General features: G+C 41.9%; 1 protein-coding gene and 1 long non-coding RNA gene across 3 annotated transcripts; one reads left to right on the forward strand and one right to left on the reverse strand.

Moving 5' to 3' along the window:
• Positions 1-1052: 1052 nt before the first annotated feature.
• On the reverse strand, positions 1053-62302 carry KLHL14 (kelch like family member 14). Of its 2 annotated transcripts, none has more exons than XM_065668191.1 (10): positions 61946-62302; positions 60319-61304; positions 46002-46123; positions 17667-17756; positions 13119-13197; positions 7385-7575; positions 7052-7210; positions 4255-4412; positions 3097-3793; positions 1053-1262 (listed from the first exon to the last, which is right to left on the reverse strand). In XM_065668191.1, the coding sequence occupies exons 2-9, from the start codon at positions 61257-61259 to the stop codon at positions 3653-3655; spliced, it is 1881 nt and encodes a 626-aa protein (XP_065524263.1). In that variant the 5' UTR covers positions 61260-61304; positions 61946-62302; the 3' UTR covers positions 1053-1262; positions 3097-3652. The 2 variants fall into 2 exon arrangements, with proteins under 2 accessions (XP_065524263.1, XP_065524264.1); XM_065668192.1 differs by having other exon boundaries at positions 62228-62242.
• LOC136008646 (uncharacterized) lies at positions 38014-53897 on the forward strand. Its single transcript, XR_010610174.1, has 3 exons — positions 38014-38076; positions 46917-47131; positions 53762-53897. It is a non-coding gene; the product is annotated as an uncharacterized LOC136008646 (long non-coding RNA).
• Positions 62303-125853: the final 63551 nt, after the last annotated feature.

Here is a 125853-nt window from a genome sequence, read left to right on the forward strand (position 1 = left end):
AAGGCTGCTATGAGGTCTCTTTGCCTTCATTATTCCAGCCCTTACTTTCTCTGTGCCCTTATTCCACAAGAACTTCACACTTTCTGCTCTTGCAGGCTCTCCTTTTCTGTTTTTCCTTTCATTCTTACCTCTTCTTTCTCACTTCATACCCTTCCTTTCTAAATGATATCTGTCCACTGCTCCTACCTTCTCCTACATTACTTTTAAAAAGATATGCATCAGTCTCTCCCTTCGTTTCTCTTCTGCACTAAACTCATTAATGAAACAGTTCTTCATTGTGCTATGTTACCATAGTTGCTGCTGGCTCGCCTTTCCCTTTTTCATAAAAGATTTGAACAGACTGATCCCCTCTTGTTAGACCAGACTTTCATTGCGCCCTCATCCCACCCCCAGCACAGCTCACACTTGCTGTAAGGACTGCCTTTTTGTTTGCTCAGGGCACTCACTGGGTTTGCGTAAGAAGACTTGTCCCTGAGAAAGGTTCATAGGCATGAATGAATAACGAATACATGTAGCACAGTAACTGGTATCGATAATGATTCTGCTTCCTGGTAAAACCCCTGCCTTTACCTGCCAATACCTCTTGTCCCAACTCCACTACTTTTCATTCGTGCTAGCACTTCCCCTCCAAGAACAGAAGTACCTATAGGTAGAAGGCTATCTCCATAGGAGGGACATTTTGAAGAGGGAAGAAATGACCCCAACGAGCATTAAATTCCCCAAAATAAGACTATATTTAGTGGAGCGATGTCCTTTTCACTTACCTTACCATGGGACAGAGGAAGGCACAAAGCAGTGTGAGGCAGGCACAAAGCAGTGTGAGGCAGAGGCATTCCTAAGTTGTTTCATCGCATCCGTAGGCTTCTGAGGTCAGACCCTGCCTGCAGGCACCCAGGTGGGGCTTTCCCTGCTGGAAGCACAGGCCAGGCATGGGCGCTCAGAGGTAGACTCTTAACTCCCTACATTTTACTGCGTCACTGCATTTACAAGTGCTGGAGAACAATGAGGCTGTTATGGATGGCCACGAAACAAAAGAAGATTACACATCTACATGATAAAAAAAGTTCCAAAGAATTTAATGTAGATATTATTTATACATACACTTTATAAGTAGGAATATGGCAGACAGTTGAATTAGTACATAAAGTTTTATTTAAAGTTTCCCCCCTACAAGCAAGCTTCATTTACACAGTCTAGTACTGTACAAAATTTACATTCTTTGTGTGACTTATTCAGTTAGCACTTTCCTCGGTCATGCCTTCCTGAAAGATAAAAAGATTTACATATAGTCCTCATAAATCTTTAAATTATCTTGGTAAAAAAAAAAAGAACCACTTGAAAGGACAACAAATATCCTTTAGAAATGGTACAGTTTAGTAGAGACAGGTGACAGTCAGTGTTTAATGGCAGACCTTATCCTGATCTTAAATGTCATTCAAGGTTTCTTCATTTAGTATCTTAACAGTTTCCTTTTTATATATATTTATATTTATATACCTTCAACAGGAAAGAAAGAAAAAAAAAGTCATGATTGCACCAAATATATTTTACAAGGGATCCCTTGGATCTGAACAATATAAATAAATACAAAACCAACTAAGATTGCACTATATAGTAGAAATGGATTGAGAGTTCAGGATATACACTCCACCTTTATGAGTTCCTTAGTGATGCTCACAGGAAAACTCCCCAATGGCACATTCAAATATTAGCATCTTCAGATAATTACTTTGTTTAAACAATTCTTTTCCAGGCGTGCAGCTGCCTCATCTATTGGGTTATTGCATTTGTATGGTATCAGTCTTCACTGCATTACTCTGACTTTACAACTGTGTAATTCTGCTGCAAGCAAGGGAGTTGCATTGCAATAAAACTGGACTGATGCCAGAGAGAGAGTCCCATGGTATTTGCCCTTCATGATTCATATTGCTCTCAAGCATCAATATATAGTATAATTTCTGTGTACATTCACCCTCTTTCTATTTTGCAAAGCAAATAATGATTCTTTTCTCCCATCTACTGCCTCTGCAGTAGAAACCAATCTCTCAGTAGTTGCCTGCTCCTTGCTCAATGCACTAGCATTAAGTCCTATAGTGGAAGATATATGCAGGCTTGAAAATGCAGGATCTGGGTCTCCTTTGCCCTTTACCTTGTGCAGATAATTATAACCAGGCAAATTAAATATTAGACTCTTAGCTGACATAAACCAAAGTATATCTACTGGCTTCAATGGAGCAGTGTCAGTTTATACTAGTGAAGAGGAGGGTCCTGAGGATAACGGATGCAGCACCAGTAAACCACAATGGAAGAGTTATGCATATACTTTACTGAGGTTTACATAATTATGGTAACTGCAAGGTGGTGAAGAACTGGGTTCAGATTTTGGCACTGCTTTTGCAAAGCCAGGACAGAAAGACATAAGCTTAAAACATAACAGAGCCTGACTTGTGCAAGCAACTATGAGTTCATGAAGCAAGTCCTAAATGCTACTGGTCCCAGGTGGTAACATTCTGAACTCACTTTGCAGTGTGTAAGTAATTACACAGGCTATAAGGCAGTGGAAAGTCTAGCCTCATATTACTTTGGATCAATAGTAAAAATCTTTCAGAGTACATTTTAAGATCAACCACACAGGAGTATTTTAACTACTTACCAGTGCCTCTCCAAAATTATGCATAATCATTTAAGAGTCCAAAGTAATACATTTACAGTTAAATGCAGTCGTCTTGTCTTTGGAAGCAACCAGCACGGATGATCATAACAGGTCAGTGAAAAGTAAGTAAAGGTTCCAATGCTTTGTTAAGTGATCATAGGAACAACTTACTTTACAAACTCTGAATTTAAGCTGTAGGATGAAACCTCTGTTATACTAATGGAAAAACAGCCATTCCATGTGATTTCAGTGAAATTACTCTGACTGTACACAAGTGTGATTAGAAGAATTTGATCCTAATCCCTAAACTGCTATTGCAAGAAGTGCTCTGTAAAGCATGGCTTTCACTGTAGTCTGCTTTCCGCTGCACTTACACATGGGGACTTTGAAGGCAGAGTGTATTAGTTGCAAAGCTGTGCAAAAACTGAATGATATTTCTTTACCTTTTATAATCTTCTGATGCTGTGTTGCTTGCAGAGCATGTGAAGTAGCTGTAGGTTAGGATTACAGAGGAGACAATTCTGCAATGCAGTGTGAGCTTTTCACTATCTGAATTCTGAAGCATTCATGAAAACAACATCCTCATGACTTCAACACAGACCACATGCAGGTAGATACAATGCACAATACTGATCTTGTCTCTTCAGGCTGCATTTGAACAGTTAGCCTTCATTTTTTTTTTTAAAGTTAAATTTGATGTGAGGAATATCTCTGCAGCAGGAAAAAGTTAAAATCAGTCTGAAATGGCAGTCTGTCAGCGTGTAATGTTCGGTGTGTTTTAGCTACTTGCTTCGTAAGACACCGGTGTCTATCTGAGATGGGACAACACTTGGTTTTTGTTTTCCTTTAGTTTGCTCCTAAAGCATTAAATATTGAATAAGGGGTCAATTATGGTAGCTTTTTTTTTTTTAACAGGAATCCTGTTCTAGTAAAATATTTACGTCACCCGTCATTATTTTCCCAAATGCAATCAGTGTTCGTGTCAGTGCTCATTGACTATCATTTGTTGTACGGTACGCAGGCTGGCAATACGACGGTTGAGCAAGCAGGTCCTGCAAGGGGCTCAGCAACATCTCCTTCTAGTTCTGTCCAAGTTCCTTTCTCAGGACTATAGCAAATGGTAGAAGATTTGTAGGCACCCTGTAATAGAACAAAAAGTCATACTAAATTAAATGTGGTTTTGGTAAAATCCAAGTCATGCATCGGCTTTCAAGATATTCAGAAGTGACTCCTGGTTTTGAGCTCTGATTTAGGAGCCCTTAAAGAGGTTTCATTTTCATATGGGCTAAGCACCCAGACTTTGCAAATCAGGCTCCTCTACAAGTGCCTTAGGGCTATAAGCATCAATCACTTTTGCCAAATGTAATCTGCTTCCTGTATTACTCCATATCAGTGAATACAGTCTGATAATAACCCGTCTAAATAGAAAAGCACAAAGGTGAAAAATACTCTATGTTCTCCAGAAGTTGAAAACCAAACAAAAACCTGCCCCTGCAGCTACCTCATCCCTCGTGTCCTCTCTGTCCCATCTGAGTAATATACAGACTGGCAGCAAGAACTCAGTAGGAATGGAAGGGTCACTTCAGAAAGCAGATACATACCATACTCCAGCTGTAGCCTCCTACGAGGTAAATACTGTCATCAAGGACTGCACAGCCAGGGCCACTGCGACCCTCCAGAATAGGAGTCTGCAGAATATTCCACTGGTCGCCTTTTGGATCGTAGCATTCCACAAGCATTACATCGAGATGGGAAAAACCTGGATGAGGCCATTGAGAAAAGAGTATGTGCATTATGGCATACTGATTTAATATTTGCTTTACTGTTAAATTTATTAAATTACAGTTACCATTATTAAATTTATAATATCATCGATAAGCTTTCTTCTAGAAAATACTGCCATATACATTTAAGCTATTTTCCATAACATTAATGTCTCATCATTTCAGTTCAAATAAATCTGTTGAAGGCTTTTACCATTAGTTCTACAGTCTTCTGCAAATCACAAGTACATGTAAGACATGAACAAATCAGGAAGTAACACCCAGTAATAACCTATCAATGATGCAAGCAGATTCAAGCAACATTCCTCTTCATCTATCAGCACTAATGCAAGTTTGAACATGTAGGAAAAGACTGTCCTGGTAGTCTTTCCAAAAGTCAGCAGATCTAATCTAATCAAAAGTCAACAGATTAAATCTTGCTCAGAAATCAACGTCTAAGGAATCAAGGCAGAGCTTAGACAACTGATGCTACTTGGTTACAGAGGGACAAGCTGCTTAGCATGACAGATACAATGTTCAGGACCAGTTTCAATTTTCAAGCTGATTTAAGGTGTATCCTAAGCACACAGCTGTGATGTGACAGTCTTTAAGACAACAGAAAGTGTACAAAAGATGGTCCCACCCTTCCCTGACAGACAAAAAATGGCTCCATGCAACTGCTGCTTTGTAGTCACCTAAGGGAAGATGGGTGTCTCAAGCTGCATCAATTAAGTGATCTGAACACAGACACAGAACACAGGAGTCCTGATTCCTGCTCCAGTATTTCAGCATTTCCCTATCGCACATTACCTTCATTATTAGAGCTCTGCAGTAAAATTATGGTTTTCTTAATATGCTGGGATGCTTTACTTGATGCTGCCATCTTCTCCATCAAGGTATGAGAGAAAAGAGAAGTTAGATTTTCTGGAGAAGGGCATTTGGTGATACTGATACTTCACAATTGTAAGAGTATTATTTATGTCAGGAATGAATAGTTATGATGAAATGATTTTTCATTGCTGTGAAGTTTTCAAGGGGCTACAGAAAAGCCACCACAGTGCGCCCAGAATCTGTCAAAAGCTCTGGAACAAACTGCAGCATGCACATGACTAGCTGCGGTGTGGTAAATGCACCGCTAACACTAGTATACAGATCCAGCTGCACAAAGGAGGACTTTGCCATGGAGCACTGCTGTTGCCCCGTCGTGAAGAATCCGTGGCATTTCATCTGCACTTTAGTCCACTCCCTCCTCCCTTTCCCTGCAGTTCCTCCTTTTGTTCTGCTGTACAGAAGAAACCAGTTTTCCAAAAAGCCGTTCTACTGGACAGCCAGAAGCCTGGATGTTAAATGCCTCTCACAACAGTGAGTAATTCATACATAACACAGGCGCCAAGGCCAACAGTTGCAGAGGCAAAAATGCAATGTTTATTAGGAGTTCCTTCTTTCCCAGAGGACGGTAGGTGAAACCGGGTGGAAGAAGAGAAGGCAGGACGGAAACAATTCAAGCCTATGCAAACCAAAGCACGTGCTTCAGCTGCAGGAGAGCTGTGACATGTTAACTTCTATTTTCCTAGCAGAAAAAGCCAGCACTGCAACCTCTACAGACTTTTAGGTGCACATTTGCAGGCAGCTTTTACCCCCTTCAGCCTGTAAGGTCCAGTCTAGGAACACCCATCACAACTGGTGGTAGGGAGCCCTGTACCTGGGAAAATTTCCATCTGAGACGTTCCCTACATGCTCCACAGGCACTGGGATCTTCCAAGCGGCAAGTAGCTGCAGAGGCTCCTGGGGACTCAGGTGCCAGTCATCCAGGCACATGGCCTGGTGCTACTGGCATTTAACATCACTTTTTCTTTCGCATTACAATTTCCTCTTTTGTTGTTGTGAGGCTTTTTTTTTACTTTTTTTCCAAGAAAGGAGAACAAAATAAAACGTTGAATATAAACTGTCAAATACTGTCACGGGACATAGGAGCAGGAGCTGTGCTTTTTGTCTAAGTGGCTGGATTAAGCAGAATCTCTTTAGCAGTAATAGCAACGGCATGTAGGTATTAAGACAGAAATAGCAGATGCCTAAGCAGTAGTTATTTTATTATGAGCCCTTTTCAAAAGGTGAGAAAAAGCGGCCTCTGAAAAGAATTATAATTCACAAGCTACATTTAATACTAAAAAGGGATCTAAAGAGCCTAGTCCTAATATTTAATGGCTAGAGGGTTTTTTTCTCTCTCTCTCCTCATTAAATCAGGAGCTTGTTTTTGTGTGGTGCTCTGAATAAAGCTCTCTCTAACTGCGCATTTTGGAAAATGATTTACAGAGGAAAATATTGCTGGTACTTTCGGGTCAAAGAATAATCTGTTTGTTTCATTGAATTCTTGGTAATGACAAATTGTCCATGCCTTTGAGTAATGGAAGCTCCCATTTTTATTATCTAAAGCATTCATTACTCATATATTTAATGTAGTGTTATAATTTTAAAATAATTTGCATAAAATATTTCTACAAAATTGCTGGCTCAAGTGTCCTGTTCAATTGTGTTGCCTGTTTTATAATGTACCTAACAATGACTGTCTAACACAAATATTCTTTATCAGGAGATGGTGGACATCGAAATGCTTTTTCTCTATTAAAAATGTGACCTTTCAAATGGTTTCCTCCGATTGCATACAGTCGGTCATTCATTACAGCCAAAGTGTGGATTGCTCGCTTTGTGTTCATGTCCTGTTTTCGGGCCCAGACGTCCATCACGGGGTCATAGCAGTACAGCCAGGGGACATACTCTCCATTGTGAACACCTCCTGCAAAACAAATATACATCTGTTAATTAATAATTACGTAGAGACATTGTGCTGCAGCAGGAATTTAGCTCTATGTTTTGGGGTTCTGGGGCTTTTTTGGTGGTGGTGGTGGTGGCGGTGGTTTTGGTTTGTATTATTTTTTGTTGTATAGCAGGAATTATAAAAGACACTGGCCTGAAATATATATTTTGCCATTGTGCACAGCTCCTGCGTGGGCTGCCAAAGGCTGAGGTAAGGAGGACACGTAACGCCACTCATTCGTCTCCAGGTTGTAGCACTCCACGCTGGACAAATAGCCAGTTTCGTTTCTCCCACCGATTACGTACAAGTTCTTGTCAAGGCGACAGGCATAGAAACTGGCTCTCCTGGAGGATAGGGCAAAACAAAACAAAACAAGCCAACAACAAACCAATTAGCCACATCAACCACTTTATTTCTCCTCTCCAGCTGACTCCCTGAACTAAGGTAGTAGAAGTGTCATGCTTACTGCTATCCTAGAGACTGTGGCTGCTTTGCTAATCAAATAGCATGCTCCACATCAAATAAATACTTAATTGGTGGTGGCTAAACAATTAACCATGCATAGACCTGGCAGAAAATAGCCCTTTTCAAAGCTGCTTGTTGCTTTTTCACACCCATGAAAGATAAAAAGTTGCTCATTAATGTTTGGGGCATTACCTTGTAAGGGATGTAACAACTCAGTAAGACAAAGTGAAAAATGAGGTGGATAATGTAACAATAATAAATTATCTTGACATTCACTTTCTTTATGGTCCTTCAAGGGTCATTGTTCCCAATTTACTAAGAGAACCACATCATCAACATTTTTCTTCAATTATCATTTTTTTCTCCTTTCTGCGGTACTGTAAATAGAACAACTTTCCTTATGCTAGGCACAACATTACATTTCCACCCTTTAACCTGAAAGAAGTCTGTCTCCATCCAACTAACTCTGAGAAAAGTTTTAGCCACCTGCAATAAACAGCTCTAGTATGTCCCAACTCCTCCCCAGGCTTCCCTACAACCATTCTATGGCCAGATGAGCTAGCAAAGCCTGGTGTGCTGTGTCTCTAACCTGCCATCTACCCAGGCACATGTTCTGGAGGGTTTCTTTCAGTGAAGGCAGGAATAAGTTCTTTCTCCTTTACCCAGCTGCCTATTGTCACAAAGTCTATGATATGCTTTAATACTTGGGAGAAACTTCTCTCTTTACTAAATGTAGCTGAGACTGGCTGGAGTTGGAGGAGAGGTCAGGCAGACATGAAGACACAGCCATGGGAACAGTAGGGCTTGACGGGCATTCAGATCTGATGCAATGCTTCCTGCTTCTGGCCTTAGTTTTTGGATTGGTGCACACCAGAAAGGGCTCCTCACCAGCTGGGGTCACTGAGCACATCCTGTCTCTTTGCTTTCACCTTGCCTGCACATGGGCAGCTTGGACAGTGTGGAACAGCACCCCTTGTTGAGTGGGACTGGGAACACCACCACAGGGATAAAGCTACTTGAAACAAAGACTGAAGTAAGAGGACAGGAATACTGCTAAGTGCCTCCAGCTCAACTTACGAATTAAATAAGACCATTTAATTTATCTGTCAATGGGCAGATAGAAGCTGATGGCATATATTGCTCTGCATGGTCGGGCAGCAAATTGTGCATCTATGTTTTTATCCTGATTTTCTATGGAAACAAAGCTTATTTGATTACACTGTAAGTGTAGCCACGTCTGCCTGAGTGTTGTCTCCTCAACAAAAAACTGTTGGCTGATTTCACTCTAATTTGACAGAGGGTATAGGTGCTAGAGGCAATCAAGTGCCTATACGCTTCCTGAGAGTATGTGACAGGCCAGAGGCAAGACAGCCCACAGAGGCCCAAAAACAGGAAAAGATGTGGACGCCACAACCTATTAGACATCAGAGAGCCTGCATGGGAAGGGACATGTTCTCCAACCCTCCCATGTCCTGAAGCCACAAACCCACAGGGTGCCCGTTATCAATCCTTTGGGTGCTCATGCATCCACTTGTCTGTCCTTGCGCACCTCTTCTGGTGAACCCATTAACAAGCTGCTCTCAGTGTGTCCTTAGCTCAGGTTTAATAAGCAGAGGTAGGTACAACTGCAGGCATTATCCTCTCAACTAGGATTTCACTGACATTATTCTGAATGTGTACTCCTGATTTCATCCACACAGTGTCACTATAAGGAGCAAAAATGAAAGCGTCAGCGCTTCACTCTTCTGCCTGGATGTGAATATTCCCTCTACAGCTCCTGTCACAAATATTTTAAGCTTCTGCTTCTTCACTTTTCAATGATACAGTGTGTAAGGGGCATGCTGGTAGATGATGACTTTTTAAACTGCTGTAAAATATGATTCAGATTAATACAGCAATCTTTACACGACAGCTTTCCCCACTAAACTGGGAAGACACTATCCATTCGAATCAGGTAACTGAAATGTACCTCAGGATCTGAATGTGGACAATAAGACAATTATTTTGTGGTTTTCTTCAGGATTTGCACGTACTCAACATTCACAGAGCTCTGAAATGCTTCTCCTTCACACCCCTTCACTCAATACTTTGCCTAAGTATACACATATAAAACAGAAGAATTTCTTTCTGATTTCCTGAGATGGTGAATTTATGCCGTGAAACAAGAAATACAACTGCCAGTCTGGGGTTTAAAACGAACCAGTGCTATTACTGATCCCACGATATCTGGACTGGTTTCAGTCACTTCTAGAAGTGACTTTGCTTTTTAAAAATGAAAGTAACCTTGATAAGGGTTAACATTACCATTGTTAAAGTCAAAGCCTAAAGTGAAATGTGAAATTGTTTTATCTCTCTTTCTGCAACTATTTTTCTCAGTTCACTTGGCCTCAGTGAAGATGCTGACCTGCTCACTTCCACTTGTGCTTTTTCAGGTCCTGCCATGACACCGTGCTTTTTGCTGGTCTTTAAACAAAAAGCTTTTAACTTGGAATGTAAGAAAAGAGATGTTTTAAATGTTATTACGTTCCATACACCTTTTCCAGGTCTGGGCTGAGCTGGAAAGATGCAACAGTATTGACTAAGGTGTCCAGCCGAGGCTCATGCCACAAGTTCAGACACATCTGCTACAAAGACCAGTGGGCATGCTGGTCTAACTAAACTGCTCTCCAAAAAGCATCCTATTGTTACTGCAATGTCAGGCATATGTGCATTTTGAAAGCTTATGAGTCACTTGCTGCTTCTCTAAACAATGCACACCTGAAAACAGTACATACTTTTCAAAAGCATATATTTTTGTCATGTTCTTCAGATGAAAAGAAACCAAATTTGGCTCTAAAGAAAATACACCGATGGCTCTGAATCCATAACAGGATTAGACTTTTCTTTATAGCTCGCACAGTAAAATCAATCAGATATGGATTTTTGCATATGAGATAAAAGTTTACTCATCAAATATTTCATACAGATTTTCAACTTGAGAAGATACTGCCTGCTACCTGGCAGTCATTTCAAAGGAGCTATTACAGTCTGTCCCGTCAATTATTCTCAGACTAAAACTCCTAAGTAGGTTTTGACTTGATGGACCATAATGACTCAGAAAACCCCATTAAACAGTCTGTCTTGTCAATGGTGCCTGCATTATGCCAGCAGAGACAGGGCACGACCCCGTACTCCTGGGAGGGGCGGGGAATAGCCTGTTGACTTTAATGGGAATTCCATCTGTCTAAAGGAGCTGGGAAACTGCATAGAGCTCTCTCATTTGTATGATCTTCCAAAAACTGGGCCAGACCCTACCTCTAAAAGCTGCAACAACTCTGAGGAAGTCATTAGAGATGAGCAAATAAACCATTAAAAACATTTTAGAAAGTGTTTAGAAAGATTTGAAAATCCCTGTTTTCCAACAATACCCCAATGCTCAGGAATGTTTAATGAAAAATAACGGGTAAGCCTATGAGTTATGTATCCTGAACAAAAGAGGTGACAATTAATGTTGTCATAGTAAAGCCACTTGCAGAGGGAACTATGTGTGAGTGGACCATTACATTTAAATAACACTGTGAGGAGCTGAGATGCTAATACATCACAGTTTATTACCGGGCAGCTGCTAAGCAATCACAATGCACAGCAGAGTTTCTGACTCTTGGCTGAAGGCAGCAGCTTCCACCAGAGCACAAGGCAAGTCATATTCCATACCGGTGATTATAAACTCATTTTCTAGTGAAGCTGGCCACAGTGGCTGTGGTAAAACTCCTACTTGTCTGCTTTCTCCAGCTCTCAACTGTCTACTTCTGCCTTCTGAGCTTTGTCAGCCAAATAAACCCAACCATTCAGCCAGCTGCATGTGCTCCTCAGGAGTTTTGCTTACAGATACCCAGAAGGCCTAATTAGGACACAGATTAGGCTCCAGCAAATTGCTTCAGGCTCTGTACAAATACCAGTCAGCCTCCACGTTCACTGAGGATGACTTGCGCAGTGATGCACAATCTCACACATCCCTCCTGTCCCCCCTGTGCCAGCACCTGAGTCAGCTGTGACTCAGTCTGAGGACCTGAACCAGAGGGGAAGACATCCCCCTGTTTTAAGGTAAATAACCCACTCGTAGGGTTATCCCATAGTGCTGTCAGCAATTAGGGAGAAGGTTGGGTGCTGCTAAATCAGGAGCACCTCTTTAGCTAAAGCACTAGCTCTATTAACAACTAAAAAAGAAAAAGGAATTTCAGGAAATAATTTTAAAAGGATGATGTTATTAACAAAGCCAGAGACTATAATGAACTGCGATGCAATTTTTTATCTCTATATGGCTAATTTTATCAGCTCACTCAGCTCCAACAGGGAACTTATTCAGATCTGTTCCATTTGCTCCTTTTCATGCACTGGTACAGTATTTTTCTGTGACAAGCATCGCCCGTGGTTCTGTATGCGGACTTAGGTCAATCAAACTGAATCCTGAACAAAGGTCCTTCAAAAACTCGACAGACTGATATTTTACCTCTGGAAACTGAAAAGACATCCACATATCTCATAATACAAACCTTGAATCACAAGGTTGCGCTGAGTTCAATACATTTATGACTGCCAAACATCTTGACACTGGACAGCCAATAGAAAAAGAACTGTAATACTGACAGGACATGGAACAAGGAACGTGTCTTAGGAAGACACAGCGAGATCTCTTGTACATTGGATCCCTAAGAACATGGGTGTTGAACTGAAGGATAGACACTGAATGCTTTTCATGTCACATTGTAACTTTGGATCTTCTGCCTTTGAGGGTCTTCTTACAGAACATGCATCATTCAGTTCAGGTTCAGGGGACTTTTTTCCTGCCAGGGTAGGGTTTGGGAACCAGAGTTAAGTTTATGCCATCTTTACAGGCCACTGCTCAAGTCCACATGCACCTCTGCAGACTGATTTATATGCATTAACTGACAGTAACTTCACTCAAAGACCACCTAGGATCAAGAGTCTTCTGACAAGGGAAGACATGTTCAGGAGAGCTTTTCATGGCTGGCGTGAGGAAACAGGATGGAGTCAACATATAAAGGTTTCAGTTCCCTGTAAGACATCTGGCTATAATTACTGCTTGTTTACTGCAAACTCAGCATGACACTTCAGTCAGGGAACATGACAGGACACTATGGAGACTTCAGAAAAATCCTTCAGACCATACTCAGGCAACCAGTAATTGCACACAGTCCATGGTTATTTTGCATGAGTTAGCACTGCAGGGTTTGGCATCTGGAGTTCTGAACTTGGAAAGTTTAAAAAAATTAGGAGACAAATGGGATGCAACTGCATGCTGCAGTTTTATCTCAGTATTTTCAATGCTTCTGTAGGCCTCCTTATGCCCAGAACTAAGCCAAACTTCAGCTGCTCTTAGGATGATAAAACATACATTGAAAAACACATAGCAGGTTTTTACCTCTCTTGCATGGGTGGAAGTTGTATCCAGCTGTTAAACCTGGGATCGTATCGGCTAACAAAGTTTGTACTGTGTTTCCCTGTAAAGATAGATTATTTTGACACTCAACTGTTTGTTTCATGTATTTAACATCATGATTGTAATATATATTACATATACTTCACAAGTTGAAAGCTTTTATGAAGGGGTCCCCCTTTTACAACAATGTATGATTACACTATGTGTACAGTAATAATTCAACAAATGGGGCACTGCAAGGTTTGAATTAGCAATTCCTAGCAGTAAAAGCAGACAGAGATTATTCTTGCTCTCTGTAATAAGATCTTGAAAATGTGTATTTAAATTTACTTATAGATGCTGTGGTACTTTCACAGCCACAGTAAAGCACAGCACTAAACAAAATCACTGCCCCAAAGAAGGCATCCCCATGGTATTTCTATGACTAGAGTGTTTTGTGTCAGATAAAAAGATCAAAGGGAGAACATCTGCTTTTCTTTCTCCTCACATCATCTTTATGTGGAAAATTGTAAAAAAGCATTGTGCAAATAACCAGGAGCTGCATAAGCCATCAGCATGGGGTATGCAGTGTTTGCACTAGATGGTTTATTCTACCATGTACTTTCAGTGTAAGTTAGAAGGAATTACACATGTGCATCCAAGAGGGAATACATTCTTAAGAGTTTTATTCCAAGTGTGTTAGCTAAAATATGAAACATGAGCAACACACACCAGCTAACTAGCTTATCCCTGCTGTCAAGCCTAAGAACTGTGTTCACGTCTTCACGATATTAAGATTTCACCTTATTTTACATGCAGATTGACATCAAAGCAAGAAAACTGAAGCAAGAGAGTGTACGGCAATTTCCTGTAACACCTGAGACTTCAACAGATGAGGATCTCGGAAACAGAAACCTTTGTTTATGTACGTGTGACTAAAAAATTGAATTAGAGGCTTCACAGACCAGCAGAATAACGCGACTGCGTATGTCACAGTTCTATAAATGGTCACTGGGTATTCTACAAGGTGAATATTTTTGCATTGGACAAGCCTCTGTAGGACTGGCTCGCTTTGCTTGTTTCATTCCACACTTACTTCAGCATGTGTAAACAGACCATCAAGATCGTCGAGAAGAATAATGATACAGCTAGAATTTATATTCATAATAATTTAAGATCATGTTCTACATGAAAACAGAGGAAGAAACCATGTTGACCACTCCGTCTGGAAGCAAACTCATTCCCTCGCTATGTTACAAGCAAGTTCTACATGAGAAGGGTAAAGCAGAAGACTGATAAATAATGCAGCATTTCCCTTCAAATGCAGCGAGGTGCCTAATGAGGACCAAAGCCCTTTATGCTGAGCACCACTCAAACACATCTCAAGACACAGGAGGAGATCCCTATACACTAAGGGTAACTGGTCATTTTGCCACTGTGCTTAGTGAAGCGAGGCTCTGGGCTTGGTCTCTATCTGAATTCCTTTAGTCTAAACAGACAATTTACAGAGGCACCGAGAGCTATAGATTGAATAAATAGTAAAGCAGTAACAGTAGGTTATCTAACTGGCTCTAGGTCTTACTATTTAGAACATTTATTAACCTATTTCTGTTTCAAAAAGCAGGATTTCAAAGCAATGTAAGTACTGATCAAATGTCTGGACTTCTAGCAGAGGTTTTATTGCTGCCATAGTCACTACATCTTTCAGAGTTACTGAGGACTTCAGTGGTCACTGGCTGTATAGCAGCTTTTTAATTTCTGTGATACAAACCTATGATTTGGGGACCTTGGCCTCCTAACATAATGCGTCATGCACATATTCACTACCAACAATGTATGTAGAAGATTGTATAATGCAGGGTAGAAAGAGAAGGGTTCAGTGAGCCTAGAGTGGGAAGTAACACAGGATATGGTTATGGTCACTTTATAAGAAAGGACATGAAATCAAACTAGGACAGGCACAAAAAAGAGCTACTATGGCAACAGGAAGATCAGAAAGTTTACCTTATGGCAGGAGACAAAGAACTTGGCTTGTTGCGCCTAGGAAAACAAAAGCTGAAAGGGCATAGGAGTGTCACCTGTAATGCATTAGAGGAACAAATCTCCAGCAGGCGAAACGCTGTTAAGCTAAAGGCCAACTTTGGCATGAGAACAAGGTGATTTAGACGCTCAAAGAATATGTTTCACTGGAAATTAGAATAAGCTTCCCAGTCATTTAGAGCAACTGGATTCTGTAACAGTTTTCCAATAGGAGTAGTGGGAGCTAAAAATTCATCTGCTTTTTTAATGTATCTTAGAATATTTACAAAATGGGGCCTTATGATGCCTGTGATGGCAGGATAAGGACTCGATGACCTACTTAAGCTGCCTGGTGTAACTAGTCTGACTCCAGTTTAGCTTTGAAATTCAGTTTGAAAAAGAACTGTATCTATTATTTTGCCTTGCTCATCAGTCAGGAGGTTACAGACGTTAGGAAGCACCTGTCAGAACACAGAAACTGTGACAAGTGATCAGCAATCAGCAGTAGCAAAGCGGGATGATGGGACAAAAGGAGGTAGATGCTGCTCTCTGCTTTCTACAGGAAGGTCTTTGCAGCCATGCCAGAAGCTGATAGGCTCTGAAGGCTATGAAAGCTGGTCTTAAATCCATGCCTGTGTTCTGCAAGCTGCTCTCATCAGTGTTTACTCATGCGGCGATCCCTTGTGACTGGAAAGGCGTAGCCACAGGAGGATGTGAAAAAGTGAGAAAAAATATCTCCCACGCTCTCTAGGTTGTCACAAAGTCACAGGAGCAGCATGGAGGGGGCATGGACATTTCTCAGGGCTCATCCAGCTTCCCAAGAGTCTGCCAGTCTGATGGCTAAGGAAATGTATGGCGCTGCTTCCCCCATCTCAAGGATATTTCTTTCCACTGGAAAAACACCTGGCACATTCTCATTCAAATTGAAACCCTTGGAATGCTCTGGCAAGGCAGTTCCAGTGAGGTTCATCTGAAGCCCCTTCTGTGCTATGAGGATAACAGGCAAGAGCCTTTACACAAATTCAAGCAGGTATGTGTGAGCAGTTCCCATGTAGCTGCATAATTAGAGCAAATCAGTTTCAAGAAAGAACTAGCCCAACAACAGGACAGGATTTATGATTTCAGGTTGACTTTTTGTGACACGTAAGATCCATTTCTCAGAGTAAATTCATAAAGAGATCAGTATCAGCAATGATCCTACCTCTATCATTCCTATCTTTTCTACAGAAAAATCACATACTGGTATTCACAGAACACGGAAGCTGTCTCTGCAACATCTTCAGCTCAGGAGTGGATCTGGGCGACCATCTCACAAACAGCCGTGCTTGACTCCTATTTCAAATGCAGGATATGTACTCGGTCTAACACCTCTCTATCACCTTGTGACTCAGTTTCCACATCTTTAAATTGTGCACAGTTATACTTCTTTTATCCTTCGTGTGACATGGCTGTTTAATTATAAACTGCCTGGAACAACCTCTTATTATCTATATGCCTACCACCAAGCACAACAGGGGCCCTCAGTTGTTGGATGTAGCTGATGGTCCTAATAATAATTGTCATTAATGATACCATGCTATCTCCTGTTTAATATAAAGGAGATTCTACAATAGAACTAAAGGGCTCTTCTCCTAAGAAATTCAGGGATAATTTTAACTATACTGGAAATGTGCTTATAGGGTGGACTAGATTGTTTGTCTCAGGTTTTAGGAAGTGAACAGATGTAACAATTTTCTATAATTTGGTTTAGTGCAGATGCTGAAGTGGGGCATTCACAATAAAATATATGCAGTATATGTAATTTCAGCTGGATCCTCTGGTGTTTTAAAGTAAAAATGTGTACCTGCAAGCTGTTTTATGGTTTCTCAGTCATAATTATCTCTGTTACACAGACTGCTACAACTACAACTCTTTCTTCGTGTGCAAGCTTTTTAACAATGTCTTGACAATTTTGTGAATTTTGCAAGGCATGGTATTCTCCTTTTGCTTTGCTCAGAAGCCTGTTAAATTGTTTAATTTCTCTTTGCGGTAAATTTATGAAGTAATCAAATCAAAGAAGGTAGCAGCAGATAATCTATATGAGAAGCTCTTGCACAAGACTAAAAAAAGGACCAGTTTAAGAATCTCAGAGTCTAGATAATTAACACATTAACAACTTGAGCTGCGAGTATCTTGTTTGACAATAGGAAAGAAGCATTCATCTACTGCAATTGCATTATTATATTATGACTAGAAGGAGACTGGAAATGAAGGTTAAAATTCTTAACAGCTGCTGCCTGGTGCATGCACTTGAAAGAGTCTGTTCTGCTGCCCGTGGCATTTCTCAAGGGATGTGGGAGCTGATGAATGACGGAGATACTAATGCTAAAGTACCAGATATTTTTTACATTAATATCTAAAAGTAGCCTTTATTAGGTTCAACAATTAGGCTGAAGGTCCTCAAAATCCCTTGCTAGTGACTACATTTGCTGACCTGACAGACAGACACAGGAGGGCAGACGCTGCCTCAGCCTTTTAATATTCTATACATACCGTTAGGGTTCCATTGGTCTTCTCCTCCCAGCACGAATAAGAAGTTTTCCACTTCCACAACACAGTGATGGGCACTGTTATATGGCATAACTGCAAGAAAAGCAAGAATTCTTTGTCAGCTCAGGGCACCAATTCCATCAAATATTTCCAAAGGTACAAAATACAACCCTGAGATTACTTCTGTATGAAATAATAGAGGAATGCATCACCCCAAGCATGTATGTCCACTGACTTAGCAGCAGACGAAGCCACTTGTTAGTAATCTTACATTATTCAATCTTGCAAATGATTAAGGAAAAAAGCTGGAATTCTGGTCCCTCAGTGCCCTCCTTCCCCCACCCAAGTGCCGTAAATGCTGTTCCAAAAACAACTTGCAAAAAAGGGTGAAGTTGCCTGAAATTTCCCTGAAAATAAGCAGATGCTAGGAATCCTAGTAGGCTAGGAAACATTAAAAACACCCTCAGCCCAGCTTTGTTCTGCTGCGAATGTTTCCAGAAGAAGAGTCAGTATGTTCAGTAGCTTTCTATTGCACAGCAATGAACAAGCTGCATTTCCATACAGTTTTAAGTTTTTAAATTAAGGTCCTGCTGATTTAATGCCTTTTCCAAATGTATACGCTTAATTTCCTGTACAATGTCATTAGCAGCACAATCACACATTTTCTATTCATCTAATCAGGAAGCCCTTTGTTAACAAAGATCAAAACTGTGGCATTAGGTTTACAGTATCTGTTTTTTGGGGAGGTGTCGCAATTACTATGGACCAACTACAGTCACAACAATCCATTTTTTTTAAATTTACATTTTCCACTGCAAATGGACATAAAATAAGGGCAAAAATAAGGACATAATATACGCATATTATTGTGGTGTGCTATACGGCACTATTGTGATATTATGCGGTAAATGTAAACTTACACAGCATTACTTATCATACCACATAGAGTAGCTTTGGCCCAGTGACACCAGTAGGAAAAATGATGTCCTTGTTCAGCTCATCATATGGGCACCTTAAATCTAGGTGAGGACAAATGGGGAGGTGATGTGCATGTACAGGCAGGGAACTTATTGCTTGACACGGATCAACAGAGCACTTAGGAAACCAGTGCAGTGGGAAATCAATATGACTCAGGGCCAGCTCTTACTTTGTGCTCTTTTGCCAATGCCAGAAAAAAAAAAAGGAAAAAAGAGGCAGCCTATCTCACACTTGGATTATTTTGGGTGATATATCTCTCATTTCATTTGTTTTATTATCTTTTATTTTTCTCAGAATGCAGTTGTGCAGTATAGCATATGCAAATAATAATAAGAAGAAATACGCACAGCTTTGTTATTTAGGACACATTTTCTTAAAGATCAAGTAGGCTCATTTAAGCTTCTTACTGAAGTTTTTCCAAGGCAATGATGAATAAGTAAGGTATGGTTTTAGTTTCTGGTAAAGGTCGGATGTTGTTTTCATGGTGCTCTTACAAGTTACGTGAGTGAAACAGTTCTTAAATTGGGCAGTCAGGTACAGAGGAAGTTCATTAATTAAGGTTATTTGCTCCTAGTACACTTTATATAATTGGGAAGTAATCCTATACATAAGATTTAACACTACCTAGAGATTCCTACAGTGGGATGGAAGAATGAAAACATACTTTTGCTATCTTCTTATCGTATTTATCTTATTTTTTAACTGCAGACATCTTCCTATTTTAAAATCTCTCTCAAAACCCCAGCGTTTTCCTTGATTTGCAGATGCTTGTACTACACACTGAATTTCAGTCCCCCATGGGAAATTTGCTGTCTTCCTTAGATGATTTTCGGAACCCCTCCTTTCAGGAAGAGACTCCCCACGATCAGTCTGCAGGGGTTTACATAATCCAATGCTCTATTACAGTTTCCAGTTAGGTCCAAGCCTGTAGCTGTACCCTCAACCAGGCTCTTCTGCTGGTCAGTATGGAGAGATGTAGGCTTTGTCAAAAGAAGGGGCTACAGGCAGCACACGTGCATATTTTTCATGTTGTGTTTTCATTTTTGCAAATTTCATTTTTTCATTTTTGCAAACACTTTTGTTTATTTGTCCTCCATATTGACAGAAACAGGGCCAGCAGAGGAAGAATTATATTTTAAGTTTTTCTGCAGGTCTCATGCATAGAAACTACGCAGTAAGAGTCCCACACTTACGATGATAATTAGAATCATAGAATAGAATCATAGAATAGTTAGGGTTGGAAAGGACCTCAAGATCATCCAGTTCCAACCCCCCTGCCATGGGCAGGGACACCTCACACTAAACCATCCCACACAAGGCTTCATCCAACCTGGCCTTGAACACTGCCAGGGATGGAGCACTCACAACCTCCCTGGGCAACCGATTCCAGCGTCTCACCACCCTAACAGGAAAGAATTTCCTCCTTATATCCAATCTAAACTTCCCCTGTTTAAGTTTTAACCCGTTACCCCTTGTCCTGTCACTACAGTCCCTGACGAAGAGTCCCTCCCCAGCATCCCTATAGGCCCCCTTCAGGTACTGGGAGGCTGCTATGAGGTCTCCATGCAGCCTTCTCTTCTCCAGGCTGAACAGCCCCAACCTTCAAAACTAAGGGCTTAATCCTGGTTCCTACTTAACTTGATGGCAACATTCCCTCTGATACAGGTTTGGGCCAAAATGACTCAAACTACCATTCATAACTCACAGGAAAGCTAAAGGGAAGATTGCCTTGGAAAGGAAAGTAGTATTTGGGCTTCAGAAGGAAAGGTGACTGCAGTAAAACACTGCAGACCTTTACTGTGACCATTGTTTCTCACATTGCTCTGGGGAAAACTGTTCCTGGTCTCATGAATCTTCCCATGGGGCTGGAGGGAGCTGGGCAAACCACGGAGGATGGAGCAACAGTGGGGACATCTAAGAGGGAATTCTGACACTGAAATCGTGACATCACCAACACTGCAGTCTTTCTCCTTCACCATTTCCAGGACCCTCAGAATCCTGAGTTACACACAGAAATCAAAACTAAGGGAATGAATAGGGTTTTTTTACCACTGTAAACACCCCTTGAAAGCACCAGAGAACTTGTGCTTTAAAATGTTTCTTATGAACACACATCCATAAAGGACCTAGCTTTTTGTAGATGCAGTCAAAATTACATGGCAACAAGCATGCTAAATTTATTCTCTAGTAGGAACAATCTTCTCAAACTCACTGGGCTTGCCAGGGTGTAACAGGAAGAATTTGACCCATCACACACTGTGGCCAGGCTTTCACTAGTTTTATAGGAGCCTTTGTCTGCTGTTTTGCTTTAATAATGTGAAAATCTCATCTTCTCATTCCTCCATTTCAACTCAGTGGAACACCTGCCTGCCCCACAAAAAGGGTATTTGAAGAGAAGTTTGTACGCCACGCTCAAGCACAGCCCGGTGTGAGTTTTTAGCGTGTCAGTCAGTGAGTTAGAGGGAAAGGGTAAGGAGAAGCTAATCAGGATGAAATGAGATTAAAGGCTGTCTAATTTTACAGCAACTGTGATCCATCAGCCACTGTGAAAGTGACAGTGGAAATGAATGATGGAGACAGACAGGTGGGGCTGTACATTTCACTGATTTATCCTCAAATGCACTGGGCCTTATTTTATTGAGTGAACATGACCGCATTTATCATGACTGTCATCTAAACCCACTTCCCTCCATTTAAAAAGGTCACTTTACTAGGAGGGAGTAGGATAGAGGCACTTTCAAAACAGATTTAAAATTTAATAACACATGTTTATAAAACCCTGGGCAAGAATTCTCAACTTTATTAAAGACTGATTTAAAATGAAGGAGAAAACACTATTAAAAAGAGGAGAAAATGAAAACAAGCCATGGTCATCTGAGAAACACGCTTACTTACCAAGGTGATGAGTGCCAGAGAATTACGTGAGATGGACAGCTGTATACAGACTGGTTGGAGTGAGCAGAAACCATCTTTTCTAAACCCCTGCCCCTCACACACTTCCCAAAGCTTGGGAGTCCCATGGTTAACAAACTTCTGCTTTCCTGGACCAAGAGCACAAACGAGCCCAAGCAGCTGTACAGAAGACAACAGCCCCACCAGTCCCCTTCCTGTGCAATTTGTGTATGACTGGTAGTAGACCCTTGGTAAAGTGGGAGGTAATTTCTCCTGCACAGATTTGTAACGTGCGGAGTTTCTAGGTCAAAAGGAAATGGGTGATTTATACTTGAGAATGATCTGGAAGACAGTGGAGCCTAAGACTGCAGTGGTGTATGCTAAGAAATACTTCACAAACACCAGTGACATTGTGCAGAAGGTGACACTCTTGGATGCTCTTCAGATACAGATGCAGGTGGAACACACAGCAGCACTCTGAACACCAGGACAGCTGTCCCAAGCAAAAGCTTCTCACATATCCCAAACCTTAGCTAAGGAAAGGCACCAGATAGTGTTCTGGGATCTACTTTCAAAAACAGTCTACAGCTTATCGCCAAACACTCACGAAATCAACACTCCCAACCGTAATGCCTACGAGGTCACCCAGATGCAACGATGCTCCAAAGGCACCTCCAACTTTTGTATGGGGGTGACACTTAAAAAGCAATAGAGTGTGCTGTTTGTCTTACCCGGTTTTGCTTAGTTTCTGCCAAAAATTGCACATTTAGGAAACAGCATCTGGTTGTTCTCCATACATCAATCAAGGTGTCATCAGTTCCCCCTTCTCCTTACCTCTTCCCTTGTCTATCATCACTTCAACACTAACTAGAGCAGGGAAGAAGGGGGAACAGGAATGGCATTTCTCAAGACAAGAGGATGGATGAGCTCTGGTCCCAGGAGGCCTGAAAGCTGCGATACAGACCATAGCCGTTCCCTGCTCTGCTTTCAGAACCTACTCTTGAGTCTTCAAAGTTTAAAAAAAAAGCAACAAACCAATAAAAAAACCCAAAACCCCATAGATTTTTCACTTCCCTGAACTGTTCAGCTGCTTGGGATATAGCAGGTACTTTACGGAAAGCCAAGAAATCTCGTCCTCAGCTACTGCACAGCTTGAGCACAGCCCCTTCAAGACTCAGTACGCACCAAGAAGTCATGTTTATCATCTCTAATGACCTGTGCAGATGACGCAAGAGACAAGTGCATTTCCAGAACCAGGATGTCATTATCAGAGGACATATGGAGTCAATAACGACCTTCCACAATATTAACAGCCTCACCTGTCGGCTACATAATATTCAACTACTGCTATTTGAAAACTGGTTATTTCCACAGCTCTCCAGAGGGCAAAGTAATGTGAGAAGATGTCTCTTTCCAGTACAGAAGACACCTACAAACTCACTTCAGGAGACTGCGATTTGCTCATGGCAGAGATACAATATTAATTTAACTCCCAACCCCTTCTGCAAAATGCTGGCCAGACCACAGCTGGTCCAATTATTTCTTGAGAACAGAGTGTCAGATACTGTTCACCTTTCTTTGGTTCATACATCATTTGCAAGAAAACTATGCATTTATTACTGAATGTTACTTGTTACTGCTCACCAAGGAGGTTATATAAATAAACGCTAGGATTCCTCTGTGAATTGTTCACTTCAATTGTTTGTTATTTAATAACTGTGGGGAAAGACTGACCACAATAAGTATGGAATTCTTGCCTCAGTGAACACGGTGGGAGCTTTACCATTGACCTTAAAGGCAACAGGTTTTTCACCTACTGGTATTTTCTGCTCAAAAGATAATGAAACAAAGTCAAAAGAGAATAAGCAACAGTAGATGGCAAATACTTCTGTTAACATTCCTAAGGCCAAACTGCACCCTGTCACCTCAAATTCAAGCAAATACGTGTAAAGTCTTTTTTCTGGTAACACACCAATGACAACCTTGAGTCTGAGCTCAACTCAGTGGGAAGCCTAGGACAAGCCAACAGCAGTGACCATAAGCAGAAAATCTTAACATGAAGTACTGTGCCTTGAAGTCACCTTTAACAAATAACTGACATAGCCCTGGTCCAGCTGTGCCACAGAGAACTCTATCAGCTCAGCTAGAAACTACACAACCTCTTCATCCCCGTGGCAGTTTTGTGGCCACTCTGTTCAAGCCATCACAGGCAGGATGAGCACAGGGCAGCTGAGTTCATCTAGGGGACAGTCCCTACTTCAACTGATGCTGCAGGTAAGTAAAGGTAATACCATCTCAAACCCACCCTCTATTCAAGAAAACGTAAGCACTAAGAAAGAGTTATCTGAGCAAATGAAAGTCCTTGTAAAAATTCACAACACAGTGAACAGTATTCATATAATTAAGATATTTCATATGAATTATTTCACATTATGAATGTATTTCTTATTAATGAAAATAACATTTTTTTCATTCAAATGTCAGGAGTTATTGTTTTGATACATCCTCTGGAATAATACCAGCCAGGCTTTTTCAGTGCAGTTCTCAGTTTAGTCATTTTAATTGGCTACATTTTTCATATGTGAGCATCTAAAGTAAGACACTTGAATTTATGCTGACACACCAGGTGGGGCAAACATAACATCAGGAATAGGTGGCATGCTCAGCTCTCCCCTGAAATAAACTGTTTTAAAGCTACTTGGATGCAAGTTCTGAGTACAGACCTGTCTGCTTCCATGGGTGAAATTCACCCTGTGGCAGAATGTTCTACCCGGTTTTCAGCGACTGTTTGCAAGGACAAATTTTAGCTCTATATTTTCAAATCTACAAGCACCCACTTGCATTTCATTTGAACAGTAAAATAAAGCTATCTACTCCCATCAGTGGTGTCTGAATAGGAAAATAGTGCATTCCCACCTTAAAAACTGACATTCCTGCACAAAAATCCTGCACCGTTGCGTCAGGAGACACTTATCCAACTCTGTGATTCACGCAATGTTAACCTCCGCAATGGCTGCTCCCCAGTAGAATATGCCATGTACCTACTCAGCCCTGGACTTAAAGGTAGAGCCCAACATCCCAATGTGACATCTCGTCACATTGTCACAGTCTCAGGATGAAACATTCATGTGTGACATTTTGCACAACAAAATCTCCTCATGGACCAAATGATGAATAGTCCCTGATGGGACAAAATCACAGCAGAGTTGCCAGAAAGCTCCAGAAAGAAATACTATTATGTCCCACTGGAGGCTTTCAGATCCTCCAAGATGTCAGCTCAAGGACATGTATTCCCTTTTCTAACAGTGCCACAGGACGGAAGACCCTGACTGGGAGTGGTGCATTAATGCCCAGCTGCTTGTGACCACTTGCATCTATTTGTGGCTCCATTTCTACTTGACCTTGAGATGTATTCACTGTTTTCAGTCTCAGTACTTCCTACCCTGCTCTCCACAATAAACTAACATATTAATTAATCTACAGCAACCAAAAGGGTTTTTCTTCCCACTAGTCTTGAAGTCATTCCAGAAGAAGAAGAAAAATGTGATTTCCCATTTGGAAAACTATATGGAGGAGAGATGTGCTCTTATTTCACCATATTAAAACGGTGGTTTTGATGCACTTAACTCGGAATAGATAAATTCAAACCTTCACTGCTATGTATATTTAGACTTTTCCTTTTAAATACTTCAATATTCACAAACAAAAGGTTTTGTTCACAAGAGGATCCACCACATACCTAAAGCACTAGACATAAAGATGAAGAGGAAAAACCTTAAGAAAGTTATTTCTTTCCCAGAAGAGATGTAACTTGTATGGGTATCTGAAGAGAAGTTTAAAACACTAACATGCCTAACTTTCGGCATGCCCAAGCACAGCATGCAGAAGCAGGAAAAGTCCTACCTAGGCTGACTAAAAATCTCAGGAAAGCCCAGGAGCCCCTGTCAGGGACAACATGAAGGCTCTGGGTTAATCTTTAATGAACAGGCCACTCAGAAAACACACAGTCAGGGTGCTGAGGGCACCAACAGCACCCAATGGCCCTGACCAACCAACCCCCAACACCACTTGCACATGGGTGCAGGACCTGCATTTCAGCTCAGGCCTAGGCAGCCTGGATGGGGCCTGGATGGACCCCATGTAGGTAAGCTACAACACATCTCCAGTCCTGTCTTTGGCCTTGTCTTCCGGATGGACTTTGGGCCTGTGTTGAGACCTGTCCTTGTGGACCCACCATGTCCCGACACATACCCATAGGTGGGAATGTTGCTGTCTGAGATTACTGCAGCCTAGACCTTAACTGATTCTGCATGTCCATACCAGCACCCTGGGAAAAAAAGGCACTTTAGAGATGCCCCAACAAAGCTTAACATTCTTATTACTGCCAAATCAGTCATTCTGAGTACCAGGAAATACATATCTTACTGTTCACAGTTTTTCATGATGGACAGAATTAAACTGTATTTAATTAATATTGTTCTTGCTCAGGATAGACAATAACAGCACACTCTAAAATGTACTAACCACGAGATATACAAATACAGAAGGAAACACAGGAATCAATCCTCATGAATGGGGTAACACCAATACTGGTTTCTCCAACAAAGGAGAAATGTTTCCAGACAGAAATATTGCTCTGCGAGACCTCTTCTCACAGATGGGCTCCCAAGGAGCAGAAATGGCAGACCTACATTTTCAAATTCAGGTAAGGAAATCTGATGTAGGCAGCAACACCGCATGCTTACAAAACTGGCACAGATCACTTCCTTTGTAAGTCTACCCACAGAAAATGAAATGAGAATGGATATCTGAAAAAAAAATAATTAATCCATTCATAGATCAGGACTAAATTTATGTTGATTTTCTTCTGCTTTCTAAAATAAAAGCACTGGTTAATATTTTCAGAAGAACTGATACATAAAATGTGTTGTGATGCCTAATTATAATGATCAGAAAAATTCACTCCATATGAGAACTCATGTCTCCTCAAAAACTTCTTGTGGATTTAGAAAGCATCCAGTCAGGAAACAGAAGCAAACCCATGTTTCTCAATACCAAGAACTGAATAGCAACCTGCGAATCATAGCTCAAGCAGCTGCTATTTAAATCAAGCAGTATCAAAATTCATGTGCTGAACCACGTTCACACACAATCACAAATAACTCACAAATCACACAGTAGTGCATAGTTATGGAGTGCTGACAAGTGGGATAAAAGGTCAGGGTAATTTAAATCATTGGCCATGTTGGGACTGCAGTACTTGACATGTATAGTAAAGTTGTTGTGATCAATCCCAAATACTTAAAATACACATAATTAAGTTTCCTCAACTAGTTTTTTTTGTTGGAGAATTTAATTGTGCAAACAGCATTGTTCATGAAAGTATGATTTTCAGTTAGTTAAAGAGAAGCAAGGACTGACACACAGAGTTGGCATAAATGGAACTGAGACTCGTGCTAGTAACCATGGTTTGGACCAGGTTCTGGTGGATACTGAAGTCAAGAAGGGAATGAAACTGAAATGGATGGGGACTGGTCTGGTCAGGTCAGGTCAGAGGGAATGTGGCAGAAAGGACTGAGACTGGAGGAAGAGACGGCAAAATCAGTGAACACAGCAGCACATATTGATCCAGAGCCCCAAGTCCTGCACTCTTAATGCTCCTCTGCTGTCAATACATCTGGGTGGAAATCTGTGCTGTTCACACTCCGCAGTTCCCAGGACACACAGCCTCCACTGTCACTAACAACCGCCTCAGTTAAAAAAGCAGTGATATACAGCAGATCTACAAAGCCTTTATGATGAGCTGTTTCTCAGCATACTATGAAAAGGCTGTTTCACCTTCAAGTCTATGAAAATGCTGAGGAGATGTGGGACATTTGCAAGTTAGGGATTGTCATTATAAGAGGCTATAGTGCACGTCTCCTCTGTCCCCTGTTTATGCTGGTATGGTCCTTAAAGAGCTAACCATGATACTTCCCAGCTGCATATCTTGCTGAACGTTCACTCCAAAGAACACCAGAGACCTGCAGAAGCTGCCACTGCAAGAAACATTTCTGCTCTTTCTTGTCCCAGGTCCCATCACTCTTTGTGATGGTTGATGCATGCATGCAGCCAAGCAATAAACAAGTAAGAAAGTAGTATTTTTTTAAGGTACACTGAATTTAATCCAGGTATTTCCCACTAAGCTTCCCTGCATGGCCTCACAAATTGGACTGAGCAGGAGAGCAAGGCCATGAAAACAGGGGAAGGACTGATGTATCATCAGCAGCGCCAGCTTGCATCAGCTTACTGTGGCTATGAAACTACAACCTCAGCACATGAAACCTAACCATTTAAATGGGTCTAACCCAGTGTTGCTATGTCCCTGTTCCTCTCATTGTCCAGGTAATCTAGGCCCCTCTTCGCACTAGCATAGTCTCTTCTTGGCATTCCATAGTGAGCCCTTGCAAAGCAATAAACTCATGGGAAATGGTTTCATGCCTGAGCAGGCTCACCCAGGAGTCAAATCAGTTCCAGCACTGACATGAAGAAGCCAAGACCATGGGATGGGGTTCGGGTGGGAAGGAACTTGAAACAACAGCAACAGCTTCGCCTACCATATGGCCACAGGCTCTGTGCAGGGGATGAAGCCACCCTATGAATGAAGCAGGTAAGAAACAAGACCTCTGACCACAAGAGGTTGCTTTACTTCTGGAAAGTGTGTAGGGAGAGGCTGAGGGCTGCAAGAGTTAAGGCAGATGTGCCCTGACATGGAGGACATGATCCTGATTTTATTGCAGTGCTACACAAGTCCTTCAAGTTATTTTTTCCACAGTCCCCTGTTCCGAGGACAGTAATGACATGTGCTTCATTTTCACAGAGCCTGATCTGATCCCTGTGTCTGATACTGAGGAGCACTCTGCACTCACTGCTGTAACTGAGATAGATTGGAGGGGCAGCCTGGAAAACATGGTTCAAGCGGTCCTGAAATGGGCTCCCCAAATACAGGATACCTTTGACTTTAACCTCATTGTACCTCTGTTCCTCACCTGCAAAATGGGAACAGTGACTGATTATGCTCCACACAAAGAAGATGGTACAAAAATACCACAACGAATGCCAACGAAGCAGTTGGCCCCTGTTGTTGTGCAGTCTGTGGAGAAAACCTTGTGAAAAAATTGTGTCTTCTAAAAAGATTTCAGTAGTGTGTGACAGACAGGATCTACTTGCTGAACAACAGAGAAGAAATACAGTGAGCCAGCATTCAGCACGGTCTCTTCTGCGCACTGACATGTAACAAACAATAGTGTGTGATATCATTAGAGATTGTATCTTAATGCTTTTGAAAACAGAGGCCGAATTAAGGTTACAGAAGCAGCTTAATTCTTACATTTTCTAACTCCAGAGGGCTTGGTATTGCTGTCTGTCTAAGGCTCTTTTCAAGCTTGGTGCATGTCCCCTCTTTGTGATCCACCCTAGGTCTGACAGGCAGATAACGCCCCCCTTATCCTGCGGCTGCTTCAGCATCCCTGAATCACCCACGAAGGTGCTGTGGAGCCCGAAATCTACCAAGCCCATGGCCGGAGTCTACCAAGCTCTCCTCCTCCTGCCGCATTTCCCTCCCGGCAGCAGTTTGAGGCTAAGCCACTAGATGGGGTGCGGTGTGCTCGGCTCCCCCCTCCCCCGGGAGAGGCATTTCCATCATCTTTTGGCTTCAGGTTTTGCAGCCAACCAAAAAAAACAAAGAGGTGAAACGCAGCACAGAAAAAAAGACATAGCCAGCTTCTCCCAAGCAGTGAACTTCTGCTTGTTCCTTGTGTTCGGTGTGAAAGGGAAGAAATCAAATGGAGTACACAAACCCCAGTGAAGGCTCCGCGCATCGATCCTGGTGGCTGCTGAGCCCGGCCGGTCCCCTCTGCCTGCAGTGGGCACGGCAGGTGCTCAGGCTTTGGCAGGGTTACCAGTCATACCTGCTTTGCCTCGTCTTGTCTCGGCTCCCCAAACCCAGCCTGCATGAGGATCAGTCAGTGATTCCTCTGTCAGTCCACGCACATTTGCTTTTCTACTCCACATGCCAGTCCCAGTGAAACATAGCAGGCGCAGTTCCCTTCCCCACAAATACACCACCAAATTTCTCTCCCTCTCTCTCTTAATAAAGATCTGGAAACTGGGTAAAACAACAAGCCCGCATGTGACAAAGAGTGTGCCTCCTCATTACAGGGGTAAGGAAGAGGAAAGGTAAGGATGTGAGGAAACCGTGACACAAAAGAACCAACCTACAGAATTCAAGGTAAAGAATCCTTTCTAAAATAGTCACTCCTTCCCAATGGAAACACAGTGCTTTACTCAAGGTTAAACCCAAACTGAACTGCATAAAGGCAGACAGATTATGGCTGTCTTCTCATCTCCCTAAAGAAAAAGCAATTTTGGGGGTAAAGCATGCAGAAGCTGAAGTGTGCCTATTCCATCAGGAATGTGCATAGGGCCTGGCATTTACCTGCATACACACTGCTGCCAAATTGCACCTTCTTTCACTCTTTCCCAACTGCTGCACCTCTCAAGGCATCAGCCAGCCCACTAACACTAGTTATTATTAAACCCATATATAAAATGCAACCAAGCACTCCTTCCCAACATCCAGCTTCTTCCAGCCACCCATGAAAATACAGATATCCTGAAAATACAGAAACTTCTCATGACCCAGCCCAGCCTTGTAAGCTTCTGCAGACTTCTCTCCTTCCTCTCCATGGCCAAGAAAAACAGAGAAAAAAGACAGGATCATTCTGAAGTCAGTTTTCTTCTGCTTGTTTGGCATGGGTAGAGAAAGTCCTCCTCCCCCTCAGCAGAGGAGCTACCTGAGGGCAGCTGCTGGGGATGCTCCTAATATAGGGCAGCAGTACTGACAGGGGTAACACACCCTCAGTTCTCCTCTACCCAACAACAGTACAACTTGCATTTTGCAGCCTGTCACAGCTGGGGTTGCACAGGCCTATATCCCTGCTAGTGGCCCAAAAGACGTCTTGAAAGAGTCACACATGGGGTACACCCAAGGGGCAATGCAGCACTTGATTAGGCAGGATTACATCTTAGCTGTGAACTGGGATATGAGCACGAGCAGACAGATTTATGCTGCCCAACTTTATGTCCTGTCACATGCCCTGCAGGTGAAAACTCAACTCAGCCTTCATTCCTGATGAATTTGGATTTTCACAAAGAGAAACAGATGAAAAAGATGTGGCAGAAAAAGAAAAGCACGGGAAATAAAATAAAAAAAATGCACTTGAGGAGTTCTTATTTTAATCCACAGACAAAATGTGCAGTGCATCAGTACTGAACATTAATGCAGCCTGATCCTGTCTGAGTTTGCAGTCTTCCTGTAAATTAGTAAAGCCAGAATAAAATCCCAAATGTGGTGCAATTTATCAAAAATATTCATATTGACACTGCTGATCTGGCTAAAATAAATATGTTTTTATACGTATTAGGTCACCATTTATACAAACAGTTTTGATTCATCCTATGGAGTGCAAACATGATAAAGCAATTGCTTTGGTTTAGCACTGTGCTTGTGAAAATCACAGCTTATCTAGCTGGGCTGCAGTAATTGTTTCTAGTCTCTTACAATTAGAAAAAAGCCACTAGCTTAAACTACCTTAAAGCACTGATTGGATCATTTCAAAGAGCACATTTCACCTTGCATTTGTAACCACCTAGGAACATGAGCAGCAGCAGGCATTGTGGCTCAACTGGTGGGTCTATCTTGGAGAAAAGCAGATGAGCTGCATCTCGTGCAATACTTTGACCATAACAGAATCACAAAAGATTCAGACCCAGAAGAACCTACAGATGACAAACAAAAAATAGTAACAACTACCTGCAAAATAAACTGGTGAAATCAGTCTACCCCTTATGCCAGTGGATCTCATTTACACAGGACAAACCCACTGAAATTTTGCACTGACTCTCCATACCCCAAGAAGCAGTGTGGCTTTCTTATCTGAGAAATAATTTTGTTAAAATTCTGTGGAGTTCTTAAGGCTGAACTTAAGGCATTGAGTCTGCAAAGACAGTGCCGTATGATCAGCTGTATATTGCTTTCAAATGATAAATCCTCTGATTTATTTTGTTTTCTGAGATAAAGAAGTACTTTTTGGTGTTCTGCAACATGCAGAACCTCTGAGCAATCATGAAAACCTGTTTGGGGCACTTGCTGAGATCCATGTCATTGGAGGTTCACAAACCTATTGCAGTACAGGGTGAATAAAAGTAATTTTCGTAAACATGAATACTAAGCACTTTTGCACAAATCTTGTCTTCAAATCACATTACAGATCCTGTGGGATTAGCTGTCTGCTCCCTACTCTACAGTACAAGTGCTGATAACCCAAAACATTTTCAAAAATTACAAACCGGACCACTAAATCCAAGATGCTACATAGACCCGATGCCCCTTCAATTTACTTTCTTCAATTTACTTTCAATTTACTTTTAATTTTCAACCACAAGATCAAAACCTCCCATTTAAAAAATAACCGGCTGAATCACAAAGCTTTGTCTTAACATACTAAATGTGCAAGATCAGAGATAAAATTGTTGGCAACACTGCTAATGTAACTCTGCAGCAACTTCCCTGAAATAATCAGAATTAGGTACTCAGGCTTTATTTAGACCTATGACAAAGGGCAGTATTATTGTTGCTCTTTGAGGGGACAGTCTCAAGGCAGAACTATGAGTACTGAAATTGTTACGGTATGGTATAGTGATACCTGAACTAACTTCAAGTGCTGACTTAGCCCCAGCTGGTGTACTCTCAGGTTCTCTTTGGTTTTAAAGGTCCCCGTTGGGGCCCAAGTTCAGCAGGTGAACTTGGTTCCACTGGTGGCAGGAAACACCATATTAAAAAGGTGTATAGAAATGATCAACAAATGGGTAAATCAAATACTTCTTAAAGATTTTTAATGTCTGTGTTTGGGTTGCGATAGTGAACAACCACGAATTAACTACTGCTAAGTAGAACAGACATTAAATTTGAAATACATTTCATCTACAGATTTCATGGAGTGGTATGAATTTGGTCCAAATTAAGTACTGATAAGTAGAACAGACATTAAACTGTAATAGATTTCATCCATAGATTTCACGGAGTGGTATGAATTTGGTTCACACAGTTCACTTTTCTTACCTCTAATATCCCAGACTCCCCTTTGCTTGTGTTTTTCCCTGTAACACTTGCATGACATTTTTGCACCAGACTCTGGAGCCCACCCAGGACAAATTCCAATTCTGGCATGTTCCCCCCTTGTCCAACTACGCAACCTATGAAACCAGCCACCCCTCAACCCTGCCTGCACCCTCCATGTGGTTCCTAACACCAACAACTGGTTCACAATCATTAGTCTTTTGAGTACTTTGGTGCCACCTCTGCAGCCTTGCTTCTGTGAGGAGTAAAAGGCTTTCCATCCCTGTCATGCACTACTTCACAACCCCCAACAGCATCCCGCAAAGCCTCTGAGCATCAGGGAAATGCTCTCAAGAATACTTCTTGTCTTACTGCAAAAAGGTAATTAGCGACTTCAGAAGCAGAGGCAAATAACTGTGGTATTGTATGGGTAAATGACCAGCCCTGGAAGAATTATTTTTTTTTTTTTTTGGTGAAAATCAATAGGAAGTGGTAGATCAATAGAAGTTTTCTGTATAAAACCACTTTTTTTTTTTTTTTTTTTTTTCCCTGTGTCCTGGGTTTACCAGGAGCCGTTTTGCTCCTTCTTAGTAACTGGTGCAAGCTCTGTGTTTTGACTTCCAGCCTGGGCAGAGAGCTGATAACACCGATTGTTTTTAATTGTTAAGTAATGTTTACTCTGGCCAAGGACTTTGTGAGTCTCATGCTCTGCTGGGGACAAGGGGTGGCCGGGAGGAAGCAGAGACAGGACACCTGACCCAAGCTAGCCAAAGAGGTATTCCATACCATAGCACGTCATGCCCAGGGAGGTAACTGGGAGTTACCCGGAAGGGCACACTGTCTCTTCGGGGGGGTCGAACTCGTTTGGCAGTGGTATCGTATTCTCTTGTTATTTTCTCTTATCAATATTACCATTGGCGGTAGCAGCAGTGATTTGTGCTATACCTTAGTTACTGGGCTGCTCTTATCTCAGCCCGTGGGAGTTACATTCTCTCGATTCTCCTCCCCATCCCTCTGGGAGCGGGGAGGGTCGGGGCGGGGGGGTGAGTGGACGAGCTGTGTGGATCGGTTTAAACCACGACACCCTGAAAAAGCAAGTTTAGCACTATTCACATGATTTATTCTATTATTTAAAGATGCATCTTCATTTCTGTTGAACACTATTGTTTTGCCATGTAAAAGACAGAGGACTTTTCTCTAAGGAATCAATTATTTTCTCTGAGGACAATGAATTATTTTCCAATTCTGAAAGTTTCAAATCAAAGCCCTCAAGTGATCGCAACTGCTTCAAGCGAGTACCAGCACCATTTTACCTGGGGGGGAAAGCCCTTGCCATGGCAGCCCTGCCTCTCTGAGAAGAGGCCAAGCACCTGGAGTGAAGCCAAATCACAGCTTCAGGAGAAGGGATTCTATGTCAGGGCTTTATTGCTGTTGTAAATATTTGCAGCTAAGAAAAAACTTCTGAGTGCTGAAATGATGATTTCTTGGAGCTGCACTGCAGACAGCCCAAGAGCTGACAGGAGGACAGTGGCTCCAACCTTGCTGGGTAAAATGTGCCCCAGAAAGTCCCTGAAACACCCCGCACATTAACAAGACTTCAGTTGGAGCCTTGAGCACTGTATAAACCCTTACATGGGAGACCTCTGACCTGGACAGATCTTTCTTTCCTGAGGCTGAAGTTAATGGGAGCTAGTAAATGCCCAGCCAATTCCAGCAGTTGTGATTCTGCTGAATAAAACAAAGTTTAAATGAGCTTGTGCAGACATTAGTGGTAATGCAGCTGGGAGACAAGGACTGCACAGGGACTAGCCAGAAGGATGGGATTTTGGACACCACAGATCATCCAGCTCTGTGCTACTGGCTGCCACAGTGCTTAAAATAATTGTAGTTCTCTCGAAATTGTATACAGACAAACTCTGTCCTGTGTTAATGCACTGTCATATGAAGTTGTTTATAGGCAGTATTTAGTGAAGTACTTAAGCATGTATTTAAACACGCTGCTGAACATCAATGTGATTAATACTTTGCTGAATTAGAAATATGATATGAATACATTTTTCTGCTGTTCTAATTTTTCATTATATACATTTACAAACTGGTCATAAGGATTTTCTTTCAGTTTTGCATCCAACAAAAGTGTTAATTTGGGAGTCAAATTCTGCCTTAGTTATGCCTGCACAATGCCTTTCACACGCATGAGGGCAGATGATGGCTCCACGACCTTTAATTTGACTTCTTTTCTGTTAGTCTTTAATGATTCATCAAGGGGGAAAAAAAAATTGGTTCTTTCTTTCTAATCCTGAAGCTCTTTGACATTAATTTCATGTCATTTCAATCAGAAAAGTACATTTTACATATGTTGTATATTATTGTTAAGGCAGTGCACATACACCAGCTGTAATTCTTGACCTGCAAGCAAGAAGCTACTGGTGAGTACAGATCAGAGCCATACACTCTGTTCCTTCGTGTGTAAAACTGGGGAGGAAAGGAGGGGAACAGAATCAACGTGGCTCTTACACCACGTATCATGGCAATTCTATTTAAATCTATTTTAATGATTTCTAATAACATAATTTGCCAACCCTCCCCACCTTGAAAGTGCTGCAAGCACACCTCCCCCTCAATTTTTCCTTTCCTGTTTAACCCGAGGAGAAGCACTGACCATCTCCTACTTTTAGGTTTTGGAGTCAAACCTCTTTTTTTTTCCCTTCCTCCTTTATAAAGAAAAAAAAAAATCCGAACTCAAACCACTGGCCTACCAATATATACTGAGGTGCTGTTTAATGTCACCACTGTAAAACTTGTCACTTCACTTGCATTTATCTAGTTTTTACTCACGAAGAAACACATTTGATTTAATAGTTTTAGCTGTAGTCATCTCGGAGTTGAAGACTTCCACCCCTCCTTTAAATTAAAGCTAAATCAGATGCATTAAATACATTATCTACTTGTAACAAAATGGGAAATTTTGAAATGATTCAGTCACAGATAATTTGTTACTGAAAACAACAGGCTCACATCAGCCACTAGCTGTGGGTGTTTGCTGAGCCCAGTGAGTGTCTGAATAGGCTTAAAATCATAGAATCACAGAATCATAGGGTAATACGGGTAGGAAGGAACCTTCAAAAGTCATCTAGCCTAGCCCTCATGCAATGAGCAGGGACATCTTCAACCAGCTCGGGCTGCCCAGAACCACATCCAGCCTGGCCTGGAATGTCTCCAGGGATGGCACTTACTCAGATCAGAGAAAAAGAGACATTCATACTGAATAAAGTATCCGGATTCCCTTTCACAGTCCCTCTCACCAGCTCTCAAGGATCCCAAGTGGGAGTTTTTCATACCAAACAACAGGCTTGCTTCCATGCCTCAGCCCTCAAGCACAGTTCACACAATGCAGGTTAGCCCAGGGCACCACAGCTGGAAACCAGCTTCTCCTTCCATGCCAAAAATACAGCCTGGTTTATTTCACACACTGCTCCCTGCAGTTGGTGCAGACAACACCAGCCCATGTTAGGCTTCTGCCACTTGCCTGAGTCCACCAACAGCACTTTCTTGTATCCTCAGACACCTGTAATGTGACTTACTGCATTCAACACCATGCCTTGGTGTCCTGTTATAAAGAGACTACTCTGGGAGACAGTGACAGCACCTCCCACGCCTTTATGCACATTAAAGTAACTCACAAGAGCAGGAGGAGTCTTAGGGCAGCACTGGAGGAGACCAACATGGAGAATGGGGGCATCCTGCACCGTGGGCAGAAGGGGGGTGTGAGTCCCCTGCCAGCAAAGTGGCTCAGGTCCTAAACCACAGCTCATCAAAAGCCAGCACACCTCTGAAGAGGCTCAAAGTCCTGTTTGTTTTTTTACCCCTTGGTGTGATATGTTCACAAGCAGAGGGAGCCTGGTCATGGGGCAAGGTAGGGTAGCTCATACTACAGCTGCCTTTGTTGCTCCTGCCCAGCAAATACCAGAAGACATCACTTGTCTAGCCTGGCAGGAAGGCATATGTCAAAGCAATTTATTAATATGTCCTAAAAGATGGAGGCCAGGCCAGGATTTGTCCCTTTTCTAGTGCTCACTGTGATCTTAAGCAGTGGGATTTCCACCATTTCCCATGGGAGATTATTCCACAACATAATAGATCTCAATGTCAGGAAGATTTTTCCTGATATTCAGCCATAATTTGTATCCATGAATTATGAGCTACTGTCGACATCACACCCATTGAGGCATTCCTAGTGCCTGCTTCATTTAAAATTATATGCTCTAGTTATGCAGGCTTCCTGTGTACTAGGGCAAAATGCTTTTTCTGCAGGTTAATTCATTATTATTCAATTTGTTAACACTTTTTTTCTCGGTGTGAACAGTCATCCTGTATTTGCATACCCTATAGTAGCACAATCCCCATTTGGGAGTAGGATCACAACATATAAATATGACAACATACCAAAAACCATCCCCGTAAAGCCCTATTAGTCTGTTCTTGCAGATTTCAGTCAAATGAAAGCTGTAGCTCATACAACATCTGGTATGAGACAGAAAGCTTAGGAAAAAAACCCTCTCAAATTTGTAATAACTTTTATTTCTATCTTAAACAGAGGAAGATATTGGAGTAGGGCAGTCATGTAGCAGAGGGAGAAGGCACAGGGAAGGTAAGGGGGAGAGCAACTTAATGAAGCTGTGAGAAAATAGAGGAAAATTGAAAAGAGAAATTAATTCCTGCAAACAACGAGCCACTGCAATACAATAAGGTCATACAACAGCAAATAAAGTTGGGGATGCCAAATGTGCACCTCTTGCCATTAACAGCACTTGCAAAACTGAGAAACCTGCTTTAGCAGGCTTCTGAAATCTGGGTTGCAAATAATTGGGTACAAAAGATTTCTTGGAAGGGAACTGCCGTTTGTTTTAAGAACACTGGAGAGCAGAAAAATTATAAACCATGCATCAATTTGTCAAGAAAGTCTGAGGATTTATATGAGCACTTTTTATTAGTATGCTTTGCCCATATAGTGGTGCTTTACCATCCTGTTTGCAGCCCATCTACACATAAACAAAATGTCACATAAGACACTGAAAAAAAGGGAATGCTTTGTAAAGTAAGCAACTTCACAAAGCATTTTGAAGTAGAAACACACCAGAGCTCATTTGCACCTCCATATGTGCCTAGCTGCCATTAATGCTACATAAGTCATACATACAGAGCAACTAGGTAAGAATAAACACACAAATTTTACCTAAATCATCTAAGAAACAGAAAGCCATGTTTGCAGCAAGCATAACATTCACACAATGCCACATATTTTTGCGTGGAATTTATTTCAGATGGCTCATTTTTTAGAGACAGTGGCCATATAGCATCAAGGGACCTGTACAAGCAGATCTGGTAAGTACATTCTGGCATTTTTTCCTTCCACTAGAAATTATGCGACTATACTGAAATCTGTATCTAGCAAGGTGGGACACCCGCTTTGGACAGAAGACAGGAGAATGCAGCTCCCAGTTCTTCTCGGACCAGGGTATGTGTGTTCATAGCAGACACACAATGCCCACAGGCTGAGATGACTCAAAATGTTGCACATCTTCTGGGGCTGCATTAAGCCCAAGTATCTGTGCTCTGTTGCTCACCTGGGCTTACTGATGAAGTTGTAGCAACTTGTTATTTGTAGGTAAGCAGTTTCTGGTTTGCAATTAGCTTTGCAAAGATGGACAAATCTGTCTTTCGTAGGGCTGTGAAATACCCACTGGGACATACATGAGGGATTTGTAAGTTAAATAAATGTACTCTGACTTAAGCAAAGCAGGGAGTTGAACCTCAACTGACAAGAGATGCTGAGATGAGAAGGGACATTCTGATACTTCAGTTTTGAAAAACATTTAAAGGCATTTGTTTTCATTTTGCCTTGGAACAAAGCTGTACAAGTTGCTCCAAAATGGAACAGTTATTCTCAAGCTATCTGTAAAGATATGTAACTCAAGTTGAAAGATGAGGTAGAAAAATGGCTATTTCTGTGATCCTGGGGGTAGGTTTCAAGTCAAAGGTTCTGCAAGGATATGGCAAGGACCGGCATCTCCATGAATGAGCAACTTTCTTTGTAAGACATTGCCACAGGAGAGGTCTTTTATCAGCATCTGCTGTGGAAATGGCACAGATCACCTGACAACTCATCTATCTTACACCTGCTACCTTCTTACTTAGAGCCACCCATAGCTCAGCTCCACACTGTCTCGGTGCCCTGTCTAAAGATGTCTTGGAATGGGGTTGTGTCCTGTTCTCTTGTCCCACTCAGGTTTTCAACCACAAACCTGTTTGAGCACAGGCAGGGAACAGGACATTCAGGTAACACTTCTGGTCTCTACCTGAAAGTAACCGTTTGCCAGTGGAGTTTGTGAGGATGAAGGAGAGTAGATTCAGGCATCTTTGTATATGTACAGAAAATGAACAGCCTGGTTTTCAGAGCGGAGGGTGTTCACAAGTCTATAACAAAGGGCAGAAAGTAGCCAAGAGAACCTGAAAGAGTTGAGGGCTTCAGCACACACACACTGGATGCAGTGATAAGACTTGCCATTTCAAAGACATACAGCATCAAGATATAAAGGGACTGGGAATACAGCAAGAGAAAGCTATCTAGAATCTACCAGACACCACACAAATAAGGCACAGAGTACTCAAGTTATCACAAAAGACACAGAGTCAGGTAACGTATTAAAGCAGAAGCTAACACATTTATAATCAAAACCAAAAATTAACAGAAAGAGTGCTGACATTTCTTAAAAGTTATCTCAAACGGCAGTGCAGAAGAAAATTATATCTAACGCACAAATACAGCACTCATTGTCAGAACATGCTACATTTTCACTCATTCTTAGAGCTCTGTCTTGCTCTTAGATACAGAGGCATGCACCATTAATGGCACTTGCATGGTTGAATTCCCATGCATCATCCTCAGAATGGGAGTTGTGGTTAACCTCTAGCACGTCACATGTGCAAAAATACTCGTCACTATATTTCTGTTTCTTACTTCTATATTCTCACTTCCCTGTATGTGTAAAACATATGGCTTACACGCTGTGTGCCTGACCACCTTGAATTAATCTCCCAAATCCAGGTTTAAGTTGGATAGTCATACCAATTGGTCAACTTTTCTGTGGAAGAATACCTATTCTTTTGTGACCATGTTTTCCTGATTTTGAACCTTTTAAAAGGGTATAAATATAAGGATGGAAAATAAAAATAGAATTTATGTTTAAAATTTGCTTTTAGTGTAATCAGTGTGTTTATTTAAGAAGGAGGATACATAAAAGCATGTGCATACATGTACTTGTGCAACTTCTACACACATCTCCTACATTTATTAAATCTGTCTAGTGGGTAATATAAAGACTTCTGCCTTAGCAATATGCTAATGCTTGCTCAAGCTTTTCAGTGCAGTGCTGAAACCATTCTCGACACAGCAGTGAAGCAGAAGCTGCAGCATCCTTGACTGCTGGATAAATGGAGTAAGAGAGAAAATTTATCAGGGCTACCAATAAATGTTCATCAAGACACATTTTTTATTAACATAAGTGTGCACTATTCTCACAAGTGACAAAAAAGGAAAAAGAAATTATAACTGGTGCATGTCAAGAGAACCTGTCCATCTGACTCAGCTCACTTTTTGCAAATGTCACTTCTTTTATTCAGTTACCAATTGATTTGGGGTAAATTGAAGGAGGAAAACTTTACTTCTAACACACTGGTCATTCTTCTAAAAGGTAAAAGCTCTAGAGCAGATGAATTTATTTGCTTATAAAGATATAACATTTCCAAAGGCATAACGTGCTAGGCATGTAGTGGCACTTAAGCTGACACTTAAGCCTTCAAAAACCTCCCAAGAATCTCTGTTGTGAGCTTATCTTGTAAGTAGCCAAGCTGGAAAAGAGAAAACTGGATAAAGCACTCCAACACATGAATGACTGAGAAGCTCTTGATGACTCCAAAGCCGTTTCAGAAAAACAGGAGCAGGAGTTTTGTTACTGATTTGCCCAGGAAGGACAACTTATCGTTCTGTACAGGAAAGGCTGCTACAACTGAGGACCACACAATTGCCAAAGCAAGCAGAGAAGGAAGAAATACAACCTATTCCAGCAAAAATTACATAGGCTGCAGAGTGGAGTGACCCAGGTTCTCCGATGCTATGACATGAAGCAAACCATTCTACCTTCCTTCCACAGTTTCACATGGATAGAACGTGCCATGGAAGAGTTCAGTAATGTTTCCAACATTTTACGCTTTTATTTACCCTTTTGTGCTTTGGAGCAAAAGGAATTTTGTGTTGAAAGGAGGATTTGCTGTACACCTACATATCTGTAAGACACAATTTTTTTCCTACTCATTGCTTTCTAATCAGACAGATGGACACATTGCTATGGAAAAAAATACAAAAAATAGAACTAAAACAATGACTGCATCATTTTTATTTATTTCTTGTATCCTCTGTTCACGTAGCAAGAAATTTAATTCCAGTTGGAGCAGTCTCTTGTGATATTTTTTTCTTTCATTTAATATATTTTTTAAATGCTTAGAGGCATTATGACAGAAAAGCATGTATTTTTTTTTTTGCCCTGGTTTATACCCATCATCCTTACCATTACAAGACAAAAGCATTAAAGAAAAATTAATCATGTCAAAAGATTTTAGCAAAAAACAAGGGAGACCATGCATAAAGCATCGCTTTGTCTAGTGTGAAGTCACGCTCTGATTAAAAACATATAATGAAAGTGAAAGTAATACATCATTGCCTTAGCAGTAGGGTTTTTTGAGAGAGCTATGCAATTCTGAACACAAAAAATCTTTATAGGCTCTGGATTTTGGAACTTGCAGTTATTATAGAATAATTCTAACACACAAAATATTGTTTCACTTCCTTAACATTTAATTAATCTTAAACATTGCTGCTAAAACGAAACAACCGAAGGGGTTCTAGGATTAAGCACAGACTCCTGGCAGGACCGTGGCTGATAATTAAAACTGAAGCAGCAGTGGCTGGTTCGGAGCAGCAAGGCATGAAGCAGTGACACAGAGACCTCCTCACTGCCCCACATCTGCTGAGTAGTCATGAAGACTGCGAAATATCATGGAACAATGAAACCCCATTATAATAAAGCAGAACTTTTGCTGCTCCTAAGGATTGTCATACACTGATCAGCTGTTCAGTTTTGTGCCACTGGGCAGTGGCAGCCTGTGGCTGCTGCATGACACAGGTAGTACCCAGTTAAAAAATGAACTGGTGCTTGCGCATGTATAGACAAACCTGAAGAAACCACACAGGGAAAATTTGCTCCCTATGCTCTGCCATGCAGTCTATAAAAGCCTCTACTTGGCTCAAGCATGACTGTGCACTAAGCAGTGTTTCAAATTAAACAGCAACATGCATGTTACATATCTCAGATTAGGACTGTACCCACATGAAGTAAAATTAGGTGGCAGAAAGTGTTTGTAAAATGCCACTTACTTTCTCCTTTTTTATACCCTTTATTCTGTCTCTATTCTTTGTTGCCAACATTGAAAGAATAACTCTCTGAGAAATACCAGACAGGAAAAATACAGAGTAATACTAGACTGTGAAAAATCTACCGATTCCTTGAGCCATAGCATTCTTGCCTATAGATGATGACACTAAAAAATTGGAAATGGGTGCATGCTTCCCCTCCTCTCCTGGGTCTATGAACAAGGCAAGTTGTTTTCCTGATACCTTTAGAATTACTCCCATTAGTACTGATGCATTTGGTGCTTTGGCTAGCCAGGCAGAGAGAGGTGGGCAGTATCCCCTGCCAATAGATCTAGGCTTGTCGTAGGAACAAAATGAGACTGCTACTCAGCTGAGCTGTCATACTCGATAGCTTGTGCTGTTCCACCTGCAACTGTCTTCATAGCTCCAACTGCAGCGCCACGGCTTACATGGTGTCAGTAGTTACTGATGGTTGATCTTCTGTTCCTTATGCATCACATAAGGCAGGACACAGAGCCCTAAGCAACTGAGTGGCTGCAACAGCCACTCTCCACACACTGAGAAAGAAAAAAGCAACAGGCAAGTTGCTCCCTCTCAAATGGGTTTGCAGGCCCTGCTGAGTAACTCCTGGGCCTTCTCTGAGTGGAGAGTGAGTAGAGGAGATTTGGTCCCCTCTCAACCATCTCCTCCTCAATGGCCTTGACACTGCATCCAGGACTACGCGCCTGCAAACTTCTTTCCCACCTTACCTACTTCCAAATGCCACTGGCACAGACAGCAGAAAACGAGTTATGTAGGTTGGTTTGGAGGAGGAAAAGGGGAATTTCTGTGCACATTTACACTGGATCAGTAAGCCACTAAGAGAAAAACCTGGCTTTTTGTTGGTGTGTGGGGTAGTCTAGTGAAGGGCAGAAGGTTAAAAGACTTTGTAAACATTTGTTAGTACAGCAGGAAATCAAATACACCTATGGCAATAATAATATGGAATACCCTAAAATACCTGACTATAAAGTCCAAGATTCTTCCCATCACAGAATCTCATCAGCAGGACACAGCTTTTGCTCTGTCCCTGCCCACTGAGGAGCAAACTCCTCATTTGCACTGATGAGCTGGGGGTGAACTGCAGCCTCAGGACTGACAGCACTGTCTGAACAAGTGAAAAAGAAACAGAAAACAAATTCTTCCTCCTTCACTGCTGATTGTACATCTCTGATAAGAATAAACAGACCAATTATTTTCTGAAATTGTGGTCTGGGAACAAGGTAAAAGGAAGGAAATAAATGTACTTCTTCCAAGATGGCAAAAAATACATGTAAAAATAAAGATAAAACAATGTCTTTAAATTCCACACACTGTAAATGTCATAGTATGTTGATACAACACCACAACTGCACTGAACTATCACCATGCTGTAAGGTGATTAGTTCATGGTCTTTCCTAAAACTGCTCAGTCACAGACCTAAGTCCGTGCACTCCTATGCTGTAGAGTCCTTCAGTGTTTTACAGAAAGGAGAGCACAAAAGTTCCACTCCAACTTCTCTCCACTTCCCATCTCTTTTATATTTAGAAAACAAAGCAGGGGATATACCTAAAAGTTTAATTTCAACTTTTTTTTTTTAATTAATTATTGATACAAATATGGGTAATATTTGGTGAGTAGCAATACTATTTTCTAAGAAATCATGCTTGTTAACATTTGGTATTTTTCAGTTTGAAAAGACAAGCATTCTCCTCTCTGTTCCTCAAACAGCAGTCCAGGCCTAGAGGGCACGCTTTTCTAGCAGGTTTTGTACAGAGTTACTCATGTCACGAGAGGGCTGAGTATTTGACAAGCATTGTCTCAGCAGACACTGAGACAGATCCTAGGACCTTCAGGTGTTCCAGTGCTGAGCACAAAGCATTTGAACATCAGCTAGGGCTGTAACAGATCTTTTTAATCTCAGCACAGGTTATGTGCATTAACCAGAATGGAGAGAGATTTTTTGCTCACTATTTGTTAGAGGTAACACACAAAAGATAACATTTCTTTTTCTAAAATTACAAAAAAATTACAAAAAAAAATTACAAAAAATTACAGAAACATCTCTCAACACCACCATAGATAGTGGTGTTACTAGCAATGGGCTTCTAACCAGAATATTTAGGTATCATGTCTCTGGATCCGGTTTCCCACAGTCTTGAAGAGAGCATTATCATAGAATCATAGAATAGTTAGGGTTAGAAAGGACCTCAAGATCATCTAGTTCCAACCCCCCTGCTATGGGCAGGGACACCTCACACTAAACCATCCCACCCAAGGCTTCATCCAACCTGGCCTTGAACACTGCTAGGGATGGAGCACTCACACCTTCATAATGTAAGTAACCAAGAACTGAGTAAATTTCATTCTCACAAAATGTGATTTATCTCCAGATAGGTAAGATTCAGAATAAAGTGGGTTTTTTTGCTTTAATTCAATAGAGAGTTCAGATCTTGAAGAAAGAGATCCGTTTGTCCTGCCTCTCCTGGTGAGCCACTGGATTAGGCACAACAAAACCTAAACACTTCTGCCTTGTGTAATATCACTGATTTTTCACTGACTTACCATCTTCAGAATTTTCTTAGATGTAGCATACAGAGATGAGTATCATGTCTCATTGGTCTGAAAAATGTGAAGCGTAGTATGGTCCCTAGTACAGATCCTGTAGACTTTTGTAATGTACAGTTCATATGAACTCTGTAATTGCCATTCTTACACGCTACCCTCAACTATTAGTCCATGCAGAAAGATCTTCCATGGTAGAAAGCAATTTGTAAAAGCATCGTTTTAAGTCGTGCATCATGGCAGTTTTTTAATTCTTTTTCATCCTAAACTGTGCATATAATATTAACGTTGATGTATTCCATTAAAGGACTTTGGATAAGAGATGAAAAACAGAACTCTGTAAAATGTATTTTACTGGGGGAAAAAAAAGCAGGTCTATTAGGAAATCCAGGTTTTACCAGTTGTCCAGTTTTAGAAGAATGGCTTTGATTTATGGATCAAAATTGCTCATTTATTATTTTATCTATACTGCTTTGGGCAATTTTGACAGTTAAAATTTAGTTTTATTGACCAATGCAGCCAGTTTAGCCACAAGGGGACTAATACACACACAGCCTGCTGCACTCAAGAAGCTATGATTTGATTCCATGACCAAGTCAGACTGGGAATCAAAACCAACATAACAATAAGTTCCAAGTCTTGATGCTTGAGGCAAAATACTTACTCTAAAACACAATCAACCTTTAAAAGAAGGTGGGAAAGAGTTTTGTGATAGGAGCCTCCATGCACTGTTTATTGTAGCTGATATATTCCGCCAATGGTTCTGTCAGCAATGGACGCAGAGCAGTACAGAGGAAACCTTTCTTTAATGACTGTGGACAACAGATAAAGCTGGAAGAAGGAAATGAAAATGCAAAAGAGAATCAAAGGTGTGCTCTAGTACTACTGCTTATCAGGGATCTCACTCTGAGAAAACTGCCTCAAACACTGCCTTTTCTTTTTTCCTAAACCAGATTTTATTCATATGTACATAAATATGCATGTACTCATGTTGCAGTATGAAAGACTTACAAGTTTACTTAAAAAACTTACTGGAATGATTTTAAGCCAATGTTAATTTAGGCCTATCCTGTTATAAAATTAGCATCTTTTGCAACCTCAATTTATTGCTCCATTGTGAAGCCCCTTGTGATACATAAACAAATCTCTGAAGAGAAACAAATCAATAAAGTGTCTAATTTGATTAACCATGTTTTTAAATTCATCAAGACAACTGTACAAAAATAAACCACTTACTTGTCAGTATTTTCCACGTCTTCTTTTCATCATCATAATACTGAACCAAATTGCTGGGTAGCCGGTCAGGTCCAGGAGGCAATCCTCCAACCAGCAACAGCATTTTCTTATTGGAACGAATTCTTCACCCAAAACAAGAGGAAAGATGAACAACCACATTACTGAGAAGTATTTTTAGTGGCAACAAAATCATCACCATCAAAAGAATGTTCACTGCTTGCAGTTTTCTATTTCATTTTTTGTGTTTCTTTTCCCAATCATGTCTCAACAATCTTTTGAACCAAGCAGAAAAATGATCAGAAAAGCTGCATATCTCTCTACTCATGGAGTAATAAGCTTCCTTTATGCAATTTGTTAGAGGTTCATTCTAGAACGACCTTTTTCTTATATTATCCCTTTAAATCATCACTCTTTACAGCTGAATACACATGAAATGCTCTGGAGTTGTACTAAGGTTAAGCATTAAAGTTGCATGTCAAAAATCGTATTAGTCAAAATCATTATTATAAGCCATTCTACACTCAAAGAACCTTGAAAAAATTAAGGTTATGCAGAGAGTTTGTGAGCCAACTCTTTAATCACACACTGAACTTCAGATATATAGTTTAGTACAATTAGCAGCACTGGGCTAATGGTTATGGGTTAAATGCTACTTACAACCACTTCTGTTTGTTTAATTCAGTCCAGACTCCTGCTTTCACTCCCCTCCCTGACTCTCCCCCTTCTCTTTGCTCTCCCCCTGTGCACCACTGGCTATAGCAACACCAATTGGTAAAAATGAGACTGTGATGTTGTTGTGAGCCTCCCCAGAGTGGAGCCCTGCCAATGCTTGCCACTGATCCAGCGGCATGAACCTGCTCAACTGTGCAAAGTCACTCTAATTCCCTCCCTCTGTTTTTCTACCTTCTCCCCCAGGGGGCAACCACTGAAAGGAGTGACTACCCACCCATCAAGAGCTGGCAATTCGCTGCTATTAACCGTGACCGTGATTCCCAATCTGCCTGGCAGTTCTTAAGAACAGGACTGCAATGTCTCATATGCAGTAAAAGCGATTATCTGCACCCTGGCCTCCAACACTCCACCTGATGAATGTACGATTTCTTCGCAACATTAAGGGATTTAGCACAATTGTAAGTGAAAAGGGGAGGGGAGGCCCAGACCCCCAGATGAGCCCTGATGCTTTAATAGTCACTTTGCATATAATTGAACTTTCATCAGTTATAGTAAGCTTGGGTGTGGTAACACTGAGATAAAGGTCTGTGCTCAAAATGTTCCTGTTTAAGTAGGAAGGTGATGTAGCTCGGTAGCATGCATTGATACAAATGAATGCACTGGAGGACCATGAGTTTGACGGAAAGCACCCTTGCCAAACACCATGTAGCAATCTTCATGTCAGTCTTGAGCAAACACTCCTGGCCAAGAAAGGTACAGACTGCCACGAACCAAAGCCCACCACCACAACTACATGTGGCGGGCTTAATCTGCCACCCAGGTGCTCCAATATCAGCAGTGCACTGTGGCAGTGAGTGCTCTACTATTGAGGCACACCAGTGGCTTAGCTCCAGCTACTACCTAGAATGAGTGTTGGGGGCCCACTGATTTACATTTGTATCAGGACTGCATTCCCTTTTGAGAATTTTGGGCAAAATTAACTAGGCTGTGCTGTAGACATGCACTACTCAAAAGGAACCTCCTCCAGGAAGGCAGCACACAGCTAAAGGCTTGAGCCATATGATGCTTCGGGATAAAACCTTTCAAATGGCTTTTCAAAGACAGCTACAGACTGCAGATACATCTATCACAAGGATGGCCAGGGAATTACCTGGCAGAAGGCCTTGTTTGTTTTTAAATGGATTTAGGACTCAGGGAAGGTCCTGAATTGACAGCGTAAGAAATAAAACCCTCACTGCAGAGGCAGGAACTATACGCCAGAGGCAGGGACACTGTCCCACTTTATTCTATTCCCCTGCTTCGCTCCTGACTTGGGGGAAGCCCCTGTGGTCCTTCAGTCTTTCTGACAAGCCAGCCTTTGACCTCTGCACCGAACCTGCTATGTACTGCTAAACAATGATTGTCACCTGCACCTAACTGTATCTATGTAGGATATCAGGAGCCACCACATGATCACTGTTGGCACAGGCTCCACTCAGAGAGCCCAAACTCTGGGGAAAGCTTTCATAGAAATTGCCGGCACCTTGAAACATTCAATCTCCCCAGTAAAGTTTTTAATGAGAGAAAATTTGGCAGAAACTATGCAACACAGGAGTAAAACTATTTTTGGTACGAGTTAGGGATGACTGCACATGTAACAAGTGGCAGAGCAAACCAGAGCCATAAGTCGGTTATGCATGGCCATCCCTAACGATAGAGAATAAATTGTTTATTCCAACCCTCTTGTGCTGTATGTTATATGACAATCAACTCCTTGTGTATTGTAAAATTCAGAATGCCCTTGCAAGGTTTACTTGATAAAGGAGTTTATTTTGATTTTCATCTTTCATCTGTAAAATTCCCTTCTAACTCCAAAGCACTGTGAAAAACCAATGAATGGCCAAGGCTCAATAGTTAAGGTGAAGAATGAAATGTCAGATATGACTCTGAGTTTCCAGACTCTGGCAGCTGCAACTATCCTTAACATTACTTTTTCAGCTAAACAGTCAGAGAACTGTTTCTTGAGAAGGAGCAGCACTTCTATTTGGGAATGTTTAAAAAATATTTAGTGTTTTTACATGTTTAAAATGGAAAGTAGCATGAGCAGAAGCCCTTAATGAAAGCTTCATAAGAACTTAATAGCCAGCACAGTCTCTACAAAAGCACAAGGAACTCTCATATGGCAAAGAAGAGAGGAGTTCTTTTACTCAAAGTATCTAATTCATCTGGATTGAGAACTCTTCCAGTGAACCAAGTTAAGATAATACAGTGACTAAAGATATGCATGTTTTAAACTGATGTGTTTTCTTGGAGCTAGTTCTGCTTTTTAAGTTTTGGTGTGAATCACTACATTTTAGGTTTTCAAAAAAAGAAACTTAATTGTTTATTATGTTATTTTTGCATTTCATACTGCACTGAGCAATACTGTTAAAATCTTCAAATGCATTTTGAAATATGAAAGACATGGAATTGATCACTGCTCATATGCAGATGACTTTTCCAAATATTAATAAAAATGTAATTCACTGAAACACTACGATGAAGGTAGGATTTAAAAATATGTGTAATATCTTAACAAGATAAAGTTTCTCTCTTTCTGTCATTAGTGTGTCATTACATGTTTACTATTTGGATAACTCAAGATTACCACGTGAAACACGCTACACTGTATCTGAAACACTCTCTTTTCATAGTCCTTATTTTGCAATGTAATGTACTATTCAGTTATATACTGTAGTTCACAATGTCCCTAGCAAGGCTGTTATGATCATGTTGTGTTCAATTAACAGTAGTGGGCCCCGGACAGGGAAGGCTAAAATAATGTTAACCATGACCAGGCAGGCTGATGTCATGGCAAAAAGCAAAGGCAAATACATCCATACCTTATCCAAAAAGCATTTCTTATACCTAGATTCCAAAACTCTATTTCTCATTGATGAACACACATGTGTTTTATTATTCTGCACACACTTTGCAGTTTCTGTCCTGCATAGATTTTAAAACACTTAATTCACCTTAATTAAGTCCCTGGGTACCTCATGTGGTGTGAAGTTCATTTTGTCTACTTAAAAGACTGGAAATCAAACTATGGTTTGAAGTCAACATTTTCAAACTTGTATCATTTCTTTCAGGCACACAAACCTAGGAATTAGAGCACTCATACAGGGGGCTTCATTTTCTACTCACTTCAAAGCTAGCAGCAGATGCGCATAAGGCTAAAACTCAGGTCATGGGTCTGTAGTCTGAACTAACCATGAATACACAGGGCAAAATGCTGAGCCCAGGAGAGTTTATCAACTCACGAGGAAGCAGTAGAAATGACAGTAACAGACCTCAGTACTCCTGACAACCGCTCCCACCCTTTCTTTCCCACCCACTCTTTCGCAACCTTTCCATTAACTTTGTGTTAATGGAAAACACATGAATGGGAAATACTCTTCTTGAACATTGTTTTTCTTTGTTAGCATATCCATCAGTCTTGCACTGATGGGCTTTTCTTATCTGGGCAGTTAGTAGAAGTTCATTCTACCAAGGCTGGCAAGAAAACGAGCTCCAATAACAACAGGTTTGCTCCAGACTCTTCCAGTTTTTAAACAATGCAGTAAGGCTCTCCCCTCTGCATTAGCAAGCACAAAGAAACGGAAAGAACACAACAATGAAGTGGCAATCCCGTGGTTCTTAACACACTTGGTGTAGTGTTACACATCAGAAAGAAAAACTGCACCTTAGCTCATAGTCATCAGGTAAAAAAAAAAACCCACAAAAAATAACGACTCCCCCCCCAAATATCCAACTACACCTTTCTCAGGGCTATAACAGAACCAAAAACCTGGAATGTTAATTCTCTTTTAATATGTGCTGTCACTATGGCTTTGAGTATGGAGCAAGCCAGGTGGCTTTTCACACCAAGGACCTCACAGAGATGGAATTCCTTGCTCCTGCTTGAGTGCTGACCTTAAACACAGCAAAGCCAAATTGAACTTCAGGTATTTGCTCGCTGAATTCAGGCACAATTAAACCCAGGCAGAAGACCAGCCCTGGTCCAGCAAGAGCAGGTGAGTGGGTGGTGACATTTAATTACAACCACAATCTGGTTACATCAAAGGACTGAGAAACTGGAGGCTGACACAGTGATACTGTCGAAACAAGTAGCGAGAATCTCTGAAATAGTGGCTGTATTAACCTGAAGCAGAAACAAAATATTGCAGCGAGGTTTAGATACCAACCTCAAGGTAATATACAAAGACATAAATACACCTTCCCAATCAGCATGTCAGTTACAGACCTTTTGTTTGTTAACACTAAAGACTTCATTTAATTTTCAGAAACCGGGACGGTCCTTAGCAACCTTTTCCTTGTAAAAAGGCACCTGAAGGAGTGCTGTGTCCCACAAAAATGTAATGGAGACTCTAGCTGCAGTCTGCAGCTTTGAACTGATGCTGCAGGCACCCATTTGCCTGTGACTGAAGGAACTGTTTTCCCATCACAGAACATGTGATCTTTGACAACTGGTTTCCCTGCTCCTGGACAGGCATTTCAGTGCAACAGAAGTGTCATATGAAAACTGCTTATTTCAATGGATTTTGGCCACAGCTGACTGCAAAGATAGCCATGATTAGTAACACGTGTTTAATAGACAGAAAATACCATTACCTGGCAGTTTAACTGTGAACTTGATAAAAGCCATAAAATACAATGTAAGATTTATTTGGGATGGAGAGATTTTGTGAGGTTTTGCTATCACTTAAGATGAATTAACGAACATCACAACCTACAGGTGAATAGGCATCCAGAATCTGTTCCTAACTCTACAGTACTGCCAGGGGAAGAACTGAGCTCTCACAGCCATCAGAAGTCCTGCAGATCAGGCTTCTGCTGTGCCTCTGGCCCACCAGGAATATTCTTCTTATGGGCCTTAAAGACCTTACAGACCTAAAGGGGTATCTCAATTTTATCAAAACCTAAAGCATGCTGAGGTCTTCCATAAATTATGATGAAGAAATTATTCATCTCTTAGGTTCAAAATACATTCAAAACCACACAGAATGTATGAATGCTGCTTTATTAATTGATTTTTTCTGACTCTTCTAAGGCACACCTAAGGCATAATTGAAAGAATGTGAAAAGAATTTCTGTTTATGCTGTACCTGAAAATCAGTCTTATAATTCATTTTAGTGCCATGAAGATTTTGCTTTTCATCTTTTTCATTCTCATGCTTAGCAGAAGGCCCTGAGTACAAGTCTTCATTGCAGCAGAGCACACCGTAATATTCACTGAAGGGCTTCGGTGATGCCCAGGAGACACCTGCTCTCCTGCTCATTTAGCATGTGTTGCTGACCACTGTCAGACTGAAATTTAGGAACAGAAACACTAAGCTGGAATTCTTTGACGCAGATACTGACTTGTTTCTGTCCTCTGAATCGATTAGAGTTTTTTCCCCCAATGCATTCTTTTTTAAATAAATGAACACAAAAAAAAAAAAAAATAAACCCACTGTTTGCTCCAACAACAACCTTTCCTTTTTGTCTATGTAAAAAGCAGACGTCTAAGGGTAAGTGAATCTTTTGTCTGACAGGCCACACTTAAGTGTTGCAAAGTTACCTGACAAGTTAAAAGTTTCCTCTATTTCGACAGCTGCCAGTTTCTCATCTCCCTATTAAAATAACTTAGAATCCACTTGGAAAAACTGATTTTTCTTTATGAATCCAACCCCATTGCTGTTACTAGTTTAGAACAGTCCCTAAGTAAATCTTGGAAGAGCTGCAGTATTTTTTTAGCTGGAAGATTTTTGAACTGAATGTCCCTTCCTTTTGCAAGAAGAGCCTCTGAACTAATAGGTAGCTTAGGGGTTGGGAAGTATCCTGGAAGAGTGGCATCTACCATCATCACTCCTTTGGGAGGAACATACAAGAATGTCCTTCTCATCTTTGTCTCCCTGTATTGCCAGCTTATTCTTCATGTTGACAGGAGACTGGTACAATTCCCCAGAAAAAACGCTCAGTAGCTTTCCCATATGGAATCTTGCCAAGGTTGCTGTACTGGTACACAAAACTGTTGTTCCTTACCTTGAGACAGGCCTTAATACATATGTTGCCTATGTGAGATCATGAACAGTACTTGTAGAGTCATAATATCTATACAAATAGATCATTTGAACACAAGCTGTTAAATTCACTGAGATCTGAATGCTAAAGATATCCTTACTAGCCACACAGTGACTATCTGAAGCATTCTAAGGGATTTGAATAACATGAATTTTACTAGCAAAGCTTATACTGGTAAAGAAGTCACAAACCCTGACATGTCACCAATCTTATTGGCAAAACTATACAAGCAACTGATTTTCCATATTGTTGGAAGCTCTGAAAAACATTCCCTTGATTCTGAATACTTTCAAAAATAAAACTAAGGAAAATGTCAAAGCTATTTTACTTTTTCTTGTTTCTTTTTTCTTTTTTTCTTTTGCAATTTGCTTTCCCTTCCCTACCCCCTTTTTTGCCTGTTTTTTTTTTTTTGTTGCTGTTTTCAAGAGAGGAGGTAAAACTGAAATGTTTATAGAATGGCTTCAGGGTAGTCAAATCCTCATTTTTCCTTTAGGAATTTCAATCAACTCTTCTTTTTGATTTTCAGACTGTGAAAAGTCAGTAAGGTCCTTTTTATGTCTGATCCTGTATCAGATGTCCATGATGGCAGGAGCTCTCTGCATCAGAGGCTGTGCTCTCTCCAGCTGAGGCTCCTCCTTAGAAAGCCAAGTGGAAGAAACGCAAATATTTGCTTATGACTAGTTACCTTTTCCTCTATTTGGTTGGGTTTTTTGTCTGAAGGGAGGCAGCAGTAAGGGGAAGGCAGGAAGAACCAACTGCGGCACCAACTTCTATTTACTTCCAGCTTCACTGCAAACCGTCTGTTTCCATTGAACTTGGCAGCTGATAATATTTGCTCGAAGTTTATTGTCTGCTTTCCAAGAACACGGCAAGAAGTGTCGACTACTAAGTACTAGGCATGACGATCCTTAAAGAAAATTTCAGGGAGGCAGCAAATATTAGAAATGATGCCAGGAAGTATCTACTAATGAATTTCAACTCACAATATTCTTTAATTTCTTTAGGTGGCCCTTTGGTAAACCTGCAATACCACTCAGGATCTGCTTCAACAAAACCAGCAACACAGATGTTTATGGAGCAGTGGAGTCTAGCTCAAAACTTTCACTCAGGATTCCTATTAACTTCCCTGCTCGCTCTTTTCAGGACACGTTGTGCAAAGGGTAATAACAAACTTCAGCCTGATTTAGAAAGCTGCTCTGATTTTTAAAACATGGAGCTGTCTGAAAAGCGGTGTTTTTACAGATTATGAGGATTTTTTTCCATAATGTGAGCTTAACAGAACCAAAGTTTTTTTCCCAGCAAACTATTTTCTGCCGATTTTGTGTTCTATGTTTGCTTTCCTCACTCCCCTTGCCTCCAAGGCTCGCTATACTTTCCCTTCAAGTACAAATCCGAACAATCACACCATCACAGCTCTGTTCTATTTACTGCTCAGCAGTTACAGACCTAGAACCTCCATACTCTTCTGCTACAGGGAAGAAACTAAAGTGACACTAGGCCACAAAGTGCACCACCTGTGTGACCTATGCTCTCTGGCAGGAAAGTCCTGAATTGCACAAGAAAAGCACGGGCAAGACTAGCACAGGCATGTCTTATGGGAGACTGCCCTGTTCTTTTAAGCACCAGCAGGATTTGTAAATGAGCTGCACAGCCAGTTGCAGGTGGTGGAAATGGGCGTTTTTGCTAAAGTACAGCATTAGAGAATGAAATTCCCATTTTCACAGCCACTTTGCCCTTAGTTTGAGTGGCTTGGTAATTTTTTTGTTTGTTTATTTTAACTTAATTTTCCCTATAGAACAAAGAGGCTTGAAATTCAGTGAAAGATTTTCCTTCTTGGAAAACGAGTTCAGAGATGGCAGATACTTGAAGCTGCTTCAAGTGCTAAAAGGGGCAGAGTGTCAGAAAGCTAAGGAGCAGCACAGCCCAGCCAGCTTCAGCATGGATCTGGAGAGCCAAGATGAGTGATCCAGTGCAGTCAGCATTGGAGTGTGAGGTAGGGAGCCTGGCAGAAAGGGGCACTGGGGGGCCAGAGGCCATAGCAGCAGAGGATTCAAGAGAAGGGACAGGCGGAGGAGAAACTCAGGTAGGCACATAAGGCAAACACGGCAAGTAGCTGAGACTAACTAGGATTAAACTGACTACAAGTCTGTGGTTCGTTTCCCCACAGCCTCTACTGTGTCAGTTTCCCTTCTGCAGCTCACCTGAGAGAGTCCTGACACAGGTACAATTTCCAAATATTAATTCAGACATGTCAGACCTGATCTAAAATAAACCAGAGCCTTCTATTCACTTCATCTACACCACAATGCAAATGTTAATAATTAAGATATATTTCAAAGTATGTTTATTTCAGATGTCAGTTTGGGGTCTGAAATATTTCTCACTTCCAATTAACCCTGAGTATGAATATCATACTGAAAATCCAAAATTTGGTGTCAGGATCACAAAGGGACAGGCAGGTGGCTGTTACCAGAACACACAACAATGTATTTCAGTGAAAAAACCCATGCAAATCCTTATGCAGCCATCAAACATGTCCTACTGAGATATTACAAAATTTTCAGTAGAAAATTAGGTCAAACTGAACTACAGTCTGTGAGGTTTGTAGACAAAATAGTGTGTTCAAGAAGGAAAATATTTAATTACCAAGGGATGTAACCAGTCTCTTCAAATTTTTAATCTCCTCTGTAGAAAGTAAACCAGACTGGGTACAGAAGTCTTCCACATAAACGCTCATGTTTGATGCTATTTAGCAGTTTATGTTTTTCCTTCTTCAACAACATTTACCACCTTCCTACTGACTGAAAACTGGCCATATCATGTTCATCAGCTACCGTTGTTTAACTTGCTGCCACTTTCACTAGTATTACCTAACACCAAACAGTGTGGAAGACACTCTCTCCCCACTGAAATTGAATAAAAATAAAAATCTCTACAGTTAGCTCTATCAGGACCAGAATCTCTTCGAATTTCCCCCAAGTCTAGTAGTCCAGGGAGCAAGAACTATAGAAAAACAGCTGGGTCTGAACATGCTGGGACTTTGCTGAACCCAGAAAACAGCATGGTCAGGCTTAGCCTAATTACCTCTTTTTATTTTCCTCCTTTCTCTTTAATTCCATATTTCCTGCCTATGACCTTTCCCATCTCCATCAGCTGGTTGATCCCTGTCCATTTTTCTTCCCCCACATCTGAAATAGCTTTTCCAGACACCGAAATACTCATCTGTTATTGACAACAGATGCTGTTTCTGCTAAGAATTAGGGTTTTTTTCCCCTTTTGTTTCATTCCCTTTCTTCTTTTTATCTGCCAGGGTCTTTTTTGTTTTCCTTGTCTCCTTTCCTGTCTGTTATCCTATTCTTTCACTTTCCTCCCTTTAAAACTGTCCTACTCTCCCCTTTTCCCTCATTTGTATTGCCTTGCTTCCGCTACTTGTGTCCTGTTTCTCCCCTGGTTATCTCAAATCCTTCCTTTTTCTGCATCTTCCTCTCTCTCCCAGCTTTACTTTCTTCATTCCCCTCTGCCTTCAGGTACCTGATGGAGCTGTGCCTGCAAATCCTGGAAGCAGCTGCCCAGCCCAAATGAAAAGAGCTGCCTATGTCCTGCACCCAACAAACAACTCCCAGGCCACAAGGGGATGCTTCCTCCTACCCTGCCTTCCTTCTCATATCTCTCTGGAATACAAGTCATTCTACATAGTTACAGGCGAGTGAAACCATAAAATCACAGCAATGTTCTACAAAAAGGCAGCAATATTTAGATAAATCATTTAACAATAAGCGCTGTAATTTAAGTATTTTCCTATAATGCTCCTTTCTCTGTCTGCAGCTATACTGTGCATGAGCACAAGCAAAATTAAAGTAAAATGCTAGGCGTTCCACAAAGGTGATGTGTTTTTAACCATTTTCATTGTTGCAAGTAAACATGGGAGCAATAATAATTCTCACTAGCTCACTCATTTTTGAAAGTGACATTCTTTCCAGCAACATGGTAATGCTCTAACTCAGAACTTTTTAAAAATTGAAAACACATACCGTGTATTATATAAAATATATTATATTACAAAAGAAAGCACAGAGACATTTTAATCAACTCAATACTCCAGTGAAGTCCAGACAGTCAAATAAATAATGGAAAAACGAGCATTCCTCTATCTAAATGCATTTTAGTCCCAGAACTACAGAAAACATGATACAGCACAGATGTACCTATGTCTCTCAGGGACAGACAAACATCATTTAAGCCTAACACTCAGGGTCATCACAGTGGGTGGTGAAATCAATTGGGATTTTTCCTACTGATGTCAAAACTGACTATGCCTCAAGAGTCAGTCAATGATAGCAGCTTGTGTGCTGAGGCCCTGCTGCAGGTGACTGTCACAGAGTTAACAGAATTACTAACTTAGCTTAGAGTTGAGCACCTGATCAAAATGCCAGATCAGAGCCAAAACTGCTGTGGTGAAGTCCTGAACCTCGATATTCACGCCAAGGTTCACAAGTCAGGAGCGTCATTCCTCAACTTCTTCAACTACGATTGTCTAGTTGCTGTACTTTGAAACATAATTTTACAGAATGAGGGCATTCAGGCGTTACCTTCTCTCAGGAAATTTCAAGGAAAAATAAATTTTCTCTCCCTGCAGGTAAACAGTGTTATTCACTGAGGCACAAAAGACAACCCAGGTAACTACTAGCCCCCCAGCATCACTTGCACTGCAGGGTCTGCATTTGTAGCACAAACTTTCTAAGCGACTCTGCTCACACCGCACAGACTTATGATCCAAAACTGCTTTCCTCCAGCCCTGACAACAGTAAAAACTTCTGTTTGTCAGAAAAGCAAGCATGTGGGATTTACCACATAAAGAACAAGCTTAAAGAAATAACCAGTGTTAACTTCATAGTTAGATTTCAAGCTTCCCATTGTACTTGTTTTGTTTACGAAATGTAAGTGGCCTCAGTTCCAAAGTACTCTAAAGTGATAGTGCAGAAATGGGTATGTACATATACATGTGTACACACTTGTGGTTTTTACGTAGTATATTACAATAAAACATATGTTCTTTGGAAAATGCAGAAAAGGTATCTGCTGGTTCTGAGTGTGATTCTCCTAATTTCTTCAACATGCAGTAAGCAGGTGGCTACAGCACTGTGCTGCTTCTACTCCTCACCAACCCACACCAAACTGTGCAGTATGTATTATGCTGCACAAGAGGAACAGTTATTCTCTTCCTAAAGACATGTGAATATTTTATGAATGACCTTTCATTAAACTTTAAATTTCAAATTACCAAGGTCACTGTTGCTCACAAAAGAGGTAATCAAAGTTTTAATGTCCTTGCTGTTAGTTACTTTAAAGATTTCCTTCTGCAAATCAGTAACTTAAGGAACTCTTTGAAGATTTTGTTCCTTAAAATAGTATTTTACTGAATGAGTGTCAACCTGTTCAAATTACAACTTTAGAGAAACTATGAGTAACAAGAAGGCCAGGTCTGGAAATCTCTGTAGTCTTGTGCATGATTCTTTATCCATATTTAAGAAGGCATTTGAACATTTATGCAGACTGATGAAATCTTAAAGTGATTAAAAGATGGGCCTTTGTGACCTTTATGAATTCCCAGGAATATTATCCAAGACCAAAAGTTAAAATATACCAATCGCATCCTGTATCACAGAGCATTTCAGCATCTCTTCAACATTTCCATATTGTGAGTTAAGTTCTAATGCCTCCTCATAAATAAGAGAAATCCAAATGGTTTTGCTCTGATTTCACCACCACCAAAGAACCCAATCAAGAGAAACTAGTTATGATGCTGTCATTAAACACACATTAAAGTTGAGAAGGAGAACCTTAACTATGGTTAAGGGTCTTTGAAATACCACTGTCTGCACATATGTGCAGACCTATTACAAATAAACCCCATGGTATTTGTGGTATTTGAAGTCCCCTGTAAGTCATTAAGTAAGCAAAACTTAGAATCTAAACTAGGTCTACATAAAGTGGAACCTTTTGTGTACACTCCCACTTACAGGGGAAGCCAGCTCCCAGCACCAGGAGTATCAGATTCTCGCAGCATCCATGACACTTGTAAGCATTCAGTGGTCAGAACACCACTACATATCCTTCAAATGACATGGACCACTGAAGCTGGAAGGTATCTTCACTGAACCAAGCCGGCTGGTATCTCAGCAATCCACCAGGACACAAGCCCCAGCTTTCCTCCGCCTCGAGTGCAGCACCTCGACCAAGGAGGAAGTGGTGGGTTTTGCATTTTTGAAAGTCAACAGTTTTGAATATTGAAATGCAAAGGGTATGCACCAGCTACAACAGTGGCGTCTCAAAAACACTTTGCACTGCAAAATGCTGGTATTCATTTCTTACTGTAAGGTTTCGAGTGAGAATTGGTTAGGCAGCAAGGTGATAAGCACAACAAAACACTAACGGAGCGAGCTAGCCAGTGATAATGAAAGGAGGCACAGCATTTCCAAAGTTAAAGCATCAGGGTACCCATTATATGAAGATATAAAGAATCCTCTGCATTAATGCTAACAGAGCATATCTAAAATATTTAATAACATCCTAGTTTTTCTAGCTGCTGTTAAGTCATTAATAATATCCACCTATTAGTTAAAAAGCTGAATAATACAAAGTGGGCTTTGATTTCTGCGCTACCATGCCACTGTATAATAATGCCACTGGAAAATGGTATTATCTTTCTAGTCATTGGATGAAATGAAGTATAAACATATTTTAAAAGGAGAAAAATAAATACCCCCTTCATTTCGGGTATATTTACTGCTCATTAAACTACATGCTGTGCTTTCACTTCCTTACACCAACCTCATATTGTCAGTCTTTTGACACCATGATTCATTACCTTATTAAATGAAAATAACTGACATGTCATAGACATAAGGGCTATGAAGTCACAAGTTTCCATGCACAATATGGACATACTGCCCAAACACCAAACATCGGGGTGTGCACAGATAACGGAGTTACTGATGAATATAATTAATGACATTTCGCACTCGCGTATTACAGTTTAAAACGCCCTGAGGATGCAACTCCTTGGTAAGAAGTAACGCTGTGGGGGGAAATACAGTGAATAAATGTGGCCTTCAACAAACACCACGACAGGTTCCGCACGCACGGTGACACCCCACATTCACACGAGCCCCGCGGGCCGGCCACGAAGGCTCAGGGCGCTGCCACCGCCGCCGGCGCGCCGGGAGGCCGGGGAGCGGGGCGGGCAGTGCCGCCTCCCAGGAGGCCTGCCGCCCCTCGCCGCTGCCCCGGCCGGCTCTCCCCCCCTCCGCAGGGCCGCAGCGGCCCCGCCGGGCAGAGAGCAGGCGACGGAAAGTTTGGCGGCCCCGCGGGCGGGGGGCTCGGCCCCGTCGCCGCCCTCCAGGCGCTGCCCGGCCCGGTCGCAGCCTCCGCGGCGGGCGCCCGACCCTGCCCCCGCGCGGTCCCTGCCCGCCAGCGGCCCGGTCCCGCGGGGGCTCCCGCACCCTCCCGCGGCCGGAAGCCGCCACCCCCCCCTCCCCGTCTCCCCCGGCGCCCCGCTCACCTGCTGGCCAGGCTCTGCCGGCAGTGCTGCCGGAAGGGCATCAGATGGTAGTTCATGGCGTCCAGCAGCAGCTTCTGGCACACGGGGTCGGTGCGCATGAAATCCACCGACTGGACCCGCTCCACCAGCTCAGGAGCCGGGATGAGGGCGAAGCGGAGGCGCTTCATGAGGTCCGGGGCGTATTGCATGCGGGTCTCCCGGTCGTGCTCCAGCCAGAGCACGGACATCTGAAAGAGCGCCAGCTCCGACTCGACGGGGGGGGGCAGCGAGTCAAGCAGGGCGCGCATCTCCTCAAAGTTGAGCAGCAGCACGTCCTCCACCAAGTACTTGTTGGCCAGCTTCTTAGTCTCCTCCAGGCCGTGCAGGGCGGCGATCTTGCACACCTGCTTGTAGTTCTGCACCGAGATCTGGTCGTTGAGGAACTGCACGCACAGCTTGGTGACCTGCGGGATGTGCAGGATCTTGCTCACCGACAGCACCTCCTCCACCGTGTCCAGCGAGAGGGTCACGTTGGCCGTGTACAGGTACTCCAGCACCAGCCGCAGCCCGATGGACGAGCAGCCCTGCAGCACCAGGTTGTTGATAGCCCGCGGGCTGGCCAGCAGCTTGTCCTCCGGGGAGGAGGATGGGGTGCCAGGCTCCTCCTGCGGCTGCTGCTGCGGCGGCGGCTCCTTCGGCGGTCCCCCGAGCCCGTCTTGGGCGCCTGGTCCTAGCCCCAGGGCGTGGGGGTGCCCGCCGCTCCCACCGCCGCTGGAGAAGAGGGATCGGAAGTACTGGGAGCAGGAGGCCAGCACGGCCTTGTGGCAGTGGAACTGCTGGCCCTGGGCCGTCAGGGTCACGTCGCAGAAGAGCTGCTTCCTCCACAGCAGGTTGAGGCCGTGCAGCAGGTTGTCGCTGTGGCTGGGGTCGAAGGTGGAGGTCCTGTCACCGGATCTGGACATGGCGAGCGGCCTCCGGCACACCTGCCTTTTAAACCCTCCTCCAACCTGGGCAGAGGGGTGGGGAGGAGAGCGGGGTGGGGGGACACACGGGACGACACAATAATAAACACAAGAGCTTTAAAGGCCCGGAGGGCGCATCCTGCCGTGCGCGCACGGGTGGCGGGGGGATGCAGCCGGGGACGGGCTCCACTCCGCCCGCCGAGCCGCCCCCCGCCCCGGGCACGGACGGGCTCGCCCGGAGGGGCTGAAACTTGGGAGGGCTGAAGGAGATTTATTTTTTGCCCCCCTCCCCCCCATACACACACCACCCCTTTCTCCTCCCTCCTCGGTGCAAACCGGGCTGCTCTCCAGGGGAGGAGCAAGGAAGCCGGCGACGTTCTCAAAGCTGAGCCACCTCTCCCCCGCCACCAAAAAAACCCTCGACCCCACCAAGCACCCAAGCAGTCAGACACACACAAAATAAGCCCCCCAAACTCCGCGATGCCAAGAGAAACTACCAAGTGACTGAAACTCTGCCGGGAAGGCAGCAAGCAGCCCCGCAGCCAGCCCCCGGCCCCCTCCGCCCGCTTTGCCAACTCAGCGCCGCCGGGACCCGCTTCCTCGCCGGGGCCGGAGGGCTGCGTTCCCGCTGCCAGGTCCCGGAGTTGAGCCCCACTCCCACCGCTGGGCTTTGCAATACTTCGTACACTGGGGCAAGTGGGGGTGGAGGGGGAGCGGCAGCCTCGGGCCCGGAGAGGGGCTGCCGGCCACTGTCCTGCCCGGCTCGCTTCTCCCCGCAGCAGACGGCGCCGCTGCTGTAACTCCGGTAACTACGTGAAGTTCAAGTTGGGGGAAGGACGGGGAGGCGGGCGGGGAGCAGGGCCCTGCCCGGACGCCCCTTGGAGCGACCGGGCCCGGCCGCCACCCCCGACCCCCTGCCCGTCCTGGGAAGGGGGGGTCAGCGAGGCGGCCCCGAGCTGTGGCCGCACCTGCGGGGTCTGCGCAGCCACCGACCCGCGCTGGCCGCATCCCGCGCAGCGCCGCCGCCGCCGTTCTTCCTCCTCCTCCTCCTCCTCCTCCTCCTCCTCAGCGGGATCCCACCGAGACCTGCTCCTGCCATTGCAGCGCGCTCAGTCGCTCCTTAGCAGCGCTGGGCTTCCTCTGCCTCCCTTCACCCCCGCCTCGCCCCATTTATCGGCACAGCGAGGGGCTCCCTCCAGCCGCTTCCCCTGCCCCGCCGCCGCTCAGCCCCGCTCCGCGCCCCGCCGCCGGCTACAGAAACCTCCCGGAGCCTCTCCCTTTAAGTGGACCCGGTCAATCCCCCCCTCCCCACCGCACACACACACACATACATACATGCACACACACAGAGACATACACACACACTCCTCCTCTTTCTCCCTCCCCTTCTTTCTTCCTCGTTTTGCCCATTTCTTGCAATCGGAGTTTATTCTGCAAACGCGTTCGTTACACAACTGCCCCCCCTTCTCCCGCACACACTTCCAGCACACACACCCGCACACACAGGCACCCCCTTCCTCTCCCCCAACAACAAACAAATCAGGAGACACGAGAAAATGCACAGAGACGGTTAGACACAAGGCCAGAAACTTACCTGCTCCACAACCAGCTGCCAAAGTAAAGGTTCACTTAAGCTCCCCCCCAAAAAAAATCAATTGTCCTTCCTTTTTAAAGGTTTGCTTGCTCCTTCCGAAAAAAAAAAAAAAAGAGAGAAAAGAAAGAAAGAAAGGGGAAAAAAAAAAAAAAAAGCACCAAAAACCTTCTGGTTCCCAACTCGGAGCAGTCACTCTTTACAATTTATTTTGTCGTACATCATTTGATCACCATGAATTAGCAACAGCAAGAAAATGTACGAGAGAGAGAGAAGGGGAGAGAGAGAAAGAGGGAGAGAGAGAGCGCAGAGCTTTCTGCAAGAGAAGAAGAAGAAAAAATGTACGTGTGACAAATTATGCTACCAAGAAACAACACATCATTATCCTTGGGCCTGGGGCTCAGTGAGTCGTAACGAGAGTAATAGGAAATCCACGGTTGGGGAGAGAAACGGTCGTGCATGGCCAGTGGAGAGAGACCATACAGGGGGATGGATGCTGGAGAGACTCGCAAAATTATGGCTCAAGGCTATTGTAAAAATTGTCGAGCGTAAATGACTGCGATTTCAAACATCTTTGGAAGAAAGAAGGGGAAAAAGCGAGCCCCCCCCACCCACCCCCCCGCCTCCCTCCCTCTTGCTCTCCCTCTCTCTTCTCTCTCTCTATAAAGAACCGTCAAGTTTTAGTGCGCATTGCTAATTAGTCAATTTCTCTCTGCCTTCACAGGCTGGCGACTTTGCTGCTGAGCTGAAACTGCTAATTTCTGTGACCAGCTTTTTTCTTAGCTGTGATCTGGATGAATGAGTAGCTGTCTCACAGAGATGACAAAAATAAACTCTAATCCCCCCAAAAATTTCCACTACATCTTTCTCATGCATAGATTTATGATCTTCAAGCGCCTTGTGCAATATGCAAACTTTTTGTCTGCGAGTGTGTGTGTGCTGGGGGGGGGGGGGGTAAGTCTGTTGTATTCAGGTTGCACAGTATTTGGTTTGTGTCTCTGCTCTCCCCCCACGCCCCAGATGTGGGGGAAATAATGTCTGATTTCAGCACCCCAGATCTTCACACACACACCCTCCCCCCCCACCCCTTGTATTTATATTATTGCTTTGACAGAATACATCCCCCTTCCTTGCAAGTATGATGAGGCTGGAGGGGTGGAAGGGAGAGAAAGAAAGTGAGGCTACTAAATGGTGTTAGTGGTAAAACGTTCCCTTTACATTTGTTCCCCTGCACTGTTGAAGATTTATGATCTTGTTTGAAGGCATATTTTCTCTATCGTTTTGTCTGGTTAGACAACCGTCTCTGAACTTCACTGTCAGCTCTTCAACAGATAAGGGTTCAGAAGTCACTTTTTTTTTTTATTGGAAGATTAGCATATTGTCAGATTTGTCTTTCAGTTTCAAGACTTTGCAATGCAGAAGCCTGAATCAAATGGCAGGAAAGCAGCTGCTATTTCATAAATGTAACCTTTCAACTTTCTGCCAGAGCTGATACCCTAGAAACGTGCACAGCACAGCCCATAGGTTGGGGCTTTGTTTTGGTTTTTGATCCTTCCTAGTTGTAAGAAACAGAGAAAATTCTCATTGTAGGCATTTGGTGCTTTTTCGTTCCACCAAGGGGCATTTTGGTAGAGGACACATTCTCCACACTTTATCTCATGATATATTGCACCCTCACATTTATAGCTCTGTTCATCTGCTGTCAAACCTCCAATTGCCAAAAAAAAAAAAAAAAAAAGGAAAAAAGGAAAAAAGAAAAAACAGAAAAAAGAAAAAAAAAAGGTGGAATGTATGCCCTTGAATGAAATGCACATGAAAGAAGGCAGGTGAGCACTTACAGAAAGTTTTACCTGGTGTAAAAGCCTCAAGCCCCATCCCCTTTCCCACGTAATACTCAGGCCCTTGCTAATTAAACTACACACCAGGAGTGGGACTTTGAATGCCAGGTCTCATGGTCTTTGTCTTTGAGTTGGCCGAGGATGGCAATGCGTTTACAGAGCTGGAATTGCTCATGAATGCGTAGGACTGGAACCGAAAGTCATCAAGGCAGTTTTTGCTTTTATTTACTTTCTGGTGACCTTATAAAAGGTGTTCTGCCGTACCTTTCTGCTTTTCCTCACCAGATAGCTCCCTTCCTCCTCCCTTGGACATCAGTTATTTCTGCAAGACATTTTCAAGGGAGATTAGGCAGCTGGTGTTTTAGGGTGTGGTATTCTTCCCAAAAGAATGACACCATCATATGCTGCCTCTAAAACCATGTTCTTTGTTTTGACCCTGCTGTGCCTCCCCTTCTTCCCAGTTGTACCCTGTTGGCTGCTCAGATTTTGACCCTGTTCAGGTGAGGAAAAACATGGATTATAATATGCTCCCATTTCAACAGTAGTTGGTATCTTCAGTGATGCGAGTTGTCTCCCAACCACAGTAGATGGAAAGAACAGTTTTTATATCGTGCTTGTGCTGCTGAACTTTACTGCTGTAATGGTTGTAAACAATCCTCATGAGGTTTTGTATCAGTTTTCACTGACTGATGTGTCACATACTCTTTATACCCTTGTAAGCTGCCAAAATATGTCTGTGCCAATGTGTAGCAAGTTTCTGGAACTAGCATGCTGGTTTGTTTTCCTCATTAGTGAACAGATCTGGGTAATTTTCATTTAACTTTGCTACATTAACTCAAGTTGAAATAAAGTTTAGTCTTACTTGTGTATATGATTTGTGGTCACTTACGAATTACATTGGACAAATGTTTCCAGAAGTCCTGGGTATGGTATTTTCTAAATGGGCTTGAACACTTTCAAAGGGAGACTTCAAAGTTTCTAACTAACTCATTTTATCTGCAGAGTAGAAAATTAAAGTTCATCTCTTGCAGTCAACAATTATCAGCAAAAAATACCACGTTTTATTTCTTCTGCAGTTACTCTCAGACCTGCTCCATGTAAAATTATCCATTTTTTAATTTGGAGCAAAACTAGATGTACTTGCCACCTGGTTAAGCAGGGACTTCCTGTCTCTATTTTCTAAGCCTTAGTCTGTCAAAGACTTGAGGGAAACCACTGGGAGTGAAGGTCATCTCCCCCAGTGCACTGAACACCTGCTAACCCCTGACCCTTCCCTGTCATAGCTATAGGGCTCTATCCCTAAGCAGGATTTCCAAAGAACAGCAGGCAGTGTCCCATGCTTCCATCTTTTCAAATCCAGTGTTTTAGAGATGCACTTTTACTTGTCTTCCTTTAGCTCATCTCTTTCCATTCATTCAAATGCCTCAACTTACAGAAGTCTCATCCTACTACAAGTTACAGAGGCTTGTAGTAGAGAGGTCAATACTGAACAAGGAACTGAATCACATCTTGCAACTAAAGGACTGTTCCTCATGCAGAAGAGGCCTTCATCAAGGCATTGTCATTAAAATTCCAGGGGAAAATAACTTGGTAAATAAGCAAGGTAAATACTTTTCAGTAAGAGTAATTATATAAAAAAGAGAAATTTAGAACTCCTGTATTACCTGTGCTTATACCATGAAACATACCTCTGTACAGCTGATGTTTTGTGGGGATTTTTTGAAGATTTTATTGTTGCAACATACGCTGATATCCTGGCACAGCTCATAAATAAAGTTACATGGACAGTATCCTGATTTTTAGGAACAAAAATAAGCATCAATTCTGAACACCTGCCCCTTTGTCATTGAAACTACTGTCAGAAACAGAGCTTCAGCTAGTTCCCGTGGTTGGTGCACAGAAATTGCCTCTGTGCATGTGGTCTGGCCTGTTGAACTCCCTCAACAGTCTGCATTTCTGCCAATCTTGCATTTCAAATGGTGGAACAGAAATGACAGCACTCACCGGGGCCACCTGTATGTGGATGGGAGCTCTCACTGCAGGAAAAGAAAGTTCTCTTGGCGGGTGGGGGTGGGCGGTCCAGAGAAGTAAAGCTTACTACAGGTAAACTGGGTCATTTGTGTTGGGTAAGACATTAGTTGTTTAGACAGATCTGAGCACACAGGTCCCTTCTGTAGTGCAAATACTATACAAATAGATAGGCAACAGCAGTACTGGCTTTTACCAATAATGCCAAACGTTGTATTATTCTCCCTTCATTTTCATTCTGATGATGGTGGCAGTTTATATGCTCACACTTCTGAAGGTAGACCTGGCATCACAGCAGCTCTGTTCGTGGAGTATGAATGAACTACTCAGTTTAGGGCAGGAGAAGAAGATGTGAGGAGGTTGAGGTGGTGATTGTTCGAGCCAGGGCCCACAAGTCTAAATGTCTGGGTTCCCACCACTAGCACACAGTGATTGTACACTTTGGGGTTAGGGCCTGGGAGCCACCCAAGCTCACAGGTACCTTGCTCCCTGAGGAGGCCTTTTCTCACACAGGTGAGAGGTATTGCAAGGAGCTAGGAGGGAGAGAGATCAAAAATAAGAAGTTATCTTGGTCTGATAATATAGATGTAACAACCTTGACCTAGGTGCATCCTTTAATATATCTGTGCTTCAGTTTAACAAATGCTAGAGTTTTCATTAGTGCAGGCCAAGGCTCTCCCAGCTTGTGGTCCACTCTTCCTGCTGAGCACATCTGCCCAGCTCCACCCCCAGCTGGGTATTTTGGAATGTTTACTATTACACTTGCTATGCCAGTGGCTGCTGCAACCGTGTGGCTGTAGAGACTGGCACAACTGGCCCCAGAGGTGTCACAGGCATCCTGATCACCTGCGTTATGACCTGGTTAATCCATGCTTGCCTAGTGCTTTCGGATTCCTCCAGGCATACTGACTGGTTTTATTTATCCATACAGACATATTGTGAGGTATTGTCTCTATGTCTGGATGTATACAAACCAGATTTTTTTTCTGTATTAGAGAGTCATAATACCATTAAGTGTTCAGACTTTTGCCCTGCGTACCCAAAGTTCTGGTGAGGGTGGACTGAGAGCTTTTAAACGGGGCCGTAAATGAGCGATTCTAGGAGCACTGAAAGACAAACGTCTTCCTTCTCTTGCGGTCCCCCAAAAGGCAATAGTTTAAATGACATTAAAAAGGCATTCAATGCAATGCTGTGCAATAAAGATGACATGAATAAAGTTTGCAGGAAACCAGTAGATTCTGAAAAAATCAAAATATGTGGTATTGCCTCTGAAAGAGTTATTAATAAAACTTGGGGGGGGGGGCATAACTCAGAATTGTTAAAAGAAGCTGCTAAGCTTGGGGAAATTGCAATCTAAAAGCAAGGTGGATTAAGCAAATCCTTCTGTACAGAACCATGCTACAACTAGGAACCTCTAACCATCACTCGGAAAAGCTTACTCTCTGGGACTTGATTTTCAGGTACATAATGCAAGCTTTAGTGATTGTGTCTGCACTGTACTCCCAATTAAAGGATGCTCTCTTGTGCTTAAGTCCATTTCTGTTCAGGAAAGCATTTAAGCATTTCTTAAATAATATTCTTAAGTGCTTTCTTGAAGGGGAATGCTTTCCTCACATGGGACATGTATCTGCATTCATCATTCAGTTTGGCTGAATTTTCCCAGCCTGGTGCATGCAGGACCCATTGCAAAACTAGGAGGAGGATATGTCAGTGGCACGTGATGCTGCAATTGTTCTGAAGTCATGGTGCAGCTTTGTAAGGAGCCATCCCCAAGTGGGAGAGTGCTCCATCCCAGTTGCTTGGTTTCTTGAGGTGGCATTTTGAGACACAGAGGGGAAAGGGCAAGTGTCAGAGCAACAGGAGCTACCTGGATTGCAATGGTTAGATTTAGAGTACATTTTTGTACTGAAGTAATACATAATCCATATGTTTAACATGGCTCTCACAAATCCCAAGGGAGCACTAGCAGTTCTTTAAGGAGAGGAGTTGCAGAAAATCTTTTAATTCCCTTCCAAGCAAAGTCTGCTGACGAAGACTTTTGTTCTCTATCACATCCAAGTGCTCTGGGGACAGAAGTTCTTCCAGTAGTGCTCTCTTTCAGCTGCCCCAAGATTGCCTTCTCCCTGTATATGTAGCAGAGAGGACTCATTGGACATCGATTCCCTCATGAGGAAATAAGGGTTTAAAATAAAACGTGGTGTTAACTTTAACTATCAAGGTACTTACTTATTAACATCATTTTGGGGGCATAAATTAAAAGTAAGTATAAAAAAGCAAAGGAAATGTGACTTAGGGTTTATGGTCTCCCCTTGCTTTATTCCATCTTCCTAAGATAACACAGAGCACCTTCTGATCTGGCTGTTTAAATAGTAGCTGTGCTTAAACAGTACAGTCTCTTTCTGCCACAGAGGGGAAAAAGGTGACCTCTCTCCAGAGATCATCTATCAGACCTATTCACTATTGTGAAGTGTTGTTTCTTCTGCATGTTTCAGACTGTACTGTTAAAGTCGGAACCTGCTAACTCAAGTTAGGCTGTTTGCTGAGAGAAAAAATAAAACCCAACATAAAAAACCAAACACAAAACATGGACACAGGGCTTCATGAGCTTAAAATCAGGTAATCTTTAACTTTATGTAGCCAGTGAAGGTCAAGCATTATTCCCCTAACCGGTGCTGAGGTGAGGGTGATTTTGGTCAAATCCATCAGTGGCTCCAACTTAACCCAACCGGCTACCCTGATAAACAAGGACTTCTGTCTTCCCTCCACTAGGTCCAGCTGCAAAATGGCAACCTGAGGTTAGTGAAGCATTGTAAAATATACCTTTTCACCAGGGAAGATTTAACTTTGCTAGCAGATACTCTGAATGGAGAGAAAATGTGTGCAGGAAAATCACTTTCCTTTGCTGACGTGTTTCCATGCTTTTCAGCAAAGTGAACACTTTGTGTGTCTTGTCCAGCTTGCTGGTTTGAATTTGGCTCAGTCAGTAGAAACCAAAAAGAAGTCACCACTGAATGGCTGGCAGGGTTCTATGTCTCACCAGCCAGCTGTTTCAAGTTAGCACGTAGTTCACATAATAATAACATCTTTTTGTTTGGCTCTGAGTGACATCGCCTTGGAATACAAGCAGATCATCTGTGGTCTGCGTTGGTGTAAACCATTCACAGCTAGAAATTGCTTCCCCTCACCTTTTTTGAGTATTTTCATGGTGCCAAATGGAGAATGTGAGGAAATCAATAGTAGCTCTATATCAATAGTAGCCCTATATCAATAGTAGCCCTAGTTCTACCAGAGGATTAACAGACTTTAGTCTTCTCTGTTATGAACAAACTCATTCGTGAGCCATATATGGGAAGCAAAAAGGTAGGCATGAGGGTAGATATCATTAATTCTAAGAAATTGAGATGAGATAGAATAAAGTGATACTTTATGACAGAGCCCAGTCACCAGAATTTCATCTCTTTTTTAACTTTGGCTCAAGTCGCCTTGATGACTTGCAGGTACCTATTGCTCACAAGATAACATCTTCCTGTCTGCCCAATCCCACATATTCATTTATACCAAGATGTAAACAAACATCCCAAATACCCTAGGGGTGAGAAGTGACACTGGAAAAAAATAAAGATTTCCATTCCATTCAAATGCAGCTCGTCAGCAGAAAAAGCCTCATTGCTGATGTAAAGGGACAGTCCTAGTGGACCTAATGCTCGCTCACACAAGCTATGAATCTGGCCAATAGTCTTTTACTGATGATAAAACAGACAAAATGAAGAATATCCCTCTGCTGAGAAATTTCATTTTTTAAAATTAAACATATTTTAGTTAGGAAAGACTGCAAAAAGTGTTCAAAATAATAAAACTTCAAGATTCTTGTGCTCCTTACCCTAAGAATAGCCACAAAGATTTAAAATGAATACGATTAAAAGGAAATTTATATATTGCACCTTGACTTGGTTTCAGACCTGACTGGATTTTAACTGCCAAGCGACAAGCCCTTTAAAACAGGATTAACAATGGAAATTCTGGCTTTTTTAAGATACCATGGCACTGTTATAACATCCAGGCTTCTTCCACGGTCAGGAACTCCCAGTGACAGACACCAAGACTAAAGCTAGAGCAGTGACCCAACTTATTTTGGAAGTTACAGCTCAACATACAAGGTTTCATGCAGTAGCTCTGATGACGAAAAACAAATTTACCACATGGGCTCTCACAGCATATTGTGCGGTAACTCAGAAAATAACTTGAGCTACCATCGCAAATATATATATGTAATACGCATTAACAGCATTTATAGACACTGATCTATTAAGTCATTTTCGTACACTACCTTCAGACCTTTTGTATGAAGCAGAAAAACCATCATTAAAGCTATGGTTTGCCAGACAATTACTTTGTCAAATCTCAAGAAATTGCATAATAAATTGTATACATGCATCAAACATGAACAGCAGAGGGGTATAACAAGCTGTGTATTTCCAGTCCACTTGTTCTTTCATCTAAACAGTAGCTTTTGTTTTGAAGAGTAATCCTATATTCTTTCGAAGGCATAAAATGTGCATATACGTTTATCTATCAAACTAAGTAGAAATAATTGAAACACTTAATATGCACAGTAATAAAGAAACGCACGAACAACTTCATTATTAATGTCTATTGATTATTTATGTTTTCAAATAGGCAAATGTAGCTACTAATATTTTATCATGTTAGCCTATATATGCATTTTGGCTTTACCTGTTTATTGGCAAATTTACTATCCACATTATGGGTATTTTTATTGCTGTACACTCATTTGTTATGCGCATAACTGAGGTCAGTTTACGAACTGACTAGTGTTTACTCAATTTGATTACTATGTAACATTGCTGAGACTATTCCCCCTTTGGAAAATTAACTGTACAAGGAAGCCCAGTAAATCTTTACTTAAAAATTCCAAACTTTAGATTGATTTCAGCAGTGGGTCTGTATTGATCTAAAAAGCTTTGCGTTCCTAACTAAAAACTAATCTTTATTTCACCCTTTAGTGACTGCAGCCATAAATATGTTCACTCGCACTGGAGTTTAGTGGATTAATGGTTATTGGAGATTGTGGCTTCCAACTGAGGTTGGTAAACCTTAACCTTTGGAGGACAACATGAAGGCATTTACCCCTTGTCATCTGTAATAGCTGGGTCCCTTTCTGACAGTTACCTGAGTGTTAAAGAGGAAGCAGAGCAGGGGATAGGAAATAAATAAAGTACCAGCAGCTCACTTTGTCTACATAATCCGTTATTAGACTGACCACTGTGTCTGCACCTAACTCTTTTTCTGATGCAAAAGCATTGACATAAAACAATTTGTTTTGTTCATGATACTAGAACTTCAAAATTTCCAGGCACTAGAATTAGTCATGCCTCAAAACTAAAAGACAGAAGTATTGTGTTTATTGTTCTTTTATTTCACCATGTTTGTGGGAGATGCTTTATGTGACTCAGGACAGAGCTTTCTCACTGTCTCTCTGACAGAGAACATCTGAAGGCAGCTGGCAGGAGACATTACCTTACATTCCACTGTAATGACTTATTAGTTATTACCCAAAACATAATTATACTAATTGTTATAAAAACCGTAATTGCATTTATGTCTTAAAGTAGGGTTTATTCCAGAATGTCATGTTCTGAAATTGCTGTCAATTAGCGCTTAAGTTATGAACAAGCCATCCCTACAAAACTTCAATTCACTCAAGTCAGCTTAAGTTACTCGAGAAAGTAATGTGAGGGTAGAAATTATTCCCACATGTAAGGACTGAAAGATCTGCCCTAACTTTTCATTAAAGAGAGTAATGATTATTGAGAACATAAAAAAATTATTTCATTAGTAATACAGAGAAGGTTTCACTGGAACACGAAATATACAAAACGGTAGATGTCAAGTGATTATATTAACAGACACAATTCAATATCCATTGTTCCAGAAAATATACTGAGCTTATAGGAGAGATTTCTTCTGCAAGAAATATTGACTCGAGCCTGCCCAAATTCAAGGGGAAGATTTATTTTCCATAAGCAGGTACCATCTCATGACTGTCACTGCTGTAATTATTCCCATTTGAGAGCATAAGGGATACTTGTGCCAAAAAGGGCACCTGGTTTAAGGAAACTGATCTTATTTTAAAACCTTTATTTCTATTTCTATTAATTCTTCTGCTTTTGCAAATGAAATTCCCAGTAAGGTAGATTGCTTCTGTAATAACATAGAATCGCAGTTGCTGGCAGCTGTTGCAAATGATTCTAGGCAATTTACGTCCCTCGAGACATTTCCCCAACATCAAGGTAATCAGGGCCAGTGGGATATAATCTGGGAACAATTCTAACAACAGGTTTCCCATCCTGGACCAAAAAACACAGTCCCAGGGGACATGCAGATTGTTCATTGTGCCTTGACATTCGCTCCTAAACTTAGCTGCAAATTTTGCATCTGATTTGTTTATTAAACTAAGAGCATTGATTCAAACATTTAAACAAAGGTAACAGGGCTGTAGGAACACTGAACATCTGCTAGGCACAATGTTGCCCTTATTTTGCCATTTCATTTGTCTTACCTTTTCCTTGTTCCTTCAGTTCTCTCTGACTCACCTCCAGATTTGAGACCGCGACTGATTTCCCCCAAGAAGGTCAAATAGCACAGCAGCACGAGTGGCACCCCACTATTTGCTGTTCTCATCGAAGATGGAAACAGGATTTGTGGGGGTTCTTCTACAAGATTTGGCTATCAGCAGCAACCGCTGGGGCTTTGTTAAGATATAGTCCCAGTTTTAATAACAAAGCATCAGCTTTCTTCAGTATATTGGTTTCTAGAAATCTTTGATGATCTGAAGTTTGTTTCCCATTATATGGCAAAAAAAAAAAAAAAAAAAAAAGCCTTAAAAACATGACCTGATTGGAGAGAGTGAGAATAGAGAGTACTTTTGCTGCAGGAGGCTGAAAGGACAAAGATCTGTCTCTATCTCGCCTCTAAGCATACATGGAGAATGTACACAAAATGGCAGCAGTTAAAAGTATCCTAAAAACATTAGCTCATTTACAGTCTTTAAAAACTTCTGTCATATAAATAGAGTCACAGCAATTGGAGGTATCTTCTGGTTGCACCTAGGGTGGAAAAGGAAGGAATATTTCCAGCTGATAGCCAAAAGCTAAGGCTGATCTCTCCAGTTTACATTTAAGTCCCTGTCTGAATGCACATGTATGTGATTCAGCATTGGCAGCAGCAGCAAGAAGAATGAAATTGGTCTTTGTGGCCCAGCATGAAGCAAGAAAAGTCTTTACTGCCACGTGGAAGACAGAAGAGCTATTGTCTCTCCTTTCAGCACTAGCTGTAGAGCTCTTTCCAGCATTTTGGAGATATCTTCATCTGTCTGCAAGGGATTGTCAACTTGAGGAATACAAGGAAAAATGCGTCATCTCTTGACTACCTATTCCTGTGCCAGGGCAGACTCTATGGTTGTCTGAGCCACCACTTCAGGATTAGCATTGGCAGGAGTACTAAATGCCCAACAAGCTTGTGTCTTGCTGACATGAGACCACCAAGCTCATTTCTACTGAATTGGCTTTGCAAAACAGCTGCTGGTCAAGGAGAGCAGCTCTAAATGATACTGATGGTAAATGGTTATTGGGATGTGCAAGTGTGATGAATCAATGGGATAGCAGCTCAAAACAGGGGATATGAGAGCATGGAGCGGATGTTTCCTGGATGGGAAAGGAGTATATGGAGTTTGCATGGGGTTTTTGTTTTTTGTGAGGAGGACGTGCACACAGAACGTCACAGGCATCACTGAGTAAGGGGGAAAATACTTGTGGGAACCTTTGTTAATTCTGTGGGAGCTCATCACTCATGGTCACCTAGCTGAGATCAAAGCTGGGCCACCTAGAGTAAGACTGCTGTTCTCCTCGGAGGATGCCACTCTGCTTAGAGTATTATAAGAAAAACACAAAGAAATTAAAAATGACCACATCATTTCACACAGCAGTAAATATGTCATAAAGATTTTTTATCACATGGACTTCATGCACTTTGGGCAGTAAGAAAATAGATTTGATCAACAGGAGTATCTGCTCTACAGCTAATATGATCTACTGAGTCACAAATCCTCTTTTTCATAATGCTTAAATATGGATTTACATGATGGACTATAACAACTCCAAATGTACTGTTTATGCTTATTGTGTAAATAATGATGAGTTTTCAAATGAGAATGCAGATCAAAATAACATGGTAGTTATTCAACTGGCTTCTTGGTTCAGAAACTCACTTTTTGAATAGTTCAAATGTATGAACTATTTAGACTGTGAGTGTACATTACTGAGACGCGGGTGAGTAATGTGCACATGCGAGTGTTCCTGCTGAACTCGGTTAGTTTACTCAGCTGTATAAAGTTACTCACAAAGCCTTGGGCGACATGGTCTAGTGTGATGCATCCCTGCCCATGGCATGGGTATTGGAACTAGATGATCTTAAGATCCTTGGTCCTTTCCAACATGAACCATTCTATGATCCCATGGCTGTATGTACCAGGAGGAGAGATGTCAAAGTCTGTAAGGACACTTTATTTTTTATGCTGACTTCCAAAGATTCTGTGAGCTGATCACTAAGATCTATTAACATTCACCATATGCTGCTAGGGGAATAATTTCTGTATCCAAACCATGTGCAATGTGGTCACTGGTTTGCTAGTTTTTAACTTTTTTTTTTCCTTGCACAATGCAGTACTTTAAGAAATGCAAGAAACCTTGCCAGAATGCTTTTTAAGTGCATACACCTTCAGGAATGCTGTGCTCCTCTCTTTCAGCCTGCTTTTATGTGCCTCAGCTGCATACTAGCACCCCAGCTTGTATGTTCATGCACAGCTGTAGGTATCAACAAGATAGGTCCTGCATTTGACATTTAAATCTGTGATAGTTAAACAGTAAGTTGCTCTCTGGATTGTCCAGTGTTGCTGGAAAATGGAAATATTTTCACCTTTGATACTAGGATCTCAGCCAGGGATGGCTTCTGCAGTTCTTCAAGGCTAAAGTACAGTCTTGTGGAAAAGGCCAGTACAAAGGCCTTACAAGTTAAGTTATTCAAGTCCTCCCTCAGCCCTGAAAATTGGTCCTGATTGCTGTATTTGTGGCTTACAACTGGTTTTGGGCTGCATTTCAGTAGAAAGGTGAGGTTTAAAAATAACCAAGGTCCAAGTGTTCAGGGGATACTAGCAAGCCCCAGAGGTTATTTGGCATTATCTTTTCCCATTCTGTACCCATCTACCCCTAAACAGGCTGAGTCCATTCCCTTCTCCTTCCTCTGAGTTAATTATAACTTGCATTGAGTAGTGTCATGGAGAGAGACATAAAAAGCAGCAACACTAATAGTACTCAGGGGGAATTTAGCAGCTCTACAGCAGAACAAAAGTCTCCCAGCAAAGAGTTGTGACAATAAATGAGCCAGTTTGATACCAGTCAAAGTCCACATGCAGATAGATTTATTTGCTCTATATTGGCCATGCTTTTCCAGCTTCATGAGATATGGATATTTCTGCAGGAAGGATTCCACGTTTAGATTGAGAGGTAGCATGTCTCTGTAACATAAAACATTTACTGGCCACTGCACCAGTACAGGGACACTGGAGTTCAAATGAGCTTTTGCAAATTCCCAAGAGGGGAAGAAAAGACTTGGGCACTGCTTGAAAAGAAATACTTGGACTTATGTTTCAGCAGAGTCAGAGGGAGGAGGGACAGAGGGGGATGTCTTGCTGTCTCTGTTCCTGTTTGAGACAAGTCAGAGGCAGCCAGAAGCAACTAGCATATGAGCAGTGTGATCTGAGGGTTTCCCCAGCCTGAATACTGCAGAGCTGTGTGGGTGATCTGGGATCATGGACAAAGCACAGCATGGAGATGATGCAGGGAGCAATGGAAAACAGACCCATGGTGCCAATGTTTAGGTGCTCGTTTTTGTTCGATTTATCTGCGCTGGTTCAGATGTCAGACAAATTCTCAAGGTCAATAGTGCCTTACTCAAATCAGCAGCTAAATGGGACAATAAGGAGCCCACCTACTTCTTTCCTTCTCATTACTACTGGCTTGTCCAAAGTATCATATTCTTTGACCTGAAATTCAGCTGCAGTCCTTGCTTCTTTCTCCCTCTCCCTCTCTGGTGACCTCTCTGTCTCTTCTCAGAGAGTAGTTATCAGCCTTCTGAGTGCTAATAACTCTGATCTGAGATGCTCTTTTGCTCTTCTGGTAGATTCCACCTAGTACAAGGAAAATGGACGTTTTCATCAAGAGAACCAATAGAGTAGCAGAACTATATAACAAGAACTCTGGGTTTATTTACTACATTTTACTGCAGATTTTTCCTTTGTGATGGCTAAAATCCTATTTGTAAAGTGTGTTGACCATACTTCTTGGTAAAATATGAGCACAATGAAGTCAGCTCCGTAGACACCATATAGTTTAGAATCTATGTCTTTTAGATACCTGTTTCCTATGGTATATCTTCACATTGCGAAGGGATTGAACTCATGCTGTGAACTCATGCCCATGGCTTGGATCAGACACAACCAAGAAAAGGAAAATAAATGGTTCTGAATATGCACAGTTGTCCCCTAACACCAGAACAGGCTTTAGTATGTAATTCTTGAAGGTTGGAGAAGGTAAGACTTGTCTCTAAAGTCTGGAACCTGTAGCCTTCATTTCTTTTTCATGCTGCCTGGTTTTGAGATACACCTGCCTGTGCAATGTCGTTGATGGGTGACGTGGTCTGTCTAAGGAAGTTGTAAACCATTTTCCTTTGACTAGAGCAAAGGCAGCAGAAAGCTTTGCGAGCCATGGATCTGTGAGGAGTCTAACCTCATTTGTATGTATTCCCCTTCTTTGCAAAAAGATAAAGATTGCACAAAGATAAAGATTTTCCCTTGGTACTTGAAGGGCCAATTTCAATGGCACTGAAGACTTGCAAATGGTTGCTCCAAGTCTTCCAGACACTCACAGACTTTTCTCCAGATGGAAAAGACTGATTTATACAAGAAAGTGCTGAAAACTCTGATGGAAAGGAGAAAATGTAGGGAGAAAAAAAATGTTATAAATGCTGATTAAGCACAGAAGTACACAAGAATTTACCACGATTTCCCATCCCTACCTTCAAGTCAGACTGAACTTGTTGATTACCACTTGGCTTTCTTCAAAAGGTTATAGAAAATGGAGCCTTCCTGTGAAATTGCACTGAACAAGCACCAGATACAGAGCTCCCTTCCCCCATCACCTTTCTGCACCATTGCAAAGACTTACTTAATGATTTACATTGTTCACAGAGTCACTCAAGCAGGCAATGTGGAATTCCACCTGATCAGTAACATAGGGTACTTCCTATCTGAGCTGGCGTGCAAGTTGTTTTTCACCTTTCCTAATACACAAAGAGCTATAAGGGAACTGCTGAGGTGACTATAGAATTTAAGGGCAACAATCTCCTCTTTTTTTTTGCAATAGCACGAAAAAACACCATAGAGAGCACCATTAATCCAGGGTGCAAAGCGAACGTAAGCACACCAACACATTATCCAGCCTCAGTGGCACATGGTACATTGTCTCCATTATCAGACAGAAAAGCCTCACAAGAGGCAGAGATCAAAGGGTTAGCTTTTCAGTGATCTTGTCATGCGCTTCTTAAATGATAATGTAAAGGTTTTAAAAAACATTTACCGTAATTTCTGCTAAGTGTCACAGCCTAGTGAACCATTAAAAGTGAAGCAGCTCACTGAACCGCGCGGAAGTGAACAGATGGAATTCCACCCTCCCTCTGCTCCAGAGCTTTCTCGAACAATGCAAAGTCTTCTTTCAAATCTCCTCCTCTGAGCTCATTACCCAGGGCAAATATGTGGCAGGTTCTACTCCCACAAAGGCCAGTGCTTGCTCTTCTTTGCAGCCAAGCTGTGTGGTAGGATTTAAAAAGAAATACATAAAAAATTACCTCTACACTTGTGCAATCCTTTCTTTGTTCTTCACTTAATACAGATCCTTGGAGAAAAGGAAGACACCCCGATTTCCTGATTTGAGCTTCCCAGGGTTTTATGGCTCACCATCAGTCCTGTTTTCTCCAGACTTTAAAAGGAAAAGTACCCGTTTTCTTTGGGAACAGTTATTTGCACTCTGCAGTTCTGAATTTTCTAGAGAGATGTAGCACTGCTGTTGCACTTGTCTCTGCTCCTTTTACGTCCTTCTCTCTGCCTCCCTGCCTAAGCGACAACTAATTCTGCACAGGTATGCATGATCTTGCACTCTCCCTGCTAACTTTTTAGAGCACTTTATGGGCTCATGGAAATTTGGATCATTATCACAGGGATGAAATTTCCACCGAGTTTTGTGGGTTTTGTGAGCACAGTGTGAACCATCTCCTCAGGCCAGCTTACAGAAGAGGCTAGAAGGGGTCCTGCAAGCTCCAGTGGGGCATATGAATCAGTGGTGCAGCAGCCAAAGGGAGGGGAGGCTGCAAGGAGAGATGGGGGATGCTCGGTGCTTGATAGGTGCTGAAGTGTTTGAGGGGAGATGATTCATACAATAAACTCTAGTTTTACTCAGGGCCAACCTCTCCAAAGAGTCTCACAGAAGAGGTGAAGGGTGACACACAAAGGATTGATCTTACTCATATCTTGACACCTTTCACATACCAACCCAAAGCTGCAAGGTCTGCATCTACAATTTGGGGACTTGGGAAGCTTAATTTGGACTGGGTTCATTTCTGCAACATGTAGCTGGGCAAAATCAACTGCTTTTCATGCTTACATCTGAAGCTAAAAAACTTAACTTCTGCCAGTTTGTGGCCTAAGTGCCCAGTGTCTCTCTGTCCTGTGCCATGTTTGCTTCTGTGTAGAACTCTGCAAACTTAATATTGTTCCTAATTCTCACTAAACCACTGCATCACGATCCAGAAGCCAGTCATGATCTTCCTCAGTCTGTTCTCACCATTTGCATTCTTCTTGGAAACTTGGTCACCACTTTGTCCTCAGCTTAAGCACTCTGGAAAATCAGAAGAGTTCTCTTGGAGCTTGGGTTCTACACATGAGTCCTGATTTGAAATGTGGGATGATAAAAAGGCACCCTGGCATCTTGAGCTCTCTTCTTAGCAAGGCTGAACTGAAATAAGCAATCCCAGCCTTTCTGGATACTGGGGAAGGGTAGAGTTCAAGTTCATGGCTTCCCGGCTGGTGATGTGGGCTTAGAAATATGTGGCTGTAGAGAAGGAAGGAGGAGGACTCTGGCACCTCCTTCCCTGGGAGAAGGAGCAAACCCCATCGCAGGCTCTGTACAGCAGCAGAAGATGCTGCCAGCTGAACCGGGGCACAAAGTGCTGCTCAGCCAGGCATGGCCAGTCCTGTGTCTGCCTGGCTGGGCTCTCTGCTGACTGCAGCACACTCTCACCAAGGACATCCTGTTTCTCCTCAGGAAGAGGTGAAGTACCTCCCTCAGCATATTCCCCTTACCCACCACACAGCCTCTTGTTTTCACAAGCTTCTGCCATCTGTCTCTCTGCTGAGACTCTTAGTAGGCAATGTCTTTGGGTTCCTTCCCAGGGTAAGATTTATACAGGTGACTCCAGCCCTTCCATCACTAGATGAGCAGAATGAAAAAGGACCTCTCTGGTGTGACAAACTGATGGTTGGGAGAAGATATGGAGTTTGCTGAGAACTGGCAGCTGAAAACATAGGCAAACTGGGAAGGACTCAGCTTACTGGGAGAGGTTCCTGGTCCCCTCAGCTGGAAGCTGTATCCGTCCCGGTAGAGGCAGAGTAATCAACTGCATCTCTGCAAAACAAAATATGTGTGCTTGAATGACCTCTTTTATCAATTGACCATGTCCTTGGAGTAATTTTTATGGATCAAGTTGTACTTCTTCCTCTGGAATCTTACAGGTTGTCCTGGCAAGTGAGAATAACCACCATGTTTCCAGGGTAGACCCTGCACAAATGCTTATGCAACCACTTCTAAGTGGTCTTCAGCAACACAAGTGTGGGATCAGACCCTTCTATGTGGAAGCTGTTATCCTCGTTTCCCACTGCTGGTAGCTTTCTTAAGGGTGCACTCCTTGAATAGCCCGAACTCATATTCTGACCCAGCCACAGCCACAGGAACTGCACTCAGAATGAAAGCCTGACACTGGTCCTTTTATTCGTGGAAATAGATACGAATGAGTGCTCCATGTTTCATTATCATCTTTCTTTTTTTTCTTCTTCTTCTTTTTCACCATTTACATTGCATGCATACACTTGAGCAACTTGGCTTCAGTCTTGATTGAAATATTTAATGGATATTATTCATTGTTGGTATTCTCTCGATGTTGTTCTCATTCATTTTAAAACTGCCAAACCTTCCCATTTTTCAAGGATGCCTGGCCTTTTAAATAAGGAAAGCATTTTGATACCTTTATTACATTTTTGAGGCCACATTAGCTTGTTTTTGTTATCATTTTGACTTTGATTCTAATAAACTGAATAGAAATAGCACTCTCCATTTCTTAAATACTGCATGCTTTTCCATTATTGTCCACAAACAGTTGATTCCAATCAACTTTCTTCAACTCATTCCATTGTCAAAATTATTGTACTTTTATAACCATTCACAAATATTTTCAGAAGTGTTTCCAATTTGATGATATTATAACCTAGCCCTAAGGGTTTATTATCTTCTATATTATTCATTTCACCTAGTCTCATTTCCTTGGACTAAGTCCAAAATAGCCCCTGGTCTTGTTGATTGCTCTTCAAACCGAAAAAACAGTTTGGTACCACACTCAGAAACATGCATCCATCCTTAATGACTCTGCTACTGCTATGCCCATCAATGTCGGTATAATTGAAATTCCACTATAGTCACTGCCTCTGCCTTTTTACAGCTTGCCCCTTATCTATGGAAGCGTTTCCTGATCTACTACTTTGTTTTAACCACTTCCCAGGTGCATGCCAGTTTTCTTCTTGGATTGTTTCATACCTCTAAGAGGTCCTTATTCATGCTTCACATTTGTCAGTTATTTGACAAGCTGAATGCGAAAGAAATAGCATTATAAAGAGCATGTTGCCTATTTTTGGATTTCCCCTCAATGTGGGAGTAGGGCATGTCTTAGAGCATTTGCCAGCTATGCCAAGAATGGTTATTCAGGTGCAAAAGAAAGTGGTGAACGTAAAGAGAGGAAAAACACTCCCCCTCTGTATTTAAGCCATATATATTCTTTTCTACATGCAGTTTTCAGTTTTTCTTGGGAAGTTCTGGCAGTAAAATAAAGCAGAACATTTAGGATGCTTCAAATAATACAACCTCCTCCTGGTGAGCAAACCATGAGGGGGCTTCCTGACCCTAGCAGTGTTGCAGTGCCAGCAGAGAGAAACTGCTCTTCCATTGCTTAGGCATACACTCAGCCTTTAAGAGCCTAATTTGGCTTTTTATATAAGCAGATCTTCCTTAAACAGAATTCTGAGTTAGCGATGAGCCCTTTACACTGTAATTCTGGGGAAGGTAGAGCCTTTCCCCTCATTTATTAAAAAAGTAAGTATTACTGCTATGTGGCATGCTGAGATGGGTGAGTAGAAGAGTTTACTTCCAAAACTGCATAATCTCACTGATCGTATTGCTAACATGCGTGAGATTCTAAAGGGTACCTGCTCTGCTGAGACGCACCGAAATGAAACCTTCATAGGCCTTGAGGTCCCCTGACCAGTGGGGGAATGTAGGGAGACCACAGGTTGCTTAAAAAAAAGGGGGAGTTTACTGGTGAGGATATAGGTAAGATAAACACCAAGTGAAGTTTCAAGGCTTGAGAAACCTTGCTACACGTTGCTGCCAGTGAGCAGAAAGGCTCTGGTGTATTGATAAGATGCCCAGATGACTGCCATCCTAACACATCCGGCCCACAGGCAGGGGAAGAATGCATCTGCTCTTCTCAACAGGGATCCTGCTTTTCCAAGGGGCTGAATCCACTAAGCCCTCTACTCAGTCCCTTCAAAATGGAGGGATGCACTGACACAGCTAACAGCATCTCTTTTGTCTTGGTGTCCCTATTTACATAGGGATGCTGCACCTGGCAGGTGTTCGCAGTGCGCAGCTCATGCCAGGGAGCTGCTTTCTCGCTATCTCAGCACCTCTGGAAGTTGTTCATGAAAAGATTTTGATGCCCCTTCATTGTTCATGAAAAGATTGTGATTCCCCTTCATTTTTCATATGCCTTCTAGCTTAATATTGTACCTAACCTCGCATCTGGGCATCACCCGTTCTGCGGTGCATGTCTAGTGTTTATTTCAGTGTCTGTCAGAGACCTAGGGTTAAAACTACTGGAGGTCCAGATGACATCTGGCTTCTCAGCTCCTCCAGAATATTGGCTGCAGTGTTTATCAGTGCATTATTCATCAAAACTGATGATGCAAAGTACAACATGCTGTCTGCAGCTCAGTGTAAGAGTGGAAAGAAGTTGGCAGAAATGCCTAGTGTTCTGTGAGCAGCATGTAATCAATAGTCTGGGTGCTTGTTCACTTTATGTTGATGACTATTCCCTCTGGTACGTCTTTGTATATTTTTGGGTTCTCTGTATTACCAGCTGTGCGATTTTTCTCTCTCTTTTCTTGATACCAGTCTTGATAGAACAGAAGGGGCAACCTTTTGTGCAGTAGGTGTCAAATCAAATAAACTATTTGCACAAAGCCTGGAAATAAGAGTCAGAGAAAAGATTTAGTTGAGAATTTCCATGACAGCCTGATATTTCTTCCTTTTTGTTTTTTTAAATTCCTTTTCTATCTTTTTAAGGAAAGGGGAAGAGATGAAAGGTAGCAGAGGTAAAAACTGCTTTAACTGTCATATTAAGATTTCTAGCTGAATTTTGCTTTCCAGGTAAGGTACATCTAGCAAGACTCCAGAGACTTCAGTGGAGTTACTCCCACTTACACCAGTGTAACACAGCAGAATGTGAATGCTTATCTTTAATGCAAGAACTTGCAAAACAATAATCAGAGTCTCAGCTGGGGTAAGTTGGCAAGTTTCCATTAAAGTCAATGGACCTAGGCTGATTTACACCAGCTGACGATCTGCCCCAGTATCTGCTATACTATACACACCACACGCACACAAGTCACTGCTTATTTAACTTCAATTTTAGACCTGCATATGAATTTAGTGCTACAACAACTGAAGAACAGTAGTAGGTGAGCCTTATTAAAAAGGCATATTGCAGATAAGAATGGCATTATTTTTCTTGCAGATCTTCCCTTTGCATGTGTGTGTCAATCTGCAAAGTCTCACTATTCCTGTTCAATGCAAAAATTATAAAGAAGCGTGGAATTAAAATAGGATGTTTCACTTGTGACCCAAAGCAAAATAGCGATCTTTGGAATTCTGAAATCGAGACACAGCACTAATTCTCCTAAACAAAACATGACAGAAGCAAAGCAAAACAAAATCTTGCCACCTCATTTAATGGCTCTTAGAAGAGCTGTGTGATTTTTGCTTTCCGAAGGAGTTCCCAAATGTGTTAGCAGGACGTATATGTATCAGGATGTATAGTGGCAGAAGGGGGGCTGCTGTTCACAGAATCACAGAATCACAGAATCCCAAGGGTTGGAAGGGACCTAAAAAGATCATCTAGTCCAACCCCCCTGCAAGAGCAGGGTAACCTACAGTACATCACACAGGAACTTGTCCAGGCGGGCCTTGAATATCTCCAGTGTAGGAGACTCCACAACCCCCCTGGGCAGCCTGTAATCAGTTATCTGCCATTCTGCCAAAGCCACAAAAGGCCAAACTGTACATGGAATGGATATAACCACTTCTAGTTTTGAACAGTGGGTCAATCCCAGACTGCCATTTAGCCACTATGCTACCTTTTTTACATTTGAGCAAGGCTATTGATCAACAGTAAATGTTGGTATGGCTGTCTAGGTAAGAGGAGCTTACATTAGGAAATACAGGAATGTAAATCAACCTCTTATTTGCTCCTTCAACAGAGATCTTCTGTTGCACTTCCATGAGTGCGAAATGTGCTATAGGGTGTCTAATAAAAAAAAAATTAGAGGGATGATGAGTTTCAGACTTGAGGATGTTTGCCTCAGCAGTGTTACTGGAGTTTAAGCGACATTAATGAAACTGTGTAAAGTCAATAAGTACCATCTACAGCTCTTCTGTCACAGCATGTGCTCTTCCTGCCTGAGACAGAGAAGGGAAGTAATAACTTCAGCCCTATTGCCATAGTTAAGTAATCTTTCAAGACTCACTGGGGTCACAAATACAGGACTTAAGGGTTCACATGGAGATGTGTGAAATATCAGAGGGTCTATCCTGTACCTATTCTGTCTTGGGTGCTTGGAGACAGTTTTTCAGTAGCTGCAGAATCCCCAGTGTTGGTACCAAAGAAAGAAGGGCTAAGAAACACTCCCCAGGTGAGAAGGAATGGAAGAAAATTTTTACTTATACATGTTCTGAGTGTTAGGTCAAAAGAGAAAACGTCCTTGAGGATGTGCAAGACTGAGGGAGCATGGGTTTATGCTGGAGTTGGTATCTCTGCCTTGGCTCTATTCCACATGCTTTCTGCAATATGTGGAGTATGTCCTGGAAGCATAATCTTTCCTAGAGGAGAGTTCTGATTAGCTCGTCAGACTGACCTGCTCATCTTATTTGTCTCAGTTCAGTAGGCATGCTGCTAAGCTCAGGCTTTTTGGATCTCTCTGAGTCATGGGGTGCTCTGGCACAGCAGATCTTCTAGGCTGGGAGTTAAAGAAGTGACAATGCTAGAGGCAAGTGATTTTTGAGAACCGCAGACGAGGAGGAAATAAAGAGTGAAAGTGGGTCACTACTGCTGCAAACTGGTGCTCAGACTTGATTTTGATCACAGCCTGTCACCAAATCCTGCCACATTTGGCCTTGTCCCTCAGGGGACTATGGTACCAGAAGATCTTGCTGTGGGCAAGAGGAAGGAAATAGTGTTATTGTAGTTACCCATAAAACATTCAGCAAGACAGAAGTTTATTGCAGTCACTGTTTTGCCTGGATGCAGACGGTAGGATTTGGTCTGGAACAGTAAAAGAATTTGCTTACAGTTGTGTAACAGGTCAGGAGTTGGGTCAGGCCAAGGACCAAGAACATGTGTTATAGTATACCATCCTGTAATCATTAAACCATTTGTCACCCCTTGCTCCTGTACTTCTCAAAGGCTGAGCACACCTTCAACAAAATCAGACGATAGGAAACCCACCATGAACCTTGTGGCCTGCAACTGAACGTCTATGTTTGTATAGTCCCGTGGCTATCTCTTGCCTGCAGTGTTCTCTGCCCTTCAGTGAACTGCTAGATCTGTGTGATGTACTGTAGGTTACCCTGCTCTTGCAGGGGGGTTGGACTAGATGATCTTTTTAGGTCCCTTCCAACCCTTGGGATTCTGTGATTCTGTGATTCTGTGATACTCCTTTTCAAACCCACTCCTCCTTTCTAGGACACATACATGATAGAAATATTAAGAAAAGTGGCATCTGCAATATCTTCATGTGCCTCCAAGTTGGCAATAGAGTCGTGCAGGATAATTATGTACTCAAACCACTTCTTATTCCAAATAAAAGCAAAAAGTTCCAGAGTGGGTGCTTGCTGGGGTGTGCGACTGGGTTGTTTTGTTTCTTACAGAAGAGAATTTTTTAAAAGTGCTGGTTTAGCCAAGTGCTTTGCAGACATTTTGCTTGATAGACCGAGGGAACATGGGCAAACGGGTAGTTTTGGGAGGATGTGGGTTCACACATTCAGAAAATAAAGTGGGAAAATTAGTGAAGACCTCTGGGGCATTTTTTGCAGGAAGATGTCAACTCATGGAAGTAATATATTCCAGTGGAAACCTTCTCTGGCAGATAGTCTGGTCAGGTTTATTTCAATATCCCTTCTTCCAGGGCTCTTCAGGGGACAAATAAGACTCCACCATTGCTGACTGGCTGGAACTCCATACAACAATGTTAGGCTGACTGGATATCTTCTCTACTTCACAGATTTCCAGATTTGTCAGGTTACAAATATTTGGTTGGCGCTTTGTGCTAGGGTTGGGAGTGCAATCTCATATACCTGCTCATACACATGCACACGTGTATGGGCACACAAATCCTCCCAGTCAATAATACCTCAAATGACTTGCAGGATCATAGCTGTTTTCTGAGGATTAGTGAAAGGTAGTCAGAACAAGGATATTCCTTTCCCTACTGTTCTGGTTTCAAATGAATTCTGAGACAAATTTAGAGTAAAGACTAGAGGAAAGAAAATGTTCAGCTTTCTGGGACTCCTACTGTCAACTTCCATCTCCGATCCCCTACCTGAGTTAGCTGTTACTGTAGTGCATCATTTAAGTAAGATCCCAATGTTGAGATTTCCCAGTTTTCACTTGTTGTCACTTGCAGTATGACACTTACGTGCTGTATTCTATCCACAACCTATCACCACCTCCCTATTCATTTCTGCCACTCACTAGGAGGTGCTGCTCCATCCGACATCTGTCCTGTTAATGAGGGACCCCTTCTTCTCTCATCTAACCTCCTCTCAAAGCTGTTGGCCACACAGTGACAAAGAGGAGCTCATCCCTTTCCTGCCATGCATGAAGCTTTCTACCACACCTTGCCCAGCAGTGCCCACCTGTGGCTTGCTGTCTGGACCAGGCTTTCTGCTGAGCATCCAAAGATGGGGATCACGACAGCTGCCTAGCAGATCTGCCATTCCCTCCCTGCCCTCCCAGCCTCCCCATCATAAACCCATCTGCATAGTCTTGACTTCTCAGATTGTATTTTATGACACCTGGTCCACCTCCAGACTGAGAAGGTCTGAAGAAAGAGAGAAGTGAAAGGTCATTTGTTTCCTTTTGCACTTTATTGTGTATGACATCAAGTTTGGGGCTAAAGCTTGGAGTAACTCCTGCATGGTATAATCCAATTGCCTTGCTGCCTATAGTCACTAATCCAGCTCCAGGTGAGCTAAGCATCGGTTTCCAAAGGTTTGTTTATCGTGTGCACTAAAATGAAAATGTAGCTGTTATTCTCAATAGACACAGATAAGATTTTTACTGTTACCACCATGAGGCATTTGATGGCCAAAACCCAAAGGATTTTAATTGTGAGAAAAGAGCTGGCAAAATTATTTATCAATGTTGTGGTGTAACAACACTGGGTCAAAACCTACAGTTCTACAGGTAAAGAGACTGCCATTAACTTCAAACTGGGAATGTGACAGTGAATTGAACATCCATGGAGCAAGGCCTTTAGAAATTGACTCTTTGGATATAATTTGTCTAATTAATTTCTAATTATCTGAAAGATTATCTAAAGTAATATATATATTTAAGCTTCTCACAAAACAACCAAAGTTCATTATGTTACTATTAGCATTAGTATGACTTATGATCAATAAGAATAATGTCAAGTCATCTAGCTTGGTGGTGTATTAAAAAGACCCTTAGGGAAATGAGGTTATGCATAGAAGTTTGCTGCAGGACCAAGATTTTTAAGGGGAGTAGAGAACTTGAGTGACTCAGGTTTGGAAACGTCAGAGCATAATTCATAAGAAAATGAAAGAAAAAGAAAGAAAAAAAGGTTAGTTTAAGACACTAGCAAATCTTAATTACTGCTTCAGAAAACATTAGCCTATTTCCCCCAAGAAGGGAGACCCACACTTACCTTTTCAGGAACTTTCCCTATGGTTAAATAATCTTACAAGGATATTTCTTGTGTAGGGGTGAAATTGCATAAGAACAATTCACTCAGCAAACCCAACCAAACAAAACCCCAAAGCCATTTGAAAGGCTTCTGCTTTCACTGGCATAGATATGGAATGAATCAGCATTAAAAAGGAAGAAACTGAGCTCCTTTCTTTTTTTCCCTAATCAACCAGTTTGGATTATCCACTTTCTTGAAAAGCATCTGCACATCAATTACCCAAGCAGTTTAGAATGCCAAAATTTCATTTTGTGACCAGGATATGAAATCCAAATGTCATCCAATTCTATCAGTAAATGACATTATGGTGCCTTGCGCTCTGTATCAAAAACTCTCCAGCTTTTTGTTGTTGTTGTTGTTGTTGTTGTTTTCAAGCACAAAAATATCTGAGAGGAAACAGGGATAAAGAATTATTTTACAGATTCATCAGAGGGAGAGGTGGGACTGTTTTTTTCAGAGGCTGTGGAAAGACAAAGGGATTTTTAATTCACTTTATAAATTCACAATATAAACTCGGTGTTGGGCAGTGAGTGTTGCAGGTGCAATATTTCATGTGTACATTTCTGACACATGCACGCAGGTAATTTCACCTGCAGATCTGTAGACATGGTTCTGTATGGTCAGAAATGGAGCCCGCTAAAAGCACAGTGGAAAAATTATCCCTAAAATATTGATCACTTTCCTGGTCGTTAAATCATTATTAAAGCAGGTTGAAAACTAGTTTGCAGTCTCTTCTAATACTACTAGTGTCACAAATGACATCACTTTTTAACAAGATGGATGTTTCCAGCGCTGGGCTCAGAAATGCCAAGTGGAATTAGCAACTTTAAAAAAAATGCATTTCACTGTTTATTCATGATGACAAGTGCTTCTCGCACTGCACTTTTGTGCTGCTGGCCTCTGTAATGTGGCTGCAGTTTTCTTTTAACTCACAAGCTCGGGGCAGCTCCAAGGAGGCAAAGCAGAAGAAATCTTGGCAAGGCACAGCCTGGTAAAGCATGCGGGGGGCTGAATTCCACCCTCCCCATTGCTCCAGTCCAGCGAGCCGCATCCTTCTGAATGCTCCCGGTGCTGTGGCCACTGGAATTACAATAAAAATGTTTGCAAAATACTCTAGAGTTGTCCAAAGAAAAGGACTTAACGCAGAGAAGACACTGGGGAGAAAACCTAAAGCCTTTAAAAAATACTAGTGTGGGGCAGATGTGCAGATTCAGAAGCCTGTCTTCTGCTGTTAAGAAACAAACAACAATTAGAAACAAGCTTTGCATAGAAGATAATTTGCTGAAATGAGGTCATATGGTCATACGTCCCTTACAGACACTGGAATGAAGTGCAGTGCTGTTATTCACCAGCTGTGGTGTCCTACCCGCACAGCTGCTACATTTCTGTCATGGACAAATCGATCTCTTTGGAAAATATTTTAGAACCTTTTAAAACCCTTTATCCCTCTCTATGGGGCAAAGTTGCCATCACTGTGTTGTCTGTTTCATCTTTAGCATTATTATTGTCTCTCATGACAATCAGTAAGTTTGGCAGGACTCTAAAGAGGGAGATTCTCCTGTTAAGCTGTGCCTGACACTGTGCTTGTTTTCCTCTCCCTGCTCTGTAGGTAACCAGAAAGAGGTGCAGGCAGTAATTTGTTCTCTCTGTTGAGGAGCTCAGGAGATAAGTAATTCCAGTTGCTTGCCCTTGAGTAAACACATGGAGAGGGACAGAGAGGACCCTCTAAGGAACCCGTGAAAAATGTAGAACACCACACATACATAACATGCTGTTACTTTGTATAAAGCACTATGAAATGCTGAAGAATACTGTGGTACCTGAAATGCAAAAGGCTCCTTTCGGAATTATTCTGCATTCAGTACTCCCATGATCTTTCAGTGACCCTGTTGGGCTGAATCTCTTTAACTGGCACTGGCCTTAAAATGCCTTCCAACATGCTTGCAGCAGGAAAAGTGTTTCTAGGACATGGCAACCAGCTGTTAGTCAGACATTTGTACTGCAGACTCCTGTGCTGCCCCTGAAATGCACCAGATTTTATAGGCCTACCTTGAAGTGATGTTTTCTTCTTCATTTGACCCTTAGCTTTTATTGTCCCGGAAAGTAACTGCGGTTCTGTTTAGCGTTCTGTGGTTTATCTAAGGTCTTGGGGAAAGAATCATACAAAAAATACAACAAAAATATTAAATAATATGAAAAATAGCAGAAGCCAAATGAATGCAAGTGAAGTGCTTTTAAAAGGAACTTCTTTTTCTCCTGGCTGAGGACAAAGAGGTGAGAGATAATGCCTCGAAGCATGTATTGTTGCTCTTTATGTGTTGCAGTGGGAAATCAAATTTACAGGAACAGTAGGAAGGGTGGAAACAGTGAAACCCCAAGCAACATTAGTATACGCAGCTGAGCCACAGCACCCAAGAGACCAGAATCTGGGTCACAGCCTTGTCTTACCTTACAACATGACAAAATAGCCTTCGAGGAGCACAACCAGTGACCAGAAAGCATAGAGACAGGAGTTTGGATACTCAAAAACCTCAGGAACAGGACTGCAGTTTCTCTTTGTATAAAGGGCATTTGAAACCTAAAGCAAAGCCCTAAAAGAGGAAAACTGTGTCAGGAAGGGAACATCCAGACCCCTCCTGTCCGCAGTATAACACATTTCCATCTATTTTATCCTGTGACACTGTACAGCACAAAGAACACTGATAGGATTTGTTGAATGTTTTTGATATGCAGCCACACAATTTAATGAACCCATGAGAGTGAATTACCTCCTGACTCTAACCTGGTTGTAAAGCACTGCTCATGTGGCAGCTGGCAGGCATAACCAGCCTCGGTGGCTGGTCCCAGAGTTCCTCTGCTGCCCACCAAGCTTCACCCTGTAGTGCCCACTCCCTGCTCACAAGAGAAGCCACTGCTGCAGGGCAGAGGGCTGTGTATGGGAAATTTCAACAATATCCAGTTGGCACCAGAGTGTCCTTATGCATGCCTCTCCTCCATCCCCACACAGGAAACTTCTTCTTCCAATATTCTACTTTTCTCACCCATTTCTTGGTCAGCCCTCACATTGCTATTTTAATTCTCACTGCTCTTTGGCTTTTCAGTGTGTCTTGCATCAGCTAGGAAGCTTTATGCCTTATCATACTTGTCTGGGTGTAAAAGGTACCTGTGTTTTGCCAAAGCAAGTGTTCAACAAAGTCAGGACCTTTAACAGAAGGATCCTGTTGGATTCTTTTCTGCTGCCTGTTCCCTGAGATAGGCTGTGTCTACCCTTATGTTCCTAGACCTGGCTGTTAATGCAGTCAGAGGGTTACATGTCAAAACATATTTCAAGTTTCGCACTGAAACACTGTCCAGTTTGTCTCACACCTAAACTATCCTACAGAAGCTGAGAGACCTGGATGTTGCGTATGTAATGTCAAGGCTGAGCCTGGAAGCTAGCTGTGATTTTGCTTCAAACTTCCACTGAGGAGTTCCGGACAAATTGTGACATTGCCCTCACCAGGTGTGCCTGGAAAACTCTGCCCAGGACAGCTCTCAAGCAGCTCGTGTATTGTTCACTCTGTCAGCTTCACAGAATCTCTGCCTTTCTGCTCTTGTTTGGCAATGCTTCCACACCCGTTTCCTTAACTTCTGCCACCCTGGTCCTCATAGAAAAATGCAACAGCTCTGTTGCGTCCTGACAGTGGTTCTGGAGAGAGTTAATTTTACATTGTCTGTGATAGGGAGACTTCTGTGTAAACACTGCTGACATTTCATCATTGGGATTTGTCACCAGCCAAAATAGTATCATATTCATCAGTTTAAAGGCCCTGAAGAAATGTCACTGGCATCTCTGTACTTAGGGTTGCATTAGTTTCTCTGCTACAGATCTTGTTTTCACAGTTTAAGAACATCCACAGAAAGTTCCGTATGCATGGCTGAAGCTACTTAAGAACTGTGTTTTACAGGAAATGTGAGGACAGACTAGAAAAATGCAAAACAACACAAGAGAGGATAATAGCAGTCAAAAGAATACAGTAATAAAGTGCTCTTCTAGAAAAAGGAATGATCTTCCTTAGGCTTAGATGGCAACTCAGAATAACCTAATGCCAAAGACAAGATAGGGCTTTTTAATCTCTTACTGCCTTTTGCATGACTGCATCCAGATAGAGAGCAAGGATTTAGGTTGGGGTCAGGGTGGAGTGAATAGATGGATCAAATGAAATGCACCTTTCTAATGCATTTTTTCATGGTTCTGTACCTGGATTTCCAAATGGAAATCTTGCCTGGAAGTAAAACAACTCCAGGGTATGTTATGGCTCTGGACATTCTCTTTGATTTCTACCTCACAACTAAAGAACGATGAGGACAACTGTACAGCAGATTCCCTTATAAGCTGGGAGAGGGGCTGTAAACTGAAGGCAAACCTTGCCCTAAATAATTTTAAAGGCTGGTATTTAAAGCACAATATAGATTTAAAGCAAACAATACATGCTAAACCAATACAATATAATCTATGATTCATAAGTGCTGTTTCTAGTTACTCTTTTTGTGCAAAGTACTGTAAAATGACAGCCAGCCCAGGCTAAGTTAATGCCAAAAGACGGGTTTGTGCTCTGAGCTCTGTTATGCCTGAGCTAATCTTCTGGGTAGGAAAAGCATACATACTACAAGTATCCAAGAATAAGTAACGCTTGTAAGTTTTCGGCAAGGAGATAATGAGACAAGTTCACCAGTTGGCTCGGCCTTACTGATCCAGACACGGCAATGACTCCTGACAGGCACGAGGATGAGATGTGAGCAGCAGGTCACAACTTTAAAGCTAACAGATCAGAAAAGTGGGATTCAAGGGGGAAAAGTCTGGGGTTTGGGTATCCAACCATCCGCCCCAAAATAGCTTAGTCTGTCCTGAGCTACAGGGAGGACTTGGCTCTCATTCTGAGTCCCTGCAAGCTCCCCTTGGCAGGTGGTACCACCACTGCGAAGGAGGGCCCATTCTGGGAAGTCATAGGTCTTTTTTTATCTCTGATAAGCATTTGGACCACCATTTGGTCTTTGCTTTTGGGAAATAAACCTGAGGCCTGTAATCCTCACTAAGCAACAGTCACTGGCTGTGATGATCTAAATAAGTGCCTGTAAACTGTTAGAACACTGAAGTCCATATTCTGTTTATAAAGCCACAGGAGGGATCTGGATCTGGCACTTCTGGCTCCAAGGGGGGAAATTTTGTCTTGGAGTTCAAAGTGGACCAGTCCTGCAACAGCCTAAAGCTGCAACCCCTGCTCTATAAGAGGCAGTCCCATGACAATGTACGTAGGTGAAGAAGCTAATTTTGGGTCCAGAGAGTATCATGTATAGCATGGCTGTTGGTGGAAGGGGCAGAAGGGGTCCCTGTCTAGCCGAACACCACATGTGTGAAACTCGCCGGCGGGGCTGCACAGACGTGCTGGCACCAGCCATGGTAGTGTGTAAACCCGCAGAAGGAGCTAAAGGAGCGGCGAAGCAGCTGAACATCTCCCTCACTTTGTTCTTGACTGTCTGCCATGAACCAGTGCTTCCCTGACCTCCCGCTTTTGATGCACGGTACTTCGCTAGCCTGCGGGTTCTGGTGCAGACATAGCACCTACACACCATCCATAGCCTCAGTACTGGAGGTGCAGCACACACCACTTTTCCAGGGAGGGAGCTCACCACCCGCAGCCAGGAGCGAGGCAGGGGGTAACAGTGTGTCCAGATGTCAGGTGTGCCCTGTGAAAGCAGCACAAAGTCTTCACTCAGCTGCAGCATGGCACCTGCTTAGTGAAGAGCATCTTACAGGAGAGGGTGGAGGAAGAAGGAGGTCTACGGAGGCCTGGGGTGGAAAGTACAGGATAGGACCTTGGAGAAGTTCATCTTTCAAACAGCTGGTCCAGGGCTCAGGGTGTTGAAAACTGTGCCAGAACACAGGCAAGAAGATAGAGCCTTTCTTCTCTGGCCCATGAATTCAAACTTGGCCCATGGTGGCAGACACTAATTGCTATTTCTGCACGATGGGTATTTGTAATGCTGCTTGGTGGGCTCAAGCCAGCCCTAATGGCCAGAAATCTGCAGCGAGGCAAAACTATCATTAAAACTCCTGGGGGCTGGACGAGTCCTTGCCAAAGTGTTGTGAGGACAAGTGTCCTGGGGCATGGCATAGGCCTCTGGGGCTGGTGGGGGAGACTCTTGCAGGGCTGTGCTATGATGCATGAGCCATAGCTCATGTCATGCTTACAGCAGCCAGAGGGTCATATCCCTGTGAGTGGGGAGAGATAAAGTGGGGAGAGTTGTTTCCCATACAGTCAGTGTACTAAATTTCACTGTAAAACATCCCACCAGTGCCCCACTTTCTGGGAAGACACCCACATTTTAACAGCTATCTCTTTTTCATGGGTATCAATGGCACTTGGGCACACAGAGACTGAACAGAGATACGGGATGGCAGAGCTGAAATAGTGCTGGTGTGATGTGGGGAGGAAGGCACTGCAGAAATTAAGTGCTTGGCTGGTGTGGCTGCTGGGGCACATCTGCTTGGCAGATGAACGGGAAAACATGGCCCAGTCTTTAAGATAGCTACACTTGGTAAGTTCAGGTAGGACAGCAGGAGCTGCCTCCTGTTTCAGGTCACACCATCCCACTGCTGATAATATCATGGATTAAAAAATGTGTTCCTAGTCCGTCTTGTAATTTGGGTAGAAAGAATGAGCGCTGGTTAATTTTTATTCTTGGTATTTACTGGGACATAGTAACAAAGAGGATGCGATAGGCTGGTGCAAGATGTCAGCCTTTAAATTCACATGGCTTTGTCCTTAAAGAGTAAAGATTTTTTTTTATCACTACTGACACCTCAATATATAGCAAAGGACACCCTGAAATGGTCATTGCTATTTCAAATGAATGAGTGTCAGTGCACTACATTGTCAAAAGGAATTTATGCACAAAACCAGGGCACTTGAAAGCTGAACTTCCCCACAGTTGTGGGATTTTATGCAGCTGAGAAGCTGGCAGCTATAGGAAATAACTCTGTGTGGTGTTTTACATAGGCATGTTTGAATTACACATACAACAAGAGCCTTCCATTGTTCACCTCACTAGTGCGAGTATATAATTTTCCTGCTGTCTTTTTCCCCCTTTTGTTCTTTTCAGCTATTTTGTGATTAATACTGTCTGGGGAAGAATTTCAGTATTTTCTCTGGTTTAGCAGGATGTGAGTGAGGTGGTGCTGCTGCATGAATCTTTTAAAAGCAGCCTAAGAAATATTTAAGACCTTAGTCTAGGAGGAACAGCTCTCCCAGGCATAATTTTTGGTGCTGGTTGCAGCAGGGAGCGTATGCTGTGAGGAAAGTATTATTTTTCTAAATGGAAGGTGTCAGATGGTCACGCAATGTGACTGCATGTTCGAGATCACTGCCTCCCATCTGCAATTTGTGACGTGTGAAAGATTCTGCCCAAATGTGCTCACCAACTGGAAACCCTCGGCACTTTTTTTTTCTTATCAGGAGAGACCAAGATAACCAATGGTTTTACAGATCAGGGATCCTATCAAATTAATATCATTCTAGGATAAAATCTGCTTTAAATACAACCACTAAACTCCAGCAAAGTTAACTAGTACATACAAGTTCATTCAACTGATTAAAAATCCTTACTAGTAAAACAAGAAAATATACATGGATTTTTTTTTCCCCCAAGAAAAATATTCTGCTCCTATCTTATAACCAAAGGCTTAGTACAAAACACGATAGCCTTTTCTGACACTAATTAATGCCACCTAATTATAACACTTACGAGGCTCATGCTAGGCATTACTATATTGGGGATAGTTTCTCCTTGTCCAGCTTCCCGCTGGATCAAACAAGATGATTGCTTTTGCATCTCTCTATCAGTTAAATGGATGTCACTGTGGTTGGGGTAGAGGTTTAACAAAGACTATTTGCCTCCAGAAGAGAATCTGCGGCCTACCAAGAGGGGAAGGTGCTCTGGACAGTGGTAGCCAGCAATGCCCCCCTGCCCTCTGCCCGGTGAGGAAAGCACATCCAAGGAGTTTTGAGCCTGTGAGTTGAGCCCGGCTGTGCCAACCGTAGGGGCAGGTGATGGCTGACCCCTAGACTGCAGGGTGCCTGCTGCAAAGTTCAGGGCTGCGCTGATCAGCGTAGCCAGGATCGCTTCTTGTCAAGTGGGCTGGTTCAGACAGCACAGAGAATGGGGCTGTGAGGCAGCAGTCAGGCTACCCCAGCATCCCACCTGGCCACCTTACCTTCAGCTTTGCCACAGAGCAGTGTATGGTAACAAACTTGTATGACCCTTGCCTACCGCAGGGCTACAGTGTGGCTCACCTAGCATTTATAAATCCCAGAGTACTCCAAACAGGAGTACTTGATGAGTTCAGGGGATGGATATAAACCTCATCCAGCCGCTGGAGCATCCTCCAGTGTTTTGTAGTCTGAACTGACAGCCATCAAAGAACTCCTCTCCTGTGGGTTACTATTTCTGATGACCAATAAGGTCTTTGCATTTAATTTCCCTTGTTGGTTCAGCCAGGAGGTAGTACAGCAAGTGTCTCTGCCAACTCCCCAAAAAAGAGCAGATGTGCTTATGACTCAGAGCTGGGTGCCTGTCTGAGAGGGGGCTGCTGACCAAGGCTTTGTGATGAACAGTGCTGTTACAGAGGTGGCTGCAGCCATTTATATGCAGCAGAGGTATCTGTAACCTAACTGTTGTACACATAAAGTGGAGAAACAGAAGAAGAGACTCATACATGCTTATTAAAACCTTCCCAGGAAGATAGGAACTTGCCCACATGACAAGGACCTAGTTAAGGTTATTAGCAAGTGTTATTGGTACTGGCGTTAGATTATACCTCTATTGTCTCCCATTACCATACAGACAGATTTAAGGGACATGTTCTTAAAGAAAAGGCACTGAACAAAGTACAGATGAAAAGCACTGATAACAGTCCTTCGCCTGCTGAATGGCTATAGCAAAACATGGTGGTGACAAAACATGGTCTTGCATTGCCTCTTGAGTGGGCCATCAAGTCAACCTAGTAAAAAAGGAAGATTTTGTCTCTTTTTTTCAGGTATCTCCACTAGGAGAAATAACAAATACTAGCTATAGGTGCAGGCATCTTTATTCAAGGACTGGAGTGGAAGGTCTCCTGGGTCGGAGAGACCTTACTTGTGGGAAGCCGTGCCAGATATACCCACAGGGGTCTACTTGATCTTGCTTGTTGCATTTTAGCAGGAAGGGAGTGAGCTTCAGTGGTTCAGAGACACCTTCTAGCTGTCTAAAAGTCCTCATAACCAGTGTATACCCATGTGTGCTTCCGGCTACACTGTCCATTAGATCAAATAACTTCTTCATCCCGTGTTTGTTTTTCTTCTCACCAAACCATATCTAATCAATAGTCTCCCAGTTTACTATGAAAGAAACACCGAGACCCTAAAACTTTTCTGACCAAGAGAAGTGGAGAGCTTGCTACAGACACTTCAAAATGAATCTGGAATTGAGCCAATTTTCTAAGGTATTCAGGCATGTGGGAAGATTAAAGCCCTACACAGTATTTCTGTGCGCACCTTCTTGCACTTAGCTTCAAGCCCTCCATACCTAAGCTTGCTTCTTGCTATTATTCCATGAGCATCAGAGCCGTGGACAGTTTGCTCAGAAGAGAACTTCAATACTACAGCTCCAAGAGGAGGCCTCTGCCACGCTCAGTTCTGATTTAGCAAATCAGTACCTTACCCAAACCTTTTAATCCATCATCTTTCTCTGCTCGTGTCCTCCAGGAGGTGATGGCAGGCTTCTGATCGTATTTATTTTTCTTTTCCCTCTCATGTTCCTTGCTGCAGCAGCCAGTTTATAGGTGGTGCTGCTGGTATCTGTCTGAGAGCCATAGGGCCACCATGTCCCTCAGAGTTACTAAGCAAGTGACTTGTTGTAAATCACAACAATGCAGTAAATATGTTTTGTCAGTGTTCAGTAGTAGGCAAGTTGAATGAGAAAAGGGAAAACAGCCATGGCGTTTCAGGTGCTAGAGCCTGCTGAGATATTTTCCAGCAACAAAGACCACACCATAGGATTATAGGTGGTGAGACATTGGAACAGGTTACCCAGAGAAACTCTGAATGCCCCATCCCTGGAAGTGTTCAAGGCCAGGCTGGATGAAAGACCCTGGTCTAGTGGAAGTTGTCCCCGCCTGTGGCAGGAGGTTGGAACTGGATGATCTTTAAGGTCCCTTCCAACCCGAACCATTCTGTGATTCTATGATTTTTTAATTTTTTTTTTAAAGTCTGAAACAAAACAGAATTTTTAAAAGCCCTGATGAAAAACCCCAAATAATAGCCCAATGCTAAGAGTCTGTCACCTACTCTACCCCAAAATGTGGCAAGCTGAACCCAGAAGGGACCGGAACAGTCCCAAATGTTACATGTGTGAGGCAGGAAGCTTGATGGAGACAGCTTTTAAGGAAGATTTTGTATTGTTCAGAGAGTTATCCAAGCATGGCGAGGCTGGAATTCCATCTGTTCAGCTCCGCTCAATGAACTGGGTCACTTTCAATGGTTCGCTAAGTTCTGACTATCTAAAAAGTACAGTTATTATGCTTTTAAAATCTTGAGCTGCACGGCGAGATCACCTTGCTGGTTTTTTCTCTGTCTCACTCTCAAAGAGGGTTAAGCGCAGTTTACAACCTAGAAGATGGGTCATGAAATCATGGAATCATGTCATATACGACATTTGGGTTTCTGGAAAAGAGATGCGAGCAAGTTTGCTCATGTAATAAACACCCTTGTGTCAGAACAATCCTTTGCAGGAATTGTTTCCAGGAGAAATAATCTCTAACATTGGGAAAATTTGTCCTTCCAAGACTGATCTTTGCTTTTTAGTCCTCATGGAGGTTTCTGCACTCTGGAGACAGATTTCCAGCTACAGCAAAGGACAGTAAGTATTTGAATGGGCTTTTTGCACAGTTGTTCCTGGTTATTGCAGGAACAGCTACAAGATGGGTGGAAAGACATGTCCCAGGAGAGATAATATCTATGGAAAGATAATGTCCTTGGGGGCCAAAAAAACAATTTGCTGAAGGATGGGAAGAGGGATGAGGAAACAGTGGTGAACAGTTCCTGGGTATTCAAGCTCTCATAAGAGGAATTTCAAAGCAGCTAAACACAGATCACCTCTGAGGAACAAGTCTTGGGTGCTGCATTCAACTTTGGCTCAGGGAAGAGAAGGAAATATATTTACCTTTGCCAAAATACGGATCTTACTTCATGACACTGGGCCTTAAGAAGGTGATCTCTATTCCAAAATACAGAATTAATTTTTCATTCCTATATTTAGTTATACTTTAACTCCCTTGTACTGGGACAAATTTACATGATTTTGCTTTTTAGTGTTATAACTCCTTTTCCTCTGTACAAAGGGTTTAATGATATTTAGCTGGCTTCCAAAGGTGGTTTATGTTGTTATGAAGAATATAATATCATCAAAACCAAGAGTTAAAGAATAAGCACAGTTCACCAACGAAACTATATGGACCTCTAAACAGAATCAACTGAAATCAGCACTTTGGAATTTAATGTGAAGAACACATTATGGAGCCTGCAATTAAAGACTTTTTTCCCCCTAGATGGTCACATAAATAAATGGACCATTCAATGTGAATCAGTTCACTGAGGAGCAGGAAAGTGCACAGCATCAGCTTTCTGATCACCTCCTGACACGAGTACTCTAACTTCCACACCCTGACCTCTTCCATGCTCAAATCCCTCCTCTCTAGTCCTTTTGGGTCACCGACAGATAAGTACCCAGGATGAAACTCCTTGTGGAGATACTTAAGCTGCTAAGCACTAATTCCACCTATTGAGTCACTGCAGACACTGTGTATTTCAACTTCTCTCTTCCCACCTGGAAGATGAAACAAAGGTTCAATTTTGGTGCAAAGCAGCAGCACAGAATAATAGTACCTCCACCCAGGCATGGAAAGTTTGGTCGAGAAGATGAGGTCTCACATATTTGGCAGGAAGAGGAGGTCTGTCTGAAGTGGGGCAAGTCCTGGAGCTGCAGCACACAGGTGTTGATTTCATACAACATACAGTATGTTGATCTTAGTTTTGATACATAGAAGAACAAAAAGAATCAGCCATTTTTATCTGTGAACTGCCCGAGTTCTGGCAGGGCTTTTCATTTTAATAAAAAAATATTTTCAAAATATTCAAGGGCAATAAAATATACACCAATGACAGGCTTTTTTTTGTTATAAATCAAAGTGATTTTAAGCATTATTGGCAGGTGCTTATGTAATTCTCTTATGAATCTTCATTTCTATTTTGTGACTGCGTTCAGTTTTCTCTCTTACTTTCCTGCACAGGTTTCTTCAGTCTCTGACCCATATAGCCAAAAAAACTAAAACAACTTTTCAGCACAGCTAAAAAGCAAACCTTCAGATTCATCTCAAGAAGTGACCACTAAATCTGTTTGTTGATTTTATTCTGTTTTCTTTCCTGTGTCTAGACTGACCTTGTATCACTGCCCTACCATGTAGTCATTTTTTCTGGCTCTCTACTTCTCCTGTGGTTGCTGGTGAGGAGATGAGCCCTGTGGTGCAAGATACTGCATCAGCCCATTAACCTGCTGTTCTGTCTTTCATTTAACAACTGTAGTAAGGATGCAAGTCTCAGATCTGCGTAGCAAGCATCACAAATTTGTTCTAACCCAAGATCGGATGCCTTGCGGAGTAGCTTCTCCAGTCCTTATTTAGGGATATAATAATTATTTCTCTGACTGAAGAAGTGTAGGTCATTTCCCTCTTTTTGCCCATGCAGTCAACCAGGTCATTATGGGAGGGTGACAGAACATAAAGCCGCCCTGCACCTTCTATCTGCTTAGCTGTGGCAATCATCCAAAATGCTGGCGCTAGCCAGCTTGAACTCCAAGGTTCAGGGAATTGGAAAAGCATAGGAGGGAGGGATTTTCTTTGGAGCTGCATTAGGTAAGATACAGACGTAACTTATCTGCAAGGTAATGGAAAGCAAAAAAAAAAAGTAATGGGTGACAGTAGGTCAGTTTCTGCAAGATGCTGAGTGTCACCAGCACTCCTGACATTCACAGCACAAGACATACAGTTTTCAGAAGGTACCACTGGAGCTGCAGGAGCACCTCCCATGATAATACTTCTACAATGCTCATCCCTGCAGATGTCAGAGCCCTTACAGTATTATCTCTTCACACCTACTATCATCCCCATTTCTGCTTCATAGAAGCAGGTGCACTGAAGCATAGGGAGGAAAATTGCCACACTAGCAAAAACAGTTTCAAGTTTGGGTTCAGGGGTAGGGATTGGAGGTGGAGTTCACATGGCCGAAGTTTGACTTACACCTTGAGGACACCTAAGGTTGAGAGAGGAGAGAATGAAGTCCAGCCCAAGAGTTTGCACTTCAGGTATCTTAGTAAGTTATAGTAGGAATGGGATGTACAGTGCCTCTGGTATTGCAGATCATACCATCATACTGTTCAGACTCCAGGGTCTGAGGCACTCAGATGGAGCCATCTTTCAAAATAACACTGTGTGATTCACCCTCACTTTAGCCTGGTTTTCATTGTCTTGCACTTTGCTATCACTTACCTCTTAGTGCAATGGTTCTAAAACACATGTTGGACAGTCCCTCTGGTTTGGGAATGTCCTGAGTCTGTAAGTAAAGTTGTGTAGAAAACGTGTCTGTGAACCAATAGTAACGGAACCTGTGGATTTAAATCCCCGTGGTTATTATGAAAAAGAACTTAATGCCTGGTATGTTAAGATTTATTTATTTTTCTTTTTTTTTTAGGAAGAACCAGATGAGCAAAGGAATAGAAAGAAAAGCACTCCGTATCAACTACACCAATATGTGCTTCTGAGTCATAGTCAGCTTCAAAGGAAATGATCTCAAATACTCATGATCAAAAGTATAGTAGATAAAGAACAAGATGAAATAAGTGACAACTGACAGCTACTCTGGGCTACCAAATCACACAAGAGAACAGAATGGTCAGACCTTTAAACATCTTTCTATACATAAGATGCAGAGGGAAAAAACTGTATCAGAGGAACAGATTTCAATCTGATTGACATGTGCAGGAAGTATTTGGCTGTCAGAACTAAAATGTCCTTGGAATTTTTTAAAAGCAGGGATGACAACTACATAACTTCCAAAAAAATAAAATACCCGTGCTGGTTGTATCCAGTTGTACTGGAGTACATCTAATAGAAGAAGAGAAATTCATGTCTGAAATAAAATCTGACAACTGCTCAAGACTGTAAATTGGCTGTGTTTGTTATGTGAAAACAGAATACAGCCTGAACCTCCAGTACATCCCTCTGGTGCTTTAGAAAAGGTCTATTTTATACAACCTAAAATATCTGAGCAACATTAGTTAAGCAAAAACTATGAATGATAACTACGAACTGTTTGAGAAATTGTTACCTCATGAAATTCATGGAAGCCTATAAGAAAGACTGTATGAGCTAAGAAAACATGGAAATATAAACAGCTACAAATACAAAAACCAGAAAGAAAAAGTAAAAAAAAAAAATTGGTGGTTTGTTTTGTTTTTTTTTTTTTTTTTACATACATTAGAAGCAGAAATATACAGAAAACTGAGTAATAAAGCTAGTGGACACAAAGAGGAAATTTACAGGTAAAGGAACTGAAAGAAAAACAGAAGAATCTTTTTTAACTTACAAGAATAAAAAGGGCCTGAAATGAAGGGTGCTTTTAAAGAAGAAGATGGACATTTTAAAATAAACATTTATAATATAAAAGGGTGAAAGCATTCAAGAAGGCTCTCTTTTTCATTTGAGGAAAAAGTAAATCTGTGTTCATATATCACGAAACTGACACTGAACTAGTTTGCAACATTCCCAACAGTATGTGAAGGCACGATGGTAGGCAGCCATTATGAAGGTTAGATGTTTAAAATTATGAGATGTTTTATTTTGAGCTAACCAAGGACCTCTTTAGATTGTTAGTACTCATTTCCAATAATTTTTTGAAACAATCCAGGTGTTGCAGAGGAACAACAGAAAGGCTGCATTGTGCCAGTGTTTAAAAAAGAGCAAGTACTATGACTGCATTAGCTCTAAGCATCTCAAGTCTGATCTCAGTCCAGAGTTTTGAAATGGGATCGTTGACAGAGGATCTGATTAGCAGATGATGTACTGGAATTAGTGACAATTAACATAGTTTTATAGAAAACAGTTCTTGTAAAACTAACTTCCTAACATTTTTATGAGATTATTCATTTAGTTGATAATTATATTGATGTTGCATACTTCAATTTTTGTACAGTATTTGACCTGGTACTTCAAACCATTTTGATTAACACACTACAGCAACACAAACCCCATGCGGCACATGTTAAATGCATTAAAACTGGTTAAAAGATATGTCTCAAAATGTAATTATAAGCAACAAACACCCCTGACTGTTTTGCTAGTGCAGTTCTGCAGGGATTGGCCCTGGCTGTATATCATTTAATATTATCAGTGACAGGGAAGAAAACATAAAATCATTGAGATAAAGTTTGCAGATGATGTGACATTAGAGGCCATGTTAAATAATGACCTGGAGAGATCTCTGCTGCATGAAGGTCTGATTGCTAGGACAATGGGCACAAACAAACAGTATAATTTCAGTAAAGCTGCATGTGCATTGTCTGGGGGAAAAATACTTGAAAGAGAGGGGACATCTCCGTAACAGAGGCAGTAAAAATGACGACGCTCATGATGACTGGTCAACTGGTCATGAACTCCAGTCTGTTCCTGCACCCAGTATGATCTCTGAGCATATAAATAGGCTATGCAGCGACACAGGATTTGGTTATGTCAGCCATAATGCTGTTGAAGTCCTTTGTCCTTTTTAAGGGCTCACCACTCAGACAGGTTGATACCAAGCTCTAGGTGGAACATGGAAGAGTGTCGATGATAATTGCATCAGAATTACATAAGAAAACGCGCCTTAATTAAAAAAGGCTTAAGAAGCTCTAGCTGCTTACCTTGCCAGGATGGAGGCCAAAGATGTTTCTGAATGATGGAAAATTCTTACTAGATAGGTCCTCAGGCTTCTAGTTAGAAACACAGCTGCTGGGGCCGAAGGTGGAACATTAACATTTATAAAGCTAATCTGTGAATGAATGGCTTTGCAGTAATGATCAATTTGGCCAGTCTGTCCCGAATAAAAAATACTTTTTTTCTGTCATCCTGATGTTGAATGCTGTTGGTTTTGCTGGTTAGAGCAACAGATTCATAGCAAAACTAGCTCCAGAGCTAAAGGTAGAAAGTTCAGGAACTGAAGGTTTAACAAGTCCTACTAATAAGCCCATTATTTCCATTTCCTAAGCAGGCTACTGTAGATCTTACTCTGCCTGGGAGCTGGATAAAAACAGCCAGTTAATGTACTAAAGGTCAAAATTTCTGAAGTGCTCTACAAATGCATTACAACCAACTATTAATAACTCTCTCCTTTTTTTAAGGGGTCTGGTCATGTCCAAGGGAATGCCAGCTACATTTTTCTTAATGTATGAGCACAAGTTACACATAACAACCTAACAACACAATACTGCCTCTTTAATGCTAATCTATTCCTTGCAATCTACTAGATACATGTAGAATCATTGGTGTGTATCAAGAGAGCAAAATCAGATTCTGAAAATATCTGAAAGGATGCACTAGAGTGTACATAATAATGTATTTTAATCTGCCAGGCCTTAAAATTAATCATGAATTCCCACAGAGATTTTAATAATTTTGAGATGATGTTTTTTTTCATATAGTGATATTCTTGGACAGAGTTCTTGAAATGCTACACAGAAATGGGTGGGGGAGGGAAAAACTGGGGACCATTTTTCAATTACCAGGTTAGCTAAGATACAGATAAGAGAGCTACTGTTTAATTGGTTGTTTTATTCTTTTTCTTCCACCTAATAGATAATCAGTAAGCTACCTCAAACACAAACTTTTATCACATCATAAAGTTGGCATACGGCATAAAGTTTATCTCTTTGTGCGTATACTTAAGGGAACAATTCTCATCAGCAAGTGCATGTACTGAAGGACTTAAAACTTCCTGGGGAAAGTTGCAAGCCCCTGTGTTTGAGCAATGAGATTAACAGGAGCTCTACTCCATGGCTTCCCCTGAGTTGTAATTTGGCACAGACCCTAAAATACAAGTTTAGGGTCTCATCTTATGTTTTGTCTTAAACATTTTTCTCTCTTAATGGAAAACACTATGGCACGGTTCCTCGTGGCTTCAAGTCACCCAAGGCCATGGTTTTTGTCCAAACACCTGCATCTTCCTCTACTGAATATATTTCACCAGAGTCACTTTGCACAGTCACAACAGAAGCATTATAACTCCCCCAATCCCAAGCTAATTTACTATATCTTTTGTTAAATGCTCTGTCTTTGACATGTGGCCATGCATAAGGTGTGGTAAACAGCACTGGCACTGCAGCAGGTCTACAATTTTCGTGGCCAAAAGTTAAGTAGTTTTCGAAATCTGCTGTTGGATTCACCAAACTAACGCGTTTCTAACACACGTGGAATTAAACAAAGGGTTATTGTGCACCTTTTTTACTGTTCCTTGGGAAATATTTATGTTACAAGCAATCAAGCATGACAAGAAAATACATTTAACTCCTTCAAAAACACTCCTTGTAATTTTTTTTAATCAGAGTATTGCATATGTTCCATCAGTTATATGAATTTTGCACAACTCTTTGCACTAATATGCGTTAAAATTGGTAATTACCATAGCAATAATGGTGTGAGACAACACTCTTTCTCCATTTCAAATACATAGCCCAGCTTTTATCTTTCTTACCAACAGACACACCTAGTTTTAATGCTGTTTGCTCATTTGCTTGTTACTTCCTACTAGTTGGTGACAACTGATTATTTGACAAATTTCTGGGTCTTGTGTTAACAGCTTCTGGGTTATGTTTTTGGTTCCTTGTTTTAATAGTTAGGAGAAGCAAGAGGCAAGTGGAATAGTGATATTTATGATGAGAGGGTAGATGAAGGGGTCGAGGAAAGCTGGGAATAGCTGAAGTGTGTCTGACACAGCAGTTTCTCTTCTGTATAACTATTTTATTTTTATGAGGCTGCAGCAAATTGATAGCTTCTGATACCATAGTCAATAAAACGTTGTGTAAATCCCTGCGATGGGCTGGAAAAAGATTGAATTAAAAGGGAGGTTTTGGGTCACATCCATATTTCAACTCATTTCTGTGCCGCCTTATCCCAGTACCTGGGGGAAGCACTTTCTTCACAACTAACCACGCAATTAGTACCTGCTGAGCACCCAATGCTTGATTTTCTTCTAGCTGCCCCCCTCTTTTTATGCAAACCAATTTCCTAACAGTTTCCATTTCATCCCTAGGAAAACTTGTTTTTAAAGTTTGAACAAGTCTTAAAAAGGGGATTTAGACAGAAAATGACTCTGAAATCTTCCCAATACTGGAATTTTGTTTTGTGGGTGGGGTTTTTTGTTTGTTGTTTGTTTGGTTGGGGTTTTTTTGTTTCTTTTTCTTTTGTAAACATGATGTGGCAGTCTGCTTAGCCATAATTATCACTGTAGTTATATTACTGCTTCTTCCAGGAAGAAGAAAAACAGGATCACAGGAAAATCCAGGTCAGAAAGAGCCTCAGCAGGTCTCTCCTCTCTAATCCAACCTTCTTCAACCAGGCTGAGCCATGAGCTCAGATCAGGTGCTTGAGGATTTCTCTGGTCAAGTTTTGCAAAGCTCCATGAGTGGTGACTGCACAACATCTCTGGGCAACATTTGGTGCTGCCTGACTGTGTTCCAGGGGAAATTTTTCTCCTTATATCTGTGTGAAGATGTGCTTTCAGCTTGTGCCTGTTGTCTCATTTCCTCTTACCTTTCACTGCTGTAAAGAGGCCAGTTCCATCTTCTTGATGACTTCCCCACAGGTACTGGAGGGTTGTGGTTAGGTGCCCTGAAGCTGCCTCATCTCCAGGCTGAACAAGCACTGGTCCCACAGCCTCTCCTCACAGGGCAAATTTTCCATCCCCAGCCCCTCTGGAACTTGCTCCAGTTTGATGGTCTTTTTTGTTCTGTAAGGAGAGGGGGGCAATATCATTGTCATAAAACAACCCTATCCCTTATGGGCACCAAGTTCGATGAAAAATCGTGGCCTGACCAAATAATGTAGAGTTGAGCTTTAGGTGGGCAGGATAGCTAATACATGGCTCTCAATCACTGTAAGGCCATTTACCAACCTTGAGCATAATCTCTGCTATCTCTAAGAACTCTACAATCTCTAACCACCTCTAGGAAAAGGATCACTCATACTTGATTATAGGGGATTTGGCAGAATAGGAAAATTGCTAGACTGCAAAGAGACCCTCCTGCATCCTCAGCTGGCCTGAGTGATGAGGTGATGAGCTGGCTGATTTTTTTTTTTAAATCTTAATCATATAGAGCTGAATAAATCCAATTAAAACAAACAGACAAAAAAACCCAAAAAACCCCAACCCAAAACCAAACCCATCAACAACAACAAAACCCCAACAAACAAACACAAATCTACCCTCACCTCTTCACCCTTGAGGGTTGTACTGAAGAATTCCAGAGCTGATTTTTTATGCCATCTATGTGGTCACACCGTAAACTTGCCTGCTGTCTTTTCATACTTTTGTAAGAAAAGAGAACAAGAGCAACAAAAATATTAAAGATGGATCTCAGACAGACTAAGGTAGGGCTTTGTGGACTATCGCTGCATTTAGATTTATCCAATTCTATATGATTTAGAGAAAAAAAAATTGCATCCTTCATCTGATTTATAAAAAGCCTTAATATTACATTACGTTTATTACATTAATTTGATAGACTGCAGCAAAAATGAAATACAATTTAAAGCTTCCCCTGTAAGTGGTGGTGCTAATAGCACTAAAATATAGTTTACATTTTATGCAGTACCTTTCATGGAGAAGGACTCCATGAAAGTTTACAAACATAAAGAAACAGAAACAAATATGACTCTGCTTAATGTTGAAATGCAACCTGGAACTGGAGGTGAGTATTCATCAGTGCACAACAGAAGAGGAGTTTATGACAGAACATAAAGAAATATTTTGCACCTACCAGTAACTGCAAGGGGAATTTACCTAAGCAAAATGAAATTCCCTAACTCAGTATCTAGAAAAGACATCTTGCTTATGTACTTTTCCTCCTGGAAAAAATGTCTTATTTTTGACTCTTCACACTCAGCCTTTTAGACCATGCAGACTCACCATGAGCAGTGGAACTTGGAGAAGATAATAAGGGTGAAACCAATGGGATTCAATAGAAATTACTCTGAATATCAGATAGGATTTACTAGAGAATTATTTAAATTCTGGAGGACTGAAGAGCTAACCTATTGAACCAAGCAGCATTTATATCACACGCTTCTAGTATGACACAGGGTGATGTAAATGCCTTATGGAAAGAGGCATCACTGTGTCAGATTTTTCCAGAAGAGCAGCATTAAGAAACCCATACATAACTACCTCACACTCATTATGATGCCACTGTTAACACCTTCACAATCCTCTTCTCACTTGCAGTCATTACCACTGAACATGACAGCACTTTTGGGAACACTGGGAGCATGTCTGACTTTTTGGGAAGGGTTCTGCAGGCAGGCTGGGGGTGCTGCAGGCATCACGGCAGTGTTTATTATGGCAAAGGTTTAAATGGCAGCTAGAACAGATGGACTGCTGTACCTCAGAGGCTGGAATGTGGTGATGAACAGGGAAGACACTGTAAAATACTTCAAATAGGCCTATTACATGACAAACTGTAACCCCTTTATAATAATTCTTCAGAGTTAAGCAATTTTTAAAATAACAACTATGAGTATAATTTACGATTCTTCTATTAATGCATGTTTAGTAATTGCACTCTTTGAAATTAATGTGATATTTACTGAATTGCTAACATTTTGTCCTTTTAATTAAACACCTCTTTAACCAAAGCAAGGTTGACTCCAATACATCCAAATGAAGCACGTAGGACTGTGCAGCTCGCTAAAAGTACCAGATGTTTAGTAGTGAACTCAGGTAGCTAAAGCTGGCAGGCTGCTTGCTGTTGCACCTTGTATGGATGCTGTGCCAGTATTGCCAAGAAAAAGACAAGATTAAAATACATCAGATTAAAAGCAGAAATAATTGCATGTACCAAAGTAATCCATGAACAGAGGTTGTGTCAGAGTATTTTGTATTGCCACTTTGCAATTTAATACATTATTTAGTGTTTATTTAAAAGTGAGGGGCCTAACTTCTATATTACCTGTCCTTTGGTATTCACACCTTCAATATCACATTCACATTGTTTTCTGTGTTGTCTGTTTTAACAGTATACACCAGTTTTCCTTCTCCATTTCACACCTCTTTTCTCAGACTTCTCCCCTTTGTCATGGGGACAGGTTAGCTCAGCAGCAGACCATGGAAAGCTGAGGTACCACGCTGCTGTAGGAGTTGGAAGCAGCAGTTGTGGCCATCTTGGCATTGAATGCCATGGATGAAAGCGCAATAGTGTCAGGAGGGAACAGGACATCACCCCAGCAAGCAGGGCAGGGGGCATATCCATGGGGTTGGAATTGCTGCTGAGCAGATGGGACAGGCAGGCAGACCACTGCAAGGGCTGACACCTTCAATGTGCTGTGGGCAGTGCTTTCCTCACAGTGACAGTGGTGGGGCTCCTGTTGCACTACTCAGTGGCCCTCATGGCATTTGTCCCTCCTGTGGGTCTTTGTGCAGTGATTATGGTGGGAAGGCAGAGTCCCGCAGACCAGACGGTGAGCTGTGACATCTCCACCAAGAGAAGAGTGAGGATGTGCCCTGCACTGGCTCTGGCTATACATATGTGTCTCCTAGCAGTGGGTCCCATGGGGACTTCAGCCATGTGCCATGACTGAGGCCAAAAGGCCGGCAGAGCCCAACCCCACTGTCAAGACAGCCCATGGAAGGAATGGGCTCTCCCGGGCCCTGTGCAATGTGTCATGTTTCTTTCCTCTTTCAGCCTTGTAAGTGTGTGGAGGACCTTGCCCTGTGGTTCTGCTGAGCCCAGAGAGAAACCTGAGGTGCTGCAACCTCCAAGTAGAACCTGAGACTTATGAGAGCAAAGTCATACATGGCCAGAATGAGAGCACTTGCTGCTGAGATGGCACACAAGCAAACATGATATTTGTTGGGTATTTTACATGCGTGGGTCTACTTGGTACAGCAGTATTTTCCTCCTGTCTGACAGTGGTGAAGCTCAGCTTGGTTTTCCCTGGGGAAAAGTCCCAGGGTTCCTGTGGGGCAGGGAAGAGCCGAAGAGAAACGGCAGTTTTCCCTTTTCTCCCTCTCCCGTCAGCTTTTTCTTACAGTGAGTTAATAAGGGGAGCAGATGACCAGCATAGGATGGTTTCCAGGCTAATTGTCAGGCAAGTGAAGAGCTCAGCCCAAGCTCCAGGACTCCAGCATCTGCTGTCACTATCAGTGCTGCCCAAAGAGGAGGGCAGTAGCTAGTCTTACTAATTCCTTAGCCTCGGCACTATCTTTAACCACGTTCATAGCAAAGGGGCTCTGGCATTGCTGCTTGATGGGAATTTCCTGGAGCTACAGAAGACGAGCAAGGCGCTTAAGTGCCATAATGTTGCTGTGCCTTGGGGTGCAGAGAGACAAATAGCATAGGCTGTTCATGTGCTCTCTGAAGCTCATTATAGGCACAGGCACGCACATCTCAATGCACTGACAGAGACAGGCCCTCAGACTTGAGGAAATGCATTGTCTTTTGCCTGGTGCCCTTGGCTGGGAGCTGAGGCTGGGGAAAGTGGGGCAGCTTCCCAGCAAAAGAGCCCTGCAGCTGCCTGTCCTTAATATGAAGAAAACAACACTCACTATGTGCTCTCCCCCACCAAATGCTTCCCTGAAGGGGTTAGGAGAGATGTGGCTCCTTGCGGTGTACTGTGGTGGTGTCCCTCCCTGCTGGCAACGGTTCAACCTGCATTTGAAACAGGAGAAGTGAAAAGCAGCAGGAAGACAAGTCCTTGAAGTTTCTCTTGTGTGCGCTGATAGACACCTTCAATGCATCGAACCCCTGAGTTAGATCCCAAGCCCTGAGAAAGTCAGCCTTTAGACTGACCATTGTTTAGCCTTTCTAGCACTTTCCCAATCTAAGGAAAGTGGATTTCTGAGGAGTCACTGAACCCACTCCGAGGATAACCAGGTGCATCTTTTCTATTCCCCAGAGTTTTATTTTTTCCCTGTGGAGTTCAACTCTTACATGCTCATGCTGGGAGCAAGGGATCAGCATCTCATCTAATCTTGTAACCACTGGCAGCATCTGCAACAAAATTGTGAACTGGGCTTATTTCACCAGCATTAAGAACCTAGGGTCCTGAGGGAACTCAAAACTTATGGTTCGATTTTAAGTAAGTACAATGAGAAGACCACTCAGTTGGTGCAATTCTGTTATTCATTCAAATTGCAATAAAATGTTGAGGTTTTTTAATAGTTTCTCAGCAACTTTTCTAGATAGTCTGAATACTTTTTAATCAAAACTGGTGGAATGGGCAAAATAACACACGTTTCAAAACCGTCCCCTGAAGTTAGCCACTTTGAAGTGTTAATCTGAGGTCATAACCTAATATTATTTGTGTTTTAGTTAAATCTGTCTTTAACAATATATTTATTTTCCAAAATTTTGATTGTCATCTGATTATGGAGGAATATTGAGATCTCTATCAGATGATCATTATAAAAAATATTTTACAGGTACAAATACTTTGTGAGTTATTCTTACGTATGCTGTCCTGGCAATGAAGATTCAATCTGTCAAGACATTAACAGTACCATGACCATTTTGGTGTAGCCATAAACCAGTTACTGACTTTTAAAGTTAGTGAATGTCAGTAATGATTTTTCAGCACTTCCGGTTTGAAGGACTACCTGTGACCTGAGATAACTGAAGGACTGAAATTAGAGGATTTTTATGCAACACCGTGATCACTACTATATCCCGACTCTGCAAACCTGTAAGTACGTGCTCAGCTGTAAATCCGCAAGTGTCATTGTCTTTAATGGGACCATTTGTGTGCCTAAAAATCAATCATGTATACACATGCAGAATTGGAATCGCAATAACAGAAAACAGATGCAATGATTAATTACCCAATTGAAAGTTGTTCACAAATACTGTGTCTGACAACTCTATATACCCAATGAAATCTGTGTTAACAATAAATGATCAAAGCCTAATACTAGGAGTATAGCCTAAACTGGTAGGACAGGAAATTATAAATTCAATAGATATTAATGAAGACTACATTTAGGCATTGGGAAAACTTCATGGAAACAAGAGCAGTGAAGCGTAGTCACAAATTGTTCAGGGAAATTGTGGAACTGCCATCACTGGGGAATTTTAAATAAAAGGTCAGGCAAATCTTCCAGGTTTTTCTCTGCTTTCACTCCTGCCTCCTACAGCAGAGGAGCAGACAAGATGATCTCTTCCACATGGCATGCTGGTGGGTTATTAGTGTAGCATCCTTGCTGCCAGAGCCCAGTTTCACATTAATTAAGCCTGGATTGGTTTAGGATCAGATCCCCAAATGGAAAGATCAGTTGTGAAGCAAGCAAAGCACACAGCTGCCCCCCCCCTTAGACCTGGTCTGAAAGCACATCACAATGTTTATACCAGCTTTGTGTAGGAGGACAGACAATGTCTGAACCAGTATAAAATTAGAGCAGTATATAAGCACCTGATTCATCATCATCTAGAGTACATTATTCTGCCTTCAATATTTGTGAACAAATTTGAAGCAACTGAATTAGCTTGCCCTGGGTCAGTGCTTTGTATCATGGTGGATGCAATGCATACACTTTGGAACCAGGTGTGAAAACATCTTCTGGATGATTGAGCACCATAACACCTTGGAGAAGTGAAGTATCTTTGTCTTTTGACACTAATTCTTTACAACATACGAGAGGCTTGGCACTGTATTTTATCCCAGAAAGGACTACTGAGAGTGAGCTGAAGAATGGCTTCTTTATCTTGGGGACTATTTACTCTGAACATATCAGCTGGTATAAGACTTCATCTTGATCTGCTGATTTATTTGAATTATCATCACTACAGCAATGCCACTGCCAGAAAGACAGACCTTCCACCTAGCATACGCTACCTCCAAAAGCTGCCAGCTCTATGCTGAGTCCCACCAACAGACTTGGATATTGCAAATGGGGGTTAGTGGTAAAGGTAGGACAAGAAGGCAATTATGGATAATAAGCCACTTCAAACCATGCAAATATTTTCAAGCAGAATGGTCAGATTGACTGGAAGCCACCCAGAACAGCCTTGAGGGTAGGTCCTGATCAAGATGTTAAGAGGGATGAGAAACTGAGTATAACATAGAGTCTGCATTCCTTTGCACATTTCTGGTAGCAGCTTCATAAATGTAACATCACCTTTATGACAGGCTCCTTGGAAATTGCTACTTTGCTGTAATTCATAACTGAATTCAGCTTTCTCAGGGCTGCTCTGCTGGTTCACTCAGAGTCCTTTCTTTCAGAATAGGAGGCTCCCTATTTCCTACCAAGGGCTGTTCTTGTTCACTGCTTCTTCTCTCCCTCAGACGACCTCTTGTTCATCTCTCCTCAGTCCTCCAGTCCTGCACAGATCTTTATGCCGATCCTTCATGCTGTCTGTTTTTCTAATAGCTCTTAAAGAATAACTATCCACCAGTTCAGTGTTGAGATGACAAAAACAGTGATCTGTTTTTTTCCCTTCAAATGTTTCTTTGTTCGCTCTGGTTTTTATCTACACCATCATCATTCTGTGATCTACACCACATATCACTGTGGCCAGGGTTCAGATTTGACCTTGCTCTTCACAGATGTGCCAGTGCCGTATCTAAACCTCTATCCACGTAATTTCTCGACGTTTCTGCCTTCCAAACCAATCTATGATGTCCTACACGCCCTTGGCCCTGGTGAGGTGTTGACTGCTCCCTGGCCCACCTGAGAAGCTCCTACCTGCCCAACATCTACGCTAAAGAAAGCATTTTCCCACTTTCTCTGTTGCTGTTCTTTAACCTTGGGAGGAGCACTATACAAACATCAGCAGATTCACTTCTTTGTTTTCTTTAAGGTTTTTTTTTTCCATCAGGTACCTATAAAAAATGGCACCAATTATGCAGCTGCTATGTTGAGAGCTCTGCTTTATCTCTATCTGAAAGTCACCCACTACGCACCCTCCAACCATGTGCTGCTCCTCTCTTAGCTTGCAGGCTGTGATTCACTTGTAGCTCTGTCTTGGTACAGTATCTAACATAGTGGATTCAGAACTATAGGGCTGACAGCACTGTAAGGAATTGATTGCAATGCATGATGAAAGTAGAAATGTATATATTTGCAATGTAATGTCTTTGACACTACCACCTGGATCATCTTAAGGTTTAATATGCTGTGTAAGTGCTTTGTAAGAGCAACTTTTAGGAAGAACAAAAATTGTTTAGTGACATAAGTTACAGATTTCTAGAAACTAGAAAAATGGGATGTTGAACAGCTACTGCCACTACCTGCTTTTACAATGTTTTTGTTCTTTTACCAGAGAAATACTGATGTCATAAACCAACCGAAGGCATCACCATACAAGTTTGTTCAAACAGTGATATCCACAATACTGTATCAACTATGGTACTGTTACAGAGGGAAAAGCATGTAAAGTGGAACAAGAAACATCATACAGAGATTTCACAGCGTAATTAAAAAATTTGGCGTAAAAGCCAAAACTGTGCATAAATGGGAATGTTAGCTCCAAAGCTTTTTCTTCTGAAGTTTATAGAAGTTCTTCAAAACATTAATAATTGTGTAAGGAATGGACCACAGAGCGTTTCTCTCCCTCTAGTCAGAGATGTGCCAGATTGCTGTTTATCTGTGATCTTCCTAGCAATCTATGAAATTTGAAGCCTGGAGTGATGCATATTTAGGTCTTGGAATCAGAAATTTCAGTTTAATGCCACTTTCTCATCAAGTGCAGAGTATGGTGTACATCTCCAGATGGCCTATACAAATGCTCTGCCGTACTTCACTCACTTTTTGAATGTCAAGCATCTCTGGGATTCAGCACATCACCAATTAGCATCTTATATCCATTTGACAGAAATCATTCCTCATTATTTCATACATTTCTTTAATAATATTTGCACACTGCATTCTTATTCTGGTAAGAGAACAGGAGATCACTGTAAGATCAGGGACTGTTTGTAAAACATTTTTCTCTGTGCTGTCCAGAGCTGTTCCCACATTTAAGCTGGTGGCCACCTCTGGGTTGAAGCTCTGTCAGTGAAGAACTGTCATCTTTTGTCTTTGCACTGGGCGAACACTCAGCTCTTGCATTAGTGGTTTTTTCATTATAGTATTAATGTAAGACATACCCCAATAGCATGTGCACTCACACCCGGATCCTCTCACTCAGGAAGCAAAGGAAGTGCAAGATACAAAAGACTGCACCTCCACTCAAAACGCCCTCCAGATCCCCTGCTGACACTAACTGCTTCCCTGAAATCCGTGTTTACCCCTATCCCTGAAACACTTACAGCTGTTATCACTAGCCAGGCTGTTCTGAAATATGCCTTTGTACTTGTTTGAAGAGCTGATGTAGCATGCCTTATACCAGCCTACTTTGCATATGGTATACGCGTTGTCTCCACACACCCCTTAAAGTGTGCACTTGCACCCTTCCATGCAATGCCTGATAAAAGAACCACAAATATAGAAACTGATCTGACTGTTGATATTGTGATGCTGGAGCCTTTCAGCTCTGTATTTTCAAACCACATGTGACAGAAACCAGCTTCTGTTTAGAAACCCAATCTTCTCACATATTCAGCTGAGCCCAGGAGCAAGCGCTTTCAGGGAAAAACCATGAGTAAGATTTGCTACAGAGCTGGCAATGTTGGTGACATTGCAGTCCTAGTTATGTGGGCAAGTTACATTTAAAACTACTGTGAACACCCATGGATTCATAGGAATAATTAATAATGTATGCTTTTCTACTGATTGAACTATTTAGTTCTTTTGTGCACTTGTGAGAATGTAAAAGCTCCATAGAGGTATAAAGGAGAAAGCCTAAGAGGGCTGTAATGGATGATGAGGAGGAATGTCTTCTGAGCACGCAGAGTGGCTGTTAAGTCCCCAGGAAGTTGTGGAGTTTAGCCGTGTTCTGCATTAGCCTGTGAGAGTACAGAGACACTTGTGTGTGCAGATATGGGTGGAAAGTGCTGGCATGAATTTTTAGCATGTAAACATTTTCATGGTAGCAATAAAAGCAAGGGTTGCTTTTCAGAAAATAAATGTGTAGGTGCCTTTTCACTGTACTCCTTCTTTCTGCCCTGTCTCTCATGATGTGGATGGCTGAACTCGTATGTCCTCTGCTCACAACAGTCAGAGTAAGTCAGGCAGCCCAGCAGCCCCAGAGGGGAACAGCAGCATGTTCAGAAGAGCTGGGATTGCCTGGGACTGTTCCGCTCCTCCCACCAGCAATGAGTTAGCCCTGTACTCAAGTTCAGACCCAGCCTGGGCTGATGCCATTCATAGCATCTTGAAATCAGCTCTCCAGATCAGCTACTCCCACACCAATATACCCCATAATTATGGACCCGTGACGCCGTTTGGTCTGTCTGCAAAACCACAGGATACGATCTCATTGAAGAGAGAAGTATATCTGCCAGTATTTTACAGCTGAGTTCCCCTCTCTTTCACACTCTCCCTGTGCAGGCAGAAGTCACCTGGGAGCGCTGATGGCACCTCAGGGTCCTCAGTGTTCTGCGTATGTGTGCATAGGTGTCACACACTGCTGGTGACATGGCCATGAGCTAGAGACCTGGTGATGCTCCTTTTGCTGAGATGCTCACTCCTCACAGCTGTACAAAGAGCAGACCTACCCATATACAGTGCCAGGGACATGGAACAAAAGCTGCTGGAGGAAATGGCAGAGGGGATGGGAATGCTGGTGATGACATGGTGGGGCTATGGAGCAGAACTTCATCATCTTTCCCACTTATTTTTGCTTTCTTTCGAAGCAAACACACCATGGGCAGACATAGAAAAGAAAATGTCTATTTGTGACCCTGTGTGCGTCTTCTCAGGTGAAAATGTGAACTGTATGCCAGCAGATTTTTAAAATGCATATTATGTTTCTGATAGACCAGAACTGGTGGAGCAGATCAGATCTCTCAGTTAAATATGCATTCATACATTTTTAAAAAATGTATAATATTGACTGTATCAGATGTAATGGCTCCTGTAGAGTCATTACGGCGCACAGTGCAGGCTCTTTATTTGGTATTGTACCAATTTGTAGGGTGGACTGTCATGGTGTTAATACAGATGTATGTTAATAACAGCATGGAGGCAGAGAAAATGCTGCATGTCAGTAGCCAGCTTTTAATTTTGACCTTTTTAGTCTTTAAAAAACACATTCAAGCTTAAATTGCCCCTTCCCCTCTGTTGGATGAGCAGGATCTGAAGCGTGGCCCTTGGTTGGTGCCACATGTGGGTCACTGGCTTGCAGCTGGTGTGAGGTACACGCTGGGTGTACAATGGGGAGCTGCAATGCAGGGTGGAAGAAGAGTTTGGCCTGAAAAGATCAGATGGTTTGTGTCTTCACTGGCAAATTAAACCGCTTTAGGGCTGCAAGACAGGATGTGCAAAAAGATCAGAAAATGGCTTGATTTGTATATACTTCGACACAAGATATAAATGTCTAATATAATTGCAGTTAAAACGTGAAAGGAAAAATACATTTACTGAGCTCAGATACCATATTGCATGTCTTGGGCATGTGAACAATTTTTACAATCAATTTATGAATACTTAAAAAACTGGTTTTCTGTAGAAAAACAAACAGAGCTATAGAGAAATAAACAGCATCTCTACAATAATTCTATAACTTCATACTGATGTAACCCACCGGCTCACAGAAGAAGCCCTCCATGTAAAGGAAACCAGAGAAACTATAATGATTTTCAGATACAGTTGACAAGAGACCATTTAGTAAACTTTTATTTTTTTTAACTAACAGTATGCAGGGATGTTGTATTCTAGGCTGCTACTAATAATCTCATCAGAATGCAAAAGCAGTGACTGTGTTATAAAATCAATGATCTGTTATATTCTGCAAGAATTTACAAAAGCCTAATGTCATTTACTACACCATGAGAACCATACTTGGATTAAAAAAACAAAAACCCCAACAAAAAAACAGAATTAAAAAACCCCGGTTGCAGCTGATGAAAAAAACAAACTGTTTGCTAATGCCAAGTTTTAAAGGTATGATGCATCTTAGGGTTAAAAAAAGGATATATCCTGACTCTGGGAAAGGGAATGGCATTTGTGTTTGGGAGAGCATCACCCAGCAAGTCGATCCAAACTATGCTCACATCACAGCTTTGCTATGGCTGGTCAGTCCCATTGCCCTGCATTGGCAGCTGGGTTTGTGCCCTGGGTTCAGGCTCTGGGGAACTTTGCCCACTATGTTTGGCTTTTTTTTTTCCTTAACGCTTCTGACAGAAGAAAGAGTGCTCCATTCCTAGAAATAGGTTTTTTGATTGCAAAGGAAGCACCTTTGTTTAATTTTATTTTATACAGGATAAATGAAGCAAAACCTAGACAGACTCAAGACCTTGCCATGCACTGAACGCATCATCATCATAATAATGGTTATTCCCTTTCACCAGCAGTAAGATGTGTTTTGCAAACATAAACTAATTAAGCCCCACAACCTTGGAAATGAGTCTGTAATTTCCACTAAAATGGGAAACTTAAGCGAAGGCCAGATTGTGACACACTTACTAAGTACAAGCGCTCCACAAGTAGCTCCATTGACTTCTGTGAGACCCTTTTTGGTGTAATGTGTAGTTCAATGAGAGGTATCACAGCCTGGTGTTAAATGACTTGCCTGGAGGTGTACAGTGAGTCAGAGCGGGGCCAGCACCAGGCCCTGGGACCCAATTCAATCACTCCCAGGGACGTAAATTGTACCAAAGTCGATGGGAGCTGCTTGCATGTGCCTGACGGGACCAAAGGGCCCCCCGTGGCTCCTATATGCAAGCCTCGCTCTCAATCCCTCCGTCCAAGCTGCAGAAGAAATGAAACTACAAAGAGCTTTTTGGAAGCAGCCTGTGACGAGTTGTGTCTTTTTGTGTTAAAGGTTGAGATCCGTCGTGCCATAGAAATCAAGTACTTACTTTGGCAAATGGGAATACAGGAGATATTTGCCTGATAAAAGATTGGAGATGAAAGGCAGCCAGGTTCAGCCCTCAAGCAGCTAGGGTCAGGGCTCTGGGCTGCTGCATTCTACCACGGGGTTGGCACCCAGCAGATGATGGGTCAACTCTCCTGCACAGCCCTGAAGGCATTAGGTACCATAGGGTGAAACTGGCTTTGCTCAGGTGCAGGATGCAGATGCTGTAAATAGTGTGAGGTTGGGACAAGCAATATCTGTAAAAGGGAGACTGCACTTCCCATGGTGAAGAGCAGAGTTATGGTGTGTCCTGCATTACAGGGTATAGAAAAAATAGAAATAAATGGCATATCTGTGCTTGAATCGTGATTTGAATCATATGCTTTAAAAATAAGGGAGACGGCACCATGTTGCACAGTAAGGACTAAACATCACGCTAACGAATTACTCCTTGGGAGTAGCAAACACTGACTGCCACAGGTCTTGCCACAGGAATAGCTCCTGAGCAAGACACTGGGGGCTGCAGCAATGCAGTCATGCAGGTAGGTCAAACAAAGGAAACCAGTCCTGTCATTTGTGCTTGCATTGGCTCTTCAGTGAGCGTTTTGCTATCTATAATTTTCCTTGTAATGATTACAAAGGCTGATATTTCAGGTGGTGCATGTCCGGAGAGCAGACAGCCTGTGGTAAAGATGGTGGAAAGCTTTTACACTTTCAGACTTTCATGTTCTGGGTGTGCCAAGGAAGGTGCAACACACTGCCGCTGGCAGAGACAGCACAGCCTTTGAGGTCCTTGTTGCTTCTGCTTAATTTCAGAAAGACCCAAAAGAAGAAGTGAATATTCACGTTATCATAAGCTTTCAATGCAGATGGCTCTCCAGTGTCACGTATAAGGGAATGCACTTTATAGTGGTTAGATTCTCTTTGATGGTAATAGACAAGAGATTCAGACTTCATATAAGTAGACTAACAAAAACAAGCAAAAATACTTTGCCTTTAAAGATATACAGAGGGAGAAGTCCACATACATTATTCAAGACTTAGCTTAGCCTAGAGTTTTGGGTCCTTTTGAGGATTTAAACAAAAAAAGTAGATTTTATTTTACAGAGCAGTGTGCAAGCTTGGCTTAAATTTCTTTCAATGTTGGAGGCCGAGATGACAAGTAGTGAAAAGATCAGAGCATCAGCAGATCTGGAAGGCTGCGTTCCCCCCAAACCTTCTGAGACACGCTTGTCCTAATGTCCCTTTTCTCCCTCCTCCACTATTGCTATTTTCATTTGCTGACAAGCCCAACATTAAGCATTTACTGAAGTTTTCATATCGATAGTATGTTATATTGCCATTACTGAACAGTTTGGGGCTTTGTGGCTAGCTACCATGACAATGGATGCACAGCCTGGAACCAGTTTTAGTTAATTAGAGTCAATCAATCCAAACTTTGCTAACTTACTCATGTGAAACAATAGTATAATGAACCAAAGTCTGCAAGATGATTGGGAAACACAAATTATTGCACCCTGATAAATTAAATGTGACTATTGCAAAACCTTTCTTCTAAATGAATACTCGGAGAGGGAATGTATGGGTGAATAAGCATAATTTGGAATACAGAAAAAAAATAAAGAAGCTGTTATAACCCCACTTCAATGTTTTCATTTTTCTTTAAAATAAATAAGAAACCAGATTGCCGTATATACAAGACCAAATGGGTATAACATTTTTAAGATTAAAATTACCACACCAAGTAATCGTATAAAATTGACCCCTCATCATTTCCAAGCTAAATTTCACAGTGTATGTCCTGTCTGAAGAAGTGGAATCATTCTGGTTTATGTGTCTTCCACAATTGCTTATTTTTCAAAGCCATTTGCTAAACGTTTGTCTGACCTTGACAAAGGAAAGCCCCAAACCTCTTTGGATTCAGACAACCTTTTCTCACAGACAAAAAAACTTTCTGCCCCCATTTTAGAGTCATAAATATTTTTCCAATGCTTGGAATTCCACTTAGGTACCAAAAGAGAATTCTGCTTTCCCACCTGTTTTCTCTTTATTTTCTAACAGTGGCATTTTTAGAATAGAAGGATTCAGTTGATGTAAACAGTACCAGGATGGAGTGTAAGCTTTTGTATTAAAATTACATTTTGGGTACTGAGCTGGCCTCTAATAAGCTTCTCCAATGGTTTACAGCTTTCACAGTGTCTTAATTTTGTCTGGTAATCGTCTTACATTTTTTAATTCACAAAATGTCCTTCACATGTGTTACAACATACAAAAGGAGACATATGGCAAAGGACGTAGGCCCTGTCCTAAAGAGGTTAGCATGTAGGGATGCAGTAGATGAAATATAGCACATACATAGGTGAGCTGGGTGATGAAGGATCCTCAGAATTAAGGCACGTGGGATGTCAGGAGTGGGTTTAAGTGACAGGGAGAGGAACTCTGGTATGATGGCTTCACAAACCAGCATGTAATTTGGAAGCTGGATGCATTGCCCAATGTGTTTCCTTTAAATATTCCAAATTGTCCTGATCAAACACAACTTTCCAGAAGCATCAAATTATTTCTGCACACTGATGTAGTGACACCGGTCTGGGGGAGGGGGTTATGTGGGTGTCGGGGCAGAAGTTTACCTGTTCTAAATAAAAATTTAAGTAACTTCTGAACCTTATAGGGTGGGAAAGAGTTTGTGCCCAAGACTGCTGGTCTTTCCCTGACATCTCTTAAATAATCAGTCCTGACGTTTATGTACACTCAGGTTGCTGAATGTACACAGGTACATTCCTGTACACAGGTACACAGAAAATGTACACAGGTGCATTTTCTTCCCTCACACATGCAGGTGTGTGAGCTAAGAAAAGGTGGGATCTCTTCTGCCCTGTTGCAAAAGTAGCCACATTTTTTCCTACCATGTCTATTTGTGTATTATTTTCCACAAACTATCCCAAAGCTGTACATTATTTTAACCATATGAGGGCATAATAAGAACTGTTACAGAGGAATAAAGTTGACAGATACTTCCTCTCCCACTTATTTCAATGTTATGTGGTTTTGAAACACTTCTCCCCGTGAAAGAAGACAAAAACCCGTGTGTTCTCTACATATTGCTAGTGCCCAGGCTGCTCTTCTACCAGCAGTTGTGGATAGATTTTGGGAAAAGAGGAAAAAATAAATAAATAAAAGGGAAGAACTGGAAGAACTGAATAATTTAAGATTCTGCAAATTAGGCTTTGGCTAAAAGAAAAACCTGATATATCATTTGTACATATCACAGTTAGCTTCCCAAGGCAACTGCCAGCTGTTAATAACAAATCCAATCAAAACCAGTTGACAGCCATTTCTCAAGTAGTTCAAAAGATCTAAAATCATATATTTCTCTGTGAAGGAGTCAAGAAAACTAAGAAAATTGGAAGGTGAATGTTAATAAGGAAAATTTATTAGCACCTGAAATAATTTACACTATATGTTTTTCAAAAAATTATACTACAAGGTTTTTTTTTTCTACAGTAATTTCACTCCCATTCTTTCCTTTCTTTCATTTTCTGAATTTACCTTTTCACATTCAATTGTGAACACATCTGAAATGCAGCTATATATTAAGTAAATTAATTAAGAGAAAATACTCATCTAATACGTTCACTAAATGCATAGGCCTGGTTATAGGTAACAGGCATTTTTCATGTCTGTTCTACCATGACTATGTGTTAGTGAGACATAAGAATTATGTAACGTGTACTTCTGCTGTTACAGGTATTGGTAGAGAATTTTAAAAGAAACAAAGAAATAAAGTACATGGAAGCAAAAGTAGCATAGTGTTATCTATTAAAATAATTCTGGCAAGGTGGATCTCAGAACTCGGGTCAATTTTTTGTTAAGAGACTAAAATAAGGTCCTTTAAGCACAGGAAACTGAGCTTTGATTTAATATGCAACATGAGTCTAGACAAGGCTGTTTTGTACATATATTTAGAGAACAGTCGCTTCTTTAAATGTCTCTTGGATGGGAACTCATCTGAATCCAGTTACCTTCACTGATATGCCTCCGTCTGAATCAGCCGCAACATGACCTTGCAAATTTAATTCTTCAGTAGAATAATGATGAGAAATTAAACCATCCATTTTGCTCCAACTTTTCTGTACTCTTCATCCTAAAAATTATCCTTGGCATTCAGCCCCACTTCCTCCCCCAACACAACAATTTTTGTTTTGTTTTAAAACACAGGAATTGTGATAGCATACAATTACAGTTTCACAGATGGGGACCACAGGTGCCTATCAGTATCCCAACACTGCTGTGCTCTTCATATATGCCTTTTTCCTTACCTATCATTGACCTGATCAGGTTCTTTTGCAGTTACTTAATAACTTAAGTATTCATTGATAGCATGCTGTTCACAAAATAGGTTTCTCACCCTTAAATATACAATAGAAATACCCTTTGTTTACTTTACACTAGTCATACCAATGAACACAACTCATATTTGCATCCTAATTTCTATGCAGATGGAAAGTTTAGTTAGCCTCCAGCAATGTAGACTAGGACTGTGACCAATGATTATGCACAATTATACCACTGTTAATGGCCATAACCAGGAAATGGGTGAACCGGTTCTTTTTACCTATAAATCACACAGATTTTTTTCTTACCTTCTTCTCTTCCCTGTCAAAACCCCCTATTTAATGCAGTTTAGATCCAAATAACTGTAACAGGGAGTCAAACTGCCATATAACTAATTCTTCCATCTCATGACAATGATGTTCTTTCCTAAATAATGGTAATTTTAATGCACCAAAGTGGGCTTACTGTATTTCCTGAAGTTCACTGAGAGCCTTGATCCAGATTAGTTTAAATTCATGATCATCATCTGAGAATACCTGTGGTCTTGGTAACTTCAACCAAACAATTGCAACATTGAAAATTCTTCCATGATCTTCTCAGAAATCCATGGAAAATTCACTTTCCATGTTTAAAAATCTGTTCTTGGGAGCAAGCTGTGTCCATTTTCGTTTGGTCTTTACATAATACAGACTGGAAACCTTAGCTCAAAGTGATAACCATTAATTCTGCGTTGATAAACTGACGTATCAAAGGAAGAAATGCCCTGCAGTTTCAAAGCTCATGCTTGTTTCTCCAGTCTTTACTGTCAGTTTGCTATCTTGAATATGGTAGTTCCTATTAGTCATATTCGTAGCCAGAACAATGAGGAAACTGGATGAGGAAGCTGTAGTTCCTCTGGCGGGTCCTGGTAACCTCCTAAAACACTAGACGGGACTCTGCCTACACAAGTCACTGCACCCAATTCCCACTCACACTGCTTTACCCTGTGGCTCTTTCACTCCTGGTGATGACTGCTGCTCTTTCCAGGCTTTCTTACAGTGCAGCTTTTTTAGCATTCCATTCACTACTGAGGTAGTGCCCGGCTGCTTGGTGTATAAAGCACAGTGGTGCCCTAATTGTGGGCTGTGCTGCTGCATTTCCTCAAATGGTTATGTAGGATGTAAGGAGGGCTGCAAAAATGATCAGGTCAGAGCAGTGCTCTGGTGCAATGCCCAGTGGCTGGACACACCATGTCCTTGTCTCCTTTCAAATGAGGGAACATGAATGCATTCACGAATATGAAGTCATGTTGTTGTGGAAATGCTGAAGGCTGAGTGTGCTAGGGAAAGCTAGTGTGGTGAGATAAAATAGTCAGCCTCCTGATGTTGCATTCCTGATTTTCACCCATCTCCAATGCCAAATTCCCCAAATCTGTTAGCTGTTAACTAATACATTCTGTAAGAGGTTTAAGCGTATGGCAAAAATTCCAATGAAAAGCTGTATACTGAATAAACCCCAAAACATTTTAGGTACTTCTTTCCATATTTCACCAAAGTAAGTATTTTTATGCACATATTTTGTCCCTGAGGAATTGCAGTTACCAGAGAGTTTCAGAAGCTAGGACCCTTTTTTTCCTGAATGCCATTACAGTGTATCACAAAATACAGAGAACGTTTACAAAAGCATTGAGCTGAAAGATAGTAGAGGAGCATACATAGATGTGTGAGCACAAAGAATAGTTTCATGCTATAAAATTCTGACTACTTTTTCAAAAATGAGACCAAAAGGTATGATATTAAATGCGAAAGAAAAAGATGTCATTGATGGATGAAGTTTCAATATAAT

Source organism: Lathamus discolor, chromosome 2 (assembly GCF_037157495.1).
Source record: "Lathamus discolor isolate bLatDis1 chromosome 2, bLatDis1.hap1, whole genome shotgun sequence".
Lineage (NCBI taxonomy): Eukaryota > Metazoa > Chordata > Aves > Psittaciformes > Psittacidae > Lathamus > Lathamus discolor.

Excerpts from the sequence above, each read along its gene's own strand:
- KLHL14 (XM_065668191.1), bottom strand. The coding sequence starts at position 61,259 with ATGTCCAGATCCGGTGACAGGACCTCCACCTTCGACCCCAGCCACAGC. Across the intron at positions 13,198-17,666 it reads AGACCAATGGAACCCTAACG|GGAAACACAGTACAAACTTT; the intron begins GTATGTATAGAA and ends CTATCTTTACAG. Across the intron at positions 3,794-4,254 it reads GAGGCTACAGCTGGAGTATG|GGTGCCTACAAATCTTCTAC; the intron begins GTATGTATCTGC and ends GTTCTATTACAG.